This window comes from Heterodontus francisci, chromosome 38, assembly GCF_036365525.1.
Source record: "Heterodontus francisci isolate sHetFra1 chromosome 38, sHetFra1.hap1, whole genome shotgun sequence".
In the NCBI taxonomy this organism is placed as follows: domain Eukaryota; kingdom Metazoa; phylum Chordata; class Chondrichthyes; order Heterodontiformes; family Heterodontidae; genus Heterodontus; species Heterodontus francisci.
The window spans coordinates 17814595-17958773 of record NC_090408.1 but is presented as its reverse complement, the minus strand read 5'-3'; the positions used below and the strand labels follow the sequence as shown (position 1 = coordinate 17958773).

Here is a 144179-nt window from a genome sequence, read left to right as displayed (position 1 = left end):
AAGCCCTCTCAGGTGGATAAAAAAAAATCCAATGGCACTATTTCAAAGGAGAGGAGGGGAGGTTTCCCTGATGTCCTGGACAATATTCATCCCTCAATCAGTATCACTAAAACAGATTATCTGGTCATTATCACAATATTGTTTGTGGGATCTTACTGGGCACAAATTGGCTGCTGCATTTCCTACTTTACAACAGTGACTGTACTTCAAAAAGTACTTCATTGTCTGTAAAATATTATGGGACATTTAGAGGTCATGAAAGGCACGGTATAAATGTAAACCTTTCTTCCTTTTTACATCTTATGGCAAACTCGACTCGGACAGTGCTGAGAAGCACTTTAGAATGCTTGGAGGTCTTCACAAATGACAGCTTCCACTCACAAACTCTAATGGTGAAACAAACATTAAAGCTGTTCAGATATTAAGGGTGGCTTTTATTAATGCAATATTAACCTCATTAGCTAAAATAAACAAGAATCATTTTAAAATAAAATGTATTTTTTGCTCACTCCGTATTCTATTTTCCCTATTGTCACTTGGACCTGGGGGTTCTCCTAGCACCCCACCCAATACCATCAAATCAGAGTAACTGGTCATTAACCTCATTTGATGTTTCTGGGATCTTGCTGTGCACAATTTGGCTGCTGTGTTTGCTGAAATCACAACAATGCCTTCACTTCAAAAGAGTAACCTGATGGTTATTGAGTGCTATGGGATGGCCTGAGAACATGAAGGGCACTATATAAAAGCTAGTTCATTCTATTCATATTCTGTTTTTCTATTATCAAAATTTACCTTTATCTCTTTCATATGATCTAACCTAAGCTTTCTATTCAAACCTGTTTTTCCCCTCCTAGAAATGTCTCTTAAATAATTTATTACCTGATCTTCTTTCTCCTGTCTTCCGCTTGTTCATTTTCAGAAAACCGGTCTTTCGATTGGCTAATTGGCTGCAAATCTAGGCTGTGCAGCCAATCGGATGTCAGAAATGTAAAGCTGCACAAAGCAAGCAAAGCCAGTCATCAGGGAAATGAATTCACCTTTGGCCTCCGGAACCCAACCCCACCTGGACAAACTAACTCCTCATCAATGCAGCAAGGGTTACAATGGAAAGTATGCCATCAGCATTATAAGTTATATTTGCACAACTTTATTACTACCAATAGGCAGAAGATAATAGGGATTCCCCCCCATGATTTAGCAGGGTTATCAAATGAGCAGCTGAACCATGGAGACACCAAGTTGCCAGGGCCAATCACAGGTCAATGACGAGTTAACTGGTCTCAGGCAGGGGAGGGAAGGAGGCATTTTAATTAATTTTAGTGATTCTGGGTTAGGGAGTGGAGAATTATCACAAATTTCTACTCCTGCTTGCTCTGCAGCAACATCTGCTGACTGTCTGCCCACGTAGATGTCAGGTGAGGCGCGAGAATTGTACTTGGCTATGATAGCTCCCTTGTCCTCATGGGTGAACAGTCTTTTGACACTCACTATCAGCAATCACATGTGAATAATGATAATTGGGTGAGTTCTGGGTGACTGTGCTTCATTGGGAGTGTTAAAAGAAAAAAGACTCACATTTCACAACCTCAGGATTTTGTAAAGCACTTTACAGCCAACAAAATACTTTTGAAGTATAATCACTGTTGAAATATAGGAAATGTGGCCGCCAGTGTGAACACAGCAATCTCCTACAGACAACAATATGATTTTGGGCTCAAGTCTCTGGAGTGAGACTGGAACCCACAATATTCCAGGAATCCCTCAGCAACATTGTTCCATGCCTGCAAAAATGCAAAAGATTTTTAAAATGTACCATGTGTCTGTGAATAAAATGAATAGAAAACAAACAAAATCCATGATAAAACCAACACATTAAAAACACGTCAATGTAAACACCAGTTTCCTAACTTTAATTGCCTTTAATATGCAGGAAATCTGGCTAGTCTGCAGATATAAATTGCTGAAAGGCTTTCATCAGTAACCAGATACCAAAATAATGTGAACTAACATGAACCTACCAATAATGTTAGAATTTTGAGAAAGGTCATTTTGCTCCCATGAAAGTTGGACATGCCCATCTTAACATTGTCTTTCAACACTGGTACAGGAACGAGCAATAAAATGTAATCAAGCACTTGTCCCTGATGCCACCTATTGTCTTTTTAGTGCCATTGCTTTCATCTAGTTGTACAATTTAAACAACTTATGAAACCTAGCTTGCAGGCGACAGGGTACTTTTGCTGAATTTCTAATAGCTCATCATTCATCTCATTTCTGTTCAAGACCTTGCTGTGTTCAAATTTGTGTATTTGTCTGGAAAACAACAATGGCCACACTTAAGAAGTAATTCTGCTGACAAGGATACACTGAGATAGTGAGACAGTGAAAGGCATATCTATCTATACATATATATATACACACACAAGTTGCTTTGCTCCTAAAACAGGTTGGGAGGTAAACCACCAAGACTACATTACCAATGCATCAACAGGCCATTCACCAGATTGCGAGTGCTTCTACAAGTTCACGGATGAATGATTGTAAAGTAATTGACTGCTTCCTTTTGACTGACTGTCCACAATGCTTCTCTGGCATCTGTAATGAGGGGAGGAAAGCTGACAGATCTCATAGGGGATTGATTTCATCTGTGTGTTAGATAACTGAAGCAAATATGGGAGCTGGTTTACTTATTCTAGGGGTAAAAAAGTTTACAATTACAATTGTGCCATCCCACAATTTAAAACTCTGCTCCATTTAAGCCACAGAGGAAGTCTTTCCTCAGAGAGAGAATGCAGTTATCAAAGATTTTTTTTACAGATTAGGAATGCTAAAAACAAAAAAAAACTTGCATGGCTTTAACATAGAAAAAAATGTCCCAAGGTGCTTCATAACAAGGGGACTAGAAATTTGGTCAAAGATGGCAGTTGAGAGAGAAAAGAAACACTTGCATTTATATAGCATGCTCAGTTAGAGGTACATCACTGGATTTGCTCTTGTATGTGTCTCTACTCATAATGGAGCATCTGCAGCCATATTGATGCGTCTGTTGATTTACCAACACCTTTGTACAAAAGTTTCTGGAATGTGAGTGATTGCCAGTCGCATTAATGCTATACAGCCCGAGGTCTTCTTCGCGAAGGCACTCTGGATTCACTTCAAAGCTTGTGAACTCCATCCTCGTGACGTCACTGTTTTCAATTACCACTGGAATGAGTTCTCTTTCATACTTTGGTCTTTGCTCAGCAAATAGTTGCAATATGACCTTTCTTTTGGCAATTAAGCTATTTGGCATTTCTGTACTGACATGTCTGTGCCAGGTGGTTGCCACTACAGTGATAACAAGACACTAAACCGCCATCATCACCGCTCTTCTGACTAGGTTTCCCCACTTTAGGCTTGGTTTAAGCCTTCTGACTGTAGACAGAAGCTGTACTAGTCACTTGCATAGGACAAAATTCCCGAGCGTTCCTTAGTCATTGAGTTATACAGCACAGAAACAGGCCCTTTAGCCCATCGTGTCTGTGCCTGCCATCAAGCACCTAACTATTCTAATCCCATTTTCCAGCACTTGGCTCGTAGTCTTGTATGTTATGGCATTTGAAGTGCTCATTTAAATACTTCTTAAATGTTGTGAGGGTTCCTGCCTCTATCACTTCTTCAGGCAGTGCGTTCCAGATTCCACCACCCTCTGAGTGAAAACATTTTTCCTCAAATCCCCTCTAAACCTCCTGCCCCTTACCTTAAATCTATGCCCCCTGGTTATTGACCCCTTGGCTAAGGGAAAAAGTTTCTTCCTATCTAACCTATCAATGCCCCTCATAATTTGGTATACCTCAATCATGTCCCCCCTCAGCCTTCTCTGCTCTAAGGAAAACAACCCTAGCCTTTTCAGTCTCTCTTCATAGCTGAAATGCTCCAGCCCAAGCAACATCCTGGTGAATCTCCTCCTTGATGCCATCTCTACAGAAAAAGCAATCTTATACACTAGCTCAAATTGTAAGATTTTGTGTACTCAGTAACTTTGATTGGATTCTTTTATCCACCAATCTACATGAGAGAGCTATCCGATTAGTTCCATTCCCCAGCTCTTTCCCCATTGCCCTGCAAGTTGCTCCACTTCAAGTACTTATCCAATTCTCTATTGAAAGTTACTATTGAATCTGCTTCCACCATCCCTTCAGGCAGCATGATCCACGTCAAAACAACTCGCTGCGTTTGAAAAAAGCTCCCCTCATCTCACCTCTGGTTCAATTGGTCTGAATGATTTGTGTTGCAATTTTGTGAGGACTCTGGGAAAAATAAATCATCACAGAAACATGACTGACTTTTTGATCAATTTCACTGGAATTTTTAAGCATTGAGCCATATTTTAAAGAGGGTCTTGTGCACCTTTTCTTGTAGCGGTTTTGATGAATACCTTTCCTTCAGCGGTCAGATGCTCTATGGATGATTAGCAATTCCAGGCTCCCCACAATTCTGTGAGTAACCCACCACCTGGTGAGTAACCCACCACCCCAAAGCCTGTCCACAAGGCACAAGTCAGGAGTGTGATGGAATACTCTCCACTTCCCTGGATGAGTGCAGCTCTCCTTTGACAGCATCTACCAGACCCGCGACCTCTACCACCTAGCAGCAGATGCATGGGAACACTGCCATCTGAAAGTTCCCCTCCATGCCACACACCATCCCGATTTGGAACTATATACATTACAGGGGTCAGATGTGATACCAAGGTTGCAGACTGGTTGAATGTCAGACTGTTGTCAGGGAGAGGGATGGAATCGGTAGCTAGAGAACAGAGTTTGGAGAGGGAATCCTGTTCTCATCCAGTACACGATGTCAGATAAGGAGTCTGATAGTTTAGCAACAATGGAGGAGTTGAGAAAGGTGGTGGTGAGGTCAGGTGGTGAGGTGTCGTCAGCATGCATGTGAAAACTAACATTATGGGAGTACCCGCACCTGATGGATTGTAGGGAATCAAGAAGGTGACTCACCACCACCTGCTCAAAGGCAATAGGGATAGGCAACAAATGCAGGCCTTGCCAGCTAATCCATAATCCCATGAAAGAATAATAAAAAAAACAAGTTAACAGCTTTGAACAGCCAGTCTTTCAAATACCTCAAGTCAACATGTGTGATTGACAATGTTCAGAGCTTACAGAACTCATCCTCAGGAGTGACGTGGTTGGCTCAATCTTCTTTCTTGCAGACGCAGGCATTAGCTTCTTGACTGTTGAGTTGATGAACCCCTTCGTGGCAGGATGATCTGACTCACTTGGATCTTCAATTCTAACTGAATGTACCTTATGTTAATGGTACATTAATGTACTTAATTGCTCACAGGGTTAATGTTTCAGGTCGATGACCTTTCATCAGAACTGGAAAAAGTTAGAGATGTAACGCCACCCTCACTTTACAGCATTACTTTTAACAAAGGGATCCTCAAAAATTGAAGGGCTGTGTCCTGTTTATGACTTACTGAATTCAAGTTATGGATAATGACTTTATGATATAATTGCTTAAAGGCCTGTATTCACTGTTTTCAGTGGCAGCCTTAACTTGAAATGATTTATGACTTTAACACCCTGTAAGGACTAAACCAAATCAGGAGCACATCCCCACGAATCTCCTTTAATCAAGTTCAAACCAGACAAATTCTTATCGACACTTATTTGGGTCCAAAGAATTGCACTAGCTTTCCCTCAAAGAAAGAAAACCAACAGAGAATTTTACCATCTTTCGCATAGCCAACTTTTAATATTTTTATGGCTAAGTCATAAATATCCCAGATATTATAAGGGTCTTAAGTGGATAAGGATAAGTATATCACAATATCAAATATTACTGAGAGATTAAATACATATTCTTATTTCTAACATAGAATCCAAAAGTTTAACCTTGCTAATGTTACAGCAAAATTATCTTAAAATATCCAGAATATCCATCAAAATTTAAAGTAAACTTTTACCTTAAATCCCCAAATAAGGCATGGGATGGGAAGTGTTGTTTGAGGATTCAGCACTCCTTTTGCTCCATAATCTTGTACTTTTATACTATTTTTAAGGTCTCATATGACTTTTGCAATAGATATGACATTCCTGTGTTCCCTTTTAAAATGTATATATTTAATTTAATGTTTTACTGGAATTTGAAGTTTGTGAGCTTTTATCTGGTCATAATGTTTATAATTGTGTTCACTTGACCTCTCTTTTGTTCCTGTGAGTACATTCCATTTATTGTTAATTACCCTTTCCATGGTACCCACAGCAACCTCCGGAGCCAACCTGTCTGAACAACTACCCCGTAAACCAATTAAGTTTTATTGCTACCTCTTACTGAGGTCACACAGATTATTTCAATGTGTGTGTTTATCTCCCAAGTCCCTGGTAACAGCAATTCTGTTCTAACAGAGACCTTGAAATGTTTAACTCTACCATCTTAAAGGGAACTGCAGTGAGCTCTGAAAACTAACCATTTATTCAATTTTTAACGCTAAAGGCATAATCCACTAACTATTTCCAAATTCTGCTTAATCAAGCCTATTATACCTATATTCATTCACAAACTCAGTGGTAATTCCCTCACCTCTGCCTTTGAAGGCTGTGGGTACGTCCCTCTTCAGGGACCTGAGAATATATCCTAGGCGGACACTTCAACGCTGTACTGAGGAAGTGCTGCACTGTCCGAGGTGCCGCCTTTCAGACGAGATGTTAAACCAAGGTCTTGTCTATCCTCTCAGGTGGATGTAAAAGATCCTATGGTGCTATTTTAAAACTAGCATGGAGGTTCCCTGGACTGTTTTGTGTAATAGTATCAACCAGCATCACTAAAAAAAAAAAATCTGGTCATTTATCTCATTGCTGTTTGTGGGAGCTTGCTGTGTGTGAATTAGCTGCCGCGTTTCCTGCTTAACAACAGCGACTACACTTCATAAGTACTTCATTGGCTGTAAAGCACATTGGGACATCCTGAGGTTGTGAAAGGTGCTATATAAATGCAAGTTCTTCTTCCTTCCAAGCACTCAGTTCAACAGCTGAACTCTGTGTGGGCACCTTCAGACAGTTCACATGGCATTTCCCCTTTAAATATCAAAGGTTGTCCTTCATGCAATTTTACGGGGCACTGTCCCTACAATACAGATGGGTCAAGACATTCCTTGCCTTAATATCTGAGCACCAACAGCTTCTCCTTCCAGCAAATACCATTGATGTGACAGGAATACAATTTCACAATTGACCAGTAGTAGGCAGTCACTGAAAAACTATTGTGTTACAAAGAGAAAACCTAAATGGTACAAATATTAGGTTCCCAGGCTTTGTAAATCTGTAACAAATATTTGGCACTTCTCATATTTCCTTTAGTCACTGTGAGATGGTGGAAGTGGAGGTGATCAATGACTTCAAGAGGAAGTTGGATGGCCACCTGAGAGAAATAGACTTGCGGGGCTATGGGGATTGAGCAGGGGAGTGAGACTGACAGCATAGCTTTGTGGAGAGCCAGCATGGACTCGATGGGATGAATGGCCTCTGTTCGTGCTGTAAATGACTCTATGACTTCAACCTGTTAAATGTAGAAACCACACATGAATCTTTGACAGGCGTTCTTTAGGTATAGAGCTCCTCTGTGTTGTACCAGTATAATATATATGTTTTTATTCTATCTGGTGAACAGGAAAACGCTATTCTTCAAGAAGAACAACCTTGTTTCAGCAGACAGTAGAAAGGGAAAGTTCACTCATTTTATTGGGATTTGTTTTTTGTAAAGTAGTTATTAAGTACACCAGTGGTGGGTAAGGTTTCAGAAACCATAATCAGGGAAAAATTCAACAGACACTTGGAGAGGTTTGAGTTAATTAAGGATAGCCAGCACAGATTTGTAAAAATCCTGACTAACCTAATTGAATTTTTTGATGAAGTAACAGCGAAGGTTCATGAAGGGAATGTGGCAGATGTTGTTTTTATGGATTTTAAGAAAGCGTTTTATAAGGTACCACATAAAAGGTTGGTTAACAAAACTAAGGCTCATGAAATAGGAGGGTCAGTGTCCAATCGTAGTAAATGGTTGTTTTTCAGACTGGAGCAAGGTAGACTGCTGTGTTCCCCAAGGATCAGTGCTGGGATCACTGCTTTTTTTTTGCTATATATCTTGGAACACAGAGCAGAATTTCAAAATTTGCTGATGACACCAAACTTGTAGGTGTGGCAAACAGTGAGGATGATACAGCCTGCAACAGGACATGGGTAGGCTTGCAGAATGGGCAGGCAGGTGGCATATGGAATTTAATACTGACAAGTGTGAGGTGACGCATTTTGGTAGAAGGAATAGGGAGAGGCAATATATACTTAATGGCACAATTCTAAACAGTGTGCAGGAACAGAGGGACCTGGGGGTGCATGTGTATCGACCTTTGAAGGAGAGAGTGGTTAGTAAAGCATATGGGATCTTGAGCTTCATAAATAGGGGCATTGAGTACAAAAGCAGTGAAATTATGCTGAACCTGTATAAAGCTCTGCTTAGGCCCCAACTAGAGTATTGCATCTAGTTCTGGTCACCACACTTTAGGAAGGATCTGAGGGTCCCTGAGAGGGTGCAAAGGAGATGTAGCAGAATGGTTACAGGGATGGGGGGTTTTAGTTACAAGGTTAGGTTGGAAAAGCTGGTGTTGTTATCCTTAGAACAAAGAAGATTAGGGGGAGATTTAACAGTACTTTACAAAATTATGATAGGCTTAGATAAGTGAGACAAGGAGAAACTGTTCCCATTAACTAATGGTACAAGAACTAGGGGACACAGATTGAAGGTTTTGGGTAACAGATGCAGGGGAATATGAGGAAGATCTTTTTATGCAGCGGGTGGAAACTGTACAATACTGGTCAGTGTGCTGTTAATATTAAATGAGGATTGTAGACTTTGGGTCAAAGTAACAGGAGTTTATTTACAGGGGCCTTATCTCTAAGGCTTCTACATCAACGCTGAGCAACAGGAGGTTCAGACTCGTGACATCACATCCTGTGATGATGCTGAAGGTCTACCCAGCAACAGCTTATGTACATTATACTACATTTCTCCCTAAGTCTCTGACTTCATTCATTAGGTCTGTAAAGCTGTGGGGTTCTCACGACTCTGCCATAACGTGTTCTTCTTTCACACGTTTGGGGTATTGGGTCTTTCGGTTTTTCTTCCTCACTTTACTATGGGTGGGTGGATCTACTGGATGACTCAGGTTCTCTGCTTTTGCTGTCATCTGGGTCAAAATCCTGGAAGCAGCAAGAAATTAAGAAGTGAAATGGTATGCTGGCCTTCATTGCAAGGGGATTTGATACAGAAGTAAAGATGTATTGCTTCAATTGTATAAAGCATTGGTGAGACTGCACCTGGAGTATTGTGTACAGTTTTGGTCTCCTTATCTAAGGAAGGATACACTTGCCATAGAGGGAGTGCAACGGAGGTTCACCAGACTAATCCCTGGGATGGTGGGATTGTCTTATGAGGAGAGATTGCAGAAACTGGGCCTGTATTCTCTAGAGTTTCGAAGAATGAGAAGTGATCTCATTGAAACTTACAAAATTCTTACAGGGCGTGACAGGGTGGATGTGGATAGGATGTTTTCTCTGGCTGGTGAGTCTAGAACAAAGGGACACAGTCTCAGAATAAGATGCAGGCCTTTTAAAAGTGAGTTGAGGAGGAATTTCTTTATTCAGAGGGTGGTGAATCTGTGGAATTCTCTACCCCAGAGGTCTGTGGAATCTCAATCATTGAGCAAGTTCAAGACAGAAATCGATAGATTTCTGAATACTAATAACATCAAGGGATATGGGGATAGTGGGGAAAAATGGCATAGAGGTAGATGATCAGCCATGATCTGTTTGAATGGCAGAGCAGGCTCGATGGGCTGAATGGCCTCCTCCTGCTCCTATTTCCTCTGATCCTATAAGTGGACAGTGGGCAGTACTCATGACTGAGGCAAGGCTTCAGTGCCCTAGCAGGGAAGCAACCATGACCAGCACTGCACAGGGGGAGAGGGGGAGTGTGGAGACCATTTCCCCACTGCAGGGCTGTGTAATCTGCAATGGGGTCTGGGTCTCAGAGGCTCTGCAGTAGGGGGGGGGGTGGGGAGTGGGTTTGGGTGGCTGTATCCAGTGAACAGACTGTTGGGTGAGATGTGCAGTTGCCAATACTGCTGGATGAGATGGTTGGTCATCAGCAAGGGTGGGCACTGAGGGCCATCAGGGAATCTGCCAGGAGAAGTGGCAAAACCTCAGTTGCCAAGGCAGGACTGTTTCTGCATCGATGGCGCTCTGGAGGCCTCGTGGTCACCGGGCATGGGTCTCATACACACTGTCTTTTTGGACCGCTGTGGCATGATGTGGCGCTTCCGACAGGGGGAGGGCCAAGAGGCAGCTGTGCCTGCCCTTGAAGCTCCACAACGAGAGCAGCAGCAGCTGGCCTTGCCAAGAAGGGCCCACCTGTGCCAGAGAGTGTACCCGACTCGAATCAGCTACCTCCAAATGTCCAAGAGGCAGTATCAGTGAAGACTACCCCTCTCTGGGGAGGCCTCACCAATTTATGCGCCCTGCTGCAGGACGAGTTGTGACCTACGGGATTTGGGGGTCACCCTGTGTCAGTGGCCTTGAAGATCACAGTGGCACTGAACTTTTAAGTGTCTGGATCATTCCAAGGATCCACCAGGGGCATGTGTGGGGTCTCCCTGGCAACAGCGCACTGCTGCATCAAGGATGCCATATTCAAGACAGCCAGTGAGTATGTGCACTACCGGACCGACCCTGACAAGCAGGCCGAGAGAGCCATTTGATTCGCAGCTGTTGCTGGATTTCCCCTGGTGCAAGGTGCGAGAGATTGCACGCATGTGGCCATCAGGCCTCCAACAGAGCAGCCATGCTCAACAGGAAGGGCTGTTCCATCAACTTCAACTAGTCTGCGACCACCGAAAGCATTTCCTGCAATTGTGCGCCCGCTTCCTGGGAAGCAGCCATGCCTACATGCTACAGCAGTCCCAAGTACCATGAGAGGCCAAAGGCAGGTATATGGAGTTCGGCCATGGATCAGCCATGATCTCATTGAATGGCGAGACAGGCTCGAGGGGCTGGATGGCCTACTCCTGTTCCTATCTTCCTATGTCCTACGTTCCTATTTTCCTAACTTTTCAGAACCCCTGCTCCCCTTCAGGGATGGATTCTCGGGGACAAGAAAAAGACTTGGCGACTCACGTCTGTGAAGAACCCTCAAAATGCAGCACAGGAGAGGTACAACACTTGCCACGACTCCACCCGAGCAATCATCAAGCAGGCCATTGGGCTGCTGAAGATGAGATTCCGCTGCCTCGATCAATCAGATGGAGCCCTGAAGTATACCCCAACGAGGGTCTCACGTATCATGGCAGTCTGCTGTTTCTGCACAAACCAGCACCGCAGAGGGGGGAGGACTTGCATGACGATGAGATGCCTGAGCGTCACTCCTCCATCGACGAAGAGGAGGCAGAGACGGGAGAGAAGCAAACAGCACTAGATTTTGAAGCCCTTGCACCAGAGGCCAGGCAGATTGAGTGATGGACCAAGGAGGCAAGAGACAATCTCATAATTACCCGCTTCCAGTCACCCTGATGTCCACTCACAGAGAAACCAATAAAGTCTGTCGCCTCCTTTCCATTTGTGTTCTGTGACTTGTGCCCAGCTGAACCACGCGCTAGTGCCCATGGGAGATCATATTTAAATGAGGGCTGTGGTCATATTGGCTTTCACTAAAGCGGAAGGGTGCAGTCAACAGTTCACAATTAAGGCATGATAGACACAGGAACACAAGAAGACAAGAAATAGGAGCAGAAGTAGACCACATGGCCCATTGAACCTGCTCTGCCATTCAATACGATCATGGCTGATCTTGGGCTTCAATTCCACTTTCCTGCCCACTCCCCATATCCCTCAATTCCCTGCAAGACCAAAAATCTATCTATCCCAGCCTTAAATGTATTCAATGATGCAGCATCCACAACCCTCTGGAGTAGAGAATTCCAAAGATTCACAACCCTTTGAGTGAAGTAATTTCTCCTGATCTCAGTCCTGAATGATTGTCCCCTTATCCTGAGACTGTGTCCCCGTGTTCTAGATTCCCTGCTCAGTCGGAACAATCTCTCAGCTTCTACCCTATCAAGCCCTTTCGGAATCTTGTATGTCTCAATTAGATCGCTTCTCATTCTTCTAAACTCCAGAAAATATCGGCCCAATTTACTCAGCCTCTCATCATAGGACAACCCCCTCATCCCAGAGACCAATTTAGTAAATCTTTGCTGCACTGCCTTCAGTGCAAGTATATCCTTTCTTAAATGTGGAGACCAAAACTGCACACAGTGTTCCAGGTGCGGTCTCACCAAAGCCCTGTACAATTTTAGTAAGACTTCTTTATTCCTGTACTCCAATCCCCTTGCAATAAAGGCCAACATGCTATTTGCCTTCTTAATAGACTGCTGCACCTGCATATTAACTTTGTGCGTTCCTTCTACAAGTACCCCCAAGTATCTCTGAACATCGACACTTAGCAGTTTCACACCTTTTAAAAAATATTCTGCTTTTCTATTTTTACGGCCAAAGTGAACAACTTCACACTTCCCTACATTATACTCCATTTGCCATCTTGCTGCCCACTCACTTAACCTGTCTATATCTCTTTGCAGCCTCTCTACATCCTCCCCGTAGCTTACCTTTCCACTGAGCTTTGTATCATCAGCAAACTTAGATACATTACTCTCTGTCTCTTCATCCAAGTCATTAATATAGAGTGTAAATAGCTGAGGCCCCGGCACTGATCCTTGAGGCACCCCACTATTCACTGCCTGCCAACTTGAAAATGCCCCATTTATGTCCACTCTCTGCTTCCTATCTGTTAACCAATCCTCTATCCATGCTAATATATTACACCCAACACCATGAGCCTTTATCTTGCCTATTAATCTTTTATGTGGCACTTTATCGAATGCCCTTTGGAAATCCAGGTATACTACATCTAGTGGTTCCCTTTTATCTACCCTATGAGTTACATCCTCAAAAAACTCTAATAAATTTGTCAAACGGGAGCTCCCTTTAGTAAAACCATGCTGACTTGTTCTAATCATACGATACTTTTCCAAGTGCAATGTTAAGACTTCTTTAATAATAGTTTCCAGCATCTTCCCAAAGACTGATGTTAGGCTAACTGGCCTGTAGTTCCGTGTTTTCTCTCTACCTCCTCACTAATCACGTATACACAATGATCGTTAATGGTGTGTCAAAAAGAACTTCATATTAATCATCACATGTCAGTTGTCAAACACCCGTGAACCCCCAAGTGTGACTTGGTGCTTTTCTTTATACATTTACGAGTGCTTCTACGAGGTGTGATACCATGTGATGGCAGCTGGGCTGGAGACAGGCGGCTGATCAGGCTGCCCATTGGCCTGTGATGACTTCGGCGGCCGTTCTCTGGTTGCCTGAAGCCTAGAGGTCCCCAGCTACCTGAAAGTTTCCTGCACTGCAGCAGGACTCACTTTTGGCATCACAGCTGCTGGAGCTGGGCTCACTGGCAGAGGGGCTGAGGAGCCTGTGTCCACACTCGGAGTGCCCTGAGGGGAGCCCCCAGCTCTGCAGGTCAGCCTCTCCTCCTCCCGTTCAAAGTTCACTTGACCCTCCCTGCTCACCAGAAAAGGACAAGGAGCTGGAGAAGACTCCAGGAACCCGGTCCTTCTCTTGCCTTGCCACTGCTGGGTTGATATCATGGCCATGACGATGGTGTGGAGGTGTGCACGCATCTATCGAATCTGCCTCTCAATGAGGGTCATATCAACCTTTTGATAGAGGAAGCCATGCATTCACATGCCTGACAGATGGCAGCACTCATTTCATGGATGGACTCCTCCATTGTCCACTCATGAATGTGCATGGCCTCTGGCATCTCAACCAGATGTTGCCTTACCTCTCTCTGCAACTCCAGCATCTCCTGTGCTGTCGACACCAGAGGCTCGTCATCAGCCTGGGGCTCAGCATGGGCCTGAACACCAACAGTCCTCCGACTATCAGAGGCCTCGGTTGGCTCAGCCTCAGTCAGCTGCTCGGACGCATGTGCAGTTCTCTCACCAGCTTGTGACCCTGATTCTACAGCCGAGCGGAAATCCACCAAGGTGAAAGTATCTGCACTGGTGGAAAGTGCAGGAAAGTCATGGGAGGGAGTGCTCCTCCTCCTTAGAGGTGGATGGCTTTCCCCCTTCATCTGGAGTCTCCTGCAGACGCCGACCTGCGTGACAGACCCCAAGCGTGTGGGTCAGGCTGTGGAGATCTCAGCATGCCAACCATACGTGACTTGGGTCTCCAGACGTGAACTGTATGTCAATGGAAGCCAATCCTCCCTCTCTTGCACGGAAACTCCAGTCTCTCCATCGGATTTGGCGCAGCCACCCTGTGTCGCTGCCAATTCCAAGGCCTCTTCCAGAGCTGTGTTGAGAGGCCGAAGCTCCGGAATGCCTCCGCCTATTCATGCTGTCTCACCCCTGTTATGGGCCCTCTTGTCCTGCAAGAGGAAGGATGGAGATAATCATACTTCACAGAGAGATCAACAGGACAGTTCTGCTAGTGTCAGCCACTCGTCCCCTACTGGGCATCCTATACAGCTCATGCTGCCATCTGCTTTCAGGGCAGTTAAGAGGGGTGAGCTATGTATGAAGGCGACCTGTGGTTGAGATACAAAACATCTGTCAGGATGAAGTGATGCCTTACCCCCTCTGCCATCGCTGTGGTGGTGCCACCCTTCCCATACTCTGTTTGCTCCTGTGTAGCCACTTGCAATCAGTAATAAAGGGAGAGTTGTGGGGCACTCAACTTGGCAGAATGCAAGAGGTTGTTAACCCTCTTGTGGCACTGTATCCACTTCTGGGGGCGCACGACCCCACAGCTGCTGACCTCCTCAGTGATCTCCATCCAGGCCGGCTGGGTCAGGTGGGAGGACCTCTTCTTGCCATTGCCTGGGAGGAGATCCCCGTCTTTCCCTTGCAGCCTGGAGGATCTGGAGGGAGGCATCTCTAAACTGTGGGCCATCCTGTGCCTTAGCACCCCTGTGGGGTGGGGGGGGGGGAATAGTTGCAGGGTCCAGGAGTCACCGGTTTCAGCAGTGAACAGGAAACAGCAAATGACTCTAAGGCAGGAGTGAAAGCAGGGCTGGCAGCACCTGCCCCTGAGTCATCTGTCACTGTAATCAGCGTCACGCCTCCCGTGTGATTGGCGGGGCTCCGCGCTTCCACTATGCAAAATGGCCACCCGCTGCGTGATCACGGTGGGGCAGCTGCCCAAAGGACAAACGGGAAGGCACCCATTTCCGGGCTCACCAAATTCACCCCAATTGGAGCTTAACAGGCGTCTGTGGCAGACACATCAAGAAAGCCGTTAACTTATGCTGTGGAACAGTCGGATTAATTTAAGTGGTTTCAGGATCTGAAGCTATCTTTGTGACTACTTTCTGGCTGAATCTGAACCTTGTCATATCCTGCTCCTCAGGGAGAGTGCGGTAATTCATCTTCTATCCAGTGTAAACATTAACGGGACTTGCCTTTCTGTAATTTGCCTTTTCCTTTGCTTTTGAAAGTTTTGGCACTTAATGTTCCTAGTCAAGACAAAACGTTAGCGAACAGTTTGGTGGAGGTTCTGTACCATATTAAACTCCAATTCCACAACTGCTAGATTGGATCAATTATTCCTAATAATTGGGTAAAACTAGAGATTTGGAAACTTTGTGCAATAATGTACTTTATCAGGGCAATTAAACAGGGGGTAGATAATTCAGGCTGATCAGACCAATCCGAGAGCTCCAACCAAATGAGTGGACTCTGAATAATCAGTATACCACCAAGCAATCTTCCCGGGGGTGGCATAGGCCGATGATGGCCTTCCCACCCAGAGGCCATTTGAGGCCCTTAAGTGGCCTATTAATGGCCAATTAAGGGCCTTTTCCCACTGCCGCTGGGATCTTACCAGTGGCGGTGGGGGAGGGGGTGGCTCTCCATTATATGGGGAGGTCGCCTTGCAACACCAGGTGCCCCCCTGCAGGCTTGCAGGGGTCTCTCCCCTATGGGCAATTTGTGGCCCATGGAGGACACCCACTAGGAACCAATTAGCCCCCCACCCTCCACCTGGAGACCCCCATCCTCTTGGACTGCAAGATCACCCCCCCCATCCTCGCCTAGCCGGGGTCATCCAGACTGTCCCTGGTGATCCTGTCTCATCTACCACTGGCTCAGGGTTCCCGCTCGGCTTGGGTCCCAGGCCTCTGCAGTACCAGACGTGGCCACCGCTCCCAGTGGCACTGCTGACACTGCTGAGCTCCTGTCCTCTGATTGACTGGCAGCTCATGGAAGCAGGATCCCCGTCTTTAAAGGGATGGGGTCCCGGCTCCTGAAACTTTGATTTCAAAAGACCGGAGGATCGCTTTGTGGGGGGGGGGGGTGCCACGAAAAGGCAAAGACAGGGCTCCCCCTGCCTTTTCAGCCCGGCGTCGGGAGCCCCGCCTCCAGCACAAAATCCAGCCCTGAGTCTCACTCCCCTGTCTTTTTCCCGTAGCCTTGCACATTTTTCTCTTCAGATAATTATCCAGTTCTCTTTTGAAGACCTCAATTGACTCTCCCTCCACCATACTCTCAGGCAGTGCATTCCAGATCCTAACCACTCGCTGCATAAAAAAGTTTTTCCTCATGTCACTGATGCTTCTTTTGATTAAATAATCTGTTTTATTGATGTTGATTGAGGGGTAAATCTTGGCCAGGATTTTGGAATACAGAGAAAATTTCAAAATTTGCTGATGATACCAAACTTGTCAAACAGTGAGGATGATACAAATCGATTGCAACAGGACATGGATAGGCTAGCAGAACGGGAAGACAAGCTGCAGATGAAATTTAATGCAGAGAAATGTGAGGTGATGCATTTTGGCAGAAGGAATAGGGAGGGGCAATATAGACTTAATGGTACAGTTCTAAAGAGTGTACGGTGGTAGAGGGATCTGGGGATTCATGTGCATAGATCTTTCAAGGTAGCAGGACATATTGTCATGAACGTGCTTCCATTGTTAATATTTTTGAGGACTTGTGCGTGACAGATTGTGGAGAATATTTGAGGAGATGCTGGACTTGTTTTTTTTGAAGAGGGTCACTGGAAGGACACCTGGGATTTTGTTTAAAAACAAACACTTATTGGAAGTCACATGTTTTAAGCGAAATAAACAGAAGGAGCCTTACTGACTATTGGAGTTGTTTATAGAGAAGTAACATGTGTAGATTTATGGTGGTCAGGAGTTGGTTTTGTTTTTGAACTGTTTGGGCAGTTGGGGTGTAAACCTGCTCAGAGAGAGAGGCAACTAGTTCACCCTGTTCTATCTCTTTGAAAAACCTTGAGAATCCAGTGTGAGAACCGGAGAAACTGAAGCAGCACTTCTTCTGAGAAGCTTCTGCAAGACTTCCTCTCGACATCTTCTGAATGAACTGCTTCTGAAAACATCCCAGTGACCACCAGATGTGTATAGTGACACCCGTCTACGTGTACTTGGATGCCAGACCAAAGAACCATCTGGAAAATTCCATACTTGAGCCTTTTTCTTCAAGAATTAATATTTGGCTTAAGTATTTTTTTTGCTGCTTTTTTGTGAGTTTGATCTCTGCGGAGAAAGCTTATTTATTTTTTCATTATCTGGTGTGTGCGTGCGTGTGCTTTGGGTTATTTAGAAGGGAATATATTTATACTTTCATCTTTCAACCTGTGTGTTAATAAGCTTTGCATCTTTATTGAATCAGTCCTGTTTTACAATAAATTAATAATTTTGCTGTTTATTAAAGAAACCTGGTGGGCAGATTTTATTCTGAAACTAAAATAGATAAAGCATATAACTGGCCAGATCGGTAACTGGGTAAATCGTTTAAATATATGTTGTGACCCATGTAGAAGTAGAACTGGAGAAAGACAGTGCACTCCTCCATCCTCAGTCGTAACAATATTGAGAGAGTGGTTAGAAAAGCATATGGGATCTTGGGCTTCATAAATAGAGGTATTGATTATAAAAGCGGGGAGGTTATGCTGAACCATTATAAAGCTCTGGTTAGGCCACAACTAAAGTATTGCATCCAGTTCTGGGTCCCCACACTTTAGAAAGGATCTGAGAGTCCTTGAGAGGGTGCAGAGGAGATTTACCAGAATGGTTCCAGGGATGAGGGTTTGTGGCTACAGGGTTAGGTTGGGGTTATTCTCACTGGAGTAAAGGAGATTGAGGGGAGAATTGAAAGAGGTGTACAAGATTGTGACAGGTTGAGATCAGGTAGACAAGGAAAAACTGTTCCCATTATCTGATGGTACAAGGACTGGGAGACACAGATTTCAGTTTTGTGCAAGAGATGCAGGGGGGATGTGAGGAAGAACTTTATTGCGAATGAGTGGTAATGACCTAAAACTTGCTGCCTATGAGAGTGGTGGAAGTGGAGATGACCAATGAATGCAGAAGGAAATTGGATGGGCACTTGAAGGGGGACTGGGATAGAGCAGGGGATTGGGACTGACTGGATTGCTATGGATAGTCAGCTAGACTCGATGGGCCGAAGTGCCTGCATCTGTGCTGTATTGACTCTGGGACATCAGGGATAACTTCCCTGCTTTTCTAATTACAGCCCTCGGATCTTTTACGTCCATCTGAGAGGGCAGACAGGGGCCTCAGCTTAACCTTTCATTTGAAATGAAATGGTACCTCTGACAATGCAGCACTCACTCAGTGCTGCACAGGAGAGTCAGTCCAGATTATATCGTCAAATATCTGGAGTAGGACTTTGTTACAACCCAGTGAGAAAGAGGTCTAGGGGTCCCTTTCAGCCTTCACCTGGTTTTACTGTAACAGTGTTTTATTTTTAAACACACTGTTTTTAGCTCCCCTTGGTGAATCCTTGTTCACTGCTTTCCAATTATAAAGTAAAGAAACAAGCACAAATAGGCTTTCTTAGGTTTAAAGAAGAAAGGTGAAATTTTATTAAACTTAAACTCTAATTTGTTTGATGCCTATGGATACATGATGCACCCACGCTAGCATGTATATGCGATACACACAGGCAAATAAAGACAGAAAAGAGCAGAAGAAAAATTAAAGTGGAAAGGGTGGAGGCAATATCTGAAGAGTTTTTGTTATGGGTTTTCGAGCTCACTGTAGAGTCCTTGCTTGTAGGTGGATCTCGCTTTTTGTTGAGGCCCAATATTCTTCTTAAACCTTGTTCACAGTAGGAGACTTTTCTCTCTTGGGGTTCACATGTCTTCAGTCAGTTTTTGGAGTTCTGTGAGAAAGAGATGGGAGCAGACAGGACAGGAGAGGTGGTCTTTTCAATCCAGGAGCCAGGAGCTTTCTGCCAGTTCAAAGACTGTCTCTACAATTTAAAACTCCCCGTGTTGGCTAGCAGGGTAGTCGCGTGACTGGTATAACCACTTTTGGCTTTGTGTATTGTGTGGGTCAGGGAATGGTCCTTTGCCTACAAATACTGCCTGTTAATTTGCAAAAAATGTCTTTCCAGCCAGGGGCCTGGCAACCCCTTGTCACAGGCCTTCTCTTCTTCCCAGCAACAATTTGAAATTTAATGTCCATGTGGCAAAATTAATGTGCCTCATTCTTGGCAGGTGAGGGCCTGCATGACAGACTTGAACCCACAACCTTCGCACTCAAAGATGAGAGTGCAAACACTGAACCACATGTAACACTCCGGAAGAGCAAAGCTCCCATTACACTATTGATCAGAGTCAAAACTGAACACTTGTTTCTGGCTCTGCTAGCAAACCAATAAACCAAAGTGGGACCTCAACCTGATTAGTTAATGAGATTGTTCCTTGAGGCATTTTAGTTTTTCTCTTGTCTACCCAAAGGAGACGAAAGCACTATCTTCAATCTGGTTTAATCATCTGATGCAATTGTCTCCTGAAAAGCACAGAGTCACAGGCTGGTGGAATAATGTTGGATTCTTTCTTTTGCTGGTTTGGTCATTGACTCATGTCCATCTTAGACTTTCTATCAACTATATGATATGATCAATTAAAACATGAGAGCGGCCCTAGTGAGTCTATCAATAATAGGAATATTAAATCTGAAGTTTGGCCCTGAATTTTCAAGTTCTCAATATTTTGCAGAGATTCTTTCCATTCCTGGAGGAAGAGATACTAGTTAACTGTCTCCTAGACCAGGCATTTGCTTATTCCCCCTTTACAAGGGCAAGTGTTCCTAAAAAGATCACCACACATGATACGTGGAGGACAATAAAAAAGAAACACAGAACTTTAGTGCAAAAGTGATATGTGAGCTTGAGTTCCTAGTTCTTTATGAAATGACAAACACAAAAGCAAAATACTGTGGATGCTGAAAACCTGAAACAGAAACAGAAAATGCTGGAAATACTCAGCAGGTCAGAGAGCATCTGTGGAGAGAAAACTTCACAGTTCAATGACCTTTCATCAGAACTGAATTGGTCAGAAAGTTTTAGTGAAAGGTCATCGAGCTGAAATGATGGGCTGAGTTTTCCCAGCCTGTGGAGATAGGGTTGGAGGCGGTGTTGCTGGGATTATAGGGGGTGTGGGGGGGGTGGGGTGATGGAGAGATGTGTCAGGATGACCCTCTGCTGCATTCTGGGAGCATTTCCCAGGGGCGGGCTGGGAACAGAGTCAGGTGCCAGCTCCGTGGAGGCAGACAGCTAATTAGGACAATTAAGGCCCCATGTAGGCGCTGGTAGTTTCCCACCATCAAAGCAGCTTCCCCATGCCACCCTGCCCCTGCTGAGTGCAGAACTAGCATTCTGGAGGTGCCCTCCCGGCAACAGGCTCGGGGGGAGGGCCATTAGACCGAGAGGCTCCATGCCCCAGTGGTGGGGCCCTGGGGAATGAAAGGCGCCACAACCATGTCCAAAACCAATCCTGTGGATGGGATTCCCCTCCACCCCGATGGCCCTACCAGTTTCGGGCCTCTTTATTTGCTGACTCCATGTGGAGGCATCCTCGTGATCAGCTACCTGCCTCAGCAGCGCCCACTTCTTCAGGTAGGGCTGGTGGACTGACATCTCTGTGGGCCCTCTGATTGGGTCTCCAGCCTCAGGAACCTCCTTACTGTCCCTAAGAGCTTGGCGAACGCGGAAGCCGCCAATTAGGAGGCTGCCTCCCAGAAGGTTGCACCAGTGAGAGCGCTGGCAACATGGGCGGACTTGGGATCCCCATATGGGCCCTACATAGGGGTCCTGATGCCTGCTGACAAATGCAGCCTGTTACCTCTGTTTCTCTGTCCACAGATGTCACCTGACCTGCTGATTATTTCCAGCATTTTCTGTTTTAATTTCCACATAATGAGTTCTTGATCTTGGCCAGGCAATTGGAAAGAACATTACGAATGAGCTAAAAACACCTTCCCATCAGAAAAGGGGAGAGAAAATTAAGAGCAACAGCTGGCCTACATTATCCCTAAAAGTGCTGCATTGTTGCTGAGATCGGTGATAGGTTTTAGTCCAAACAAGGTGGGGGAGGGGCAAGAGAGAAATCTAAAAGTGGTGCTATAATATGTTTTAACGATTGTTCCTAAAGGAGCGATGTCAACTTAAGAGGGGGTTTTGGTAGCAGGGCTCATTCCTCAGAAGAATTTCAGGTCCACACAACTACTATTATTCACCCTGGGGAATGTAACTCTCTGTAACAGAAGCATTTCCCTCATGGCTTTACTAAAATAACCATTTAAACCTGGAAAATATTTTTCAAAGTGATCCTGACACCTGCTCAAGATGACATCACTGGGTGACTGAGAACTTGAACTCATACATCATGTTTACAATGGAATGGAGGGAGGGAGGGAGGGAGAGAGGGTGAGAGTGAGGGAGAGGAAGGGAGAGTGGAAAGGAGTGAGGGAGAGGAGGGAAGTGGGAGAGGACAGAGGGCAGAAGATAGATCGGGAAGGTGGGAGTCGATGGGGATGGTGAGGGATGGAAGAAGCAAGTGAGGGAGGGAGGTAGTGAGGGAGGGAGGTCACCAAAATTTACTAATCTAAGAAATAATTGGATACACCTTTACACCATGACTAATTAGTCGTGGGACTCAGTTGCCAGTGATCGCCAGAGCTAGCGGGCAGCCATAAAGGCGGGGCTAAAGTGTGGCGAGTCGAAGAGACTTAGTAGTTGGCAGGAAAAAAGACAGAAGCGCAAGGGGAGAGCCAACTGTGAAACGGCCCTGACAAACAATTTTATCTGCAGCACCTGTGGAAGAGTCTGTCACTCTAATATTGGCCTTTATAGCCACTCCAGGCACTGCTCCACAAACCACTGACCACCTCCAGGCGCTTACGCATTGTCTCCCGAGACGAGGAGGCCAAAGAAGAAGAATTAGCTCTGAGTTGTTGCAATGTCGTAATCAGATCTTAATCTGTGGAACACTGAGGGAATGGCCAAAAAGCAATTTTATTGTAAATGAGAGCCAACAAGTTGGAGAAATTATAGCCAGAGCTTTTATTATGATGCATTATATTATTCTCACCAGTTACATCAAAATATCCCACTGTGAAACACTAAGTATTTAGATGAGGAATAGCTTGTTTTGAGCAAAAAACAAAATGGGTCGAGTATTCAAATCCACAATTTGTTTGTTAATTTGAGTGTACAAAAATGAGAAAGTTGTGCGAACGCCGACATCAGGGGTGGTTAATGCCAGGTAGAAAATGTTCCGATGTATGCTACACTGTGATGGGTATGACCGAGAGTACTGTTACATCCAGGTGTGAAAAGAGTCTAGGGGTCCCTCTCAGCCTTCACTTGATCTTACCGTAACAGGGTTTAATTTTAAATGCAGCGTGTTTTTAGCTCCCCCATGGTGAATCTTTGTTCACCGCTTTCCAATTATAAGGCAAAAAAACAGCATAAACAGGTTTTCTTAGGTTTAAAGAAGGTTGAAATTTATTAAACTTAAACTCTAATTCAGTTGACGCCTATGGGAGACATGACACGCCCACGCTAGCATGCATATGCGATACACACATGCAAATCGAGACAGAAAAGAGCAGAAGAAAAATAAAGTGGAAAAGTTTGAGGCAATATCTGATGAGTTTTTGTGCTGGTTCTTCCAGCTCACTGTAGAGACCTTGATTGTAGGTAGATCTTGCTTTTCATTAGAGCCCAGTATTCTCTTAAACCTTGTTCACTGTAGGAGACTTTTCTCTCTTGGGGTTCATGTGTCTTCAGTGGATTAGAGGCTTGTGAAAAAGAGATGGGAGCAGACAGGAGATCTCAGTCCAGGAGCAAACCATCTTTATGAGTTCAAACTCTCTGTGGCTAATTCAAAAGACCCTGGAACATTCAGTTAGTCATGTGACCAGCTGGTCTAACCAGTCCTGGATTGTATCACCTCAGCAGTCTCTGGAATGCTCCTCTTACACACAATACCTGGTAATCAAGGTCCATTGTTGGTTGAATGTGTTAGGGAATGGTCCTTTGTCCTTCCAAGCACTGTCTGTTCATATGCAAATATCTTTTCCAGCCATGGCTGATCTGTTTAACAAGTAATTTCCATGCTACAGCAACAGTTTAAAATCAATGTCGATGACAAAATTAATGTGCCTCATTCTTGGCAGGCAGGGGCCTGCATTACAGTACAAATATCACACTACCTACATGATCACTAGGTCCTGTCAATCTCCAGTAAATAGTATATACAGTCTTCGCTCTTAGTATATATAGTGCAGTGACATTAAAGAAATAAGCCTGTGTGTTTGGAGAGCAAAGAAATCAATGAAGAACTGGATGCTCTATTTCTACATTCAGGTACTGAAAATGGCAAAGTTCACTTAAACATCATCTATTAAAGTGTCTCCATCATGCTGTGCATAGGCCACTTAAAGACTGTCATTTTATACAGTGATTATCATATCCTCAGAACTTTACAAGTCCTTCCCAGCCAATGAATTACTATTGAAGTTCAATCACTGTCGCTGTGCAGGCAGACATAGCAGCCATTTTGTACACAGCTAGATCTCACAAGCAGCAGATGGATTAAGATATGCCTTAAACTCATCTCATATAGCTCCTGTGCCCTTGACCCTATTCCCACCAAGCTTCTGACCACTCTATTTTCCTTCCTGGTTCCCATACCTGCCGAGGGTATAAAGAGTTTGCTCTCCTGAGGCACTGTCCCTGCACCCCCCCCCCCGCCCCCACTTTCCAAATTACTCTTATTATCCCTAGCCTCTAAAAGCCCACTCTTAACCCCTCTGCACTTGCTAACTGCTGCCCATCACGAACCGTTCTTTGCTCCTCAAAGCCCCTGAATGCTTTTTCTTGTATGCCTGTGCCCACCTTTACCGCATTACCCCATTTGAATCCCTTTGATGATGTCTCTGACACTGCCACTGCATTGTAGCAGCCCTAATTAAATCACCAATAGCATTCGCTTTGACTGTGCCTGTGGGCACTCGCCCTTCTCGTCCCACTTGACTTCTCTGTAACCTTTGACGTGGGCAATGCCCCATTCCCCTTCAATGCTTGTCCTCCATTGTCTAGCAGTGGGACTGCCCACCTAACCTCTATGCTTCCAGCCACAACATCTATCAGGTAGCTTCTCTTTCCACCCATACACCATCATTTCAGGAGCTTCCAAGATATCCATTCTTGACCCCCTTCCCATCTTTAGCTGCATGCTGCCCTTTAGTGACATCATCCACAGACATGGGCTCAGTGTCCACATGTTCACTGATGATGTTCAACCTCTCCATTCTTCTTTGGCCTCCTTGTCTTGAGAGACAATGGGCAAGCACCTGGAGGTGGTCAGTGGTTTGTGGAGCAGTGCCTGGAGTGGCTATAAAGGCCAATATTAGAGTGACAGACTCTTCCACAGGTGCTGCAGAAAAAATTGTTTGTCGGGGCTGTTACACAGTTGGCTCTCCCCTTGCGCTTCTGTTTTTTTTCCTGCCAACTGCTAAGACTCTTCGACTTGCCACACTTTAGGCCTGCCTTGATGGCTGCCTTCCAGCTCTGGCGATCGCTGGCAACTGACTCCCACGACTTGTGATCAATGTCACAGGACTTCATGTCGCGTTTGCAGACGTCTTTAAAGCGGAGACATGGACAGCCGATGGGTCTGATACCAGTGGCGAGCTCGCTGTACAATGTGTCTTTGGGGATCCTGCCATCTTCCATGCGGCTCACATGGCCAAGCCATCTCAAGCGCCGCTGACTCAGTAGTGTGTATAAGCTGGGGATGTTGGCCGCCTCGAGGATTTCTGTGTTGGAGATACAGTCCTGCCACCTGATGCCAAGGATTCTCCGGAGGCAGCGAAGATGGAATGAATTGAGACGTCGCTCTTGGCTGACATACATTGTCCAGGCCTCGCTGCCATAGAGCAAGGTACTGAGGACACAGGCTTGATACACTCGGACTTTTGTGTTCTGTGTCAGTGCACCATTTTCCCACACTCTCTTGGCCAGTCTGGACATAGAAGTGGAAGCCTTTCCCATGCGCTTGTTGATTTCTGCATCGATAGACAGGTTACTGGTGATAGTTGAGCCTAGGTAGGTGAACTCTTGAATCACTTGCGGAGCGTGGTTGCCGATATTAATGGATGGAGCATTTCTGATGTCCTGTCCCGTGATGTTCGTTTTCTTGAGGCTGATGGTTAGGCCAAATTCATTGCAGGCAGCCGCAAACCTGTCGATGAGACTCTGCAGACACTCTTCAGTGTGAGATGTTAAAGCAGCATTGTCAGCAAAGAGGAGTTCCCTGATGAGGACTTTCTGTACTTTGGTCTTCGCTTTTAGACGGGCAAGGTTGAACAACCTGCCCCCTGATCTTGTGTGGAGGAAAATTCCTTCTTCTGAAGACTTGAACGCATGTGAGAGCAGCAGGGGGAAGAAAATCCCAAACAGTGTGGGTGCGAGAACACAGCCCTGTTTCAAGCCACTCAGGATAGGAAAGGGATCTGATGAGGTGCCGCTGTGCTGAATTGTGCCTTTCATATTGTCATGGAATGAGGTGATGATACTTAGTAGCTTTGGTGGACATCCGATCTTTTCTAGTAGTCTGAAGAGACCACTTCTGCTGACGAGGTCAAAGGTTTTGGTGAGATCAATGAAAGCAACGTAGAGGGGCATCTGTTGTTCGCGGCATTTCTCCTGTATCTGACAAAGGGAGAACAGCATGTCAATGGTGGATCTCTGCACGAAAGCCACACTGTGCCTCAGGGTAGACGCGCTTGGCCAGCTTCTGGAGCCTGTTTAAAGCAACTCGAGCGAAGACTTTCCCCACTATGCTGAGCAGGGAGATTCCACGGTAGTTGTTGCAGTCAACGCGGTCACCTTTGTTTTTATAGAGGGTGATGATATTGGCATCGCGCATGTCCTGAGGTACTGCTCCCTCGTCCCAGCACAGGCAAAGCAATTCATGGATCGCTGACAGTATAGCAGGCTTGGCACTCTTGATTATTTCAGGGGTAATGCCGTCCTTCCCAGGGGCTTTTCCGCTGGCTGGAGAATCAATGGCATCACTGAGTTCCGATTTTGTTGGCTGTACGTCCAGCTCATCCATGACTGATAGAGGCTGGGCTGCATTGAGGGCAGTCTCAGTGACAACATTCTCCCTGGAGTACAGTTCTAGGTAGTGCTCAACCCAGCGGTCCATTTGCTTGCGTTGGTCAGTGATTGTGTACCCTGATTTAGATTTGAGGGGGGGGAGATCTTTTTGATGGTTGGCCCAAAAGCTCTCTTAATGCCATCATACATTCCTCTGATGTTTCCGGTGTCTGAGGCCAGCTGAATATGACCGCATAGGTGTTGCCAGTAGTCATTTGTGCAGCGCCTGGCTGTTCTTTGTGCAGTGCTTCTGGCTGCTTTAAGTGCTACGGATGTTAACTCGCTGGGGGCTTGCTTGTAGTTCAACAGTGCAATGCGCTTAGCGGCTATGACAGGTTCCAGCTCTTCAAAATGAGATTGAAACCAGTCTGCATTTCTCTTCACACGTTTGCCATAGGTGGTCAAAGCTGACTCATAGATGGCGTCTCTGATGTGGGTCCACCTGGTCTCAGCATCCCCTGTGGGAGTCTTTTGAAGGGCTTCTACAAGTGAATTTAGAAATTTTTGTAACAGCTGTGGATAAGAAATTCTGCTCGTGTTGATGCGTGGGTGGCCCTTCTGCTTGGAGTGATGCAGCTTCTTTGGTTTGAGTCTAACCTTGCTGCACACCAGGTAGTAGTCGGTGTCGCAGTCCGCACTGTGGAAGCTGTGTGTGACTTGAACACTGTTTAAGGAGGCTCGCCTTGTGACGATGAGGTCCAGCTGGTGCCAACGACGTGATTTTTTCGATTTAGATTTAGAGATACAGCACTGAAACAGGCCCTTCGGCCCACCGAGTCTGTGCCGACCATTAACCACCCATTTATACTAATCCTGCACTAATCCCATATTCCTACCACATCCTCACCTGTCCCTATACTCCCCTCCCACCTACCTATACTAGTGGCAATTTATAATGGCCAATTCACCTATCAACCTGCAAGTCTTTTGGCGGTGGGAGGAAACCAGAGCACCCGGAGAAAACCCACGCAGACACAGGGAGAACTTGCAAACTCTACACAGGCAGTACCCAGATTTGAACCCGGGTCGCTGGAGCTGTGAGGCTGCGGTGCTAACCACTGCGCCACTGTGCCTCCATGAAACCTGGTGACAGGGTTTAGTGTGAAAGAACGAGTTGGTGATGCAGAGGTTATGATAGGTACACAACTCAAGCAGTCTCTGTCCATTCTCATTCATCCTTCCAACACCATAGCGCCCAAGGCAGGAGGGCCATGAGTCATGGTCGGCCCCAACCCTGGCATTAAAGTCCCCCGGCAGGAACAGGTGTTCGGTGTTGGGGATGCTACTAATGATATTATGGAGTTCCTCATAGAACTGGTCTTCATGTGGGGAGCAGAGTGTTGGAGCATAGATGCTGAGTAGGTGTACTGGACCAGAGGCGGTGAACAGTCGGATGGACAGTATGCGTTCCGAGCCATTTGAGAGTGGCTCTATCATGCTGAGCAAGGAGTTTCTGATGGTGAAGTCCACTCCATGCTGTCTTGGTTCTTCAGGATCCCTACCCTGCCAGAAGAAGGTGTAGTCTTGCTCTATTAGAGATCCACTCGCAGGGAGGCGTGTCTCCTGAAGTGCTGCAATGTCTACATTGAGTCTACTGAGCTCGATGTTAATGATGGCGGTCTTCCAAGAATCGTTGATTTGTGTAAGGTCTTCCGACAGGCCAGGACACATAGCTCTGACGTTCCAGCTTGCAAAACGAAGGGCTGGTACCTTCTTGCCTTTTCTCATGCTGTTTGGTGCGGTGTTGCAGTCCACTTTTTGGGCAATGACCCTGAGCTCCAAGCCCCCATTGAAGCAGGTGGACTGTGGCGGGACAGAACCTTATTGACCGGGGGCTGCTCGGTTTGAGGCGTACGGTAGCTGTCCAGTGGGGTGCGATGACCTCTCCCACCGACAAAGGCAACCCGTGGCACCCAATCTCTACGAAATTGAGCTGGACTTATAACCTGTAACTGCTGCCTTCCATGTTGTTTCGGTCGCTGTGAGGCGACTATGGAGTGACCTCTCCATGGCGCATGCCTGGGCAAATGTATGGAGGTTGAGAGTTGCCCAAGCGTCAAAACCCCCCTCTCGGCCTTTCTGGTGGGGTCCAAAGGAGTGCAGAGCACGACGTTGGCACTGGTATGGCTGCAGGAACTGCCAGAAACATGCCAAAGGTGACACATGACCGCCTACGGGCTTCCGCTCCGGAATTTGTGTTAGGGTTTACTCCCTTAGCCTTGGTCTCTCCCGCGACGCCCACAAGGCAGTGGGGTTGTTAGGGCCCCTACACAGGGGTAGGAGGATGCCGGTGGGAGGTGGTGGTACGAGGGGGAGGGGTGGAGGGAAGGGGGTGCGAGGGGGAGCTGGGAAGGGGGTTGTAAGGGGGAAGGAGGGGGTTGAAAGGTTTCCTTCTTGTCCCTCTCCTTGTTTGACCACAATAGGGTTTATTTATTTACACAGTGAATGTGCTTACCAATTCAGTGAGAATTTAACCCTTTATATGTGTTATGATCATAAAAGAACCAATTGGACAGGTTTTCTGGAGTTTAAACAAGAGGTGAGTATATTGTACTTGAAATCAAAATCCGATCTAAGTAAAAATAATAAACTACACTCCAACTTACACACACACACAGAGGGTTCAATTCTGGGTACTGTCTGTATGGAGTTTGCAAGTTCTCCCTGTGTCTGCGTAGGTTTCCTCTGGGTGCTCCGGTTTCCTCCCACATGCCAAAGATTTTCAGGTTGATAGGTAAATTGGCCATTAGTAATTGTCCCTAGTATAGGTAGGTGGTAGGGAAATATAGCGACAGGTGGGGATGTGGTAGGAATATGGAATTAGTGTAGGATTAGTATAAATGGGTGGTTGATGGTCGGCACAGACTCGGTGGGCCAAAGGGCCTGTTTCAGTGCTGTATCTCTAAACTAAACTAAAATACAGAGCAATGAAGAATAGTTTGGTTGGATTAGAGTCTAGAACAAAATAAAAATAATAGAGTCTGTGGGGTCTGGTAATTCAGTTGTCTTCTGGCTGAATTCGTTGTCCTAAAGTTGCTGGCTGGTTGAAGTGGCCCCCTTGGTTCAGGGTTTTTACGGAGACAGTGATGTAGGTGGCTTTCTCCTCAGTCTCTGTCAGTAGCAATGATGGACTTGGATGTTCTGCATTCCAGAGACAGGTTTCGAAACTTGCAGCACTGCTTCGAACATAGAACATTACAGCACAGTACAGGCCCTTCGGCCCTCGATGTTGCGCCGATCTGTGAAACCATCTGACCTACACTGAAAATGGAATAGTGTAGGTCAGATGGTTTCACAGATCGGCGCAACATCGAGGGCCGAAGGGCCTGTACTGTGCTGTAATGTTCTATGTTATATCCAATGACCACTTAAATGCCCTTAAAGTTGGCGAGTCTACTACTGTTGCAGGCAGGGCGTTCCACGCCCCTACTACTCTCTGAGTAAAGAAACTACCTCTGACATCTGTCCTATATCACCCCTCAACTTAAAGCTATGTCCCCTCGTGTTTGCCATCACCATCCGAGGAAAAAGACTCTCACTATCCACCCTATCTAACCCTCTGATTATCTTATATGTCTCTATTAAATCACCTCTCCTCCTCCTTCTAACGAAAACAACCTCAAGTCCCTCAGCCTTTCCTCGTAAGACCTTCCCTCCATACCAGGCAACATCCTAGTAAATCTCCTCTGCACCCTTTCCAAAGCTTCCACATCCTTCCGATAATGCGGTGACCAGAACTGCACGCAATACTCCAGGTGCGGCCGCACCAGAGTTTTGTACAGCTGCAGCATGACCTCGTGGCTCCGAAACTCGATCCCCCTACTAATAAAAGCTAACACACCATATGCCTTCTTAACAGCCCTATTAAATCCCTGAAAATTGCCACCCAGGTTATGTACCTGGACACCAAGATCTCTCTGCTCATCTACACTACCAAGAATCTTCCCATTAGCCCAGTACTCTGCATTCCTGTTACTCCTTCCAAAGTGAATCACCTCATGCTTTTCCGCAAACTGAGAGACACACAGCCCCACTGGGGTCCTACACTGATTAGCCCTCAAAGCTTGTCTGAAGTGTCCAAAAGAAACTCCAAAGGGCCTAATGCCTGTTTGAGACTCCCTCTATAATACTGGAATTTAGTGCTGGCCTGGCTGTGTTTCAGAAAAGTACACGCAACCTAAACAGGTGGCCCTTAAAGGGACCACTACAGGCGGCCACCAAAAAACATGCTTAAAAGAACTTACCTGAATGCATCTCTCCATCTGATCGCCACCCTATCCCGATTTTCCCCAGCCCCTGATCCGCCCTGTTTGCCTGCTCACCCTCCTCCTGTTCACCTTTCCTTTTAAGCACTCTTTACTGGCGAACTGCCTGGGGAATGTCCAGCAGGTGATCACAGCGTGCAGGCCTTCTTTAAATGAGGCCCAAAGACCCAATATCAGATGTATTTCGGGCCTAATGGTTCAGGTGCTGGGATTGTTCCTTATGCCCAGTTCATGCCAGTCACCAATGATATTTTAACCTTGCTCACGCACTTAGCTATACACATCCATCAGATGGCAGCATTGCTCAGATTTCTGAGAGTCATTCATGCAATTACTAAGGCAAAGATTATGCCTTTATTTAGTTCAACACAAAGCAATGCCAAAGGTATCCCTTAAGTGCTTAAATGTGGATAAACACACTGCAAACTTATTACCATTTGGATTGTGGGTGTATTTCATTTTAACAACATTTAAAATTTAATTTCTGTTGCTAATTGTTATTTGCTTCCACTTTTAAAGTTTTGAGACTAAATGAAATTGAATTTTCTGTTTACAATAGTGCTTGTTAATTAGAATTATACTTCATTATTACCCATATAATTTAATGGACCGTAGGATTTTACATAAAAGGTATTAAGTTTGATTTAACAGATTAATGACACAAACAGTCTGTGCAAGTCCGGGGCATAAATCTCAAATGACAAAATGTAATGAGTGGAAAACTTCCTTAGTTTTTGTCTAGCAATTGATCAGATTGACATCCTGATTTAGCAGATTTTTTTTATTGACTGAAAAAGTGTTGATTTCCAGGTCGTGTGTGTACAAACCTTAGAAAAGTTCTTAAATTTGATGCATGATTCAGACCATTGAAATGTTTTTATCAATCACTGGAATGAGACAACTGCCCTCTGGCCTTCTGTGACAGGTTTGTCTACATTCTCCTGCCAATTTAGTGCTAGCACTGTTAAGAAATATTTTAAAAGTAGCAGTTTGGGAAATAGCAAGTGTGTGGTGGAGGATGTCCTTATTTCTAAACAATTACTACAGACTACAATTAGACTGCTTAGAAAATTAACATGCGTCAAGGCTGCATAAGCTCTTTGTTACTACCTGTGGTTCAGTTGGTAGTACTCTTGCCTTTGATTCAAAAGGCTGTGGGTTCAAGTCCCATTCTAGGATTTGAGTATTGAGAGATTGCTGCACTTTTGGAGGTGCTGTCTTTCAGATGTTGAACTGAGGCCCTGTCTGCTCTCTTGAGTAAAAGAACCCCTGCCACTGTTTTGAAGACGACCAGGGGAGTTATCCCCCAGTGTTCTGGCCAATATTTATCCCTCAATCAACATCATAAAAACAGATTATCTAGTCTTAGCACCTTGCTGTTTACGGGAGCTTGCTGTTTGCAAACTGGCTGCTGCATTTTCTACATTACAACAGAGAGTATGCTTCATGAAGTACTTCATTGGCTGTAAAGCACTTAGGGATGTCTTGAGGTTGTGAAAGGTAGCAAGTCTTTCTTTCCTTAACATCCTTAAATTATGATTTTTGAGAGGTCAGACAAAATCTTTTAGAGGGGAAACGGACTTCACAGAAAGACAACAGAAATCGATCTCCATAGTCTGTATGGTTTCATTGGCTGTGATGCACCGTGGGAGATCGAGGGACATGCAAGGCACCATACAAACGCAAACCTTTCTTGGGTCCAGATTGAAATACGATTGGCAAATAAGTCCACGGCAGGGTGGAATCTAAGTTGCCTATGAAGAGAACAGGCTTGATGGGATGAAGCTGGATTGCCATTTCTTGCTTTCTCATTGATGCAGTATCAGGGTGACCGGAGTACTCTGCAGAAAACAAGAGTGAGAACAAGCGAACAAATCTACAGAACCTCAGACAAGATAGTGGTTCAGCCTAGATACACAAGTAGGATAAATACCTGGAGTGAACACGGTTTACACAGGGTGTAGGAAGACACATCAGTGTGATGCAGGATTGGACCAATTCCCCAAATGTGTGCTCAGAATAAAAGGGCATCAGAGGCAATGGTGCTACCTACTGAGCCAAGGCTAATGGCTAAAGAACAGAATAGCAAAGGCAGTCAGCCCACATCACTGGCATTCCCTATGAATACTGCTCCTCTTTCTAGAATTCATCATCTTTACTCATCACTTCCTCGGAAAAGCATGATTGAACCACAAATGTGCGGAGAACAGTTGGGTCACCTCAGTGGAAACCAGCTGCACAAAAACAGATTAGCTGGTCATTATCACATTGCTGTTTGAGAACTTGCTATGTGCAAATTGGCTGTCACATTTCCTACAACAGTGATTACAGTTCAAAAGTACTTCATTGGCTGTCAAGAACTTTGAGGCAGCCTGTGATCGTGAAAAGTGCTATATAAATGCAAGTCTTTCTTTCTAACAGTTCCTTCATTCTTCTGGGCTCATCTGCCCCTTTAAAGCTGCTCCAACCTCTTGTGGTGCTGCCGGGATCATGTAATCCTGCTGATACACTGCCGGCATTTCCCTTGGGGCCACCGACAGACTCCCTCTTGGTGGTGGGAATCTTGCCGGGAAATGACCCCTGACCTAGGGATATGTTCCGTCGCTATTTTGCCCCAGAGACGTAAATCCAGCCCCAAGTGGTTCATTCTTTAGCTTCAGTTCATCTTTCACATTCAAGACAATTGTCTGTCAACCAATAGAGAAAATGATAGACCCCTTTTAAAATGTTTCACAAACCATGTCATGCCCCAGTATGGGACACCTCATTCTCAATTTATGCCTAAAGGAAGACTGAGTTGATTCAGTGAGGCAACTACACAAAAAAGAAATTGCACACAAATCCCAAACATTTCAGAATGAACTAAAGATTGGAGAGTTGCATCTGCAGGGATAAACTGCATTCACAGAATCAGACACACACAATGAAGTGAGAGAAATTTTACATTTTGCTTCATTCATTCATGGACAACTTAATTAAACCAGAAAAGTGAAAAAAGGAACTCTGCCTTAGGATTTTGTATTGTACTTTTTGAGAATGGAAACTTTTTAATGCAGATCCAAACAAAAATGACTAAAATGGTCATCAGTTACTTCACTCAGTGAAAAAGGACAGGTGAAACCCATGGAGAAAATATTCACTCCAACTCAGCAAACCGTCACTTTACTCTTCAATAAGCCATCATTTCACTTATAATTAAAACTGTGCATGTGGTTCAATTTGAAAACAGTTGCATTTTTAAAATTAAGAGTGCTTTATTAAGACATAAATTACAGCTAAGAGAATATTTTGAAATTGTATTGACTGTTGACCATTTTAATACAAATTCAAATTTTCATGAGACCAATGGACAAATTCAGCTGGTGTGTACAGTAACATATCGCAAAGCAAAAAATACAAGATAAATTATTCTGCATTCACATTTACATGAAGGTATTTGACCTGAACATTTGGAGAGGCCGGTCTTCTTTCAGAACAGCTCAGTTAAACATAGGAAAACTTGCAATGTCACTGATCTAATTGTATCCAATTGTGATATTTCAGTCCTGATTAATAAGTGTTGTCTGTTCAATAAATATTTTTTTTAAATCACTTTCGTCATAAATTAGTAAGCACTGGGTAATCTTCTGCGCAATGTTTAAAGTCAACAGACATGAAATGTAATCATATATGAATGACGTCCTAAAACATGTTGCTGGCAGACTAGTCTTTTAAAGCAATATGTTGGCAGTTATAGGATGACGGGGCAATTATAGCAAACTGCCTTTGAGCGGTTACAGAATACCAGAATCAATGATGGCAGTACAATGCAAGTCATTTCCAAAAGTTACAACACTTTTTGAAGGGTTCCTATGAATCTTTTTATGAGATTCCACATTCAGTATTACTACAAACTACTTCTCAGTTAAAATTGCTTAATTTAAATGATCTGATCATTCAATTTTTGAGCACTATATTCCCACTCTGTGGCGTCACTTTCGTTATAGTGCGAGTTGCTGGATAATTCAATTTTTTGGTTTGAATTATCAGATGTAGCCTGGGTTAAGAGCTCATAAAGCTGCCAAACAGAGCTAACTGGCATTTTGACTGACAAAGCAATAATTTATGTAAAACATGCAAATTGGGCAGGATATGGAATTTCTTTCATTAGATTAGATTAGATTAGAGATACAGCACTGAAACAGGCCCTTCGGCCCACCGAGTCTGTGCCGAACATCAACCACCCATTTATACTAATCCTACACTAATCCCATATTTCCCTACCACCTACCTATACTAGTGACAATTTATAATGGCCAATTTACCTATCAACCTGCAAGTCTTTTGGCTTGCATTCTGCAATGAATTATTAATGAAGGGGTTAAAGTTAAGTAGCAGTTTGCCCTACTTTCTATCTTGACAACAGCTGAAATATCTCCCAATCAAGATGTGGAAGAGAAAAATCTCATTTCTTCAGTATTTTGTGCTGTTTCTCTGAAGGGATCCAGAGCAAAAGGATGCTGGATGTAAAGTAAACAAACATTCTCCTACAGAACCCTGACAGACCCAACCTAGAAAAGGTGAAATGATTCTCAAGAAAGGAACAGTGTGTGGTTTAAAATTAACACTGAATAGCTGTTACTACCTTATTTTCAGAATCCTATAATTTTTCCACATACAATGGATACTATTAGCGTGCTGAAATGAGTCCAAAACCAACATGTGCTATATGCAAGCACACATTGTGTGTGAATGTGTAAACTCAAATGGACCTTAAAACCAGTTAACTTCTGCCTATTATCCTAGTTTCTGCTACAACCACTGAGCAAATGTGTCTCTGAAGTGAAATGCAAAGATTTGGAGGTATGTGAAATGACTGTGCAAGTCTGAAAAATATGTCAGATTTGTTGTCCCAGGAAAAAAATGAAGCAATTCAGTCAACTTTAAAGCAAAGGAGATAGAAGCTACAAAGGAGAGAGGGTGTATCACAAGAGGCAGACAGGTGGGTTGGTGAAGGCAAAGGACAAGACATGTCCATTCTGTACGCAAGGCTCAACAGGACACAAAAAAATTGACTATAATTATATAAACAGTTGCTGCCCTGGGAGCTTGTACCATGTGCAGTCAGCATCATAGTAACAGACAAACAGCCACACATTTGCCTTGCCGATTAAAGTTACAGATTGCAAGGTTCATTCAATGGGAGTGTGAATATTTATGAAAACAAAAGAGTGTCTAACCATTCCCACCTAACAAAAGATGGCAAGCTTCCAAAGGTTTCTAGAAAGGAACGTCAATCACTAGAACACATCTTTCTAACTGGAAACACGTGGAAAGCCACCACTATGGTTAGAGTCCCTAAAGTAATCTAGAGATCTCTCCATAAGCATAGTTTCCATTAGCACTTTTCCTATAGGAACAGCTCTCACTGGTCCAAGCTGGGACCGCTTAAGTACAGATGGACAGTAGCCAAGGCGCAAAGGTTTGCAAGTGTATTCAGGGTAAATATTGGAGTTTAACCAGATGTATGCTTTGCATTGTTCCAGAAGATATTGATTAGGTTTTCCCTTGTTTGTACAGCTATACATACCCCACCCTGAAAGGGCATTGGTTTTCAGGGTTTTTTGGAGTTAAGTGGCTGAATAAATATGACCAATAATATCTGATGGCCAAGACAACAGAATAGCTGGGCTGCCAGCAAAAAGAGTACAGCAGCAGTGAGCAGAAACATACCAACTTCATCATAGTGCTGAAATTATCCAACCAATGAATGAATTGAACCCAACAATTTTTTTTCTTAAATGCATATCAAATTATCCTGCAGTTGTCGTCGTAAAATAAAGCAGCAGGATGGCTGGAAAACCTTGTGGAGTAGTTTCAGGTAATCAGGTATTGAAAAAAAAGGAAGAATATTTATTTCCAATGCTGTCAAATTAGCCTAACTGTGGCTCAGTGGTCACACTTGCACCTCAGGGATTCAGAAGGTTGTGGGTTCAAGTCCCACTCCAGGGATTTAAGCACAAAATCTAGGCTGACACTTAGTGCAATACTGATGGAGTACTGCACTGTTGGAAGTGCTGTCTTTCAGATGAGATGCTAAACCAAGATCCTGTTTGTCCTCTCAGGTGTATGTAAAAGATCCTGTGCCACTGTTTTGAGGAAGAGTTGGGGACTTCTCACTGGTATTGTGGCCAATATTTATCCCTCAGCCAAAACAAACAAATTATCTGGTCATGATCATATTGCTGTGCACAAATTAACAGCCATGTTTCCTACATTACAACAGTGACAGCACTTCAAAAGTACTTCATTGGCTGTAAGGCGCTTTTAGGTGTCCGGAGCTATATAAATGCACGTCTTCCTTTTCTTCTCAAATATGGATGACGAGCCGGACAGTGTTTAAGCTGTGCTGCAGTAAATAGGTTCGTTGTAGCTTAACTGCTGGATATAGTGCTGTCAGGAAGTTGGAGGAAACCTGGATATATACACCTGCATACCTTCATTGTAAATTAGAAAATTTGGAAGGCCATCTCAATTGCGATTGGGTAACTGGTACTTACAACTTGGTCTGTATCCTTGACACAGCGTATTTCAACGGGCATAGAAAAAAAGAAACACCAAATGCATCTGAACGGGACTGTGAATGGAGTGTGATTCTTCAAAGCAATTACCAAATGTTTCTATTGAGCAGAGTTCCAAAGGAGTGCTCAGTTGAGGAACAGATTGAGGTATTCCAGTCATGCAGCGATGAAGGGACACTTGGCTTTGGCCCTGTTCAGTGACTACTAGAATGCTGAATGATTGCTTTTTTTCTGCTCTGTCCTTTCCATTTATAGGTTTTGCTGCTAGTTCTACTGCTAACAGATTGCAGTGTGTCCTGCAGGCTACTATGAAGTCTATGTTGTATTTAAAAAAAATACTCCAGTGATTTCCCTAATCATACTGTGAATTGCATTTCAAAATGGGATGAGACAGTATTTGGGAGTGCTGCCCAGAGTCAAATAGGAGCAGTTTCCAAGATGGTTCTCTATTTGAAGAAATCTAATGTTAGAGAAATAATAGCCATCAATATTATAACAAGTAATAATATAGGGCCCAATCAAATAAAGATGCTTTGGTGAACTCCAATAATTCCCTGCTGCTGCACACTAAATTCACCTTGCATCTAAGACCTTCAAAAAGCTGTTGGGTTTACGTTCAAATGGTGCAGAACAAGGAAGCACAAGATGGACAGCATACAAGTTCTTCAAACCCAAAATGCTAAAGGCTATTTAAAGGTGTAGCGCTCAGACAAGAACATATGCCAATTATGAAGCTATGGTTTGGTGGAAGGTAACTTTAACTGTTGCCAGTACGCAGAATGCTCTTTCAATAAGCCAGATCACGAGCCACTTAATGACACAGAACCACTGGCAAACAAAACACAACCCACAGAACTAATTCTGCACTTGCAGGGGTTGGTGAGTTATGGCTACAACGTTGCTCGGAACACAGGATTATTCCTCATACAGACTGCAATCTTTTAAGAAATAGTCAGCGTTAATCACACGATTTTTAATGTTGGAACTTGAGAATGCAAACCAAGAAATTAGGGGTTTTGAGTCATGCAAGACAAATTATTTCACCTAAGCTCTGGAAGTAGACTTTAACTGCCTGCTTTTTGTTGAAAATTAAGATCAAAGTCTTTCAGTACATCATAAAATCCCAGATACTTAAATATATTTGAAAATATTAAGCTGGAATTAGCTATCTTTTAAGAAAAAATTTAAATAAAACTCTGGAAAAAAATGGATAGCCAAGGCTCCAAAGCTGATTTGCAACTATTTTTAAGTCAACTTTGGTCACATGTAATATTTGCAAACAAAACAATAACTTGTATGAACAAATAAACGAATACTACAGATGCTGACAAGACTCAGCAGGTCAGGCAGCACCTATCGAGTGAACACAAGGCTTGCAGTTCTGAGGAAGGTTCCAGATTCTAAATGTCGACTTGTGTTCTCATACAGATGATGACCATTTCCAATGTGTCCTTTTATTGTTTCAGGACTTTTACAATTATGTTTTTAAGATCAGAAGTGAGCAGGTGAAGTGTAATTTCACATGTACACATGGGGATTTACTTGTGAAGTGCATATGGGGCAAGCGGTGGACAACAAAAGGAAATGAGAAAGGACAAAGGGAAGACACAAGAAAATAGATGAGGCTAGTAATAAACTAAAGGTAACAATTTCAAATATAGAATTTCAGAGCTAAACACAGTTCTGCAAATTCAATCAAGGCTGAAAATAATGGCATTGGTATCTACAGTTGCAGATTATTAGCATGGATAGCACATCCAAGCAACAATATAACATTTGGTCAGCTGTTAATCCCAATTTTTATGCCTTACACATTTACTTCAACTTCCTATTGCAATCCATAGTTTATGGAAACAAGGCTAAACAAGGTTGAAAATCAAATTGGTTAATGCAAATCTTCAAAAGTGGTTACCTTAATAGATGTTGATAATGCGGAACAGCAACACTAATCAAATCCAAGAAATAGTTTAGAACTTTGAAATTTGGGTAACTAAAGTTAGTGGGCTAACAAATGACAAGAGCAGCAGCTGAAACAGCCATGTAAACCTAACATGGAATGCTGCTGTATTACTCCGAGCAAACATTTTTACATGATTTACTTAACCAAAGTTTTATGGCCAAAGATGACAAGATCTTATTCTCCTACCTGCATAGCATCAATAACATGATAAACAAAACCCCCAAAATGCTTTCATTTCAGATTAACATGCAGTAATGCCAAATCAAATTTGCAGGAACAGTATCAGAATGGTTCTGACCAATTGATGTAAATGTAAGGTTTTAGTGATTTACATCTTGGAAAGATCAATTCGTCCACATAGGGTACAATTCTGATAAGTATGGTACTGTATCTCTGTATAGCACACCAGCCATGTTTGACTTGGGGTACACATTGTGTGCTGCATACCCAATGTAAAAGAGGACTCAGCCAGAGCACAGGCTATGCAGAAAGAGGGGGGAGCCAGAATTCAGCTTGGGTCTTAGACTGACACAAAAGTTATACAGATAGTACGCATTCCCCGACAGTGAACACCTGCTCCATATATATATATATATATATATATATATATATATATATATATATACATACACACACCATTGTTACCTTTTATTCTGTATATTGTATAATGAGCTCAGATACCTAACAATTTAAAAATATCCTGTTTTGATTGTGTAAGAAAAAGAAAACAATTGAGCAATAAATTATTTTGTACACAGACCAGTTTTACGGACTGAGGCACATGGATGCAGTAGCTTAAATCAGTACAGATAACATCCAAATATGTTTTCACATAGTGAAAGTAGACGGAAAATTCTAAGTCAAACAACACCGTGCACCAGCCATACAATTTGAAGACTACACAAGATCCTTTGCAATAACGTTTTACCAAATCGGACTTTAAATTTTCTGCAACCAGGATTATGCTCTATTCCTTATAAACCATGTTTTTTCTGAGAATGTTGAAAATTATAACTAATTATTAAAAAATCATCATGGGAAAAGTGTGAACATGGTACATGTACAACACATTTACTTGTAAAAGGTTTTAAAGCAATCTTGGATGAATATATTCTTATTAAAAGACATTAATTTAACACATTCATTGTTCTGTGCAGGATCAAATGACGGTAAACTAGTTCTGCCTGGTTTAATAGCAAACTAAGGTAAAAAGCAAAGGTCACTAGAAAACAAGAAGAAACAGCTTAAGGCAATATTACTGCTAAAACTGGGTAGTGTTATGTTAAATAACACAATGATGTTGCCTGAAGCTATAAAGGTAGGAGATTGTGACCTTAGGTGATGAATTTAAGAACAGAAATTCACACTGCATATAAAGATTGGCCCCATAAAAATGCATGGCAGACTTAAGTTTTATAGTTTTAAATTCATATTAAGGCATCTTAGAGGAGATAAATATTTTCCAAAATATTACAACAGTACTATTTTCGGTTTTGTCTTTTGTTATGTAGTACACATATACATTGCAAAAATGTATAAACAACATGCAGTTTATGGCTCAGTTCAAATTGTTAATCACAGGTATTCAAACCTTGTTGCGAGCACTGAGACCCTCAGTCCTTCATTGACAGAATGTATCTCGTCAATGGTCAAACTGCAATGGTCAAAAGATTTCTTCTTAAAAACAGACGCTAAAAATTGTCCTTCTGAAAGCCATTTTCAAGACAAATAAGTTCTCTTATGTTGTGTCCAGAGGCAACTAGTTGGTCTTAACATTTGGAAAGAGGAAGCTCTTGGCAGTGAACATCATCACGACATGTGGTTCGGGTCATATTCCAGTATCAACTGTTTGATGTGTGATAGCTTCCGGTGCAGGTACTCACAGCGAACCTTCTCTTCTCGATATGTAGGATGGGTCTATTCCACAAAGGGGGGTAAAAATCCACTTTTATAAAAATGGTCAGCCACATTTTCAATTACATAAATATACCAAATAGCTTGTGCACAGCACCACTATCTAATTTCACTATATGCATAAGAGATCCTGGAACAGATGGAGAAGCTGAACAGAAAACTATTGTAAACCTTTTTGTAGTTGAATTCATATAGCTAATTTCAAAAAAAGTGACGGAAGAGCACAAGTTGATAAGGACAATAATGACACAAGTGATACAGAAAGGAGCGAGAGAGGAGTTAGAGGGCAAATAAAAAAAACAGGATAAAGATATTGAATAAATCTAGAGAGCGGAGAATAGAGAAACACAAAATGGAACTGGCCAAAACTGAGAACATTTGCAATATAAATGAAACAGATGCTATGTGCAGAACAGAACATGGCAAATGTTAAACGGATATACAATATATCCTCTTGAAACAGTATTGGAAATAGCCCATTTCCTGTTATATAACATTCTCAGGCAAACTGAAGGAAACATTAAATCCGCCATGCGGTTTGGAAAGAGTTAATTAAAGTCTCTCCTAATTCAGAGCTTAAGAAACCAGCAAGATAAATATTTATGCTACCAATATGCTGGTAATGTTGCTTAATGGCACAAAACAGTTTCCAATTTTACGAGAACAAAAAAGATAAAACACTAAACCTCCCTTCTCCCGAAAAATAAATAACCTACCTTTTTAAACTTCCTATATTCCTCAAATATTTGGTCCTCCACCAACTGAAATACAATATCACAAATAAAATAGGCTTCAAGTTCTTAAATTTAACCACATCAACATATCATATCAAACTTTTAAACCTGGTTTCAGAAATTAAGTTTCAAAGGCAAAACTTTCCCCTCCCCCATTTTGAATTATCAATTCATAAGGCTGAGATGTTGACACCCACATTATTTCAAAATACATTAAGTACATGCTGCAATAAAAATTAAATATTCTCTTCCTACAATGCTAACTTAAATGATAATCTAAATTTATCTTTTGCCAAGTCTGTTAGTGTTAGTTAAACACGCATTTTTAAAGGAATTTAAACAGGACATGCACTATTGGTTCAGTCATTTTTATTCTGATAAATATGGTATTAAAACATGAGTATTCAATTCATGGGAAATAATAGCGTTCCTTTCCAAGAAGAAAACTTTATTAAATTCATTAAAAAGGCAATGTTTAAAGGAGGGCATTCACACGGTGGTCTTGGGACACATTCAGTCACCATGTCCTGACGTATCCAGCTCTTGAATCTCAGGCTGCTCAGTTCTTATGTTTATTATTTGCTAGCTTGTCTTATTTGAGACCTGTGGACCTGGAGGTTTAGAAAGGGTTGTTTTTAAACCTACCCATCTGATGAAAGGTCACAGACCTGAAATGTTAATTCTGTTTCTTTCTCCACAGATGCTGCCAGATCTGCTGAGTATTTCCAGCATGTCCTGCTTTTATTTGTTTTGTTTTAAAACACTGTTGCCTCATTGGTGACAAATGCAAAAACAGAACAAATTGCAACATCTATCCCTATTGTGGGGCATATTAACTACTCTCAGCCATTGTGGTAGCTGCAGTACTACAACAGTCCTTAATTTTCCCACACTCTTTTGGGCAGTGTGGGCAGGAGATGGAAATTTCCATGGGGTCCCACCCCTCCACTTCTCAAACTTTTGTGTTTTCGTGGAAAGTATACTTATTTTTTGCATTATTACAGCAGTTCTGTATTTTCTCAATTCATCCTATAACGCAATTTAAGGCATTGCAGTAATTGCTCTGATGAACTGAATCTTAGCCAAAAGCAGATGTGAAGCTGATGTTTTATTAGCCAATATGAATGATTTAAAAGAAATCCAAATGTTATAATTACACTGTGATAAACGGCAGTTTATGTCAAACTGATGTAGCATTTTATGGTTGGTTTCCATCTTGTTCTTTAAATATAAAAATCTGACATGGTGTGTGGTTAAACATTTAATGTTGTTATTCTAGCTCTCTATCTTGCCTGAAATGGTGCAAATCAAGTGTGAAATGAGCTGAATATCATTTTATTTTAATTAATTCCCTCCTCTCCATTCAATAGTTTAAACACAGCAGGCCTAATGTAACATTTCTCACTTGTATAAGCCAGTGAAGTGGTTTTTTAATAAATTTAGGAAGGCACAAACCTAAACTCTAAAAACTTATGTACGCAAGATACTCCTCCCCATCCACCCAATGCCACTCTGGCTTCTCCAAGTGAACAGTCAACTCGGCTGCATTATTATTTAGAACCAGCTGAAGTTCAAGTGGAGGGAGAAGAATGCGGGGGTCGGGGTAGAGAGAGATGGATGAACAGCATCAGCCTCTGCCAAACAACTCACATTCTCTTACCTTGTATTCCTCTGTTCCTGGGTTAAGTGTTTTGATTTTTGATCCCAACTGTACGAATTGTTCAGTTATGTTTCCAATTCTTGTGTGAAGATCCCTGTATTCACTGTATTCTGCATTGAAATCATTCCGATAGTTTTGACACAGTTCTAAAGACGTAATGGCAGTGTACTTCCTGCAAAAATAATTTTGTTATTTATAAGCTTTCAAAAACACATGATTATAAAGAAATAAGTCAATCCAGTCAAACTTAACAAATAACATAGGAAGAAAATTAAAGAATCTTTGTTCTAACTCTGAAGCACTTTAGTCATTGGTGGGAAATTTGATGAAGGGCAGATGGGAAGGAAAAGGTGGGATTTCTACCATTCTCCAGTGCACCCATTCTTTCATAAAATCCTTGATTTTCAATTTATACTGATTTCCACCCAAGAATCCATAACTTGTTAACCCACATGATTCAGTACATCTCAAGGGTGAAAATTTCATGAAATTTTGTCTGCTTCATTGTTCTCTGCTGCACACAGAGCATTGGATGGTGTGTAGCATTTCTCTTGCATTCTGACCATCACACACAAAAAATACTTACATATCCAAAATTAAATGAGAAAGTATTTTGAAGAAAACTAAGTGCATAGATGTCCAAAAAGTTTTTTTTTGCCAGCATGAAATCCCCTTGCTCCAACTTTCAAATATATATTATTTAATTCAAAAACTGAAATATTCCTAGGAAATTTACAGAAAGACAAAACTTGAAGGTTAAGAATCTGATTGCTTTTTAAGTACCCACTTCTTGGATAACTGGTGGAGTCAACAGTATTTTCCTAGTATGCAGAGCAATGATTACAGTGAATTTTCTCAAAAAAGCACAGACTGCAACAAAAATGCATAATATTTCAGCAAAAGCAATGGAGCTTAATGGATAGGCCATCTCTGTAAACATCAAATGGTATTACTGAATGCACTTTTAAAAAAATGTTTAAAAAAGATTCAACAGGACCTCAGAATTCCTGAGACAGTTCAATAAAGGCTTTTAGTAAATAGATATTACTACCAGCCTATTTTATTGGATGAACTTTTTTACATCTAGTTTTACATGCCTTGTAAATAATCATAAAATGTGAAGACTACCCATCTTTCCTTTAACTAGGAGAGCTGAGCAGTAAAATAAAATGGACACTTGTAAAACTAGCTTTCCCTGTTTTTCTTCTGCTATATCAATGGCCTCTAATATTAAGTGTGAGCAAAGCAGTCTAATCAAGTTTGACTAATATACAGCAATGGGTTTCAAACCTGCAACTATCCAGTTGAGAGCATGACCTGTGCTATCCACCTGCAAAATGAACTCAAATTCTGAAAAGCTCCAACAAACCAGAAAAGGAGTATACACTAAATTTATTTTCTGGACACACCGATTCCCACAGACTTCAATTTTGCTAGGGCTCCTTGATGCCACACTCAGTTAAATGCTGCCTCGACGTCAAGGGCAGTCATTCTCACCTCACATGGCTGTGGGGAACCCAAACTGAGCATCGGTGAGCAGGTTGTTGCTGAGCACATGCCGCTTGACAGCACTGCCAATAACATCTTCTATCACTTTGCTAATGATTGAGAGTAGACTGGTGTAATTGACCTGATTGGATTTGTCCTGTCTTTTCTGAGCAATTTTCCACATGTCGGTGTTGTAGCTGTACTGGAACAGCTTGGCTAAGGGCGCAGCTAGTTCTGGAGCATGACTCTTCAGTACTACAGCTGGGACCATAACATTTGCTGCATCCAGTGCCCTCAGCCTTTTCTTGATATCACATGGAATGAATTGACTTGTCTGAAGACCAGCATCTGTGATGGTGGGGACCTCAGAAGGAGGCCGAAATGGATCATCCACTCAACACTTCTGGCTGAAGATGGTTGCAAATGCTTCAGCCTTGTCTTTTTCACTGACCTGCTGGGCTCCCCCATCATTGAGGATGGAGATGTTTTTGGAGTCTCATCTTCTGGTTAGTCATTTAATTATCTACCACCATTCACGACTGGACGTAGCAGGACTACAGAGCTCTGATCTGTTGGTTGCGGGATCGCTCTGATCTGTTGGTTGCGGGATCACTTTGCTCTGCCAAAAGCATGCTGCTTCTGCTGTTTAGTATGTCTTCTTTGGCCTCCTTGTCTCGAGAGACAATGGGTAAGCGCCTGGAGGTGGTCAGTGGTTTGTGCAGCAGCGCCTGGAGTGGCTATAAAGGCCAATTCTAGAGTGACAGACTCTTCCACAGGTGCTGCAGATAAAATTGGTTGTCGGGGCTGTTACACAGTTGGCTCTCTCCTTGTTTAGTATGTATGTAGTCCTATATTGTAGCTTCACCAAGTTGGCACCTCATTTTTAGGTATGCCTGATGCTGCTCCTGGCATGTTCTCCTACACTCCTCACTGAAACAGGTTTGGCCCCCTGGCTTAATGATAATGGTAGAGTGAGGGATGTGCCATGTCTGGAGGTTACAGATTATATAATTTTGCTATTGCTATTGGCCCACAGTGCCTCATGGATACCTGTTTTTGTGCTGCTTGTTCTGACTCTATCCTATTTAGCACAGCGATAGTGCCACACAACACGACGTAGCGTGTCCTCAGTGTGAAGACTTTGCCTTCACAAGGACTGTGCAGTGGTCACTCCTACAATACTGTCATGGAAAAATGCATAAGATCGTAAGAAGTAGGAGTAGGTCATTTGGCCCATTGAGCCTGCTTTGCCATTGAATAAGATCATGGATGATCTGATTGTGGCCTTCAATCCATTTTCCAGCCTGCCCCCCACAACCTTTTACTCCTTTGTAGATCAAAAATCTGAATATATTCAAGGCTGAGTTAGACAATGTATCAACCCACTCAATCATGATGAAACACAAATCAACAAATAAACTGCCTACTTTTCTAGCACCTGAGCTTAGAGGAGTCAACAAAAAGCCAATATGCCAATAATAGTTTGACTACATAAAATGGGTTTAAGACAGCTAGTCACTATACAAGCTGTACAACACAATATAGCCTTCAAATATGTTTGCAATCTAATACACAAATAGAGTTTATTAAGAAAATTAATTTGAAGTATGTAGATTGAATACTTTTAATAAGCCAAAGAAAACAGTAGGTATTTGCATGATTTTCAAGCAGAACAATTATAAATTTACTATGTTTCCAGCCATATTTGAACAGCAAAAACAGTAAGTAACATTTTGAAGACTGAATGTAACTGTGCAGTGAAATGTTACCGGTTGCAGGAGAATTCCCCGTTACTCACTCCAAGTGTGGTTTTCCTTATTCTTCAAATGTACTACACTCTCCACATACAAATAGGATACTATGTACTACGTGGGGTGGGTCAAGGTAACTGGGACTGTTGTCCCTCTATGACCAAAGTCTAGGGGTGCTTCTAACATTCCCTCTTGTCAAATCCTTTTTGTGGACCACATCCTCAGTTTTATTGCTCAAAGGAAGAAACATCATCATGTTTCCAGTTGCGTTCCACAGGGCTCAGTACTGGGTCCCCTGCTTTTTGTGGTATATATTAACGATTTGGATGTAAATGTAGGGGGCATGATCAAGAGTTTGCAGAAGACACATAGATTGGCCGTGTGGTAGATAGTGAGGAGGACAGCTGTAGGTTGCAGGAAGATATTAATGGTCTGGTCAGATGGGCAGAAAAATGGCAAATGGAATTCAACCTGGAGCAGTGTGAGGTGATGCATTTGGGGAGGACAAACAAGGCAAAAAAATACATAATTAATGAGAAAATACTGAGAAGTGTAGAGGAAGTGAGGGACCTTGGAGTGAATGTTCATAGATCCCTGAAAGTAGCAGGACAGGTCAATAAGGTGGTTAAGAAGGTATATGGAATCCTTTCCTTTATTAGCCGAGGTATGGAATACAAGAGCAGGGAGGTTATTCTGGAACCGTTAAACTCATTGGTTCGGCCACAACTTGAGTACTGTGTGCAGTTCTTGTCACCTCACTACAGAAAGGATGTAATTGCACTGGAGAGGGTACAGAGATTTATGAGGATGTTGCCAGGACTGTAAAAATGAGGAAAGATTGGATAGGCTGGGGTTGTTCTCCTTGGAACAGAGAAGACATTTTGAGGGGCCTGGATAGAGTGGAGGTGAAGGGTCTATTCACCTTAGCAGAGGGGTCAGTGACGACGGGGCATAGATTTAAAGTGAGTGGTAGGAGGATTAGAGGGGAGATGAGGAAAAACCTTTTCACCCAGAGGATGGTGGGGGTCTGGAACTCACTGCCTGAAAGGATTTGAGAGCCGGAAACCCTCAACTCATTCAAAAGGAGTCTGGATATGCACCTCAAGTGTCGTAATCTGCAGGACTACGGACTAAATGTTGGAAGATGGGATTACAATGGGTGGATAGTTTTTCGGCCAGCACAGACACGATGGGCCAAGTGGCCTCTTTCTGTGCCTCACAATTTCCACAATTCTATAAGTGCATGTACCACCAGTAAAATGCATGTCTCAACTTTTAATCCTAGCCATCCCACTGCAACAAGTGAAAGAGAAAATGTGGGGAAAGGGAAGGTGCTTTGTGTATCAAGTTGTACAGAATTCAATGAGAAGGACGGTACCTATAGTGTGCAAAGGGATATCCTTCATCAATTTCCAGATTCAAACAGAAGTACACCATAAACTGGAAGTGGATCTCTTGACTTCAGCATAACTCAAAGATAAAGACCAAGATCAGACCACCTCTCCTTCCACATAAACAAGGCACAAGAGAAAGTAACATTTAAGGAAAAACTACAAAATACTGGAAACCTGAACTAAAAAGATTGCACAGCATCTGCAATGAGAAAAGACAAATTATGATGTTTTGGGTGTATAACCTTCAAGACCACTTTGTGTCACTTAATACTGCTTGGAGATCCGAGCAACTGTGGCAAAGTGCTGCAGTGATATTCCTTCACCCCATTGGGATAGGTACCTCAGCCACACCAGAACAGTTCAAGCACATGCCCAAAATATTTACTGACTGACTTCGAGATTTGTGGCAGTGTCAGTCGGGGATAGACAGATACTGAAAATCTCACCTGTGGCACTACCTCTGATACAGGGGTCAAATCAGAAATTTCAGAGCTCTTTTTTTGTGATCACCATGAAATCAGAAGGTCCTCTGTACCCTGCCTGATGTTCCATTTGCCTGGCCCTACTGACCTGGACCCTTCCATCTGAACGAGCCAATATGCATCAATCCAGAACTAGCTTACTCCCCAAACAAACTTTTCCATGGAAGAGGACAGCTGACTAGCTCTTGCCATAAATTCAAGCTGAGATCATGAAATACTCAACTGGGAAAACACAACCCAGACAATGCTTGAGTACCTGCCCCTGATTGCAGTAATCTTGCTCTCAGCTCACATACATAGCAGCATTACAGGAACTCACATTATGTCCTCAATGTAAATCCAATGCCACTATGGTAAGATACATGCACATGGATAGCTGCATCTGACATAGGGTACCTTTATACTCCATGTCTTGATGTCAGTGGGGCTGCATACATCAAATTCTTTCAAACTGCCTTTAAGCAGACAACCTGAGATGGGAATTGGAAGGCACACAAAAGTCATCAGGCTAACCAGTCCGAACAACCAGTTGTTCAGCTGTACAGAATGAAAAAAATGAAATCTTCAAAGGATATAATGAGTAGTCCCCTGACAGTGTTCTACACCTCAATTACATGTCACTTGTGTTCATTTCCATCTACTCTTTACAATCTCTAACTGCATCTGCAAAGATGGGACATAAGTTTTAATCCCCTTCAAGCTTAAGAAGTGCAGAGATGACAGGACATTTAACATGAACAATCACCCAAGTACCAGCAAAGACATTCGTATTAGGTTGCCACTGAAAACATAGAATCACAGAAGTTTACAGCACTTTGGCCCATTCTGTCTGTCCTGGCCAAAAAACAGCTATCCAGCCTAATCTTGAAAGCAATTTGTTGGCTACACAGGCATATAAGACAGCAACAGGCTGTTCAGCCTCTCCAGCCTGTCCGTCATTCAGTTACATCATGGCTGATCGGTACCTCAGCGCCATTTACCTGCTTTTTCTCCATTTCCAGAAATTCAATTGTTCTCAGCCTCTTAAATTTCAATTGATCCAGCATCTAAGCCTTTGGGAGGAGACAGTTCCAGTTTATCACTACCCTTTGACAAAGTTTGAGATTGTCATCCAGTGATTTAACAGATGTTCGCAAGACAACCTAGTCCTCCAGTTGCAGAAGATTAATTGATGTGGATGTAATTAGCCAAATCCAAATCTCTAATTTATTTGGGGCATATCTGCAATCATTTAAAAATGCAAATCAGTTGCTTCAATCAGGACCCAAGTCTGTACACTGTAGAGTCAGTTCATGATGTAGATCTCTTGCTCACTTACTCAATAGTGGAATCATTTTATACCAGACTAGCTGACAAAAGTCTTCATATCAACAGCCTTTTGATCATTACCAGATAAGGAAGTGACACCATCTCTGGGATATACATGCCTCCTCCCTGGAGGCTTAAATCAGCACAACGCATTACTCAGCAGGTGCATCTTTAAATGGTCATTACCATGCAAAATCCCTGCCTCTGCTCAAGTCCCTAGCCATTTGAGCCACCAGGGAAGGCAGTCATGCCAAGAACAACTTTGGAAACAATGGATGCAATGTGAACTATCACAGGAATGAATCCCCATTTCATGCAAATCTTTAAACCTAGACAAACTCTGTCGACTAAAGGCTACAGGGATCAATTGAAGGCAGGTAAAACAAGTTTACAAAAGCCTTTAATTAGTTAACTTCTAGGAATTTGAAAGAGACAAAATGAGGTGGAACTAGAAACTTTTCCATTTGTTAATCATTGTGAAGTCTAAGAGAGACGAACATTAAGTTGTTCCAGATTAAGGCTTTACATCAAATTGGGAGAAGAGGCTCTAAGCACGCATTGCTATTTTAAAAGGTATCTCTCCTTCCCCCTCTCCCTCATATAAATAGGCAAATAATCTACTTATTGCCATTTTCAAATGTACTGTAGTATGCATAAAGTCCACTGCTATGGGTATAAAAGCCTTTGCATATTTTTGCTGCACACTCAAGACAGTGATGTTTTATGGACTATCTATTGTAATTGAGTGTGGAGTGTACCTGCAAAGAACAGCACAGACATGATGGGCTGAATTGTCTCCTTCTGTGCTGTAAACTTCTAAAGTTAGTTACAATTTAATGTAGGTATTTGGATATCCCATCTTCAAGGTGACAATTATGCTGCATGGAATTTTTTTTGACACTTAAGCAATCAGCAGGATAGAGTTCCTGCTGCAGCATTAGCACCAATGGATCACAGATGCTACATCTTACGGGACCTGGGAGCCTTTACCTATGTAAGTCAACAGCATTCTATATTTTCAGTCTGTCGGATATAAGGCATACTGATTCTCAACATGCATTAGACTACAGATACAAGGCAACAGTACCTTCACTAAATATAGCAATTTCCTAATGCAAAATTTTTACTGAATTAATACTACTCACAATAAATAGTCAGGCATTTCCACTGTTGAACTAGCGGTTGCAGATGTATTTGTGGTTTCATGCTCTGTAGATAAGATCATACAGGTTATTTGACTATCTAAAATACTAAATGTCAATGGACCTTACTAATTGCCAATAGTAATTACATGGCTATTTTCTGGTAATAGACATTGGTAGCAGCGTATGATCCTTTTTTAAAAAAAAATGACTTCACCAGCAACAGTTGCTTGGGTTAATGGATCATCACAGTTATTTCTAGTCAGTAATCAACAAAATGCAAAAAAAGCTTTGGCACTGTGTACACAGTTTAAAGCAAATGCACTTCACTGCACCTGCCACATTTCACAGAATGTTAGGACACAATGTTTGAACAGCTAAGGTAACTGGAAATAGAAAGAGTAATTAATTTTTTTTGTTGTCAAATCTACACAAGAATAGGCAGGTTTAGTTCCAAGCAGTTTTGAGCAATATTTCTGCAAAGCTAAATTAAAAAGTATACTTTTATAAAAGGCAATGTTAAAATAAGGCTTTATATTTAATCTTATTTCATTACGACAGTGAAAAGCATAACCCAAGATTTCACTTACAGTTACATGATGATGATGATCACTATCTGTTATGATTGCCTTAACTCTTCAAGATGCACATTTATACAGATAAAGGGGTTTTAAAATGAAACTGCATTCAGACCACAACTTCAATCACACTCGATCCATTTTTCTTTGCTCTCCTATTTATTGTAGAGCAGTCAGTATTTTATCATATCCCCCATTATTGGCTATGGGACTCTGTGACTTCTAGGAACATAGGAATAGGACTAGGCCATTTAGCCCCTCTAGCCTCTTCTTCCTACAATTAAATCATTTACTCACCTTGGTTTTTTTCACTTAATACCATTACCTAACAAAAATCTATCTTCTGGAGCAGTTTCAACAGCACTAAGAAGCAGGAGGGTCCCTTGCTATATAACACAATGATGACTCACTTGAAAGCAGATCAGGGAGGAGGAGGAAGCCTGTGAAACTCTATGCATTTGAAGTAATGAGAACTTTCAAAATCACCTCTAAAAGAGCCATATGTTTACCTGTAACATTTTCTAATTATTCATGTACAGTTACTTATAGTTTGAGGATTCAGAGCCATTGCAAGAGCCAATTTTGAAAAACCCTATGTGACACAAATGTTACCTTCAATGTCCTCTTCATGCGGTTTTCCAACTCGTTGTATCGGACTCTCTTTTAGCCACATTCTTGCTTCTTGTCTCCTGTGTTCTTTCTCTTTTTCTTTGTGTTTTTTGGACTTCTTTTTATTGTGACTAGCAGAGAGTTCCATGTCCTCTGGAAGAGGATAAGCTGTCAGTTCTAAACTTGCTTGTGCAACTTGGTTCCTAGGATTACCAGTAATATCTCTGCTGCCTTTGAATTCTTTGTCATTTCTGTTTAATTCACTTTTTGTAGAGCTGTTGCACTTTTTAAATGGTTCATTAGAATCATTCTGACACACAGGCAGTGAAATGCGAGTTTTCTGGAACTCGGTTTTAACAGTTAGACAGGAATTTGCTGTGGCAGTAAGGCATGCTGAATGAGGAAGATGTCCATTCAAAGCAGGCTGCAGATGATTCTTGGGCTGTAATACTTTACTTTTCTTGATTGTGTGTGAATCTGTCCATTCTGAAGGCACTGTTCGTTTCTGGAATAAAGGTACTTTTTTTAAAAAAAAAACAGTGAATATAGCTGTAATCCTTTTATAGTATTACAACATATTATTTCTTGTGGTCAATAATAGCAGCTATATAGCATTTTGCAGGCACCATATAAAACAGACAAAATTTATTTGTTGGCCTTCTTGATCCAACTTCACTAGACCTCTTGTGGCAATCATGATTTAATGCCGCAGTTAGGTGTTTATTAATGGAAGGGATGACAATGGTGCACAAGGCACATTTTTGTATTCTGAATTTAAAGAGCAGCTGCTCGTAGCAGTAATGGTGCCAGCTAGCTGCAATATTTTCCCTTGCACTGTTATACCATTACAAGCAGATCAGCAACTCAGGAATACAAAGTTGAACCATTAAATATTTCCAATTTCAATCTTGGTCAATTTAAAATTCAACCACAGACAAATTCAACTGGACTAGTAGGCAGACTAGTTGAAAAAACACTATGTATTTGGTTGCACAGGTTCGTCGTGATAGATAAGGAAGAGAAGGGAGGGGGCGCAGAGAGGGGGAAGGGGCAAGGAGAGGGTGCAGAGAGAGGCAAGGGGGAAGGGAAGGGGAGGGGGAAGGTGAGGACGCAGAGAGAGGGGAGGGGGAAGGAGAGGACGCAGAGAGAGGGGAGGGGGATGGAGAGGACGCAGAGAGAGGGGAGGGGGATGGAGAGGACGCAGAGAGAGGGGAGGGGGATGGAGAGGACGCAGAGAGAGGGGAGGGGGATGGAGAGGACGCAGAGAGAGGGGAGGGGGATGGAGAGGACGCAGAGAGAGGGGAGGGGGATGGAGAGGACGCAGAGAGAGGGGAGGGGGATGGAGAGGACGCAGAGAGAGGGGAGGGGGATGGAGAGGACGCAGAGAGAGGGGAGGGGGATGGAGAGGACACAGAGAGAGGGGAGAGGAAAGAGAGGGTGCAGAGGGAGGGGAAGGGGAGGACGCGGAGGGCAGAAGGAAGGAAAGGGTGCAGACAGAGGGGAGGAGGGAGGAAAGGGCGCAAAGAGAGGGGAGGGGGAAGGAAAGTGCGCAGAGAGAGGGGAGAAGGAAGGAAAGGGTAAGAGACAGAAGACAACAGAGGGAGAGAGAAAGTAAGAAAAACATATGCCTTTTCAAGTGTAGAGGATTTTACCTTGCTTTTGTCCTGATATGCCAAGGACAACTGATGCATTGAGTTTTATGATAAGTATCAGAATTTGAATTTTATGGTTCTAAACTGTCTGAGAATTCCAGGCAACCTCTGCCAACCGGTTTGGTTTGTTTCTAGCATAAACATTGTGCCAATAGAAACAAATGCAATATAACAACAGAGCCAGTCAAATACCAGGAATAGTTTCAAAGCCCAGTTATGCAACCAATCAAAATTCCTCAATTGACCGTCATATCCTGCAGTCTGAGTATATTCAGATGAGTAAATTCATCTGCAGCACTGCAAGAGTTAAAAGCTTAAAAAGTACAAGAGCTTTAGAAGACAGCCATAAAAACCATACCTTAACCATCAAAAGCCCTCGCCTCCTTATTCATTTGAATTAAAAACCTTCAATTTCTATCATTCATGCAAACATTCCCTTTTACTCTGATGAAAGGCCACAGACCTGAAATGTTAACTCCGTTCCTTTCTCCACAGGCGCTGCCAGACCTGCTGAGTATTTCAAACATTTTCAATTTTTATTCCCTTTCACTCGATGTGCCGACACCTACTCTACATCATCCATTTATAAACACACACACACACACACACACACACACATTAAAACTAACCCAAATTTCATGTTTGTTCATTTTGACATTTTCAAAGGCATCCCAGTTCTCAGTAAGACTTCATATATTAACACTAAGGAAACTTGAACAAGGCAACCATTTTATCAAAACTCAAAAGAGCTCCCCAAAATCCAGAACATATATTTTAGTTGCAGCAGACAGGTTATTGCAGGAAATTATAGTAATAAAAACAATCATAAATTTGACTTTTTACCAACAAAGAATTCTTGACAGGGCTCGATTGCGGTGAAGTTTCCCCTGAGGACTTCTGGAATGGAGAACTGCGTTGAAAACTCTTGGTCTGACTAGAATGTGATGGCTGCCGTTTCCTACAACAAGGGTGCATTGGTTAGAGATAGTCTACAATGTAAAATAAACAGAGGTCACAAATCTAATGCTTTGTCAAATACGCTGTTATGTTCAGTACCGCAAAGAAAGAAGTGTCATTACAGTATCTGCAGCACCATACACATGAACTGAATTACAATTTTTTTTCCTATTTCGTAAATTGCTATTTGCTTTAATACAAATGGACCTAAATAAACCTCACCATTACAATACATCACACAAGAACACTGAAGGCAGCAGAGATGAGAGCAGCAGCTTGAGCTCCACCAAGCTGGTGAGTGGGTCGTTAACAAGATTACTTGATCTGGATCACTATTGAGCAATCCCTGCTGAAAATTTACAGGTACAATTTAGATAAGGGCAGGATCAGACTCTGCTTTGATGCTAATAGCCATAAAACTACTTCAGTATGAGTCATTGCATTCAGAAGAGGAGGAAAGAAAACTGCAGGCTTCAGCAAAAATTAAAAATGCAGCTAGACCTGATGTTGATAAGGGCAATGACAAACACATTCAACACTGTGACTGAAAGTTGCAAAGCATGCAAAGAACTGATTCTTAAACAGGTTTCAAAGCCAGCTCAACCTTGGTTGCTGAAACTTATAAAGTTTTAAGGTACTTGTGGATAAGGATAAGAGTAGTCCTCGGGTGAAGGTGCTAAATTGGGGGAAGGCTAATTATAACAATATTAGGCAGGAACTGAAGAATTTAGATTGGGGGCGGCTGTTTGAGGGTAAATCAACATCTGACATGTGGGAGTCTTTCAAACGTCAGCTGATTAGAATCCAGGACCAGCATTTTCCTGTGAGGAAGAAAGACAAGTATGGCAAGTTTCGGGAAGCTTGGATAACGCGGGATATTGTGAGCCTAGTCAAAAAGAAAAAGGAAGCATTTGTAAAGGCTGGAAGGCTAGGAACAGACGAAGCACTTGAGGAATATAAAGACAGTAGGAAGGAACTTAAGCAAGGAGTTAGAAGGGCTAAAAGGGGTCATGAAAAGTCATTGGCAAACAGGATTAAGGAAAATCCCAAAGCTTTTTATACGTATATAAAGAGCAAGAGGGTAACCAGGGAAAGGGTTGGCCCACTCAAGGACAGAGATGGGAATCTATGTGTGGAGCCAGAGGAAATGGGCGAGGTGCTAAATGAGTACTTTGCATCAGTATTCACCAAAGAGAAGGACTTGGTGGATGATGAGCCTAGGGAAGGGAGTGCAGATAGTCATATTATCAAAAAGGAGGTGGTGTTGGGTGTCTTGCAAAGCATTAAGGTAGATAAGTCCCCAGGGCCTGATGGGATCTACCCCAGAATACTGAGGGAGGCAAGGGAGGAAATTGCTGGGGCCTTGACAGAAATCTTTGCATCCTCATTGGCTACAGGTGAGGTCCCAGAGGACTGGAGAATAGCCAATGTTGTTCCTTTGTTTAAGAAGGGTGGCAAGGATAATCCAGGAAATTATAGGCCGGTAAGCCTTAAGTCAGTGGTAGGGAAACTATTAGAGAGGATTATTCGGGACAGGATTTACTCTCATTTGGAAACAAACAAACTTATTAGAGAGAGACAGCATGGTTTTGTGAAGGGGAGGTCGTGTCTTACGAATTTGATTGTGTTTTTTGAGGAAGTGACGAAGATGATTGATGAAGGAAGGGCAGTGGATGTTATCTATATGGACTTCAGTAAAGCCTTTGACAAGGTCCCGCATGGCCGACTGGTACAAAAGGTGAAGTCACACGGGATCAGAGGTGAGCTGGCAAGATGGATACAGAACTGGCTCAGTCATAGAAGACAGAGGGTATCAGTGGATGGGTGTTTTTTTTGAATGGAGGGATGTGACTAGTGGTGTTCCGCAGGGATCAGTGCTGGGACCTTTGTTGTTTGTAGTATATATAAATGATTTGGAGGAAAATGTAGCTGGTCTGATTAGTAAGTTTGCGGACGACACAAAGGTTGGTGGAGTTGTGGATAATGATGAGGATTGTCAGAGGATACAGCAGGATATAGATCGGTTGGAGACTTGGGCGGAGAAATGACAGATGGAGTTTAATCCGGACAAATGTGAGGTAATGCATTTTGGAAGGTCTAATGCAGGTGGGAGGTATACAGTAAATGGCAGAACCCTTAGGAGTATTGACAGGCAAAGGGATCTGGGCGTACAGGTCCACAGGTCACTGAAAGTGGCAACGCAGGTGGATAAGGTAGTCAAGAAGGCATACAGCAGGCTTGCCTTCATCGGTCGGGGCATAGAGTATAAAAATTGGCAAGTCACGTTGCAGCTGTACAGAACCTTAGTTAGGCCACACTTAGAATATTGTGTGCAATTCTGGTCGCCACACTACCAGAAGGACGTGGAGGCTTTGGAGAGGGTACAGAGGAGGTTTACCGGGATGTTGCCTGGTCTGGAGGGTATTAGCTATGAGGAGAGGTTGGAAAAACTCGGATTCTTTTCACTGGAACGACTGAGGTGGAGGGGCGACATGTTATGAGCGGCATGGACAGAGTGGATAGTCAGAAGCTTTTTCCCAGGGTGGCAGAGTCAGTTACTAGGGGACATAGGTTTAAGGTGCGAGGGGCAAAGTTTAGAGGGGATGCGCGAGGCAAGTTTTTTTTTTTTTACACAGAGGGTGGCGAGTGCCTGGAACTTGCTGCCAGGGGAGGTGGTGGAAGCAGATACGATAGCGATGTTTAAGAGACATCTTGACAAATATATGAATAGGAAGGGAATAGAGGGAGATGGGCCCCGGAAGTGCAGAAGGTGTTAGTTTAGGCAGGCATCAAGATCGGCGCAGGCTTGGAGGGCCGAATGGCCTGTTCCTGTGCTGTACTGTTCTTTGCAACAGACTGAGGGTAAGCACCCATGCAACAGTGGACTCAGCACCAACTTCGGAACGGGAGGGAACAGTGTCGCAGTGGTTAGCACTGCAGCCTCACAGCTCCAGCAACCCAGGTTCGGTTCTGGGTACTGCCTGTGTGTAGTTTGCAAGTTCTCCCTGTGACCGCATGGGTTTCCGCTGGTTTCCTCCCACAGCCAAAGACTTGCAGGTTGATAGGTAAATTGGCCATTGTAAATTGCCCCTAGTGTAGGTAGGTGGTAGGAGAATTGAGGGAAGATGGAGATGTGGTAGGGAATATGGGATTAATGTAGGATTAGTATAAATGGGTGGTTGATGATCGACACAGACTCTGTGGGCCGAAGGGCCTGTTTCACTGTTGTATCTCTCTATGACTCTATGGGTACTTCGAGTTGGGCAAGGATGAAATTGTTCTTGGTTCTGGCCTTGTGGGTATACTGTGATAATTCAGGGACTTTTGTTGTTGCAATATATAGTTTGTCTTCATATTTCATTTGTTGCTATACTGAAGATAACAGTTTTCTACCTTTCTTCATTTCATCATTTTCTTTTTAGTTCAGTTTACGTTTATGACAACCTAACAGACTCCAGTGCCTTCTTTAGCATCTGCATCAAGCCAACGTTCTTGTAAAGGTACTTAATCATATCCTTCTTCAGAATTACTTTGAAATACTGGTCTCTGCAAGGACAAACTGGTAAAACCAGTATAACTTTTTTTAAAAAAAAGGATATGGCAAATATATTGAATGGATTTTTCACAACTGTTTTCACAAAGTAATACTGTAAAAATAAGTTGCCATCATAATAAATGGATCTCAAGCTTATTAAAGCTAGTAAAGAATGTGTCACTCAAAAACAAAGAATTAAATATTAACAAGACTGATTCAGAGAGGAAACATTATAGATTGTCAAGAAATTAAGAGGAAGTTAATGATGCTTTGGCTGATTGTTTTTTTAAGCACACCATAAAAACGGGAGCTCCGAAGAAGGGTCACTGACCCGAAACGTTAACTCTGCTTCTCTTTCCACAGATGCTGCCAGACCTGCTGAGTGGTTCCAACATTTCTTGTTTTTATTTCAGATTTCCAGCATCCGCAGTATTTTGCTTTTATAAAAACTGGAGTACAATCCAAGGACTGGATGAGTGCAAATGGAGTTCAAATATTCAAAACAGTAACCAAGAACCCATTAAGTACAGGCCAGTTAGCCTACCATAGCGGGAAATGCAGAAGGCATTGCGTACAGGATGTTGTAAATGAACACTTGAAGAGTACAGATATGGGGAGTATAGTTTTAGAATTAATAAGCCATGCCTACCTAAGGAACTTACTGGAAATTCTTTGAAGAGGTAATTATGCTGCATGACATGGGTAATTCAGTACATATCGTTTAGCTGGATTTCAAAAGGCATTCAACAAAGTTCTTTATGCAAAATTAGTAGGAAAGATTAAGGCTCATGAACCAGATCAGCTGTTTAGTTAGGTGCAGTGTCCAAAACTGTTGTGCTTGTTTAAAATGGCATAGCAATAGAAATAATGGCAAAATGTTAAGAAAAATCAGATCACTTGTGAGAATAGCCTAGATAAATCATAAATGCTCTCAACTGCATCCACTCAGAAACTATGAATCTAAAATGCAACGTGCACTAATGGTTTTTTTTGTCGTCATCTGTTAGCTACAAGTAATATTTCTGGCATTACTCACAGCACAAAACTGCCCTGAATTTGGCAATCTCAATCAGAGGAACAACAGGATGACTTCTGCAGGAATTGTTAAGGATTACACTGGTGCAGTCAAGGGTACTCTTCCAAGATTTTGGTTGAAGCATATTTGCTGGGCCAGCATGGAGAGAAGTTCATTCTGCATCCAAACATGCTATACCCACACTGGGAGTTCTTGGTGTCGACACTGGGTAACAAAATGGGAAAATGTTCCATTGCCCAGCATTAATATCCTCCACCTTCATGAGCACAAAATTTACTGAACAGTGGAAAAGTGGGTTAAAAAAAAACTCAACAGTTACGGTGTTTATTTGCACCTACAAAGATGTTTGGAAATGTTATGGTTAATGGATGTTTTTCAGGCTGGAGGAAGGTTTGGAGTGGAATTCCCCAGGGATCAGTGTTGGGACCCTTGCCTTTCCTGATATATATTAATAACCTAGACCTTGATGTACAGGGCACAGTTTCAAAGTTTGCAGATGATATGAAACTTGGAAGCATTGTGAACTGGGAGGACGACAGTGTAGAACTTCAAAAGGACATAGACAAGTTGGTGGAATGGGCAGACAGGTGGCAGATGAAGTTCAATGCAGAGAAATGTGAAGAGATTCATTTTGGTAGGAAGAACATGAAGAGACAATATAAATTAAAGGGTACAATTCTACAGGAGGTGCAGGAGCAGAGGGACCTAGGTGTATATGTGCATGTCACTGAAGGTGGCAGGACAGGTCTAGAGAGCGGTTAATAAAGCATACAGTATCCTGGGCTTTATTAATAGGGGCATAGAGTACAAGAGCAAGGAAGTTATGTTGAACTTGTATAAGACACTAGTACGGCCTTGGCTGGAGTATTGCATATAGTTCTGGGTGCCGCACTTTAGGAAAGATGTGAGGGCATTGGAGAGTACAGAAACGATTTACGAGAATGATTCCAGGGATGAGGAATTTCAGTTATGAAGATAGAATGGAGAAGTTAGGACCGTTTTCCTTAGAGAAAAGGCTGAGAAGTGATTGATAGAAGTATACAAAATCATGAGGGGTCTGGACAGAGTAGATAGAGAGAAACTGTTCCCACTCGTGAAAGGATTGAGAACAAGAGGGCACAGATTTAATGTATTTGGTAAGAGAAGCAAAAGAGGCATGAGGAAAAGCTTTTTCATGCAGCAAGTGGTTAAGGTCTGGAATGCGCTGCCTGAGAACGTGGTGGAGGCAGGTTCAATTGACGCATTCAAAAGGGAATCAGAGAGTTATATAAAAAGGAAGAATGTGCAGGGTTTACAGGGAGAAGATGGGGGAATGGAACTGAGGGAGTTGCTCTTTCAAAGAGCCGGTCCGGACATGATAGGCCGATTGGACTCCTTCTGCACTCTAACGATTCTGTGATGTTTACTCAATGTGTTCTTAGTATTAAAGTTAACAAATCTTATTCCCACAAGGAAGTAGGAAAGCAGGCAACAAATAACTATAACCACCCAGGCCAGAAGTTAATGACAATTTTCCTGATACTTAACAGAAACAGAACTACTTAATTGTGCAAAAAAACTATTACAAAAGGATCAATAGAGTGTGACTATGGGGTGCATTTTGTACGTTCTTGTGGTATGCTTTACAAAGTGACAACACAACTAATACAACTGCGGAAGTTTGTGAAATGTGAAAATTTACTCAATCTTTGAATTGTGAATGCCTTCATTTTGGTTTCTGCTGGCTGAAATAAATTGTTTGATCGGATATTCTGTTATTAATGTACCGTTAGAGTATTTGAGGAAGCCCACATCGGGTATACCAGTGCAACAAATTTTAAGGGTTGATTTTTTAAAATCTAGTCAAGTTTGCATTTCGCTTAACTTTAACAATAAACTGTAGTTTCTTTCAGCCTCAGTCAGTGATAAACAAGCTCCCTGCTAGAGGCAGTTGCACAGTTAATTATGTAGGGAGCTAGTTAGAACGGGCTCCCTAGTCAGCAGGGGCTGACTCGGGTCTCTGGAATTGCAGCTAGTATAAAGAGAGGAGGTTTTGCTGATGCATGAAGTAAGTAGCACTAAGCCCAGCTTGGTCGAGTCCTCCGTGGCAGTGTTTAACTCAGGAATTTAGCAAGTGAGGGAGGAGGTGCTGATCTGGTCCTTTACAGAACAATGAGTGATTCGAGAGAGGGAGCTGGAGACAGCGAGACCCGAGACATAGAGGCATTAATTAGGTGAGCAGGTAGGTGATTTGTTGGTGAGTTTTAAGGTTTTCTTTTTCATTCTAAATTAGGGCAGTAGTTTAAACTGGTACTGGGAAGATAGAAGTACTGTATTACATTTATAGCTTAACTATTTGATATAACCACAAATAAACATTGTGCAATAATTCTAAACTTGAAAGCTAATTAGTTAAATAAAACACAATAAAGATGGCAGGGAAGGTGATGTACTGTCGCTGTAGCATGTGGAAGCTGGTGGACACCAACAATGTGATCCATTGCAACCACATCTGCAGCTTGAAGCAAGTTGATAAGCTGGAGTCCGAGCTTCGGGCACTGTGATGCACCAGGGATGGGGAAAGTTACCTGGACACTTTGTTCCAAAAGGCAATCACATCCCTTAGGCTAGGCACTTCAATTTGGTCCACTGTCAGGGACAGGAGGGCTTAACTACGAGTGAGACAGGTATGGGGATCCAGAAGGCAGCAATGGAGAAGTCTCAGCCCTTGAACTTGTCCAACAGGTTTGACGTTCTTGCAGCTTGCTTCGACGAGAGCAGTGACTGCAGGGAGGATGAGCAAATTGACCACAGCACTGTGGTGCAGGGGGTCATTCAAATGGGGGAAGTTAAAAGGAATGTAGTTGCAGTAGGTGACAGTATAGTTGGGAGATAGATACTGTTCTCTGCAGCCAACAGCGTGAGTCCCAAAGGCTGTGTTGCCCACCTGGTGCCAGGGTTAAGGACATCTCCTTGGGGCTGGAGAGGAAATTGGAGTGGGAGGGGAAGGATCTCATTATCGTGGTCCACGTAGGTACCAACGACATAGGTAGGACTAAGAAAGAGTTTCTGGTGAGGGAGTATGAGCAGCTAGAGGCTAAATCAAAAAGCAGAACCACAAAGGTAATAATCTCTGGATTACTAGCTGAGCCACGAGCAAACTGGCATTGGGTGAGTAAGATCGGAGTTGAAGGTATGGCTCAACGACTGGTGTGGGAGAAATGGGTTTTGAACATGGGGCACTGGCATCAGTACTAGGGAAAAAGGGAGCTGTACCACTGAGACAGCCTTCACCTGAACCATGCTGGGACCAGTGTCCTGGCGAATTGTATAACTAAGGTTGTAGAGAGGGCTTTAAACTAAATACTGGGGGCTAGGGTTCACATGAGGGGAAATCTGGAAAGTTAAAGAGAAAGGACAAGGCAACTGTGCAGGGTAATATTACGGGTAATGAGAACCAGAGTGTGCAGGAAGGGACAGAGCATGCAAAGATAAGAGTGCACCAACAAATAAGATCAGAGTAGGGGAAAATGGTAAAAAGACAGAATTAAAGGCTCTTTATCTGAATGCTTGCAGCATTTGCAACAAGATGGATGAACTGATGGGACAAATAAATGAGTGTGATGGAATAGCCGTTAGAGAGATGTGGTCGCAAGGTAACCAAGGCTGGGAACTGAATATTCAAGGGCATTTGACATTTTGGAAGAATAGGAAGAAAGGGAAAGGAGGTGGAGTAGCTCCATTAATAAAGGATGAGATCAGCACAGTAGTGAGAAATGATCTTGGCTTAGAAAATCAAGCAGTAGGATCAGGTTGGGTGGAGATAAGAAATGGCAAAGGAAAGAAGTCACTGGTGGGAGCAGTTTATAAGACCCGAACACACTGTAGGACAGAGTATAAACCAAGAAATAGTGGGAGCTTGTAAGAAAGGTACTGCAATAATCGTGGGCGATTTTAATCTTTGTTTTAATTAGCCAAATCAAATTGGCAAAGGGAGCCTGGAGGATGAGTTCACAGAGTGTATCAGGAACAGTTTCTTAGAATAATACATCCTGGAACCAACCAGGGAGCAGGCTATTTTAGACCTTGTAATGTGCAAGAGTGGTTAGAACATGATAGAATTTCACATTCAGTTTTGAGGGTGAAAAATCTGGGTCTGAAACTAGTGTCTTAAACGTAAATAAAGGCAATTACAAGGGTATGAAGACAGAATTGGCTGAAGTAGACAGGGAAAACAGGTTAAAAGGTAAGATGGTAGAGAAGCAGTGGCAAAAGTTTAAGGAGATAAAGGGGAACCAGTAGATGTAGTGTATTTGGATTTCCAAAAGGCATTTGATAAGGTGCCTCATAAAAGGTTAGTGCACAAGATAACAGCTCTTGGTGTTGGGGGTAATATATTGGTGTGAATAGAGGATTGGCTAACTAACTAAAAGTAAACAGAAAGTCAGGATAAATGGGGCATTTTCAGGTTGGCAATCTAACTAGTGGAATGCCACAGGGATCAGTGCTAGAGCCTCAACTATTAATCATCTAAATTAATGACTTGGATGAAGGGGTGAGTGCATTGTAGCCAAATTTGCTGACGATACAAAGATAGGTAGAAAAGCAAGTTGTGAGGAGGACACAAAGTGTCTGCAAAGCGATATAGATATGTTGAGAGAGTCGGCAAAAATTTGGCAGATGGTGTATAATGTGGGTATATTGAGGTCCATTTTGGTGGTAAGAATAGAAAATAGATTATTTACATGGAGAGAGACTGCAGGATGCTATGGTACTGAGGGATCTGGTTGTCCTTGTACATTAATCACAATAAGTTAACATGCAGGCACAGCAAATAATTAGGAAGACAAATGGAATGTAGCCATATATTGCAAGGGGGATGGAGTATAAAAATAGGGAAGTCTTGCTACAACTGTACGAGGCATTGGTGGGACGGCACCTAGAGTATGGTGTACAGTTTTGGTCTCCTTACTTAAGAAGGGATATACTTGCATTGGAGGCAGTTCAGAGAAGGTTCATTAGGCTGATTCCTGGGATGAAGCAGTTGTCTTATGAGGAAAGGTTGAGCAGGTTAGGTCTATACTCATTGGAGTTTAGAAGAATGAAAGGTGATCTTATTGAAATGTATAAGATTCTGAGGGGGCTTGACAGGGTAGATGCTGAGAGGATGTTTCCCCTCGTGGGGGAATCCAGAACTAGAGAGAGCACAATTTCAAAATAAGGGGCCTCCCATTTAAGACAGAGATAAGGAGGCATTTCTTCTCCCAGAGGGTCGTTAATCTTTGGAATTCTCTTCCCCAGACAGCAGTGGAGGCTGGATCACTGAGTATATTTGAGGCTGAGTTAGACAGATTTTGATCTACCAAGGGAGTCGAGGGTTATGGGGGGCAGACAGGAAAGTGGAGTTGAGGCCACGATCAAATCAGCCATGATTAGAGTTTAAGAGTTTAAAAGTGCAGCGGGAAGGAGTGAGACTGGCAGAGTTTAAAAGTGCAGTGGGAAGGAGTGAGACTGGCAGAGTTTAAAAGTGCAGCGGGAAGAAGTGAGACTGGAAGAGTTTAAAAGTGCAGCGGCAGCATACCGGAGTTTTGAAAAAAAAGCCAACAGTGACGTTACAGGAGAACTGCAAGGTGATTGGTTGGTGAGTCACTGCTGTTAGGGAATAGCTCTAAATAGCTGGGTAAGTATCTCAGTTAAGAAAAGTTTTAAGTTTATTTCAAATATAGTAAGTAGTGCTTTTTTTTAGTGAGTTCTGTAGTAACGAGGACCAGGGAAGAAGGGCCCTAGAGTAACTGATATTATTGGACATTAAGATCTTCCAGAAGGTTTAGTTTAATTTAAAGGGTGAAGTCTTGGCAGGAGAGCTCAAAGCCGTGGTGTGCTCCTCGTGCTCCATGTCGGAAGCCAGGAACATTTCCAGTGCCCGGGATCAGCATGTGTGCAGGAAATGTATCCAGCTGCAGCTCCTGGAAGCCCGGGCTTTGGAGCTGCAGCAGCAGCTGGGGACACTGTGGAGCATCCACGAGGCGGAGAGTATCGTGGATAGCACGTATAGAGAGGTGGTCACACCGCAGGCTCAGACCCCACAGGCAGGAGGGGAATGGGTGACCACCAGGCAGAGCAAGAGGACTAGGCAGGTAGTTTATTTATTTTTTTTATTTATTTATTTAGAGAGACAGCACTGAAACAGGCCCTTCGGCCCACCGAGTCTGTGCCGACCATTAACCACCCATTTATACTAATATCACATTAATCCCATATTCCTACCACATCCCCACAATTCCCCTACCACCTACACCAGGGGCAATTTACAACGGCCAATTTACCTATCAACCTGCAAGTCTTTGGCTGTGGGAGGAAACCGGAGCACCTGGCGAAAACCCACGCTGTCACCGGGAGAACTTGCAAACTCCACACAGGCAGCACCCAGAATCGAACCCGGGTCGCTGGAGCTGTGAGGCTGCGGTGCTAACCACTGTGCCGCCCATATTCAGGAATCTCCTGTGGCTATTCCCCTGCAAAACAGGTATACTGCTTTGGATACTGTTGGGGGGAATGGCCTCTCAGAAAAAAGCAGCAACAGCCTAATTCGTTGCACCACGGTTGGCTCTGCTGCACAGGGGAGGAGTAAAAAGTGTGGGAATGCAATAGTTATAGGGGATTCAATTGCAAGGGGCTGCAAAAGAGACTCCAGGATGGTATGTTGCCTCCCTGGTGCTAGGGTCAAGAGTGTCTCAGAGCAGTTACAGGACATTCTGAAGGGGGAGGGTGAACAGCCAGTGGTCGTGGTACACATTGGTACAAACGACATAGGTAATAAAAGGATGAGGTCCTAAAAGCAGAATATAGGAAGCTAGGAAGTAAGTTGAAAAGTAGGACCTCAAAAGTAGTGATCTCAGGATTACTACCAGTGCCACGTGCTAGTCAGAGTAGAAATAGCAGGATATATTGGATGAATACGTGGCTGAAGAGATGGCGTGAGGGGGAGGGTTTTAGATTCCTGGGGCATTGGGACTGGTTCTGGGGGAGGTGGGACCAGTACAAACTGGACGGGTTACACCTGGGCAGGACCGGGACTGATGTCCTAGGGGGAGTATTTGCCAGAGTGGTTGGGGAGGGTTTAAACTAAAATGGCAGGGGGATGGGAACCTTTGCAAGGAGTCAGAGGAGGGGGGAATCAAAGACAAGAACAAAAGACAGTAAGGGGAATAAGTGATAGGCAGAGAAATCAAGAGCCGGAATCAAACAGGGCCACACTGAAAAATAGTGGGAAGGGGACAAGTAATGTTAAAAAGACAAGCCTCAACGCTTTGCGCCTTAACGCGTGGAGCATTCACAATAAAGTGGATGAATTAATCGCCCAAATAGATGTAAACAGGTATGATATAGTCAGGATTACGGAGACATGGCTGCAAGATGACCAGGGATGGGAAATGAACATCCAAAGGATATTCAGTATTTAGGAAGGACAGACAAAAAGCAAAAGGTAGTGCAGTTGCATTGCTGGTTAAAGTGGAAATTAACGCAATAGTGAGGAAAGATATTAGCTCAGAAGATGTGGAATCTGCATGGGTACAGCTGAGAAACACTAAGGGGCAAAAAATGTTAGTGGGGGTTGTATATAGACCCCCAAACTGTAGTGGTGATGTTGGGAATGGTATTAAACAGGAAATTAGACACGCATGCGATTAAGGAACATCTGTAATTATAGGTGACTTTAATCTGCATATATATTGGGCAAATCAAATTAGTCACAATACCGTAGAGGAGGAATTCTTGGAGTGTATACGGGATGGTTTTCTGGACCAATACATTGAGGAACCAACGAGAGAACATGCCATCCTAGACTGGGTATTGTGTAATGAGGGGGGAATAATTGACAATCTAGTGGTGAGAGACCCCTTGGGGGATGACCGACGATAATATAGCAGAATTCTTCATCAAGATGGAAAGTGACATAGTTGATTCTGAGACAAGGGTCCTGAATCTTAGTAAAGGAAACAACGAAGGTATGAGGCGCGAGTTGGCCATGACGGATTGGGAAAGGCTACTGAAAGGGATGACGGTGGATAGGCAATGGCAAACATTTAAAGAGTGCATGCATGAACTGCAACAATTGCTTATCCCTGTCTGGCACAAAAGTAAAACAGGAAAGATAGCCAAACCATGGCTTACAAGGGAAATTAGAGATAGCATTAGATCCGAGGAAGAGGCATATAAATTTGCCAGGAAAAACTACAGACCGGAGGAATGGGAGCAGTTTAGAATTCAACAAAGGAGGACCAAGGGATTGATTAAGAAGGGGAAAATAGAGTAAGAGAGCAAGCTTGCGGGGAACATAAAAACTGACTGTAAAAGTTTCTATAGGTATGTGAAGAGAAAAAGATTGGTGAAGACAAATGTAGATCCCTTACAGTCAGAAACAGGGCAATTTATTATGGCGAATAAAGAAATGGCTGACCAACTAAATGCATACTTTGGTTCTGTCTTCACAAAGGAGGACACAAATAACATACCAGAAATGTTGGGGAACAGGGGGCTTAGTGAGAGAGAGGAACTGAAAGAAATCAGTATTAGTAGAGAAATGGTGTTGGGAAATTGATGGGATTGAAGGCCGATAAATCCCCAGGGCCTGATGGTATGCATCCCAGAGTACTTAAGGAAGTGGCCCTAGAAACAGTGGATGCATTGGTGGTCATCTGCCAAGATTCTATAGACTCTGGAACAGTTCCTACAGATTGGAGGGTAGCTAATGTATCCCCACTATTTAAAAAGGGAGGTAGAGAGAAGTAGGGAATTATAGACCAGTCAGCCTGACGTCGGTAGTGGGGAAAATCCTAGAGTCTATTATCAAAGATTTTATAGCAGAGCACTTTGAAAACAGTGATAGAATCAGGCAGAGTCAGCATTGATTTACGAAAGGGAAATCAAGCTTGACAAATCTACTAGAATTCTTCGAGGATGTAACGAGTAGAATTGATGAGGGGGAACCAGTGGATGTGGTTTATTTGGACTTTCAGAAAGCTTTCGACAAAGTCCCACATAAGAGATTAGCATGTAAAATTAAAGTACATGGGATTGGGGGTAGTGGATTGTGATGGATAGAAAATTGGTTGGCGGACAGGAAACAAAGAGTAGGGATAAGTGGGTCTTTTTCCGAATGGCAGGCAGTGAGTAGTGGGGTACCACAGGGATCGGTGCTAGTACCCCAGCTATTCACAATATACATTAATGATTTAGATGAGGGAACTAAATGTAATATCTCCAAATTTGCAGATGGGAGGGTGAGTTGTGAGAAGGATGCAGAGAGGCTTCAGGGTGATTTGGACAAGTTGAGTGAGTGGGCTAATGCATGGCAGATGCAGTATAATGTGGATAAATGTGAGGTTATCCACTTTGGTAGCTAAAACAGGAAGGCAGATTATCTGAATGGCTATAAACTGAGAGAGGGGAATATGCAGCAAGAGCTGGGTGTTCTTGTACACCAGTCGCTGAAGGTAAGCATGCAGGTGCAACAGGCGGTAAAAAAGGCAAATGGTATGTTGGCCTTCATAGCGAGAGGATTCGAGTACAGGAGCAGGGATGTCTTGCTGCAATTATACAGGGCCTTGGTAAGGCCACACCTGGAATATTGTGTGCAGTTTTGGTCTCATTATCTGAGGAAGGATGTTCTTGCTATAGAGGGAGTGCAGCAAAGGTTTACCAGACTGATTCCTGGGATGGTGGGACTGACTTATGAAGAGAGATTAAGTCGGTTAGGATTATATTCGCTGGAGTTCAGAAGAGTGAGGGGGGAATCTCATAGGAACCTATAAAATTCTAACAGGACTTGACAGGGTAGATGCAGGAAGGATGTTCCCGATGGTGGGGGAGTCCAGAACCAGGGGTCATAGTCTAAAGGACATGGGGTAAACCTTTCAGGACTGAGATGAGGAGAAATTTCTTCACTCAGCATGTGGTGAGCCTGTGGAATTCACTACCACAGAAAGCAGTTGAGGCTAAAATACTATGTTTTCATGAAGGAGTTAGATATAGCTCTTGGGTCTAAAGGGATCAAAAGGTATGGGGCCAAAGCGGGAACAGGCTACTGAGCTGGAAGATCAGCCATGATCATGATGAATGGCGGTGCAGGCTCGAAGGGCCAAATGGCCTACTCCTGCTTCTATTTTCTATGTTTCTCTGATCTTATTGAATGGCTGAGCAGGCTCGAGCGGGCGAATGGCTTATTCCTGCTATTATGAAATATTTCAATCCTACATGTGCCCTATGGCAGTTGTGGGCACTCGCTCTGCCACTCCATCGACGCAAATCTACTGACTGGTCTGTGATCTGAGAAGGCAGACTGTCTTAAATATTCTCAACAGATCTAGACAAACACCAATTACTGTGGCAAAGTCTTACTGGTATAAATCTCTACAGGTTTTCTGGTAAAGTGTACTTTTTCAGTAAATAGAGCACAAACAGTTGACTAACCACAGATACTGGAAAGTCCCAGGCATGAGTTGTGTAAAGTGTAATTCAAGCACAGAGCCCGTTGATAGATTTAAGGGGCTTTCATCTGCAAAAACACCATACAGACAAAACATGCGAACTATAACTTCATATCCTCAATGACTCAGATGTTTTGGCCTAGTTCCCGATTTCTTTATATTGTATTGTGGATGTTGGATGCACAGGAAGCCAGAGATTGACACAGCTGGTGCTAAAACGTAAAAGTATTTTGTGACTATCTTTCACAGCTCAATGTATTAAACTGCTGGAGATCAAAGGAGATGGAATTTCAATTACATAAGTTCTTAATAAAGTAACCTCGTTGTACTTCAGCAGTACATTTGATTATTTCACCAAGGATAGATAGAGATGATCAGAAGACAGGAAACCTTCCTGGTTGCTGTTAGTTCTTTGCAGAGGCAATTACATAATTTAAACTACAACACTGGTTTAAAATCCAGACTGTTTAATGTGCTTTATAACTTGTAGATAGTCACCTCATCAAAATGAAGGATTGAGTAGAGCTGTCAATTACATTCACACATTTCTGCAGTTGCATTAGTTGTGTTTTACTTTGCAAGGCATATCACCAAAAAGTATAAAATACACTCGTGGCCATGCACAGAAGCTACCCCGTGACCATGTGCCAGGCACCACACCGCCCCCCCCACCCCCGTCCCTCATCTCCAGTGTTATCTATTGGAAATGAATACCCTGCTCTTTTCTGCACCATATGTAAAGGATATGCTGTCAGGGTTGCACCAAGGGCAGGAGGAGGCTCGTGTGGAGCTTAAAAACTTCAGCATAGACCTTTTGGACCAAATAGAATTTATAGCACAGAAACAGGCTATGCAAATATCATAAATCCCTAATTACCATTTGTCTATTTTCTGTTAATTCCAATAACCAATGGTAACTCTTCCAAAAATACAAAGGGAAGACACATCATCTTTCTCTCCTTCCCCAAGACCACGACAAAATTGCTTCCAAAACCATTAAATCATCCAGGATCAGGAACTGAGCTCATCACCATCCCCAACTGCCGACATCAGAGAACATAAATGCATAACCACCAAATTAAAAAGGATTGGATTTTGATTTTTGTTGCAATCAACTACTATAACAAAACAGAACATATGATGGTGTTACGACCAGGTGAGCAACGTCTAGGCGTCTTTTGCTATCTTTACCTGGTCTTATTGTAACAGGGTTTTATTTTTTAAACACACTGTGTTTTGAGCTCCCCTTTGTGTGATTCCTTGTTCAGTTTCCAATTATAAGGCAAAGAACTGAGCACAAACAGGTTTTCCTTGGTTTAAAGCAGAAAGATGAAATTTATTAAACCTTAAACTCAAACTCTAAAAAGGAGCACACCTACGGATATATGACGCGCTCACGCTGGCATGCACACGCAATATAAACATGCAAAATAGGGACAGAAAACAGCAGAAAAGATAAGTAGAACAGTTTGAGGCAATATCTTGTTACTGTTTCTCGAGCGCGCTATAGTCCTTGATTGAAGATATGGTCTTGCGCTTCGTTGGGGTCCAGTCGTCTTCTTAACCTTGTTCACCTCGGAATTCTTTCTCTCCTTTAGTTTCACGTGTTTTCACAAGACTCAGTTCCGTGGGAAGAGATGAAGCAAGCAGACAGGCAGGAGAGGAGATGTTCTTGCTTCAGTTCCAGGAGAGCTGTTTACTCCATCAGCACATGGCTTAGTCTCTTCAAATCCCTTTGTTGGGAGTTCAAAAACTCTGCAAGTCAGTCATGTGACTAAACCTGGTCTGACCACTTGTGCGTGTTGGAGAAGCAATTGCTGGAACCCCATTGTTTCAACATTGTCTGTTACCATAGAAATGTCTCTCCGGTTAGGGTTTGCAATTTTAAGTTTTAATGTTCATGTGGTGAAATAATGTGTACCTCAGTCTTGTCTGGTGGGGTTTGCCTGACCCTGGAAATTCAAAACCATGCTACAGCTGCCCTAAAACCAAGTTATTTTTTAAACAATGGAAGCATATGCTTCAACCTTTAAACACTCAGGTTAAGAATTAATCTGATTTTCAGCCACAATTCAGTTTATTATTAAATGTTTACCCATTTCAATTCTCAGCTTGCCAGTTACATAACGATCACTCAGAATTTATAGTCATAATGGCACAGAAGGAGGCAATTTGGCCCATCGAGTCCAAGCCAGCTCTCTGCGGAGTAATCCAATCAGTCCCAATCTCCCGCTCTATCCCTGTAGCCCTTCAAGTTTATTTACCTCAAATGCCCATTCAATTTCCTTTTAAAATCTTTCATTGTCTCCACTTCCACCACGCTTGTAGGCAAGTTCCAGGTCATTACCACTCGCTGCATAAAAATGTTCTTCCTCACATCTGCCCCTGCATCTGTTGCCCAAAACCTTCAATCTGTGTCCCCTAGTCCTAGCCCTTGTACCTTCAACTAATGGGAACAGCTTTTCTTTGTTTACGTTATCTAAAGCTGTCATAACCTTGTACACCTTTATCAAATCTCCCTTCAAGCTCCTCTGCTCCACGGAGAAAAGTCCAGCTTTTCCAACCTACCCTTATAGTTAAAATCCCTCATCCTTGGAACCGTTCTGGTGCATGCTTTGATCAGCTATTGAGATCACTGCAACTTTTTCAGCTATCTGATTTTTTAAAATAAAACCTGCAAATTTCTCATAGAACCTCCCATGATGAGTCACAGATTACGCTATTGCAAGGCAAGAACGCATAAATTCGCATTGAAAGGATCTGGAAAGCATTTTCAGCAATTTGTTCAGGATAGTAATTTTATTCATTCTTTCATGGGATGTAGGTGGCGCTGGCAAGGCCAGCATTTGTTGCCGACCCCTAATTGCCCTTGACAACTTGAGCAGCTTGCTTGGCCATTTCAGAGGGCAGTTAAGAGTCAAGCACATTGCTGTGCATCTGGAGTCACATTTGGGCCAGACCAGGTAAGGACAGCAGATTTCCTTCCCAAAAGGACATTATTGAAACAACCAGATGTTTTTTTTTTAAAATGACAATTGATGATAGCTTCATGGCAACATTACTCTGACTAGCTTTCAATTCCAGATTCTTATTAATTAATTGAATTTAAATTCCACGAGCTGCATGGGATTTGAACCTGTGTCTGCAAGGCACTAACCTGTGCCTCTGGATAACTAGTTCAGTGACATTACCACTACGCCACCATATCCCACTTCTGGAAACAGACTATATAGTGCTCTCCTTACCTATCGAAGGTACTTAAAATGTATTAAATGGGAGGATTGTTCTATCTATTCAGAGTGTCAGTTTTCATACCAAATGCCAAGAAATATAAAACTATTTTCCACATTTCTTTCTTCACCAATTATCACTGCAACAATACTTAAGTGTTTCAAAAAGGTTCTGCTTAAATAAACATGTTGGAATTCAGGACTTCTATTTGGAACAAAATACTATCATATAGGTAAGTTTAATAATTACATGTGAGTTTTGTAATTTTTGTGTCTTATAAAGTGCACTGTTGGAGAGAATCTTAGAAATTCGAGATTGGAGATAAAACGATTTTTCAAAAAAACATATCAAGGAATTTTACTAGCTTCCTTTGTTATTGGCAGCTTTTGTAGACTGCTTATTGCTGGTTTAGTTGTTTGGATGCATTGTTGATCCACCCGCTTTGCCTTTCAATTGATCAGTTGCCATTCATTGCTAGTTCATAAATATGAAATTTTAGCCAATCATATCCAAGTGTGATAAATATTGTCATGCAGGCCCCCAACTGCCAAGAATGAGAGACATTAATTTCATCACATGAACATTGATTTTTAAACTGTTACTGGAGTAAAGAAAGAACTTTAATAACAAAAACAGACCCTTGACTGCAAAGACATTTGCATAGTAACAAACAGTACTTGGAAAGACCCCTAGACACCTTTCTCACCTGGTCGTAACAATATATTTATATTTTTGAAGTTGGTTTTATCAACAGCAATTAGCTTCCTGGCTTTATGACAGGCTAGTTTAAACACAGCTTCAACTTAGCAGCAGTATAATACACTGTGAGCTACAATATAATACCCATCATTATAAACCAGCATTTAATACCAGTTAGTGAAAACAATACCATATGAGATATATTTATCAAGTTTCCATGACATTGCTCAAGCATAGCCTGGTTATGATGTCTATTTACTAAGGTGGAGCTGCGGCTAGTCTGGCCAATCTCTCTAATTAATCTCTAGATATGCCTATATAAACTACTTCCCCACTACTCAGGCCTGTAGGGATGTGGTTTAATAGGTATAATTTGGAGATCAATTACAGCCTAATGGCTGGGGAAAATTTCTGTAGATTTGCAGCTGCTTATAAATCCCAGACTCCTGGCCTTGGTGAGATGGCCAAATAAAGATCTGAAAACTTAGCATGAAATGACAAGTCTTCTCACCAATTTTTTTTTTTAAAAAGCTTCCAACACTTTGAAGTGCAAGGTCTGAAGCATGGGAAGAGTGCATTTGATACAAACTAATGGAAGAATAGATATATAAAAGTCTACCTTATTAAATGTCTTCTTATCAATTGCTTTTCTTCATCACTATAGCCAGGCCAATCCTGTTGGATTTCCTTGTAAAGCTCATCTTTTAGTGTATAGCTCTTGTCCTTTGCATTTAACTTTGCTACCTACAGGGAGAAAGTAAAATGCATGCTCAGAAGAGAATAATCAATATAAGGAAGTTAATTCCGAAACAGAAGCTTCGAAACTATAAAAGCATTTTATTTGAATTAGAGCTAACCTTTCAAAGTATGTTTGTTTGTGTGTAAGATTGGGGAAAGAAAAGTCATGTAAAAAAGATTTACTGCTGTAGAGTGAACTTCCAGAGTGTCGTCTTGTAAGTTCCAATAAAATAAGAGGTATAACAATAAAGCGCAGTAAATTTAATTTCAATAAAATGAAATTAAAACTCAAAGTTATCCTCAGAAGTACACAAAAACATTCCCATGCAGTGTAAAGTAACAGTGGCACTGAACTAAACCTACTTAAATGTTGAGATCGTTATTTCAGAGTTTAAAACGTACTGCAGCAAATTCTTCATTCTACAATCTTGATAGTATATTAGGACATTTGTCTGAATTAGTGAGCTAATGTAAAATATTTGAGTCAGTTACAAGCAGGCATTTAAGATCACCAAAAGAACAAATGGTGAGATAGGAGATTTGTTTTTTTAAACAGAGGTTTATTAGGACATGGAATGCCACGTTAGGAACACAGAACAAAAGTCTGTAGCCCTACCATATCATTAGCTTTAGGGGATTGAGAATAAGTGTAGGATATAAAAACAAAATATTGCGGACGCTGGAAATCTGAAACAAAAACAGAAAATGCTGGAAATACTCGGCAGCATTTGTGGAGGGAAACAGAGTTAAGTGGGGAATTTTAAGCTCTCCTCTGCATCAGGTTTGGAAGCAGGGAGAGTATATCGCCCTGCCACATTCCTGCCTCCACCCAAATTAAGCCCGGATTGGGAAGACCTGTGAAAGGCAATTAAGTGGGAAATTAATGCTCAATTAAGTGCCTCATCCCACCGCCACCAGAATTAGCCAAGCAGTGGGCAGGCCTGCCGCCGCATGGGAAGCACGCCAAGCAAATCCATACGGGTTGCTTGCCAGCTCCGGGGAAGTGGGGGGGGGGGCCTCGTTAAAAGGCACTTAGCACCTAAACAAGGGACCCAGCATCAGGAAGGGGGGGACCTGCAGAGAGCCAACCCCTATCCCTGCCCTTGCTCCTAATCCCCTTACACCCCTCCACCATAACCCTCATCTCATAAAACCCCTCCCACTGAGACTTACCTGTAGCCTGGATCCAGGGCCTTGGGTGACTGCTCCACCGGGGTGGCGCTGCTCAGTTAAAGAGCTGCCGGCAGCTCTCAGCAGGTGGCACTTCTGCCACCGGTGTCCTTGATCCCGGGGAAGGCCTGTCGCTGTCCACTTAAATGCCTAATTGGCACTTGATCCGGCAGATCTTCCCCAGAGGAGGCAACATGGGTCTCTCACCGGCGCTTTTGCCAGTGGATGAGACCTCCGTCGCCCCACATAAAATCTTGGCCAACATTTCAGGTCTGTGTGACCTTTCATAAAAACTGGCAAAAGTTAGAAATGTAATAGGGTTAGACCAGTATGATAGTTTGGTAGCTTGCTAAAATTGGATGATCTGAAAAGGATATTCTGTCATGTTGATCATACACACTAAGGTTTTACAATGGAATATATTACATTATTTCCACTAGCTGAAACACTTACTTCCATAACAGGTCTCAATCTGTGAGCAAGCTACCAAACTATCATACACTTATTCTCAATCCCCTAAAGCATTTATTTTGGAGCACAGACTTACTATTGCATATGTAAATATCTGGTTGATATGTGAAAACAGATCAAAATGAGTTAAAAGCTGTGATTTTGCTGATAAAAGGCATCACTAAGTATATTGAGCCAATGGTACTATAACGTTATTACATGCATGCAAGCAACAAAACATTCTCTTTTGTCTCTCCAACATTACCATTTACTGGCTATTTATCACATGGTTGTTTGTGGCACTTCGCTCTGCTAGGTTTGCCTACAAAACAATAATGACTACATTTCAAAATAATTAACTGGCTGTAAAATGTGTTGTAATAGCTTTAAAGGCATTACATAAATGCAAGTTCTTCTATGTTATTGTGCAATATTTATTTTCTTTGAAAAACTGCTTTTAAAATGCTTATTCTGACTTGATATATCAATTTCTGCTGAAAAAAATGGCTGCCAAATATTTTTTCAAAAAGCACTCATCGATAAACCGTGAAAGCCAAACGATTAAATGCTTAGAATGCCACCCTAAGTAAAAGATTACAAATAGATGTAGTTTTAAAATTTTAACTGGGGATCAATGTTAAATGTTGACATAAACTGCGTAACAGTAAGTAAGGTTTGTAGAAAGAAGCATGTGTCTTGCATGAACTAGTTAATATATTTGAATTTAGATATTCCACATAGCATTTATGCTATGTTTGCAAACAGCAGATGCTGTACAATAATAAACTTCATTTTGCCACAAGTTGCATTTGAAGTGAGCTCCACCAGAATAGCATTAAATGATAGAAAATGCGGGTTTCTTCTGAAAGTTCTGAAGGGCTTTCAGATCTTAAATGGTTCAATTTAAACAATATTTTAGTCTTCAAAATAGCTCGATTTTTGTGGTCTGCAAATTATCTGTACTGTCCAGACCTATACAAAACAATTAAGTACTAAAAGCTCCATATTATGTATGCAAATTCCTATGCAAAAACAAGCTGAACTACTAACACTTCTCCCCAGCTAGTGATAGAATCTGCTCTCACATGATTAGGGCTTTATACCATGCAATGCACATTCTAATACTTTGTTGATCTGCTTGACATCTCATGTCCCTTTAAGAGCATGAAGTCTAATTAGTGATTAGGCTTAGTGATTGGATAGAGGCAAACTGTTTTCTTTTCTTTCTCAGATACTTTTTAAGGTGCTTTTTGTTATCAGAAGGTTCCCTGTGAGTCCAGTGTGATTTTCTGTTGTTCTGTGAATACATTTAACCTAATCTGGTGCAAAATGACATTGACTGTGCATGTTTAATACTGCCAAGCAAGAGCTACATGCTAGCTGCAAGGCCTTTGTATATCTGACACTATACATACTTGTGTCTCTATCGATATATTTAGATGCAAAAAAAGATGGACACAGTGGGATTTTATGCAGGAGGCAGGGCTCTCAGCATTGGGCATCTTTAGGCCACTTAAGGGCTTCAATTGGCCTCTGGGCAGGAAGGTCACGTCAGCCTATCCCGCCCCTGGGAAATATATTAAATAGAGTTGGTGGTTGAAATTCTCATGTAGGATTAGAATTTGACTTAGGATGATTCAATACGTAAAATGTAAAGCAATAGTTAAATTGGCACAGGACCAGAACACAAGTGAATTATTTGGAAAAAAGATTATTCCTAACTGCAATTGTTTACAATAATCAGTCACTCAGAGTAAGTGCCTTTATGTATTGGTTTGAGATATTCAAATGGTAGAGTGAACACACTTATGAGTGATGAAATGCCTATTATTCCTCTACATAAGTTAACTTTTTCAGTAAATTTTGTTCCATGCACATCAGAATTTCTTTTCAGATGACCAGGCCAAAACCAAGCAACTTTAAACATGACTTAACAACATTTCTTCTTCTTTGAATGTAAACAAAAAACAATAAAGCGACCTCAGAATAAAAGGAACAATTTTGCAAACAAAGAGAGAGAGAAAAAAGGAAGCAGGATTAGCAGTTGACATGGGAAAATATTGGGGCTGGGTTCAGGGCCAGATGGCCACTGGGTTAAATTGGCAGCATTACAAGCCAAATACGGAGCTGAAGAATAACACTTTGGTGGCAAGCAGAGCCTATCAATTGGTCTGGTGGCAGAAGGGTTTCCCCAGACCAGGGCTAGGAAGTAAAGTAGTGGGACTGGTTAACAAGTCAAGAGGCAAAGTGATTTCCTTAAGCAGGACTGCAAATGAAAAGAACACATTTTTGGTTTGGGCAGTGGCAATGTCTCTATTGAAGGTTGCTGGCAAACCTGAGAGAGCACTCAGACCAGGGAGTAAGGTTGTGAATGGGTGGAGTGCTTTTGAGGTTTCATGGAGTGAGGCTGGAAATTTTTTAAAAATTACATCTGGAGTTGGAGTTAGAATTGGGGAGAATTTTTAATAAACATAAAGTGTAAAACTTGGGAAACAGCAAAAACAAAATGGTGGGCTGACAAAAGCAACTTGCCACAGTGCCAACAGTGGAGGGAGCACTGAATAGTTAAGTGTTAGAATAGCAATTACATCTTTGAAATAATAAAATGCCCCAAGGCACTTCACCTTAGGGTGAAAAGCAGGTAATACCACTTGGCATTACCATTATTACAAAAGTGTTACTGAATTGCGATCGTAAGAAATATAAGTGAGAAAGAAATGAGAGCAAGTGTTTGTGTAGTAGTGGAGAGGTAAGTTGTACAGTGATGTTTCTAGTTCAGGTCAATCAGGTTGGGCAAAGAGGCACAGGTGAAAGGAGTTGTTCACATGTATAAATATGCTCATCTTGAAAACATCAACTAAACCAATTCTGAATCAGAGTGGGAACAGATGGATTGAAAGCTATTTCCAGAGAACAGACAGGCAAAGATAGTGGAATGGAAAATGTCAAAGTATTGAATGTTACCGAATGTTCCTCTTGGCAAGGAGTTTCTTCCTCCAGATTATATTCCCTTTGAAATTAATTTGCGTTAATTAATTATGTGATCTACCAATTAGCGTTTTATTTCTTTCTAAGGTTTCTTAATAGCATGTCAGTGCGTCAGTATCTTCTTAAAATAGATTTCCACTAAACCCTTTGCTCAGTCTAACCAGAACACCTGCAATATTTTCTCAAGAGTTGATGCAAACAATTTTTATCATAAAGCGTCCAGAAGAACTCCTATGTGAACAATATGTGAATACTAATTGCTCCAGCAACAGGAATTAGTGAGGCTGTTTTTATATATGTAGTTAGCTACAAGATTAGGTTTTATAACTGAAAGGTTTCAAAGACAGATTAACTGAAAATTTGGAAAATAAGATCAAAGGTTGAATAACTTTTTTTTTAAAATTGAAATACTGTGAAACAAATTTAAAAGCTGTATGTTAGATTAGCCAAAGCAATCCATCCCACAAAATAGCACAGGCTGGAATGCATCGGGAAATTGAGAATTACATTCAAATTTGTGACAATCTTATCAAAAAACACTCAGTAATGGCACATTTAGTGACAAACAGAATATTGTGTTCCACTAAATAATTATATAAAATGATTTGGCAATACACTAACATACATTACACAAAGTTGTGCAATGTGCCATAGTCCTCCACTTAGAATTATTTGCTGTGTTACAGAAGGAGCATAGCTGAACCATTCCCCAGAGAGAGGGGGAAACACAGGACTGCAAAGTACCTCCAATCATTCCTGCAAAACGCTCAGCAGCAGCTTAAAAGTGGCACAGCGCAAGACCAGGGAACATGGAGTTAACTGAGGTAAAAAGGTGAATGGTTCAAGAGAATGGAAAGACAGAAAAGGAGCAAGTATTTTCTTCATATCAAGACTAATAAAGACCATTTCACTGGACCTTGTTGAAATAGACACAGTAGCTGTACAATGTATTATACTTCAAAATCAGATCTGCCATAGGAGTTGCTGGCACATTACTAAACACCAAAAGGAGGTATCCTTCTCCCTACTTCCACAATCCTGCAAAGCAATCTCGTGATTATCCCCAGCGTACCGTAAATTTATAGTAAAGTAAATGGAAGCTACACTCAGATGATCGTAACTTCAGTAACTTTTTAAAAAAGTACTGAAATTTTTGTTTTCCAAACCTGTGATTTCAGAAAAAGGGAGCACGTAGTTACACATAAAATAAAGAGATTTTGTATGAAACTACTGAAATTGGTCTTAAAATTTGGTACAGAATTCTGTACCTTACTAGATGTGCAATATTTAACACTCACAGTAAAGGCAAATTAAAAAAAATTAAATTACAATTCATAATGAGCAATGTGAGCAACTGGTTCTTAACTAGTCTGAATTTAGGCACTACACAAGCGCATTATTCATTTCATTGAACATCTTGAATTACAATGGCTTCCAATTTCAATCTGGTCAGCCATGGCTCAGTTGTAGCACTCTTGCCTCAGAGTTAGAAGATCATGGCTTCAAACACTGTAAGAGATGCTGGCCAGGATTTAACCCTGGGCGGACTGGAGCCGGCCACCAACTGAAAAGTTGGTGGCGAACCCGCTTCTGCCTCGCCTGGGGATCCGACCCCTACTTAGTGGGTCGCCGGGCTTCAATTGGTGTGAGGCAGGACTTCCACCTGCTTGAGGTAGGAAGTCCCGCCGAAAAAAGCTGCCGGCCAATCAGAGGGCCAGCAGCTAACTGGCCCAGCAGTGCCAGCGGGAGTGGTGGCAACTGCTGGGACTACAGCCCAGCTCCAAAAAGATGATGTCGGGGAGCCCGGAACAAAGGTAAGTTTTGGTTGCCTCGCTGGGGGTAATCGGTTGGACCCCGGCGAGGCAAGGTGGTCGATTGGGGGGACGGGGCCGTGTTGGGGCAGCGGGGACGGCCCTCCATTGGGCACAGGGTGCCTGATCACAAGGCCCCCCCGCCCCCCCATAAAGGCTGTCAGAGAGCCCTCTACGTTTGTCAGGCGGCTTCTCTCAGGTCTAGGACTGCTGCTTGCCAAGCATAAAATCCGCATGGAGGCGGGCTAAGGCCCTTAAGTGGAGGTTAACTGGCCACTAAAGGGCCTTGATTGTCCTGGAGCGGGCGGGCAGGCCATTTCTCATCACCGCCACCCTGCAAAAAGTGGCGATGGAGGCGGAGCAGGTCAGGAAGGGCCGCCGGAGCCACCCGCTCCATTTTACGCCATCGCCCCGCTCTTTGGAGTGGGGCGTAAAATTCAGCCCGCTGTCTTTTCAACAAGGCATTAAAGCGAAGCACAGTCTGCTCTCTCAGGCGGACGTTAAAGACATCATGGGGGCAGTATTTGAAGAAAAGCAGGGGATACTGTTGGTTTTCTGGCAAATATTTATCTCTTTATCAATATCCCTAAAGCACATCATCTTGCTATCTATCTCAATGCTGTTTTGTGGGACATTGCTCTTTGCAGATGAGCCACAGCATTTCCCTATATTAAAACAGTGACTACACTTCAAAAAGTATTTCATTGGCAATAAAGCATTTTGGAACATCCTGTGGTCAGGCTAAGCACTGTACAAATTCAAGTTCTTTCTTTGTTCTTTCTCACCTGGTCCAATACAAACGACAGTTCAGCTTTGTCCTTTGGGTTTGCTTTCTCTCTCTCCAACCATAGGATAAACTCAGGCTTTTTATATGGCTTCAAAGCCAAAAGGTGGATGACACGATCTTTAAGAGGCTTTTGGGTAACTGTACTGGCACAGTTTTTCTTCACCCCAAAGCATGGATTCATAGAGGGAGAGTGTTTTCTATGCGGATTGCCATCAGCAACTTTCTTTCGTAATAGGACTGGTTTGCGCACACCTAGGAGACGAAACTGGATTTTAAATGGTGGTAAGTATGGTGGGTAACCAAAAAAATGTTAATAAACAAGGCCTTCTTTACATAAAGGGGGAGATAACAAGGTTGTGATGAATCAGTAGACTACTGAATGGACTTATGTACCAAGAATAGCTACAAAATAAGATTTAAATCAAGGTACCAGTTAAGGTATGGCTTGTTTCGGTGATACAATCTCTTGTAAACTACACATTTACTTAAAAGTTTTTGTTTAAAATGTAATGTACAGTTTAATTTACATTTTATATCTTAAATGTTTTTCAAAATATTCCAATTTGAACACAGTACTACAGCAATTTTCTCAGTCATATATTCTTACAATTGCTCAAATTCTCTCCTCTTCAGTTATTTCTCTGGAAAAATAGATGTTAATTAAAAAGAGAATAGATGCATGCATTTTCTTGTGCTAAATTTGTGCATCAACACAGTACTTTTAATCAAAATTATCTACTATAAATTATGGGTTTAAACATTAGATACTTTGGAAACATGTCATGTACTATACAGTTTATGAGAAAATTAAATCCAGCAGCTAAACTCTCAGAAAAACTATAATTATGTCACAGATGCTGCCAGACCTGCTGAGTATTTCATGCACTTCTTGTTTTTATTTCAGATTTTTAGCATCTGCAGTATTTTGCTTTTACTATAATTATGTCTGTTGCTTGAATTTGTTTAGCAACTGTTCAGTAAATTAACAGAGGCCACTTCAGAAAGCATGCAGCATTTGCCGTGCAATAGAAAGTGGAACAATTACTTAATCTAAATACAACTTACATAACAAAATTATGATAATTAAGAGGACATTTTGCCACAGCTCTCACAAATCTAGTTACCTGACTGAAGCTGCATAAGCACTACTCAATGTGCAGGTTGAGTAAATAAAATGCAATCAGTCCTTGCTATTCTGAATTTTTTAGTGACTTATTAACTTGAAAATATATTGACCATATTTAAGTGCAACTTCATACATTTCTAAATGTACTGCAAGTTTAAATAAATGAGGAAACATGTATTATTAGTTACATTAGAGATATTATTTTTGGAACAAAGGTGTTACAGCTGCACTCTTATGACCATGCACAATTTAGCTTTCAACCAACCTGCCACGTTTGAGATTTAGCAACAAACCACAGGCAACACAAGGTATATTTCTGCAGGAAACATATTCTTAGACTTGCCATCGGACAGAGCTTGGTTACAAGTACTTTCTGTTCAATCAAGAATTAAATGTGTACAGATCATCATTTCATTAGTGTGGTATTTATACCTTGATGTGACACCCCTGGTTTAATTTCTATAGTTGTTCGACTCCATGACTCCTTCTCTACTTGCGACACTCGTTCTCGAGTCATCTGGTAGGAGTCATCGGTGGCACAAACAGTGATTTTATCCTGAATACTTCCCAGGCAGTCAAGTTGGTTTCTTTCAAAACTGGAATAAATAAGCAAAATAAAACCAACACTTAGCAACATATCCTTCAACAATAATCAATGACCCTATCCAAAATATATTGTTCTGTTAAACTTTTAATAAAATAATTCTATATTATGCCACTTTCAAATAATAATTTGGATATATACACACACACATGCACACAAAGGAAACAACACTAGCAGAAAATAGAATGATCTCAAAGTGATGTAATTGTACTGATCTAATATTAGGTTACCTATCTTTTAATATGGTCTTTCACACTCTCTGAAGTTCACTCTGTAAATCTCACATACAAATAATGTATTCACTACATTCAATGGTAGGGACATTGACCCTGAAACATATTCTTATCCATCTACCAAACAGTGGGCCTACCATTTCCTGCTGATCATCAACCCTTCAAATCAAAAGATGAATGCATAAAATAACTTCTTTGTGAGCAAAACAACAAAACAAATTCAAAAACCTCCACCAGATTGCTGAGAAGTATACATACGTCCATTAAGGTGGGACCTGGGGGGGACATGAGATTTTCATACTTTCCTCATGAATTTGGATATAGCCTCCACCACTTAAAGTGCCCATGTTTAAAACCAGGCAGTCACATGTATCAGCCAAAATGTGATAAGCAGTAGTTATTTGCATTCGTGTCAACTTCAAAATTGCCAGTTATAGCAGCTTAAGTGCACCGTTTATTTCAGGCAGATGCAGCTATGCTTACTCACCTGGGATATTGCATGAGTCAAGAACACATGAAAAACTCATTTAAAAAATATATATTTATATGTATCAAAAATAAAATATGAACAATAACCCCAGCAGCTGAAATTTAGTGCTTTAGTTAAGTGTTTGGGTTGTTTCAATGGTTGTTGAAGGAGTTAAGATTTGTGTATTTTTCCCTCCTCTTTGGATCTTGGTGGAATGGTCTATCTGCTAATGGCTGTTTCTGAATGATGGGTTCTGCTCCTTGCTCCTCCAGTCTCTTGATGACTGCAGCCAAGGAAAGGTTGGCACTGCGGTCTTTGGTCAGGTCTAGGATATGACAGTACAGAGGTTCGTTCAGGTAGCATGTCAGGGAACTAGAGACACTGACAAGCAATGCCAACATTCATATTGGCACAAACACATCCACTGTAAGTGGTGGGGATTTATGCAAATAGTAGTCACTTACTTAATGCCACTCATACACAAGTTAAAGAAGTCCCTTCATGAAACACAATTTAGGTTTAAACCAATACATGGACGATCCTTTACCTAAGCACTCATGGTCTCTATTCTTGGAGGCAGGAATTGATCACTAAAATTAGTAACTAAAGAGGGAGCTGCAATCCAAATCTGTCCAACAAATTTGCCCTCTTTAGAAAAAGACTCAAGTATTACAGTACATATGAATAATTTTTCCCTCCGTGCCATATATGGCTGAGCCATCAGGCTTGAAATTCACATGTGGTGTGATGGCATCCTGAACCCTTGTTGAATTTAAAACACTCTGCCTGTATCACAAATCCATCTGACATAAAAGCCTAGAGTCTGAAACTATGGACTGGATTTTAAATTACATTACCTGCCGGGTGTTTGGTGAGGGTGGTGGTGGGTAGGGTTGGTAGAGCACAGGGAACCCAGATGTTTGGGGATAAGTCCCCCTGCCCTATACAGCCCCAACAAGCAACAGCTTTTTACCTGCTCAGTAGACCTCATACCTGCACATCCTCAAGAAAATAACATGTGAACTTGGGAAACACCTATTAAAGGGAGGTTACAGCTCTCCCTCAACACCTCTTCCACCCATTCTTCAGATATGTGGCAATGGAAAAACCCATGACTGCACCTGCAGAGAGATGCTTCATGTACATCCCCAGGACTGTCTGTTGGTGCTCCATAAAACTCTCCATATTCAGTTTAACCTAGTACACAAACAGGCTGCTGCCCTTAGGAAGTTGCAGTTCTACCAGACTTCTGTCAAGTTAGAAACAATTCTTAAGCCTCAAGTATTCAATGCCCTCCTGGCCAACCTTCCAGCTCCATAAACTTCAGCTCATCTAAAACTCTGCCACCCGTATTCTAATGCAAGTCCTGCTCACCCATTAACCCCATTCTCACTGGTCTATATTGACTCATGTTCATCCAATACCTTCCTTTCTCTAACCTCCACCAGCCCTACAACCTGCCACCGCACCCCCAGAACTCTTAATCCCCACGACTCCGGATTCTTGTGCATCTCCTCCCTACAACCCACTATTGACAGCCATGCATTCAACTTTCAAGGTGCCTCATAGAATCATAGAATGGTTACAGCACAGACGGAGGCCATTCAGTCCCTCGTCTCCATGCTGGCTCTCTGCAAGAGCAACTCACCTAGTCCCACTCCCCTGCCTTTTCCCCATAGACCTGCAAATATTTTCTCTTCAGATAATTATCCAATTCTCTTTTGAAGGCCTTGATTGAATCTGCCTCCATCACACTCTCAGGTAGTGCATTCCGGATCCTAACCACACACTGCGTAAAAAAGTTTCTCCTCATGCCACCATGGCTTCTATTGCCAATTACCTCAAATCGGTGTCCTCTGGTTCTGGATCCGTCTGTCAATGGTAACAGTGTCTCCATATCTACTATGTCCAGATCCCTCTTGATTTTGGACACTTCTATCAAATCTCCTCTTAATCTTCTCTTCTCCAAGGAGATCAGCCCCATCTTTTCCAACCTATCCACTATATTGCTCTGGAATTCCCTCCTAAACCCCCACTACCTTTACATCTCCAAGACCTTCCTTAAAACTCAGTTCTTTGACCAAGCTTGTGGTCATCCCCTAATATTTTCTTCTTTGGCTTGTCATCCATTTTTGTCTAGATTATGCCTCTGTGAAAAGCTCTGGGATGTTTTCCTTTGTAAAGTGTTGCTGTTACTGAACTTTTTCAAAAAATATATAGGCCGGAATTTTACCGTTGTCTGTGGTTCCGGGGCGGATGCACCTGATGCGGATGAGGGCACCGATCCCGCTCCATGTCTCCTGGCCACCACATCATGCGTGGGGCAGCGAATTAGCAGCCCCGCAGCATATCTGTGAAATGAAAGGGCGCGCGTGGGCGGGATGATAATCAGCATTGAGGGCGGGGCCACATCCAGGAATGGCTGATGTAAGCCCTTGAAAAAGGTCTACTGCAATGAAATTGAACAGTTAGTTCTTACTTGGCTTGACATTAAGACATCAGTGGCATTAGGTCTGGTGGATTAAAAGGCTCCACACCTGCAAGGAGAGAAGGACTGGGAGAGTACAGGGCGGCACAGTGGCGCAGTGGTTAGCACCGTAGCCTCACAGCTCCAGCGACCCGGGTTCAATTCTGGGTGCTGCCTGTGTGGAGTTTGCAAGTTCTCCCTGTGTCTGCGTGGGTTTCCTCCGGGTGCTCCGGTTTCCTCCCACAGCCAAAAGACTTGCAGGCTGATAGGTAAATTGGCCATTATAAATTGCCCCTAGTATAGGTAGGTGGTAGGGGAATATAGGGACGGGTGGGGATGTGGTAGGAATATGGGATTAGTGTAGGATTAGTATGGATGGGTGGTTGGTGGTCGGCACAGACTCGGTGGGCCGAAGGGCCTGTTTCAGTGCTGTATCTCTAAAAAAAAAGTACAAGAAGTGATGGAGTGCAGAAGCATTCGCTCAGCCCCCGATTTTCAGATGATTCATTGCAGGTCCTCCTTCAGGTGGCTGAGGAGAGGCAGGAGGTCCTGTTCAATCCAGATAGTAGAAGGTGACCCTCTCAAGTGAAGTAGAGGACCTGGCTGGAGGTCGCGAAGGAGGTCAGCAGCCGTGGCATTGTAAGGCAGACATGGATCCAGTGCCGCAAGTGCCTCAATGACCTGCTTCGCACTGCCCGGGTAAGGGGCATTCCTCATTCGTCTAATCGGTAATGTGTCAAGGGAGGGTATATGTGCACTCATGATGCAATGAGGAAGCCCTGTATGATCATTGCTTGGCTGCTGCCTTGCACTGGGACACAAGATGGGCAAGTCTGAGATGAACGATGATGCGGAGGTGTTCAAGTTGTGCTCAGCACTGGCACAGCAGTTAAATGCAACATCAACCCCTTTGGGTGATTGCGTGATATGCCAACTAATATGTTTAAACTAAGTATTTTTGTTTAATTAGGAAAAGAGGGCACACAATGCCTGAGAGAGGTCCCGTACAGGTGGTGGCATGGCCAGTCAGACATTCCTGAGTAGAATGGAAGAAGATGCTTTGACGATAGCAGGGGAGGAAGGAGACGTTGCAGATGGCGAGGCCGGTGGACCTGGCCATGAGACTGAGTGATCCAGAATGTGGTGTAAGAGTATATGTGGGGTGGGTGGGGGAGCGGTGGTGGGCCAATGGTGTGGTGATTGTCAAATGCACTGAATTTTGCCCTCAAATGTTACATCACACAGATGTGACCGTAATGGAGTCAAAAACATGTGCGTAAGTCTGGATTGCTGATCAAACTGATCAATATGATTTTCTCAACAGGTGAAACACAGCATGGGCCAGTAAGTGTCTCCATCCACCTCTGCAGTGGAGGAGGGCACCTCAGAGGGTGCACCCTCACATCCTCTCGACGCACCAAGTACCAGCGCTGTTACTTACACATCGGTAGGGATTAGCGTGTCCGGGGAGTCGAATTCACATACAGGTGTGAGCACAGCACAGTTGCCGGGCCAGCCACCAGAGGCAGAATCGGCCGATGCATCACACACTCGGAGGAGAGTGGGATGCCAGGTCAGTGCAGAGCCACAAGCTGATGACGTGTCTGAGAACATCCATTCGTCGGGAGATGTTGCAGGTGCAGAATGCGGTGCATGGAAATCTAGCGGAGTTGCCCGAGACGCTGCACGCTATGACTCATACTCTGACCTCAGAGCGAGTGTGGCCTCTTTGGATCAGAGCACCAGAGAGCAGAATCGGATGCGCTGGCGACAAGTCGAGGCCGCTCATCCCTCTGATGTCATCATTGAGGACCAGCCGAGCCACACGAGGGCACAGGGGCAGCAGATCGCATATGGGAGCTCCTCTCATGCATCCTGCAGCTCCTTGCTCCCTCTGCCAGGGACATGTGAACTGCGAAATCCCAGGGTGTTAGAGGGTGCTCATGATATTTATCAAGAGAACCCCAAGATGCTGCAGCCTCACGGCCGCGAGCAAGCAGAGGACGTCCGCCAAAGTCATCACAAGCAGGGCGGCAACCAGATCAGCCACCTGCCTCTGGTGAGTCTGGTGGCGAGGGATCATCCACCCGAATGAGCACTCGCAAATGATATAAGATATCACTTTAACATCACTACTGGTTCACTGAGTGTCTTGTAAGTTATTATTTGATTTGTTTAAGAAAAAATTGTAATAAATTTGATGTTTTGACTATCTGACATGCCATTCCTGAAGTCACATACAACATCGTTATTCAACACAAGTAATTTTAAATGTGAGGTCACACACTTGGGTTGCGTTCCTCATGTGACGATGCAATCCTTCACATTATCTCTCCCCCTGAAGGTGAGTGAATTTGCCCTCTCAGATCCTCATAATGACTCATCTCCTACGGCAATATCAATTTTGTGAAAATTTATATCCTCTGAATGGAAACGCCTGCCTATTACAGATTCCATGGTCTCTCTAGCACTTAGAGACAAATTACATTCAGCTTCCTTTCCCTGATCATCATGTGACTGATGCCCAGCTTCCTCATCAGAAACCTCATCAACATTAATGACACATCGCACTGACATTGATCATCCTCCAGGGCCTCTCCATTTTCAATCACCAGGTTATGCAAAGCACAGCAGACGACAATGATTCTTGAAACCCTTGCTGCTGCGTACTGCAGTGCTCCACCAGAGCGGTCATGACACCTAAATCTCATCTTTAGCAGGCCTATAGTTTGTTCGATTGTCACTCTGGTGGCCACATGTCGTTCATTGTATCGTTCCTCCACATTACCCCTTGGGTTCCTCACTGGTGTCATGAGCCATGTCTTCAGAGGATAACCCCTGTCACCAAGTATCCATCCCTCCATTCTGTCAGAAGGACTGAAAAGTTCAGGCACCTGGGAGTTTCGGAGAATGAAACATCAAGACAACTCCCAGGGTAACGTGCACACACCTGCATGATTCTCTTCCGATGATCACAGACGAGCTGAACGTTCATTGAATGGAATCCCTTGCGGTTCATGAATGCCCCCAACTGGCCTGCTGGTGCTCTCAGGGCCACATGAGTACAGTCTATCATGCCCTGTACCATTGGGAAGCCAGATGTAGTGCTGAAGCCTCTGGCTCTCTCAGCCTGACTAGTGTTGTCCGTCTTGAATGTGATGAAATGGTTAGCATGTTGGAACAATGCATCAGTCACAACCTTTATGCAGTGGTGCGCTGCTGCTTGTGAGACTCCGCACAAGTCTACCACTGAGGCTTGGAAGGAGCCACACGCTTAGAAGTTAAGAGCTATTGTAACCTTTAGAGCGACTGGCATTGGATGGCAACATCCACTGCCAGCATCTCACAAAGAGATGTGACAGTCTCCCGTGACAGCTACAGTCTTCTTCTGCACTGGTTTTCTGACAGCTGCGGTCCGTATGCCCTTCCTGCTGGGTAGGCACATCTCCTGACATATGTTCTCTCCTGTGTGACTCTGCCACCTGCTCTCCCTCCAACATTACAAGGATGCACTGGGGTAGCTTGTTGCACGTTCCCCTGCCCATTTGTCCTTCTGTCCCTCATTGAGGCACAGTCTTCCTCATCTGATGATCCACCTCCAGAGTGAACAATTCCCATTGTTGTACAGCAGACCGGGTGCTTTGACCACAGGTATTAGCTTCCAGCTGTTAGGACTGGCTCAGGAAAGCCCCTTCCTTTCACCCAATAACTCAGAATAGATGGGTCCCTATCAGCAGTGCATAACATTCAGATGAACCCTTCTGCACAAGCTGCAATAACACCCCTTGTTAGGACACACAAATAACAGCTGAATTAATGAAGAGCAAAAATAAAAATTGTACAGACAACTCCCTCATGAATCAATGCCTGCCGCCCTTCTGAACCTGCCGGGTTCCTGAGACGCCCCATGACCCAATTTACGGCCGTAAAATCAGACTGCACGCATAAAATTGCTGTCAACTGCTTTTTCAAGTACCTTAATGAGCTTTCAGTTGCTTGCAGTCGGGCGGTGAGCGCAGACTCGATCTCACCCGACTTCCTACGCTGGTTAAATGGCGTCTGCGCGTAATGACGCTGGGGACCTGGCCCAAAGTTAATGAATTTTTCATTTGTATGTTGAGTTTGAATAAAAGAATAGATCATCTACCATGTAGGATCCCCTTCAATTTATTGAAGGCTGCATCCTGTATACACTGCTGGAGTTAAGACAGGCCTGGGTCACATACTGAGGTAATCCAGTGGTGGTCAATGCCTCCAGTGACATTTTTGACATTGGTATGGACACAAACTCACAAAGTAACCCAATCCTGCACTGAATAAATGTCTCAGCCATATGCTGGAGAAGTTAATTTGTTCTGACCTATAAACAAACAAAATCCTGAAAAAGGTACATCCAAATGCCCAGTCACAGACAGATCTACCACTGGTTGTTCATCTACAGTTGGTAAGTCTAATTTTCCACTCCATTTGTTACAGTCATAACGACATAGAAGGAGGCCATTTAGCCCATCGAGTGCATGCCGGCTCTCTGAAGAGCAATCCTGTCAGCACCAATCCCCTGATTTTATCCCCTCAGCCCTGCAAGTCTAAACTACTGTTTTCCAATTTGCAGGAGTTATTCCATGCAGCAGCTATACAAATATTGTTAATAGAATCTAATTCAATGCCTTAGAACATTGTCAAATGGACTTAAAAACTTTCATGGGACACCCTCCCACCTCCTGAGAGATATGGTCTTGTGCCAGAGAGCTGATAGCAATCTACTGTCCATTTTACAACCTTTGCTTAGAAGCTGGCTTCACTTGGCTCCAGGGACAAAATGGTTTGGCACATCCTGCGATCAGACACAAAGTCTATTTGACTGTACATTGTAGAAGTGACATTCTTGCTCTGATTTGTGAGCAGATGGATAAAATGAAGGAATTACAATTTCTTGATTTAAATGGAAATGAAAAATTACTTTTGGAAGGAAACCCAAGTGTGTCCAACTAACACGACCGGAATGCTAAATAAGTAAGTTCAATGATGAGCGAATAAACTGAGACCAAAGCCACCAATAGTGATACCCTGCAAAAATGAAATCTGAGCCAGTGTATGTCAAGAGGTCCAAAAGGAAGGCAACAGAAGCTGTCTTTATACAAGATTCAGATGCACTTTATAAACCTCCTTGACCTCAATCGCGCCGTTCAGCGAACAGGAATTCTCCACTTGCTGTGCTCTAAATGTTTAATGTTGGAAGAGAGCTCTAACCATGTGTGTATCCAGACAGATAGAAGCTCACTCCTAAACAGGACAACTAGAGGTCCAGCCAGCTAAGAACTAAGCAATGTAATCAGGGCCCTGCTCCCTGTAACCTGACCAACAGCTCCACAGTGGCCACACACTAAAAGACTTGCAACCCTTTCGGTTTCATTTTTAACGTGAGCTCAGAGGGAGAGCTGGCTGGAAGACTTTCCACACACTCTCAAACGCTGAAGGTGCTTAGTTAGCTGATAATTGCAATATCACCAATGCAAATTTGTTTTCAACACAAAGGATTGTGGAATTCTGGAACTCTGTTCCCCAAAAGGCTATGGATTCTGGGGTCACTTGGAGCTTTCAAGACTGAGATTGATAGATTTATGTTTGGTAAGGCTATAAAGAGATATGGAGTTTAAGGAGAGTAAATGGAGTTGAGGTGCTGATCAGCCCTAATGCAATTGAATGGGCTCAAGGGCCAACAATTCTACAGATTCTGGAAGGGTTCCTGCAGACTGGAAAGTAGTAAATGTAACCGCACTACTTAAGGGAGCGAGAGAGAAAACAGAGAACTACAGATCTGTTAGTTTGATGTCAGTAGTAGGGAAAATGTTAGAATCCATCATAAAGGATGAGATAACTCATCCAGGGATGAGGAATTTCAGTTGTGAAGATAGATTGGAGAAGTTAGGACTGTTTTCCTTGGAGAAGTGAAAGCTGAGAGGTGATTTGATAGAGGTATTCAAAAACATGAGGGGTCAGGACAGAGTAGATAGAAAGAAACTGTTCCCACTCATGAAAGTTAACAAGCTAGCAGGGTACCAGTTGGAACAAGTATGCAACAACTGATGCAGGTGGAAATTTAAAGCACAGCATTCAGTGCTGTAAGAATACTAGTCAATACCTGAGTGAAGACAACTGCTGACAAATGAGATTAAAAATAATAAAATCTTCTTTAAAAACCTACATAATATATGAAAATCTTTGGAGTGTTGATTCTCTTTTCATCTTCAGATGACCTAGTGATTGACAGGACCGTGTGGTTTCCATCGAGTTTAAAAAGAGCAAAGATTTGTTGAAAGCAGCAATGCTTGATCACAATCCTCTCACTAAGGCAACAATAAAAATGGCCAAAATAATAACTTAATTCCTACAATAACAATGCTCAAAATAAAAATCAGAAAACAAGACTCCAAAAGAGCTTTACATAACTTAAGAACTAGGAGCAAAAGTAGGCAATTCAGCCCCTCGAGCCTGCTCTGCCATTCAATACGATCATGGCTGATCTCATCTCAGCCTCAACTCCACTTTCCTGCCCGTTCTCCATAACCCTTCAACCCATTACTAATTAAAAATCTGTCGATCTCCTCCTTAAGTTTACTCAATGTCCCAGCATCCACCACACTCTGGGGTAGTGAATTCCACAGATTCATGACCCTTTGAGAGAAGTAATTTCTCCTCATCTCAGTTTTATATCTGCTACCCCTTATCCTAAAACTATGACCTCTCGTTCTAGATTGTCCCACCAGAGGAAACATCCTCTCTATGTCTACTTTGTCAATCCCCTTAATCATCTTATACACCTTAATTAGGTCTCCTCTCATTCTTCTAAACTCTAGAGAGTAAAGGCCTAAACTGTTCAATCTCTCTTCATAAGACAAATCCCTCATCTCTGGAATCAACCTAGTGAACCTCCTCTGAACTGCCTCCAATGCGACTACATCCTTCCTCAAGTAAGGGGACCAAAACTGTACGCAATACTCCAGGTGCGGACTCACTAATGCCTTGTACAGTTGCTGCAACACTTCCCTACTTTTATACTCTATTCCTTTAGCAATAAATGCCAAAATTCCATTTGCCTTCCTTATTACCTGCTGTACCTGCACTTCTTTTCTCAGCTCACTGCAACTCTAGCTAATATGCTGATTTTAATTTCTGAAATGTTTCTGTTTGAGTCCAGTTTCTGCCCTCATTAAACAGTAACTCCAAATCCCACATCCGAATACATTTCATAGGGGCAAAGACACTCCAGAAGTCTTCAAAAATTGAAGTTAAGGACTCAGCTGCAGTCACAGAGAGGAAAACCATACATTTTAAAGCCAAATACCAGGTGCTGCCTAGGGGTGAGGTGGGTGGTCAGCACACATTTATATCTTGTAATATCTTTTTCTCCCCTCAGAGCTACCATGTGTGTCAGAGTGGGGGCAGCTCCATGGCACAGAGCTTAGAAGAACAGTGTTGTTGAGTATGAGGGTGCCCTGCTAGGTTGTTGGGTTCCAAAGCAGTTTCATGGCATAGGGAGAATCCACCCTAACCACAGGATATTCAATGCAGTACAATAAGCAGCAGTAGTTCTGGAGCTAGGTGCCCAGCCCCCAGCAGGCAGTGTTCCAGTGTGAAGGGTGGAATCCACATCAACATTACCATGGCAGGTTTCTTATGCGCAGGTATACTGTCGCCTTTGTTCGCCAATCATTGCCGCTCCAAGAACCTGTTGGGTGGGTACGCAATGGGGAGGGGGAGGGGGTAGGAAAAAGAAACTTGTTGATTGAAGGGGAGGAAAATGTAGATACTTTACATTACTTAGAACTATTAGTCAGCAAAAGGACAGGGTACAAAATTAGGTACAGGACTAAGTTAAAGTGTAGGAGTCATAGATTTAAGAGTAGGTTTCAGCTACACTGTCAACCAAGCAAGTAGCAAGTTGGGGCTCAAAGCAAGGCAGCAAGATTCAAACAGGCAGCTTCTGGGATTATTGTTCATGATATAAAATAAAGGATGCAATTCTAAAGGGGTGCAGGAGCTGAGGGACCGGACTGTATATGTGGATAAATCATTGATGGTGGGAGGACAAGTTGAGAGACCAGTTAATAAAGCATACAGCATCCTAGATTTTATCAATAGGGGCATAGAGTACAAAAACAAGGAAGTTATGTTAAACTTATATAAAATACAGGTTCAGCCTCAAGTGGACTATTGCGTCCAGTTCTGGGCACCACACTTTAGAAATGCTGCGCTAGAGAGGGTGCAGAAAAGATTCAGGAGAATGGTAGGAGGGATGAGGAACTTCAGTCACCCTTTATTTTATCTCTCCATGTTCTTTCTACCAAAATGAATCACTTCACACTTCTCGGCATTAAATTTCATCTGCCACCTGTCAGCCCATTCCACCAACTTGTCTATGTCCTTTTGAAGTTCTACACTACCCTTCTCACAGTTCACAATACTTCCAAGTTTTGCATCATCCGCAAATTTGGAAACTGTGCCCTGTACACCAAGGTCCAGGTCATTAATATATATCAGAAAGTGCAGGGGACTTAACACTGACCCCTGGGGAACTTCACTATAAATCTCTCTCCAGTCTAAAAAGCAACCATTAACCACTACTCTCTGTTTTCTGTCACTCAGCCAATTTCATATCCATGTTATTTCTGTCACTTTTATTCCATGAGCTCTAACTTTGCTCACATGTCTGTTGTGTGGCACTGTATCAAATGCCTTTTGGAAGTCCATGTACACCACATCAACAGCATTACCCTCATCAACCCTCTCTGTTTCCTCATCAAAAATCTCAAGCAAGTTAAACACGGCTTTCCTTTCACAAATTTATGCTGGCTTTCTTTAATTAACCCGCATTTATCCAAATAATTATTAACTTTGTCCTGAGTTAACGTTTCTAGAAGCTTCCCCACTACCAAGGTAAAACTGACTGGCCTGTAGTTGCTGGGCTTATCATTACACCCTATTTTGAACAAGGGTGTTACATTTGCAATTCTCCAGTCATCTGGCACCACCCCTGAATCTAAGGAAGATTGGAAAATTATGGCCAGTGTCTCCGCAATTTCCACTCTCACTTCCCTCAGTATCCTTGGATGTATCTCATCCGGTTCTGGCGCCTTAACAACTTTACGCACATACAGCTTATCCAATACCTCTTCTTTATCAATTTTAAACCCTTCAAGTGTCTGAACTAGCTCCTCTTTCACCATGACCTGCACAGCATCTTCTTCCTTGGTAAAGACAGATGCAAAGTATTCATTTCATACCTCAGCCACACCCATACCTCCATGCATAAATCCCCTTTTTGGTCCCTAATTGGCCCCACTCCTCCTTTTACCACTCTTACACTATTTATATGCCTATAGAAGACTTTTCGATTCCCTTTTATGTGAGCTGCCAGTCTCTTCCCATACTCTCTCTTTGTTTCTCTTATTTGCTTTTTCAATTTCCCTCTGAACATTCTATATTCATCCTGTTTCTCGGTTGTATTATCCACCTGACATGTCACGAGCACACGTTTCTCTTCTTCATCTTAATCTCTATCTCCTTTGTCATCCAGGGAGCTCTGGATTAACTTGCCCTACCTTTCCTCTTCATGGGAATATACCTTGACTGTGCCCAAACTATCTCTTCTTTAAAGGCAGTTCAGTTACAGTTTTGCCTGCCGACCAAGAACACGTCTTCAATTGTTAAGATACAATTGCATTTGCTTAAATTAAAATAAGCAAAAAATGTCAATGGTAAGTGAACAGAAACAATGAACTACAACAAATATCAAACTCAAAAACCCTTAAGTTACACCGTGGAATATTAGCAAAGATGTTAATCCAATTATTTTTAAGGTTAACATCTTCATTAACACTTGAAACAAATACGTTAAAAGTTCATACATTCAAATCTCATTGTAATTTTAAAACCAAAGAATATTAACAAAAAATATTCAAAAAGACTGTGAAGGTAATGCTATGGAGAGCAGAATGCTATTCTTGGCTGGGAAATAACAAGCTGCTGCGCCTAACACATGACCAGAGGGGGAATAGTTCGCCACTTGATTTCCTCAGAATGTTTTCCAGACCTGGTTCAACTCTAACAGTGAATAAGGAAGATTGTATACTTACACAAAATAGCTTTTATACTGAGCTAAATTTAGTATACCATTAACACAAAAGTGGCAGATCCGGTAGCAAATTATTAAAGACATAGGACGCTTTCACTGGGCTCATGGTTACAAAAACATAGAATGAGCTGAGTTAATTCGTAGCATTCCCGCCTCAGAGTCAGAAGGTCATGGTTTCAAAGACTTGAGCACATCAGTGCAGCACTGAGGACACGTTATATTATTAGGGGTGCCATCTCTTGGATGAGACATTAAACTGAGGCCTGTCTGCCTCTCCAAGTGGGTGTGGAAGTTCCCAGAGCATTATCTGAAGAGGAGCAAAGTTTATTCTTCAATCAATACCAAACAGATTTAACTGGTCATTTATCTTATTATGGGACCTTGCTGTACACAAATTAGGTACTATCTTTGCCAAGAAAACAATAGTAACTTCACTTCCTAAGTAATTCATTGGCTGTGAAGCACTTTAGGACATTTGAAGGATGTGAAAGGTGCCTTATAAATGCAAGCTCTTCAGTCCATATGGTGACAGACAATTGCTTTGGAGAAAAAGAACAGTAACACAATTTAATGAGATACAACTGTAATACATACAAATAGTATACAATTCAAAATGGTTCCTGATATAATATTTATATTTAGCTCAACTATCCCCCCATCTCAAAAAGAAACTCTCAACAGAAGCCACAGTGGCAATTACATTATGTATCCCACTAAAACACCACTAAAGCTGCACCTCCTAACAATAGTTAGCTCAACTGTAAGAATCAACCAATGAAATATTTAATATTTAATTGTGGCATTTGGAACTTTGCACTTTCTAAATACCCATCCAAAAAGGGCGGCACAGTGGCGCAGTGGTTAGTACCGCCGCCTCACAGCTCCAGCTACCCGGGTTCAATACTGGGTACTGCCTGTGTGGAGTTTGCAAGTTCTCCCTGTGTCTGCATGGGTTTCCTCCGGGTGCTCCGGTTTCCTCCCACATGCCAAAGACTTGCAGGTTGATAAGTAAATTGGCCATTATAAATTGCCCCTAGTATAGGTAGGTGGTAGGGAAATATAGGGACAGTTGGGGATGTGGTAGGAATATGGGATTAGTGTAGGATTAGTATAAATGGGTGGGAGCATAGTGGGGAAGGTCTTTGCTCGAGTCGCTCTGAACAGGCTCCAGAAGCTGGCCGAGCGCGTCTACCCTGAGGCACAGTGTGGCTTTCATGCAGAGAGATCGACCGTTGACATGCTGTTCTCCCTTCGTCAGATACAGGAGAAATGCCATGAGCAACAGATGCCCCTCTACATTGCTTTCATTGATCTCACCAAAGCTTTGACCTTGTCAGCAGACGTGGTCTCAGACTACTAGAAAAGATTGGATGCCCACCAAAGCTACTAAGTATCATCACCTCATTCCATGACAATATGAAAGGCACAATTCAACATAGTGGCTCCTCATCAGAGCCCTTTCCTATCCTGAGTGGCGTGAAACAGGGCTGTGTTCTCGCACCCACACTTTTTGGGATTTTCTTCCCCCTGCTGCTTTCACATGCGTTCAAGTCCTCTGAAGAAGGAATTTTCCTCCACACAAGATCAGGGGGCAGGTTGTTCAACCTTGCCCGTCTAAGAGCGAAGTCCAAAGTACGGAAAGTCCTCATCAGGGAACTCCTCTTTGCTGACGATGCTGCAACAACACCTCACACTGAAGAGTGTCTGCAGAGTCTCATCGACAGGTTTGCGGCTGCCTGCAATGAATTTGGCCTAACCATCAGCCTCAAGAAAACGAACATCATGGGGCAGGACGTCAGAAATGCTCCATCCATCAATATTGGCGACCACGCTCTGGAAGTGGTTCAAGAGTTCACCTACCTAGGCTCAACTATCACCAGTAACCTGTCTCTAGATGCAGAAATCAACAAGCGCATGGGAAAGGCTTCCACTGCTATGTCCAGACTGGCAAAGAGAGTGTGGGAAAATGGCGCACTGACACGGAACACAAAAGTCCGAGTGTATCAGGCCTGTGTCCTCAGTACCTTGCTCTATGGCAGCGAGGCCTGGACAACGTATGTCAGCCAAAAGCAATGCCTCAATTCATTCCATCTTCGCTGCCTCCGGAGAATACTTGGCATCAGGTGGCAGGACCGTATCTCCAACACAGAAGTCCTCGAGGCGGCCAACATCCCCAGCTTGTACACACTACTGAGTCAGCGGCGCTTGAGATGGCTTGGCCATGTGAGCCGCATGGAAGATGGCAGGATCCCCAAAGACACATTGTACAGCGAGCTCGCCACTAGTATCAGATCCACCGGCCGTCCATGTCTCCGCTTTAAAGACGTCTGCAAACGCAACGTGAAATCCTGTGACATTGATCACAAGTCGTGGGAGTCAGTTGCAAGCGTTCGCAAGAGCTGGCGGGCAGCCATAAAGACGGGGTTAAAATGTGGCGAGTCGAAGAGACTTAGTAGTTGGCAGGAAAAAAGACAGAGGCACAAGGGGAGAGCCAACTGTGCAACAGCCCTGACAAACAAATTTCTCTGCAGCACCTGTGGAAGAGCCTGTCACTCTAGAATTGGCCTTTATAGCCACTCCAGGCGCTGCTTCACAAACCACTGACCACCTCCAGGCGCATATCCATTATCTCTCGAGATAAGGAGGCCAAAGAAGTGGTTGATGGTCGGCACAGACTTGGTGGGCCGAAGGGCCTGTTTCAGTGCTGTATCTCTAAATCTAAAAAATCTAAATACCAAAGTTTGAGCATGCGTACATGATCAAAGATGACAATTAGCAAAGAAAATCATGATTTCCAGCCTCAGAGATCTGCATTATATCAACAGGCAAAAAATAACTTTCCACGCTCTGGGCTTCATTCGGAAGAAAGGGGAAGAGAGCAAAAAGGAGGAAGATGGAATAAGCACTGAGCAACAAGAATACAAAAGAAGCAAAAAAATCAATAATAAACATGGGGAGCCTGAAAAACAACTCAGTCGAAGATTTCACCTTTTAAAACTAGCTTACAAAGTATCAACTGGACCCTTCAGTTAATTGGCACCTACTCCAGCAATCTGTCGTCGCTCGACACATAGAAGGTACTTGGCTTGACACAATAATGGCATATAAGATCATGTCTCAACAGCTATACTTTTTTTTTACCTAGAAATGTACTGGTGGATACAGTCAAAACTTGCTTGAGGCTTGTCTTTGCTGTCAGTCGACAAGTAGAATGAAAAACAGCGCACACCATCATGGCAGTCTGATTTTGGAGCAGGAATTTTGATGTACTGCTGTAAAAAAAGAGAGACATGCTTCAATGTCTTAAAATTATTGTAGAAATACAATGCAGAACACTTTACTGTTACAAATGATTAAAAATACATGTAATAGTAAACAAGAAACCACTGCACACTGCTGTAATATGGTTCAACATTTGAAACATAGAATTATACAGCACAAAAGGCAGACATTTGGCCCATTGTGCCTGTGCTGGCTCTTTCAAAGAGCTCTCCAATTAGTCTCACTCCCCTGCTCTTTCCCCATTAGTTTTTCAAATTTTCCCCTTCAAGTACTTATTCAATTCCCTTCTGGAAGTTATTATTGAAACTGCTTCCACCACCCTTTCAGGCTGTGCATTCCAGATCACAACTTGCTGTGTAAAAAAAATTCTACCTGCCCTGTTGAAACATTTAGACGAGCCACATTCCAGCTTATGCAATGGTTTAAGGAGGTATAAGTGACTGACACATAAGAATAAATCTTATCAAATGCTCTACTATTGTGCTGACAAATTAGCAATGCTGAACATACTGGGACCATCAAGCAAATCTTCAAGCTAGTGTTACTTCAATATTTAAAGCCTGCAGCACTGTAAAATGCAAGTTTTCACTGGGGATGAGAACAGGGATCTAAAATTTTAATACAGTAATATAAACCTTGCTAGTGTACATATACATGTCCATACAAAACTTTCAGAATATGGTCCGAAACACAACACAGTACATGTATTTAATGCAACTGAACGACTATCCTCAGCTCAATTTTGATATTCAAGTATACATTTGAAAATATATATCCACAAGTTATTTGAGAGAGAAAATTACTCGATACTAAGAAATCAATGCAAGGAAGTAAAAATGTTCTGTACAAATCAGAATACTGAACAAGCACTGAAAATAGTTTTATAGGGCATGAAATTGTAGTAAATCTATACCATATTCATTCTCAGCCACAGTGACAGGTCCATTGCTGGAGTCCTGCATGTGTTCCAGAAGCAGTTTAAACAACAATTTTGTTTTCATTCACCTTTCATCATCGGTAACTATTAAACAGGAACAGAAAATTTAGCAAAATAGCTGAAGCGCTCAGGAACCAGATATCGCAAGCAACAATTATCAGAACAACAGTGGGGAAAAATGTCTTCAAACCTCCATACACCTCTCATGGGTAGGTTTCCACCTGCCAGTTAAAATTTAAGACTCTCCTGTGCCAAGTCTTCTCACATCATGATTGCACTAGCCAACGCCAATAGCTTTGATTCATAAAATGCTATTTTTTTCTGAACTGAAATGTTTTTAGTTTAAACACTTTGGTACAGTTATTCCTAATCATCTGAATGAACAGGATTATTTTGAAGTGCAAGCTATTTATTTATTGTTTTTCACACATAGTTTAACACATGGCTCTTACAGTCTCAGCAAGCCTTCCACAATAGTACATCTTCATTTTCGAGATGATTAAAATGGAAGGATTTGCTAAATTTAGAAAAATAATTTGGAATTGGACTTGTATAAAAAAAAACAAGCAGAGGATCAGAATTTTCCCTGCTTAATCTCAGCCTCAGTTTAGGTAGTGCTAGGCTGAAACATTTCAGACCTGAAAGAATTAATCCAAACTCATGTGATCTTCCAACTGGAGAGCCAAAAGATGCTGTGTGCTATTTTATGAATGAATGCCAGCATCTGTGTTTGAACATAAAATTTATGCTGCACCTTTCTCACAGAAACTCAAATATTCTACTTATACTCCACAATGCACAACTATTGTAAAAATGTTGCCATGCAGACCACCCACCTGCCAAGAATGAGGCATATTAATTTTGTCATATGAACATTGATTTTAAGCTATTGCTGGAGTGAAGAAATGACTCGTTTGAAAATCACCAGACAATGGGCTGGAAGGACATTTGCATACTAAGAGACGCTGCTTGTGGAGACAAAGGGCTATTCCCTGCTCAATTAACCCAAATGAATTTTGATCACCAGACACTGAAGGTGTAAGGAAGTACATTCCAGGCCCTGCTAAAATGATACAATCCACAGAGCCAGGACAGATTAAACCAGCTGGTCACATGACCAATTGGCTGGTCCAGGTTTTTTTGAACTAGCTACAGGACAGTTTGACAGAAGGCAGTGTGCAACTGAAGCTGCAACAAGGAAACCTCTCTCTCGCTTTCTCCCAAGCCACCGAACCCTCGAAAGACACGTAAACCTCAAGAGAGAACAGACTCCTACATCAGAACAAGTTGAAGCATGAACTGGCCACAACTTATTGCAAGACCTGCCGGCAACCAAAGACTCCACATTGAACTTAAAGGACTGTAACTACCAGATATTGCCTCAAACTTTTCCCCTTTATTCCTTCTACTTTTTCAGTCTCTATCTGCGTGTGTGTTTTTTGTGTATGCATGCTAGTGTGGTCGCGTCACATATTCGCAGTCATTAACCGGATTAGAGTTTAAGATTAATAAACTTCTACCTTTCTTGTTTAAATCTAAGGAAACCTTTTTGTTTTCTTTGCCTTACAATTGGAGCAGTGAACAAGGATTCACTCAGGGAGATTTAAAAACACAGTTTTCAAATTAAACCCTGTTACGATTAAACCAGGCAAAGGCTGAGAGGGAACCCCTGAGACCCCTTCTCACCTGGTCATAACACTGTTAACTGTTCAAGTACAAGGTATTTAACTATGCTCTACTTTGCCCACACTTGATGGTAGTTTACATGTACTTGATGAGGTTGGGAGCATTAGTTCCTTAATCTATTAGTAACATTCAAATACTCTCATGCTTAGGTTTTACTATTAGCTGTCTTAACTAAATAGATAGCAAATTTGAGACTTGTAAATAGTTAACAAGTAGATTAATTGATTAAACTGGTCTTTTCTTAATATGCCTTTGAAGTTATTAGATTATGCCCAAATATCTAATTACCCTAGTTGAATCCCTACAATTTTAGGGCATACTTTGCCACTGAATCCAAGTCAAGTCAAGCCAAGACTTAGATAGCAGCAAATTAACCCCTGAAAACTAGTCTGGGCTTATCCCTAAGGATTTCTAGAATAAATTGTTAATGGGGGAAGAGGGGTTCTAAAAAAGAAAATTACTCCATGATCCTAAAAATAAAATCACCAATTACATCATGCATTTTTCAGTTACCATACTTCTATTCAACTATTGTTTTACAAGTTGGAAATTTCAAATAATGGTTTTCTAAAAGTAAATGCTATAAATGCTGAACAGAATCATTTTCTCCGCTCTTGATCTTTAATAACCCCATATAAACATAGCTTAAAGGTTTCATTCTATGTTCAGTATTAGAACATGTATGCATACAACAAAGCAAGGCACAATATTAGCAGAATATTCATGTCCAGTTAGGTGTTCTAAGTAAGTCCCACCCGCAGGGACTAATTTCATGCCAATATAAGCTGGAAATATACTTAATACCGAATCTTTTCTCTCCTATATCACACACCACAAATGAGCTACCCAAAATACACCATTTGCTTTTGGAATACTGACTGTACATCTAAACAAGGTAACACACTGAAGCAAAATTTGTGCAGCTATACACAAGAACTTAAATCTGAAAGACATCTGAATATGTTACAGAGATGACAAAATAAACACCAAGGACAGAAAAAACAGGTAGACTTAGGGACAAGGCCAAAAGGTGATATAGTGGATAGATTTTGTAAGTGCGTCCCAGAGGGGATAGACATACTACCAATGGTGGAGTGAAGGTGGTGAGGAACGAAGAGTAGATCAGTGCCAGATAAGTGAAAGATGCATGGAGGGACACCGGACAGAAGAAATCACCAAGGTAAGATGGAGAGCGGCTCTGAAAGTATTTGAAAGTAAGCATTCAAACAACTATATATGCAGCTATCAACAGTTTCATAACTAAAAACTAACATTTTTTGGCACAAGACATAAGCTGAGTTCTTCCAAGGAGAAGGTTTTCTTTAACAGCACAGAGCGGTAGAAAAAGTTCACTTGTTTTCATTTAATCAGTTCATCAGCTCAGCAAGTTTTAAAAATTAACAATCTGTCATGCTTTTTGTCAACTTGAAATTTCTTGTCGATATGAATGTGCAGGCATGATCTCTGTTCTGTGTTAGCCACTATCAACTGAAGCAATAATTGGGGTACCACAATTTCTTTGCTGGGAGCACAGAGGAAAAGGAACAGCTGGTGGTTCCCACCCCCAGCTATCCAGTAATCCTTGATAAAAATCTATGAATATGTGGATCTTCCCATCCAGTCATATAAGCCTACCAATTTGACTCAGTGCCTAGGTTCAGACATGAAGAACAGCCAACTGGGCGATGTACCAGGGATTTTCCTTTGCCTGAAAAAGCCCTACGTCAGCATCAGTAAGCGCTTTCAAGAGCAAGAAAATTGTATTTCGGGGGCGGGGGGGGGGGGGCGGTTATATTCATACAGATCAAAACATTTGCTCAACAAAAATAATGCTCCAACAAATTCTGACATTGATGACAATGCTCAGCAAGTCTGGCAGCATCTGTGGAGAGAGAAGCAGAGCCAACGTTTCAGGTCAGTGACCCTTCATCAGAAATTACTTTCACAACCTTCAATGCAATGGTTGTCCCTTCAAATGTAGATAGATTTTCCACTGATTATACGACAGGTATTGCTGAAATTCTTTCATGTCTGCAGAACTTTCATTATGCAAATTCACAGTAATTGTCAACATGACTAATTTTTTTTCTGCATATGTTAAATACAGAACCATTTTTCTAAAATTGAGGGATTTCACTTGTGAGGAATTTTAAACTAGTGTTAAAGATTAGGATCTTTGACATCACAAGGAATTACAGTAATTAGAATTTGTAGAAATATTTTTAAACAACGAAGATGACCAGAAAAGTGAAATCTAGTGGTAGCTTTTCTTTCAATTCAAATGACATTTTAGTGGCAATATTACAAAGATACTGTATAGTTTTTTGTTCTGAACAAACAAAATGCTTGGATAGCCTCATTCTTGTTGTTACAAGCTCATGCTCTATTCTGTTTCTGCATGTCATGTATAATGCCACACCTCCAGCCAACTGGTTTGCATGACTAGTTGCTGTTATCAGCACAATTCTCTAGTCAGACCTTTTCTTTAAATAGCAACTGAAAGCACACCCGTGGGCTTTTTTGATAAGCAGATTAAACAAAACATCATTCCATCATAGAGGGATTTAAACCTACTTAGATTAAAAAGTAAACATTGTGACAGAAATTGGACTGTGACAATTACTGTGCTTCTGGGACACTTTAATCATTTATTTTAAGTTTTTACTGAAGTTCTGTAAAATGTGGTGATCTTAACTAGACCTCTTATTAAGATTAAGAAAGTTGCTCCACAAAAGCTCAGCTGATTAAGGTGGCGAGCAGCTGAGTCACACAGATCAGGGGAGGTCCTAGGTTCCCTATCTATGCTCAGCTACCTGATCGCAGCCTCAGCAGCAGTAGGGGCGCCATTATTTTCTTCAGGGCCCTGAACAGAGAAAAGTTGTATAAATATATACATTTTTTAAAATAAGCTAGGGTTCCCACTTCTGATCACTATTCAACAATGCCTGCTTTTTGCGCAGATGCCAGATGAGGATCGGATATATGATACCTCCACAATTAAAGAATCTGCTGACTCGCATTGTCCAAACTCTTTTAAAAACAATAGCAATTTGAGTACGATAACTAAAGATGTGCCAGTTTACGTGGAATTGTACTCAGCAAAATTTGAGAGGGGAAATGTGGAAAAAAAATGCAGTAAAACATTACTTAGGCCTTATTCATGCTAAATTTATTAAGCCTCTGTGTAACAGGCAGTGTTCAAGCTGAAGTTTTAGCACCCGATGGGAGCGGGCACAAAGGCTAATGGGTGGGGAGTTTTGTGCCGCCAGCTGGAGTACCAGTTCCCTGACTGCATCCTGCCCTCAGACTATTTTCCCCGAGGCAGGCAGCAGGGCTAACCCCTGCAAGGAGCAGGTAGCCAAATGAAGCACTTGGAGGCCTTTTGTCGTAGGCCGACTGAAATTTTCCAGCTCCTCATAGGCAGCAGGGGACAGTGTAGCTGCCTGGAGGTGGCCTCTCTGGTACCCAATATATACCATTTGCTTTTGGAACACTGACTGTACATCTAAACAAGGTAACGCACCTAACAGCGCTCTACGCTTACTTAGAGGCCCTCCTTGCATGCCTAGCTTTAGCTACTGCTACGGGCTGCCCTGTGGAGGCATTTACCCTCCACAGTGGCGGCCCAGCTGCAAAGTCATTTTTTATTTCAACTTTAAAAAGTTGGAGGGGCTGCCTCCTATGTGGGGTGTCCTCTCCCTCACTTACCTGCCATGACATCACGCTGCTTCTTCCAAGCTGGCCTCCTATTGGCCCTTCAGCTTTGAGAGCCTGCCTGTCATCCTTAATAAGATGGCAAGCCTGCCCTCTGGCAATTAACTGGCAAATTCAGGGAAAATCACAGGTGAGTGACTGAAGCCCGCAGGGAAAATCCTGCCCCCGGTGTCTGTTCTCATCATACTCATGCCCCAAGAAAGGCAGGCTTCATTTTCAAAGGGCATGCTAATTTGCTGAATCCAACATTCCTTTGAAAATCAAAGCAATCTGACCAGTGGACCTATATTCCAAAAGACCCACCTCAATTATTTGTTCTACTTACTAACCAACTCAAGAAATCAGCTGTTTGCAATAAGCAAGCAGACATCACTGGATATCACCAAAGGAGAGGCTTGTGTAAGCCTAGCTATTCCTTCCTGCCCTAGACTTACCACAGTCACCATGTGGGGACCAACTGAAAAAGAAAAAATCACAGCACATGCATGCTGCCCTCGAGGTGGCTGTGGTGGGGAAGAGGCAGTTGCCCAACTCCTTCTGGAATGTGTCTTTGCAAAGCAGGTGTGGGAAAAGATGCAGTGGTTTTTGTCGAGGTTCATCCCAAGCAGCTCTGTAACACAGGAGTCTGTGCTCTATGGGCTGTTCCCAGGGACGCACACCGAGATAAACATCAACTGCTGCTGGAGGACCATCAATTCGGTGAAAGATGCTCTTTGGTCTGCCCAAAACTTGCTGCTCTTCTAGCGCAAAGAGTTGTCCACGACCGAGTGTTGCAGACTGGCACATTCCAAGGTGCAGGACTACGTGCTGAAGGATGCACTAAAGCTTGGAGCAGCCGCTGCAAAGGCTCAATGGGGAAAGACCACTGTCCTCCCGCCACAGTGAACTGAGGGTCTGGACCCATGGAAAACCCCTTGGGCTGTATACACCAGGTATGGGTTTGCTGTAAAATCTACATGGCATACAAAATGGAATAGAAGGGTTGTGAGGCAACTCACTCCAGTATTGAAGAAAACTGATTTCCTTTACACTTTGTGGAATGTCAACTTGGTGTTGTTTTGTAATGTGTTTTGTTTTTTTTTTAAACAGATTTTTATGAATAAAGTATATTTTTGGGGAAAAAAAATCACAGCACAGGTCCTGCAGGTGTACTGAGACAAGCAGTGTGCTCAAACAGTGTAAAATAAACACAAGTTCAGATTTCTTAAATCTATGGAGCAGCCAAGGTTAAATTGAGGAAAGCTGTTGCACAGGGCAGTCAGCAGGCAGAAGAACAGGGAAGACAGCAGCAACTATGTTTGAATCTATTTGCTGTTTCATAGCTGGCAGGTAAGGATTCAAAAGTAAAAGCTGCGCACTCTTTAATATTAAATGAAGCACGAACCGATGGCACTAATGATTAGAAGGTTAAGAGTTATCTTCAGAAGCATCAATTTTAGCACTAAGTCAAACATTTTAATTACTAAGAACTGAAGTACCACAACAGTATAACTGCTGTTTGGGCAGTTTGATGCAAGGCTGAAATGTATTATTTGTAAATTCAAACCTTGCATTATATTCAGATATGGTTATTCAGTCCATCCCACCTCTAGCCTCCCCCTTTTTTCCCCCCAAGAATTTGGTAGATTTGCACATTAACAGTCCATTAAACTTAATGCATAAAGTTAGGTCTGGTGATTAATATTGCAAGTACCCCTTTAACTGTGATAATTGTTAATTATTGCCAATCGAACTCTCTGGCCCAGACAAGGGGTGATTTAAACTGTGGAGTCTCATCGCATCAGGTACTGAATTGTTGGAGATTTCCAAAGGGTTTCTCTCTATCTTAATCCAATCTTTTGTTCCTGCTCTATTTCCATTTCTGTATCCGGTTTGACTCCAATTCACCCTATTGCCTTCTCCGTCAGACCTCTGTTTCTTTCTGAATCCTAAAATCTCAATGATTAAGGAGATAAGCTGGTGGTCCTGCCATTCACTGAGGTCTGAGATGTCCCACTGCAATCGCCACTCCGTTATCAGCTTACATTTCCAGCAAGTTACGGCGTAAAAGAATCTGAGCTGACGGGTGCAGGAAAAAGTCTAGCCAACAGCTTTTTCCATGAGATGTCCTGGTCACGCAACTTCCATCCCAATGCGATAACATTTGAACGAGACCAGCTTCTCCCTACCACTATCTGCCATGTTTTGGCACTTTACAGTAATGACACTATAATTAATATGGTTACGTGTACCCAACAGTGGCAGTTCCATCTGTTTTCTTACAGTGGTACCTAGCTGCAAGTTTGAATAGATTTTAGTATGTTTTAAATGAATCACAGATCAACATATTCAATCTAACTTCAGCTTACAACAATAGGTCTGTAAACTTTTTATCTAAAGTAAGCAGTTAACTCTTCAAGATGGGAGCAAGCCATGCTTACGGAGGTGAAAAGCAATTCAAATTGCATAATGGGAATTACTAAAGTTGTCACAGACAAAGTTAGAATGTTACATCAGTGAGTTAAAATCTAGTGTGAACAAAAATGTGTCTCTTCTGACTTTAAGGGCATCTGTGTGCTACCATTTCAAAACATCCAAACTCTTCTGCACTGTAACAATTCTGTGGTTCTGTGTTACTGGATTGCATTCCACTTTAAGTCCCTGGTAGGTGCAAAACATTGTTAACATTAAATTATGTACACTATAAAATTTTAGGTATCATATTACAAAATCTATATATTTAATTCTTCACAGACAGTCTTAGTGAAAATGCCTTTTTCTGCAATATTTGTTGAGACTGGTGCATGAGGGTACATAAGATTACATCCAAGAATAGTTTCAGGGCACTTTTTTTCTACAAAACATGCAGAACTATACATGAATACTACCATAATTTTAAAACAATTCTACCAGTGACTTTGGTTAGAAGAGCAACATCAGCATTAAGCAGGGAAAGTTTGAAAAGTGACATCTGGACTAATATAATGTAATATTTTGGAATATTTTGATAAATGATGTGTGCCTATTTTGGGGATGCTATTCCTCTGTAACAGATAGCGAATAAAACTCAACATTACTGCAGTTCAGATTGACCAGTGAATTAGTACTCATTAAGAACTTGCATTTATAAAGTACCTCTGTTACCCAAGGGGCATTCAAAAGCACTCTGCAGTTAATCAATGACTGCTGTAATAAGCCAAACTACAGCAGCCAATTTGCACACAGCTAGGTACCACAAACAGAAATGAAGTAAGTGACCAGATAACCTGTTTTAGTAGTGTTGGTTGAGGGTTAAATGTTGGCCAATTTAGAAGAACTGTCCTCCTTTTGTTCAAACGGTGCCATGGCATCTTTTACGTCCACCTGATCCGGCAGATAGGGCCTCAGTCTCATCCAAGAAACAACATCTCTGACAATACAGCAGCTCTCAGTACCAAATGTGTTAGGCTGGATTAAGTGTTCAGATCCCCGCTCTGGGGTTAAACCCACAGCTTTCTGACTCAGAAGCAAGTGCTGCCACTGAGCCAAACTGACACTTGGCCAAATTTACCAATGTGTGTCCGGACAATTGCAAAATCTAGGGAATGAACTCCAGCTGTTTATATTATAAACAGAATGAGAATACATTTGAAAGAAATAGCACAAGAACAGAGATCTACCATGCTTTCCATCTAGTGATGCACACTAGATGTAAGGAACTAAGCAAAAAGTGTATTAAAATTAAGCACAGCTGTTAAACTAGTATGTAAATCCAGAAATTAGTACAGCAATTTACAGTGCTACCTCATTATTAACCTTCAGATGAAGTTGAGAAAGAAAAAACATTGGTTAAAACAACCATGCACACATACTGGCTACAGGGCATTTCAGAATCCTTAATTCTTTATTCAAGAACTGTCTTTTCATTATGCAACACATTTTGCTTTTCTCCAATAAATGTGAATCAACAGACTTTTAAAACACAAGTGAAAAAGAAAAAAAAAATGGAAGGTGATAAAATTAATGACAATTATCGTAAGTTGTCTTATGGCAAATTAGTGTGTCTCTGCTTTAATGGTCTATGAAAAAAATCCCTTTAATTAGCTGAAGTCAGCAGTGTCACTATCAGATGCAGTTGGCTTCTGAAGAACCAGACAGGTTCTGTGTGAACAATTATCCGCCACAATGAAATGCTGCAGTACATTCTGATAGCAGCAATAATTAACATTAGCACCCTCAAAGTGAGTTCTAAATTCTTAACAGTTAGTAAGCCGTAAAGTGTATTCCAGATCGGCAAAACTATTGTAGTAAAGAGTTAAGCCTGCAAGGTTCTCTAGTGCAGTTAGTTTAGTTGTGTTAATAGCCTGAAGTGAAGTTCAGCGATACCCTTGGTATGGTGCTCAGATAGCAGAATTGGGCCACAATGGAGGGAGGGCTCACAGTGGGGGGCATGAAATTTAATGCTGTCAGCTTGACGAGCCTGTAAATACTGCACTATAACAAAATGAAGCCTATTCACATCTGAGCAAAATTTGCAAAGGATTTGTTAAAGCTTAAAACAGAAAAGTTATAACAAGTATATTTACCAAATATAACAAAGACTTTGCATTTTGAAATTTACATTTTGTTTTAAAAACTTTTAATCAGCCCTTCCATTATTCAGCTACATGAGTAATTTCACACCACTTCATTCAAACAAATCCTAGTCCTTTTTTTTTTAAAAATAAAAAAAACATTACACTGAAGAGTTTGCGATTACTACTTTTGTTCATTCATGTGGCTAACTTGACATTAGGGAACTAATATCACTGCAAGAAAACTAAGACAGTCCATGGTGTGCAACTATGCACAGACTGATGCGAGGGGTTCTACAATCGCAAATGCATTTGCTCCATCACTGGTGAAAGATTCCACTGACTTTGCACAAGACAGGAAAGCATTGTGGCACTTTTTTTTTTTAAAAAGCACACATTTGTTTATTGTGCAATTACTATTCCATAAATCACATGTAATAATAAAGAATAAGTAATCTCTGAACTGAGATTTTCACCTGCTGTTGAAACGTATTCATGCGTAATTCTGGAAGGATACCTGCCAATTAATGACGCAGCCGACACCTGGGTGATGAATAAAAGGGAATGAACAGATAAAACCATTGTGTCTCTGCTGATCCCAGTAATGTGAATCTCAATGAAAATTCAAGCTGATCTGAGAAGAAAATACAGCTGCATATTTATTGCAAGCAGCTTTTTTCACTGAATACTGTTCTAATAGGCCAGGTTGAATGGATGTCACAAAAACAACTGCACACTCTAGTGTGAAAATTCACTCTGTTCTAGTAAATTTGCATAGCAGTGTGAAACCTACTTCAGAAACAGCAGATGTCAAAGACAGCTCTGTTCAAATCAGGCCTATTTCACTTTCCAGTGCCCCACTATTCACAGTATGAAGATCAGGAAAACTCCATTTGGATATTCAGTCTTCTGCTGCTCTGCACTGTTAAAACTAATTGTTGACTAACACTGCATTTATATTGGAGAAGTACAATAATGATTACTTTGATGCTTTAAAAGCCACCTTGTTTATGGTGCAAGGCAGTTTACAAAGCAGCTGGATCCACTTAAAACTGCTGCGCCTTTACCCATTTTGCTGGGCTTGTACATTCCTGGACAGAATTATATCCAAATGAGAAACAGTTTCACTGCTTCTTGGCACAAATAGCAGGAATTTTCCTGACCTTTGTCCCCCATGGAGGGCCCATTCCCCAGGCACAAAGGTCAAGGAAAAAAAAAAGACCCATTTGCAGTTCTCTGCCTTCTTTATATTGGCTTGGGCTTCAAAGGCTTTTCCACCTGGAGGATGGAGGAGGTGAAGCTGCATGAGCAACCTGTACAGGCCCATGTTTGAAGCACAAATGAGGAATGAGTTGGTGTACCCAGACACCTGCCTCTTAGTTATGGAGTTGCACATTTGGGGCTCGCGTTCACTGGGGCACCCAACAAATTGGGTATTGATCTGCTTGGAATGTCTATTAAACTGAAGAGCTTGGGTGGATCTAAAAGATTCAGTAGCTGTATTCGAAGAGGAGCAGAAAGATTTCCTGTTTTCCTGGCCAAGACCTTTTCAGAAGCAACCCCTCCAAAAATACTTAAATGACTTGGTCACTGATTAATTTGCTTTTTGTAGGACCTTGCTGTGCTCTGTCTATCACATTTGCCGACATAACAGCAACAAATGCACTTCAAAAAAAATTGGCTGCTAAGTGCTTTGAAGGATATGATAAGACCTTATACGAATACGTTCTTTCCTTACATAGTCTCACTGACATTAAGTATATAGTTGGGATTTAAATTGGATAGCCCCAAAAATGGGCACAGGGATCATGACGTACGATTAACCTGCAACCTTTGACTAAAATGCAGACATGACACCAACTTCATGCTGCCTGCTCATTAGAATGAATTCTGAGAACAGCCAGCACCAACCGCGCTGTTCATTGGCTGCACGCACCAGCAGGGACCTAAAATCACAACTTCCTAACGTTCACTTAATTCCAGCCTGCAGTTCATAAGGTAACTGGCAACTCTTAAAGGGGAGGTACTTTGTGGCTAGTTGGGAGTCATGCAGGAAGTGAATGGCCTGCAAAACAATGAAGGGCAGCACAACTGTGTGTGAACTGTCATGCAGGTCCCCACCTGCCAAGAATTAGACACATTAATTTCGCCACATCAACATTGATTTTTAAACTGCTACTTTCTCATTCTTTCTCATCCCGTTCTTTCTGTAAGGCTCTCTCTTTCCTCAAATTCAAGTTTCCTCTGTTCCAATTGTATCTTTGTTAACAATACCCTGTTGGATTCTGCTTCTAACCCGGTTTGCGCGTCTTCAGATTCAAGGGCAAAATAGTTCAGACTTCCAAGCCTTGCCACGTACAGGGATTCCACACTGCTCAGCCATTTTTCTCAGCTCCTCCATAGACAGTGCTTTTAAACTTATCCCAAGTTACTTCACCCTGGCTTGGAGAGCTACTCGCTACAGTTGCAGACATGTTAGTATTCAGTCACACACAACCACAAGAAAACCTGTATTAAGCTTGCTTTTTTTTGATTGGGAACAATTTGGCTTCCCACTTCCAATTTCTCTTGTTTGTCTGTGGGTCAAATTCCAGAAGTTAGCACCCAAATTTCTGTTATGGCCTGGTGAGAAAGGTGTCCAGGAGTCCCTTTTAGCCTTCACCTGGTCTTACTGTAACAGGATTTAATTTTTAAACACACCGTGTTTTGAGCTCCTCCATTGGTGAATCCTTGTTCACCGCTTTCCAATTATAAGGCAAAGAAATGAGCACAAACAGGCTTTCTTAGGTTTAAAGAAGAAAAGTGAAATTTTAAACTTAAACTATAATTCAGTTAACGCCTATGGATACATGCCGTGCCCCACACTAGCATGCATAAGCAATATGCACATGCGAATAGAGACAGAAAAGAGAAGAAAAAATAAGTAGAGGGTTTTTTGTTACTGTGCTTCAAGCTCACTGTACTCCTTGCTTATAGGTCGATCTTGCTTTACGCTGGAGCCCAGTATTCTACTTAAAACTTGTTCACCGTAGGAGACTTTTCTCTCTCGGTATTCATGTGTCTTCAATGGGTCTTCAGTTCCGTAAGAGATGGAAGCAGATTGGAGAGAGGTCTTTTCAGTCCAGGAGCAAAGAGCTTTTTGACTTCAAATTCGTTTTTTTCCAATTTAAAACTCCCCTAGTTGGCCAGCAGGTGGTCATGTGACCGACTCGTTTGACCAGGTCTCTTCTGTGTATTGGGGTAGGGACTGGTTCCTTTGTCTGCTAGTATGAAAAAAATCTTTCCAGCCAGGGGCTTGGAAACCCCTTGTAATAGGCCTGCTCTTCTTCCCAGCAACCATTTAAAAATTTAATGTCCATGTGGCAAAATGTATGTGCCTCAGTCTTGGCAGGTGGGGGCCTGCATGACACTGAATCACTTTCCTCTATCTTGCAGAAGATGGTGCACAAGGGGAGGCAGCAGGAGCTAACTGGAGGGAGACAGGCCCACCTTCATGTCCTAACCCCTTTGGAGGAGACGGTGCTGACAATTATTGAACGGTCATTGCCAAGGCCCTGGCCAGTGGTGGGGCTGAAACAATCAAAGATGACACTACCCTCACACGTAATCCTCCTTCTCACATCCCACTTACTCCTCATGCCACAATCTCGTCTGACTGAAAAGCTATAATCACGCAGCTTTTACTGCCCCTTATCTCCTCATCACAACCTTTTCTCTTTCAGACATCCAAGAGGTGCAATCTGGCCAGTAAGTGGAAGAATACCAACAAGCGAATGATGAAGAAAACACAGTATAATCACTTGATTTCACACTTGCAGCCACCGGCTCAGCTACTGCCACTGGGTGTATCTCAAGGATAGATTAGAGGCAATATCTGCATGTGTTGAGACACCAAGCACAAATGCACCGGAGCAGGGCAGGGGCCAGCTCACCAGAGGGTGAAGTGGCATGCAGGTTCTGCTGCAGAGGACTTAGATGAGCAATGCTGTGGGCAGTCTACAGAGGAATGCTGATGGGTTTGCACAACAAAATGGTTGGTCCACTGGGAAGCCTCATTCAATGTCAAGAAGCATGGAGGAGTCCAGCACAAATTTGGCACAGGGCTTTGCAGAGAACTTAGAGCCCATTCTTTCCAGCATGGAAATGGTGGTCAACTCCATTCACACACTTGTGGAACCAACCATGATGCAGCATAATAGCTGATGTTACAACCTCCATTGCAGCACAAGCAACAGTGAGTGCTACAGGGGAAGCTCAAACTGCTGTCAGGCAGGTTCAGTTTGCTGCAATGCAAGTTCAACTTGCTCCCATCATAGCTGTGGATTACAGTTTACAAAGAGTGGTGTGGCATGCATTAGAGCAGTCCAGCAATCTGTCCTTCAGCAGATTACTAGGATTGCTGAAAGGGCACCCTCAGTGGCTCCTTGAAGCACAAACCTGCTGTCCATTTTCAGAAGACAGCATTCATCCTCCCACCCCTGCCACTCCACCAGCCGGCCCAGACTGCTGCCCCATACGTGCCACAATTGGCCCTTCTGGATCCAGAGCTGCTCTATGTCGTCCTCCAAGTCCATCTGCAGTGTCCTCCACTGAAAGTCAGTAGCCTTCCACCAGCCATGCTGCAGCCACTGATGTAAGCACTGTGTAGGAACACTAGGATAGGCAAAGGCTCACTGAAGGCAGAAACTAAGGAATGCACAAGGGTGATTATTTGACTCTTGTATGCAATCTGGCGTAACTTCAGTTGTAGATTTAGTTTAGAATATATATTTTGTGATGGCTTTTATTTTTGCATTATGCATTATGGCCAGTCAGTCAATGACAGAGGGACGGTAAGGTGGGGATTATTGGTGAATGGGGAATTGGAGTTATTGGTGACACACTCAATTAATTCTTCACGGACATCCCAGTCAGGAAGGAGCTGGCTAGATCTCCATGTTCCTCCTACCCACCGCCCCCAACTGTACTCCTTCGTTGCTCGCCATATAGCTGTTGGGAAGGACTGTCCCCTCATGCTGGCAAGGTTGTGCAGCATTCCAAAGACCACCACCAATCTGGACTTCCGCTCTGCTGAATACGGCAGGCTCCTCCAGAGCGCTCCAGGCAGCAGCAACAGTGTTTCAGTACACCAACGGTCTTTTCTATCACTGTTCGTGTGGCAGCACGGCTTTCACTATGTCCATGCTATGCATGTGTGCCTGGATTGTGCACCGAAGTCCTGAACCATTCTGTAGTGCCCTTGTCACCGAACAGCCACCCTTTGGTCTGCTGTGGTGGCTCAAATTCAAATGGAATAGTGAACTGCCACAGAATGAATACATCATGACTGCTGCCAGGATACAAGCACTGATCTGCGTAATTCACAGCCTATAGTTACACATCAGCTGGATGTTGAGGGAATCATTTTCGGTTCTGTTATATGGCAGAGTTGACATGCGGCGTCCACAACGTGATGTGCACGCAGTCAATGGTATCCTGCACTTTGGGAAAGCTTGCAATCCCAGCAAAGCCACGTGCTCGCTCCTCCTGCTGAGTCTTTGGCAAGAGAGATGAAATGTAGTTAGCTCTCTTTGAATAGAGCACCTCAGTACCTTAGGTAACAGTGGATGGCAAATTGCAAGACGTTGAGAATATCTCCAGCTCCAACCTAGACAAATCAAAGTGCATAAATGTTCATTGCCATGGTCACTATCAGAGCCACTGGCAATGTGGCCCACACTCTGCTCTGAGGTTGTAGTTGTGACTGCAGCACATGATAGATTTCAGTAAGGATTTCTTTAAAGTGCAGATGTCTCACACATTCTTCGTCACTGAGGTTCAAGCTGCAGAATTGCTCCCTGAACACCCTGGGTGGATATGGTCTCCTGCTAAGAGCCCTTCTTCTCCTCCTCCTCCTCCCTCTTCTAGCAGCTTGTACTGCTCTCTGTATCCTCTGCTCATTCTCTCAGTTATGCTGTAGTCCAAGGGGAATGCCTATTAGCGCACCCAGATCTGGCAGCAACTGGTTTCTGCAGAAGCTTTGAAGACAGGAAAAAGTTCTTCAACACATGCCACACCACTCTTTGCAGACTTTTGCAACTTGTATCAACTGTGAGAAGCACCAAGCACTTATACAATTGTAGCAGCAACCAGAAGAATTCAACCAGCAACTAATCTGGAAGTAGCTGATGATCCCTTTAAATAATGCTGATAGGGGGCAGGGGTCTTCCTGATGCTTAATACATGTTCAACTGTGCAAGATTAAGAGAGAGCTAAAACTAAAACAGCACCACTAGAATCAAATCATTGTTGTATGCTGACTGACATCACGATCTGCCTGCTCTGCATATTTCAGGTGGACATTAGCTACACACACTAACACCCGCACCCAGATGGCGTCCGCAGCGAATTGCCACATAAGTGTGTACGCACACATTAGACATCTTTTGATCCAGAGTGGCAACTGGTCCGCCAAACATATCTGGGAGCAACTACTGCACCCAATTTTGCACTCAAAGTATATTATTCCAAGGTCAATTGCTTTTCAGGCTGGACCAAAGAACCCTGGCCGGGTTTGTTGAAAGATCAGTTAGCAACCTGCTGACATTACTGCTCTGGTCATTCCTGCACATTGTAAATAGGCTGCCATTGTTTTTTATACTTTTTAAGCATGACACAGAAGTACAATGGACAGAAAATGCATTCAGGATGTCCCAAAGTGCTTCATAATCAATGAGTTACTTTTGAAGCAGATATTGGTGTGCAGTCAAATAAAGCAGCTAATTTTCTGCGTGCTGCCTCTCAGCAACATCATCCAAAGGCAAAACCTCAGGCTCCATAAGTACTCTGACGACACCCAAATCTACCTCACCATCACTTTTTCCAACCCCTACGCTGCTTGTGCTGTCAGACTACTTGTTCAACATCCAGACTTAAATGAGCCGCAAAGTCCTTCAATTAAATACTGGGAAGACCAAAGCCATTGTTTTCAGCCCCCAAAAGAAACTTTACTCCCTTGCCATCATTTTTATCCCCCTCTCTGACAACTGTCTTAGGCTGAACTAGACTGTTCTCAACCTCAGTGCCCTAGTTGATTTTGTAGTAAGCTTCCAACCCATTCCCTCTCCATTGCAAAGGCTGCTTATTTCCATATTCAAAATATCGTGCCCCCCCCTCCCCTCATTCCATCTGCTGCTGAAACCCTCATCCATGATGTTTATCACTTCCAGGTTCAAATATTCCAATGTTCACTTGGACAGCCTTCCATCCGCCAAATTTCAGCAGAGTTTTGGATGACCTGACCTATTCTGTACCAAGTCCTGCTCACCCATCACCACTGAGCACTGGCTATCAGTCCTCCAGCACTTAAAATTCTCATCTCATGCATCACGCTTACGAGAAGTGTGACAATGTAAAATTATGGACTAAAACTGTAGAGTTATAAAAATTGACTTGCCTTCAAGAAAATGGACAATGCTGCAAAAGTTGGCCACATGTGTATTCTAACACTGCCACGCTGTCTGTCTAGAACAAAGAATACCTTCAAAGCCAAGAGGTGTCAATTGCACCCATCCTTAGCCCATCCTGAAACATTCCTGAATTCAATGGGTTCTACTGTAACAGAACAGGTATGATGTAAAAACATCATAACTGGATTCTTCTCATCCTGGGCGTCATCACCATGGGGGAGAAACCAGAGCATCTCCTATCAGAAGATGATGTAGCAAATGTTTTACCTTAAAAAGGCAGGTCTTGAAGAGAGAGAGAGAAAGATCCAGAAAGCATTTAACTTGTGCAGCAGTGAATTAGAAGTGATTCTCTGTCTTCAAATTGAACTTTCAACCCAGAGAGAAATCTACAAACACCTCAGACCTGCAACCAAAGAGAACTTGACTTCCAAGAGAATTTAACAGGTTTACTGTGAACCCAAAAACCCTACCTCACCTGAAAACCACTTACCCCTTTTCCTCTATCTCTGCCTCTTCTTGTGTTTGTGTGCGCGCACACGAGTGAAAGGCCGAGTGGACGCAGCTGTGACAATTTCAGGATAAGGCATATTGCTCAATAAATAACTGATCTTCTGCTTTAAACCTAAAAGAAAACCTGCTGCTGTTTATTTGACAAATAAAACACCAAGGGTTAAACACTTAACAGAAAACTTCGGTCAGGTGGGAGTTGAACAGTGGGAATCACCCACACTCCTCACCATGTGGCCATAGCACATGTCTTATTGCCTCAGGACTTCACTGCTCCCCAGAGGACTGGCTAATGCCCGGAGGACATGGGTGCAAATCCCATCATGGCAGCTGGTGGAATTTAAATTCAATTAATCAATAATAAAAAAAATCTGGAATTGAAAGCTAGTCTCCATAATGGTGCCAGAAGCAATCAAATTGTCAAAAAAAACCATCTGATTCACTAATGTCCTTTAGGGAATGAAATCTGCTGTCCTTACCTGGTCTGGCCAACATGTGACTTCAGATCCACAGCAATGTGGATGACTCTTGACCGCCTCCTGAAATGGCTTAGCAAGCCACTCAGAGGCAATTAGGGATGCGCAACAAATGACAGCAATGCCCATGACCCATGAAAGTATGTTTTTTAAAAAAAAAAAATCTATAACCTCTTCCAACCTTACAATCAAAATCTTTGTTCCTCCGGTCTCACATGTTCCTCCTCTCTTGTCCCCCCCATCACTAGCATTCATACCATCAGCTAACTGGATTCTGTGCTCTGGAATTCCCTCCCAAAACCCCGAGCCTCTCCAACTCCCTTACCTTTAACACCCTCTTTGTAATGTAGTGTAGTGGTGAATTCACCTTTAAGGAACTGTACTTTTAAGGGATCAGGCCACTGATGACATCATCAGACATAAATAAAGCAGAGACACCATTTTGAGAGAGACACTCAGCATATGGCTTGCAGACAAAGCACACACAGATAAGTAAGGAAAAGAACAGGACCTGAGATCATGCAATGTAGATATGTAGGACACTAAATAGTGTTTTTGTTGAATCTGTATATAAAGCCTGTGGTTTTCATTTAAGAAGATACTACACTCTTTAAAACCCACCTCTTTGGCCAAGCTTTTGGTCATTCATCCTAATGTGTCCTTCTTTGGCTTAGCGCCATTTTGTTTTGGCAACAACCCACCTTGGGCCATTTTTCTACATTAAAGGCACTACATAAATGAATGTTCTTATTCTGAATATTTACCACTATCCTGGGAAGAAGAAAGGCTTACATTGAGGAACGCTTATGGCTGGAACTTTACGCCCCTTGCAGGAGTGATCTGGGGGGGGGGGGGGGGGGGGAGTAGAATTAAGTGTGAGTGGGAGGCAGGGGGTGCCAGGAGGTGACAAACGGCCCACCCGCCCCAATTCAATTAAGGCCTTTAGGTGGCTAATTAATTGCCACTTATGGGCATCCTCTCGCCACTGGAGGTAGTTCAGTAGCTGAGAAGGCTGCTCAGTAAAAACTGGCGGCCTCCTTGTGGGCTGCGGGCCCTCCTGATTGGGCACTCTGTGGCCGACGGGGAGTTTCCCCCTCCTCCGCCACAGCACAAGGCATCTCTACTGGAGCACCTAGCCACCACCCCCGGCACCCACCTCGTCGGGGCCCAGCCGATTGTCCCCAGCGAAGCTCCACATGCTTACCCGTATTCCGGGGCCTCCTCCATGTTGCCAGTCCTGGCTGGGTGCAGCCCCAGCAGTGGCCACCGCTCTCAGTGGTGCTGTTGGGACTGAAGAGCTGCCGGCCCGCTGATTGGCCAACAGCACTTGGAGGCGGGACTTCTTGCCTCAGAGGTGCGGAAGTCCGGCCCGAGGCCAATTAAGGGCTTGTGTCGCATAAAATTATGGTGTGGCTTCAAGGCGCGGCGGAGGGGCCTCCAGCCTAACATAAAATTCCGGCCTACATCTATAAAGCACATTATCACATATCAAAGTGCTTTGCATGCAATTAATTACTTCTGAAGTACACCTGCCTCATTATATTGGCAAACACTGCATCTACTGTATTGAACAGTCAGCCCTGATTGAGTGTTCAAGTCTTAGAGTGAAGCATGAACCCACTACCTTTTGAATCAAGTTTCAGACATGTTATAATCAGAATAGCGATGGCCTGCTGCTGTTAACATAATTTGGGAGTTCATGGTTTGTAGAAAAGTTTAAAATGAAGCAGAACATTCCTAGTATATACTTCACAAAATCACAAATAAAACGATTGACGAAACCATTTGGAACTACCTGTAGTCACAAGATAAAACAAACAGCTGTAGATTACAATTAATATTTTTAAGAACAAGAGATTTTAGAAAACTAACCAAACAGAAATCATAAAGCCTCACACTGAACATTTGCTAGAAATCTAAAGCCTACGGATTAAGATTTACAAGTAACTACTAATTTGTAGGATTAGTCAGAGAAATTGTCCTTTATGCTTCCAATGAATCTCTCTCCTGTTGAGCATCATAAAGTTCATTCCAAACAGATCTGACGTGAAAACTATATATTTTTCCCACTTTTTGCAGGACTGAAAGTCTATTTTTTCCTTTATCATCAATTTTCTCTCCTGCTCTGAAGGTATTGATTCCTTGTTGGGCATTGGTTCCATGGGCATTGCTCACTTACTGATGTCTCTCTAATGTGGCTTTTATTCTTCTGCGAGCCTTGACAGTGAATGTCTGCAGTGTGTTCACCCATGCGAACAAGGCAAGCGACTCCAACTCTGTCCTCCCCCAACAACACATGCAAGCACTCGCAGCAGTGATCAATCAGAATCAAGAACCCTGACCAAGTTGCCCCTCTTTAATCCAAGGTGGTTGACGATAACTGCAGCACTCTTACAATACCCCAGCTAAGATCAGATAAATGGGAGGGAGTCACAAACTGCCGATTTACTCCAAGTTTAAATAAAATCATTTAGACAGTATTTTGTCTACATTGCAACAGCCAATATGCTTTAGAATAATTAAGTGGTTGGAGAACTAGTATGTTGTTAGTCATATGAATCAGCGGTTCACTGGATAGACTTGCTGAGCCATCAGATGAGCAATAAATACAGGTTTTAAATAGTTGGAATCAGAGTAAAGTACAAGAAAAGCAAGGTTTTTTCAGTGCTAATCAGACAGTTTCAGTGCTTCGAGACAGATGGTTTTAACACCTCATCTGTATTGCCACTGATGTACAGCGAACCTATTTTATATAGAGACAGCACCATGACAAATGCAACTGAAAATACTTAGGTATACCAGGCAAATATGTGGATATGGGTGCATGAAAAAGTGCTTTTCCTTTGCTTCAGTGTTTTATTAGAGTTCTCAAAATAAATAATCTCAAAATATGCATGGAAGGTGAATGCAACATTCTTTTCACTCTCAATGCGTAACAAAGTAGTTAACAGAACTAATTAAACCAGAAACCTCAGTCACAATGCAGAGACCAACTAATTTTTTGGTTTAAAAAGTTGTCCTTCCCAAGGAACCTTTCTCCCTACACCATCCAGCATGTCATGCTCACAAAGGGAACAGTGATGAAAGATGAAATGAACTGGAACAATTATAAAATATAAATAAACTGTTGAACCAAGCTACAAGAAAATGGACACTTTGCTACCTGGCAACATGGAGGGAGATGTCAGGTGATCCTCTCCTGTTGCCAATCAACATGTTTTGTCATTTGAAAACGGGACCATTATTAATGTCTGGAATCTTGAGTAGGGACATTGACATGTAAAACAGCCCAGTCTATGCTATTAACTTCTATCATCAAGGATTGGGCTAGCAAAAGCTTTTGCAGACAGACGGACTCCGAAGCCAAAGCCAAGATGCGAAATAACACCTATTTATCAAAATGGACCACATTCAGACTCCATTATGTAAAAATAGTCCCCACATCCTGGGACATTGTATGAACACCCAGGGGAGAGTGTCTTGAGTCACCTAACTGAAACCAAAACCTGACAAGTTTTTACCTTAAAAAAAGTAACTTCTCTGAGACAGAGAGGGAGACAGAAAGTCATCCCAGCCAGAGAAGCTGTGAGATCGATCCAGCTAAGCAATGAACCCTGCCAGCACCATCTTTAAACTAGTAGGGCAGAGAGATTGCAAGGTGCCCTTAAAATCTTACCATCTGAGAAAATGAACCAGGACTTCCACCAACTTCAGACTGAGCTTTAACCAAAGGAGTCTGCGACACTTCTTCAATTCCAAGACAAGGTACATTCAGGCCTGCAACGCTGTTAAAAATTCCTCCGGAGAACCAGAAAGGTTTCAAAGTGAACTCCTTTTACAACAATCAAACTCTAATTGCATGCTACTCTCTATCTTTTCTTGTGTGTGTTCATGTGTGAGTGGGTGAGGTTGCAAACACTTTTGGGTATTATTTAATAGTTATCTTTCTTTTTAAATCTACGAGAAAACCTGTTGTTTTTCTATTTATTTGACCTTAAAACACTCAGGGACTAAAACACTATCTTTAAGAAAAAAAACTATCTGTGGTCAGTTGAGAGGTGAACAGTGGATGTCACCCACACCATTTCCCAACTGTCTGTAACAACCATCAACAACCACCTTTCTCTCCAAGCTTGATCAATGCCACTCTAAAATTGGTCACATGAATGTATGCAAAAGGGAATTCTGAAGATGGCTTCAGCCTCCCTCTTTGGAGTTGCTGGTCTGCCAACAGCAGCAAACTTTGCACATGGCAAGCCAAAAGGTAGATGCTTACTGAGGAGCAGAGGCTGCAGGCACCAGAATGAACTAACTGAATCTGTATTATCTAAGGTTTAGTGAAAGTGTGAGAACTGCTCCAAGTAGCAGGTTTGCAAAAACCTATGATGGACATTTATGTCAAGGACGCCTTGACATCCTTGTGAGGGAGCAAAGGAGAAGAGGCAATATCAATAAATGAATAAAGCCAAATGGGACCGGAATTAAGCCCTCAATTTCTCCTTTTGATTACAAAATTGTTTGTATTTTTTTTTCAAATTCCGTTTTGACAGAAAAATTCTGGAGGCAAGAGGGCAAAGTTTGATTCATCGAACCAAAGTAAATTAGTCATTGCAATCTAGACACTTAGAAAAAGAACAATCTGCTATCCAATATCTACAGCACTAAGTAGTAAAAGAGGCTTTGCACTGTTTGTTTTGCAATATGCCTCAGTCCGGCAGACCAGATTTAACTTTGCACTGGAATGGATTATAGTTTCACTGATAGCTTGTGTACGTATATCAAACTTTTGTAGCAGAGCAATATAAACTAAAAATATCAAATCTGAATTAAGTGAATGTAACTGGAACTAATAAGCTTTTTGCTATTGTCCAACACGACTAGAATAAAATGGAAACAAACTACAATATAGTCTTTCAAATGTTTGGTCAGCAAAATAACAAAATGATTGGCTGAAAACCTTCAAAAATACCTTTGAGATTAAGAATACAGTTTTTGTTTGGAGTAGAACACTAAGGTTTAATTAACAAGGTACCACAGGGCTGAATTTCTTCATCAGTTCTGCTGCTAAACAAGTACAACCTCGGCAGGCACCAATGGGAAATCGGGCAGAGATTGCCACTTCCATGACAGCAAATGTCTCATATGCTACCCAAATATGGGCGGGTCTACTAAAATGCTTTGGAAATGTGGAAAAATTATCTGCGCATGTACCAGAGCAGCACTGGGCCCTAGCAATGTCATGCGATTCTAATGCATGGCGTTGCCAGAATCCTGGTATGGGAGGAGATGTTTAAATGACCCAAAAGAAGTGCAATTGATTTCCTTTGTCTCTTGATTTTTAATTTTTAAAAAAATGAGCCTTCTCTTCAGCTACAGCAGAAACCTGCCACAGTGATTTATTTCCCTCATTCAATCCTGATAGAAGTTGTGAATCCCACCAGAAGTCTACCTAAAATCATTTTCAATGACCCTGAGAAATTATCAGGACCAGAGGCATGTGGCAAGGAGGCCCACCCTGCCAGTTATGCCAACATTGTAGGCATTAGCAAAATATGCTCCAACATTTCAAAGTCAAAGCTCTAAAGATAATCTTCTGTTACACAATGAAACCCACTCAAACAAAAAAACCTGACTAAAAAAAACACTAATTTAAACAACCATCACCACCAAAAACAGATAAATTTGGCTTTTTCCATTGCTACATGAAAACCACAAGAAATCAACTACATAGAATATACAGCACAGAAACAGGACATTTGGCCCAACTTGTCTATGCTGGTGTTTATGCTCCACACGAGCCTCCTCCCACCCCTCTTCAGCGTAACTTTTTATTCTTTTCTCCATCATGTATTTATCTAACTTCCTCTTAAATGCATTTAGTGCCATTAAGACAATTACAAGCTATTTTAAGTAAAAAATTAAATAAGTTATCCCTCTTCACCAGGTCTTCGCTTCAATGATCCACTTGTTTATTGAAGTAAAATTATTGGTTTAAAAAAATGTTAAGTCTATCTAATATACCCTTACTCTATACTTTCTTACATTTCCCCCCACTGGAAATAGAGTATTTAAAAAAACTACATATCTTTCATCTACCTAATAAACTAAGCATTCTTTTGCTAGAAACAAATGGCTTTCAAATCTAGTGCCTAAATCAAGACTGGCATGGTCATATCAAATTAGAAAGTGCTGCTTCCAGGGCAAGTCATTTTAGCAGCAACCCTGGGAGTTAAAGCATATTCAGGGGAGATAATGGTTACTGGAGTTGTCAAATTTAAAAACACTTTATATTTAGCAAGTTAATTCTGAATGTAGAATCAATAAAACCAATATTTTACAGCCAAGATACAGAAATACCAAAAACCTCCAGAATATTCCAATTAATGCTGTGCATGGCCTGAGAAGCAATTAGTCAACATTTCAATAAAGGTAATATAATGCACTTAACCAAAATTAGTCTTGAACAGGATCCATTATCTGACCATACACTGACCACCTCCAGGCGCTTACCCATTGTCTCTCGAGACAAGGAGGCCAAAGAAGACATTATAGTTTACTACTTCTAATTCAAAGTTGCTTAATTGAAGTGACCTGATAATTCATTTAAAGCCCTGAATTCACACTTTGGTGTGATATTTGCACTTGGTAAATACATTTTTTTTTAAGTGCAAAAAGATCAATTTCTGTTTCAAATGATGAGGAGAAATTTCTTCACTCAGAGGGTGGTGAACCTGTGGAATTCTCTACCGTAGAAGACAGTGGAGGCCAAATCATTAAATATATTCAAGAAGGAGGTAGATATATTTCTTAATGCCAAAGGGATCAAGGGATATGGGGAAAAAGAGGGAACAGGGTACTGAATTAGACTACCAGCCATGATCTTTTTTGAATGGCCTACTCCTGCTCCTATTTTCTAGGTTTTTTTCTATGCTTTACCTGCTTCAGGCAACACCACTGCCTGGAACACTCTTCCTTGTATGCAGAAATACCAAGGATTTCTGGAGAATGCATTCAGCTATGAAAAATTATTACTTGTCCAACAGTATAATTTCCCCATTTTTTTTCCTGTGCTCCAGCAGCCACCATGGTTAATTTTCTGAGAGTAAGGGGTACATGCTGTTATGTCTCCCAATAGAAAAATGAAAAAGTTACTTAACTTGTAACAAAACATTGCAAAAAATTCTTAATATCAGTCTGAAAACTGTAGGAATCTTAATTAACGCCCTCTTAGAATTCTTACTGAAATCAATGCCTGGTGTAAGGTGAAGAATTACTCAACAATCTATCAGCCTATTTTCTATCCTGAGTACCTTTAACCGGCCACATCCTCAGAAGATTTGGTTTCCTGTTTTAAGCTTCTCCACACTTTTCCAACCAAGTATGATAACCTGCTCACAGACCACTGTTCGAACTCATCTTTTCCTTTCTTTAATGTTGGAATTTCTTAAACCAAAGAAGCAAAATTTCCAATAATTTCCTTCAGTTTTTAAATCCAAAACAGGCATTTTAAACCTGTAAATTTAAGTCCGAGATCTCGATATTTAGCGATACAAAACTTATCTCTTTACAATACTCATCTTTCTAAAACGCCTCCCCAGCAAAGTTGAAGAGCAAATTTATGAAAACGCGATAAATAGACCATTTTCCTACTCCTCCTTTGCCACCTTGCAAGACAAAGAGGAACTACTCCTTACCATGCCTCAAACATTATACAGAAATACTGTGGGTAATGACATAGGAATGGAATTAGACCATTCAGCCCCTTGAGCCTGTTCTACTGTGCAGCTGGATCATGGTATCTTTACTCCATCTACCTGCTTTGGTTCTGTAACCCTTAACACCCTTCCCCTAACAAAAACCTATCAATCGCAAGTTTGAAATTTTCAACTGACGTAGCCTCAAAAGATATTTGAGGGAAAGTGTTCTCGATTTCCATGCCCCTTTGTGTGAAGAAGTGCTTTCTGAAATCACCCCTGAACAGCCTAGCTCAAATTCTAAGGTTATGCCCCTTGTCCTGGTCTTTTCCCCCAGAGGAAAGAGTCATTAATATACATAGCAAAAAGCTGAAGCCCCAGTACAGATTTCTGGAGGACAACACTAGTCACATCCTGCCAAATGAAGTACATTTCTGCAGTCTCCTATCTCCGAACCAATTTCCTACCCATGTCAATAGGTTGCCTCCAATTTCACCCGCTCACATTTTAAAAAAAAAGTCTTTTGTGTTGAACCTTATTGAATGTCTTCTGAAGTTCCATTTAAGTAACATTCATGGTTAATTATCCATCATAAAAAGTAAACACCTTTTCATGCAGGATTCATGTAATATGACAAAGAATCCTAATTTTTTTTCCAAACAATGTATTTTAATGATGGGGATAAACCATTTAAAATAAATGGAATAGCCTGACACTAAAACAATGCCAAATGTAAAACGTAGGTCAGTGTCAATGTATAGCCATAATATGATGCCAAATCCTTATTTCACACACAGCTGCTATTTGGTGAATACTCAAGCTAGCACTAGTGAAAATGATCAACTTATTTTACAATACTTCAAACTGTGATGACAGTCTCCATACGGCACCTCCACTTTTTTAAAATGATATATTCAACTCGGTGGATTGCTCAATAGCAATATGTTGGCAACAAATAATTCACTTTTTCAATGTGGGTTAGTTACCAAAAATATTAGTACACAATTTTTTCTGTTCTGCATCCCAGCTAAAAGGGGCATGCATCAAGTTCCCACACCTCTCCAAATGCCAGTTGCTGACTGACAGCTACAAGAACAGACACAAATGACATCACTATAAGAGAAAATGCTAACTTGTATGAAACACTGAGTGAGTAGAAATTAGGTGTACTGCACACAGACAAGCAAGGAAACATGTGTACTCAGACCTAACATCACCGACGGGAAGGCATGTTAGTTTGCCTCTCCCTGTTTGCTTAGTTCTCAAATGTTGTTTTCCCCTTCACTTGATTTCCATGCTCTACAAGTCTCCATCTACTGTTTTCTGATGGCTTGCCCCTCTTCACCACCAATCTGATTTCTGACTAACAAACTCACCACATTTGCAAGAACTGGGATTCTGTCATGCTAGCTAAGGCCTCTGCAGAAATTGTGTGGACAAAATTCTTTTTCAGGTAACTGAATCCATGAAGCAGCAATATCAGCTGTGTAAATCTCATCTGCTCTATAATGCAGGTAGATGTTAAAAATTCCATGGCACTATTCAGAAAATGTTTGAGTGTCCTGGCCAACTTTCCTCCTTCAATCAACATCACCAAAAAACAAATGAACGAGCAACTGAGTTTACGTTTGTGGACTCTTGCTAGTTCAAAATCGCAGCAGTATTTACCTACATAAAAAACAGTATTCTTCAAAGTAATTAATTCTACAGTGATGTGTTTTGGTGTATTTGAATCATGATAGACACCATATAAATTTAAATCTCTCTTTTCATTGTAATACACTGATGTTATGTATTACATTATTCTGCATGCAGTCAGAATTTCACTGTTACCTAATTCATCAAAATTAGCACAGGAGACACCTAAATTTAAGGGTGAATTAATGAAAATGCTCAAGGCCAGTACCTACCCCCTGATTTCCCTGGAAGCAGATTACTGGTTGATTTGGTATGGAAGCCTAGGAAAGAAAATAAATTTTAGTTTTAGAGGAATGCAAGATGCTTAGATGGACAAATCCATATTTATAGGCTTACAAATATTAATTTATCAAATACATGTTCTGATTTAATCAGATTCAATATAACATCTAGGAAGTCTTACAATAAACTTTTACATACATAACAAAAAATGTGAGATGTCTAATATTTTGAAGCAAATAGCAGTAGAAAAATCATTAATTTTGAACACTTTATAGGATTAGGAAAGATTTAATAGACACAAAAACCTTCTGTACTCACCACCCCCTTCTCTCTCCAGAAATGTATCCAATTCTCTCTTGAACCCATTTCTACATTCCACTTCAATAGCAATCAGAGTCTACAGCTCTATTAACCTTTGGTCAAAAAGGTTCTATAAGACAATCCTTCAAATTCCTAGTTTTTAAATTCATGTATTGATCCTTCCACCATAGCCCTTTACAATGCTGAAACGAACCAAGTCACCTTGAAATCTCCAGTTTCCCACCACCTCCCAACCCCACCCAAAAGCTAAAATTTCTTCAAAATTTTTTTTCTCTAGACCAAAAGAATATATATTTTAAGGATATTGTAATTAGCAAAATGTTGCATCCACTGTATCAGGTAAAACTCCAATGCTGCAGACAAGCACCTTCATTAAATAAACATTTCAAACTTATTCAGAGAAAATGGTTTTCACACAAAGTTCTGATATTCCTTAGCACTTTCAATGCATCAGTGTACAACACTTAGGTGCTGGTTTGGCATTACTTGTAGCCAAATCGTGGGCATAATATCGCAGCTAAGTTAATGCTTTAACTCAGTGCGAATTATATTACATTGGTAGCATAAAATATCTATTCATTTTTCTAAAAGCATATATTGAGCAGGTTCTCTCGAAACTCAACATCAAATTATTTTTTAAAATGAAGATATAGCATGTTAGTAAACAAGGTGAGTTGGCATAATTAATTCAAATTACTTAATAGTTTTGGCATAAGCCATCCAATTAGTTATATATTTCTGAAAGGTTATGCAAACTTGCTTACTTAGTTTATTATTTTACATTTGAGAATACATTTCAAATGGTCCTTAGTAAAGTTCCAGTCCACACCCACTTCAGTGCATAACTTAACAAAACATCCAAACAGTCAGAACCATTCTCTGGTTCAGGACAGACGGAAAGAAAAGGCAGATGGAAAGAATGTATTTATATAGCACTTTTCACGACTAGCAATGTTTCAAAGCACTTTACAGGCAATGAAGTTCTTTTTTTTGAGAGTAATCACTGATGTAACTTCGGAAATACGGCTGCCAATTTGAGTACTGCAACCTCCCAAAAACAGCAATGTGATAATGACCAGATAATGTGTTTTTGTGATGTTGATTGAGGGATAAATATTGGCCAGGACACCAGAGATATCTCCCCTGCTCTTCTCCGAATAGTGTCATAGGTCTTTTACATGCACCTTACAGGACAGATGGGATTTTGGTTTAACATCTCATCTGAAAGACGACACCTCCGACAGTGCAGCACTCCCTCAGTACTGCACTGGAATGTCAGCCTAGATCTTTGTGCTCAAATCCTGGAGTGGGACTTGAACCAAGAACCCTATTATTCACAGGCGAGAGTACTATCAACTGAGCCATGGCGGACAAGGGAACAGCTGGCTAAAGACATTATATGCATTACAAAGATAATTCCAGCCTACTGTACACAGGATAAAGAGTCAATTAGAACCTATTTGCAGGTTCAATGTGTATCAACCAATATTTTGGACTGTTACAATAAGCAGAGGGTGCCTCAGGATAATGAGCTTTTTACTTCATAAATACATTAAATGGTATGAATGGCTGAGGCATGAATTTTGTTCAGAGGACTTCCTTCTCTTCTTGAAAGAGGGACTTGGGGTTTCGTTTTAACGTCTCATCTGAAAGGCAGCATGCTATTAGCACTACACTAAGCCTTGACCATTGTCTATGGAAGGGGTAGGATTTGCTGGGCCACTGTGACTTTTCTGGTCAAGTTATCTGTACTTGTATGCACTAAAACAAACTAGACCAATTCCTTATTTACAATCCATCCTTCAGATGAGGATCCACCTGCCTGTTCTGGTAGTTTAAGTCAACATTAAGCATCCCATAACTCTCCATAAAAGACAAACTCTTGGCCAACATTCCTCCTGGAACGGACACCACAAAAGGATTAACTCGTCATTCATCTCTTGCCAGTCTGCCACAAATGGATACTGTAGATTCCTACCAAAACGAGTGCTTATTTGTGTGAAATGTTTGAGATGTTTTGACAGGATTAATGTCTAAATTCCACTCTTTACATTCAGAACAGATTATGATTTGTTCAACATAGCATGTATTTCTCGCCTGGACTAGTGAAGTAAATTAATACATCAAAGCAGCTTTTTAAGAAGTCAGAAAAAAAGTTTTCTTTTACTGATGTCCATTGGGCATTTTTTCATTAGAAAATATAGCACGAACAGTTAATTTTAGTTTCTACCCTTCTGCATTGAAAGGTCACTGTAATTCATGTCAGACAAATAAATCTGGGTTCTGCAAAATATGTATACCTGGAAGAACAGATTAAAATCTATGAATCAAATAATGGAAAAATTGCCTGGCACAATATGTACAAATATTTGCCCACTGCATGGACTAAAAATACAATTGAACTGTCCTGCAGGAACACATGGAGTTGTAGTCCAGTGACTGTCAAAAAATTAGGGGTGGAATTTCCAACTTATACTGCAACTGTAATGTATGGTTTTAATGTTATTCAGTGTTAGTTTCAAACCAATGAAAATATTACCTGCAAGTTAAAACTAACCTGCCCAGTACTGCAACAAATTCACAAGAACAAACTGGCAGCAAAGAGTCACCAGATGCTCAGGTCTCATCATCTACTGCAGCTGGACATTCGCCAGTTTCCAAACTGAGTATTTCAATTATTTAAATGTGAAGTCCTTCACGTCTTTCACACACATGCATTGTATATATCATCAATACTGCTCCAATCTCCTGTGCAAAGCAGTGATTAATTACAAGGAACTGCAAGCAACTGCAAATATCAGTGCAAATCCTCACCAAGAGCTATAAGGCACTTGCCCCACACAACATAATACAGAGCCACAAGAACTAGAAAAGTTACAGCTTATGCAGCAGTAGCTGATATTCACTTCAGAATCCCTGTACTACAGAATGAAAAAATAAAAAACATGATTCTTACTGATTTCTTGACACTTCAGTGGACTTACTACACTTAAACTCAAGGTGGCAGCTCACCACCACCTTCTCAAGGACAATTAGGGATGGACAATAAATGCTGGCCTTGCCAGTGACACCCATATCCCATGAATGAATAAAAATAGAAAGCTAAAAGTGTGCACGTTTAGATGCTGGGGGAGGACAGGATCAGACTAGGGTTGTGACGTCCTTTGTGGTCAAATCGTCAGTTTACATTGAATTTGCATTCAAATATGCTGGGTAATTATAACCACTGACAAATAAGAACAATTCTTCTCAGGTGACAGCAATATCCCCAAAGAATAAAATATATAAGTAAGAATATTGTGTATGCCTAAGTTCAAAATGTGTAGAGTTTTGCAACTAAAATGGGAGAACCTATGAAGATCAGTCCTCACATGAGGCATTTCTAATGGCACTGTCACCAGAGGCATTTGAATTTAAATACAAAACCTTGCATTTGGACCCAAAGAAAGCCTAAAAACAATTTAAGGCATATACGTTATACCAGTTTTTATAAGAATTTGGACCATTACTTGAATCTAATTTATCCTGTGTTTTTTTTCTTTCATATTTAAAATTTCATTCACAAGAGAGCAACGCCCTGGACATTTAGCTCAAAATAAGCCAACAGGGAAACTTTTAATTGGGTGGGAAAGAAGAAAAGAAACATTCAAGAGTGTCAACTGAGCAGAAATGGAAAATCATTATTACACTTACACTGTCATGTTCAAACTGATTGAATCCAACAGTCTCTCTATACTGAAGACCACTGCACCTCAATTTATGGCATTCCTACTGACAATTCACTGTGTCATCATGCAGGGTGACAAGACACCACACTGTAAATCCTACTTACTTGAAGAAGAGACGAAAGACACTCCAGTCAGGCAATTATAGCCCACAGAAGCTGCTTTTATGCAAGCACAAAACAGAGTAGTATGTACATTTTCATAGCAATATAGCTTTGTATTGTCAATATAAACAGAATACCAACTCACTGCAATAAGAACCTGATTGACAGCAACCAGCCAATGTGCAGTAGCAGTGTTGCAAAAATTTCATTTTTTTTTAAATCATAAAAAAAACTTTTGGCACACTTCTTTGCCTTCTTTTCCTATACATTTTCTACCCTCTTCTCCCAAAGGCATTGACTCCTTGCAGCAGTAGTGTATGGGTGCCAGGTGCATTCCAGTAACTCGCCCAAGTAACTAGGCTTCATGTTTGAACCAAGGCAGTAATTATCAGCAGGCTCCCACCAGGGCAGTTGGAGTGGCAGCTGTGGGGGCAGGGGAAGGGTCAGACATTGTTGGCCCAATACAATTCTCACTCGACATCCACACATATGCATTTCCAACATGGGTGAATAGCTATAAGGAGCAGGAAAACTTCCTGATTTTCCTCTCCTGAACACAGGAACCAAGCAATCAATTACTCTGTCCCACCTGCCCCCTTGGCCAATATGAACTAAATCTCTATACAGTGCATCCCAAACCTCCTCTTGGATCAGCTAGCCACTGCCTTAACCAGATGATTCATTGGAATAGTTTGATTTGGTATAGTTTGAAATTTGAACAGACTGCCAGCAGGATAGGGAGAAGGAAAAGCATCTGCCTGACAAGAACTTAACTGTGAAAACAGTGCAGCCAAGGAAGTTTCAGCAAGCCAAGTACAACTGAAGCGAATAGTAGAAAACAACCTCAACTACAAAATGACAACAAAAAAAAAAATGCCATTTCACTGTGTGGCACTTACGAGCTGCTTCATGACAGCACTTTGGGGAAAAAAAATTGAAAACAGCTTGCTCAAAATTGAATGCTGGACTTATTCTCTTGAAAACATCACTTTGTGCATAATTTATACATATACATGAAGAATAACAGGAACGCATTAGATTTATTTTTGATAAGTGCAGGCATGAGCAACAAACAAGGTGTTCCCTTAAAAATTTTAGACATATACAAATTCTGATCTTCACTTCTACATTTACTCAACTATTTTTGAATTTAATACCCTTAACTTTATATAAAAAAAACCCTATCTCTGGAAATCGTTCTGTCATGCACTGTGAATCTTTTAAAATTACAATCACGTTGATTGTTTGCAGACACGAGCACACTTATAAATTAAATCACACTGATGAGTTAGACTTGAAGTTTTAATCTGTATTTTCTCTTTACAGACTGACAGACCCCTGCTGTGCATTTCCAGCATTTTTGTCTGATTTCTAGCATTTCGTTTTTTTTCTTCTATGCAAGTCATAAACTCCAGCTTATGCTGCACACGATGAAAGATGTCTTCAATATTTAAGATTATCACATTAAACCTGTTGTTACTTAACAGACTTGAATTTCCCAAAACTTACACTCAGTCAACTTCTCATTACGGCCCTCCCTACAATGCTCAATTTAAAGCGATTTGCCAAACTTGTGGTAAATTTGGATGGTGGTTAGTTTTAAAGGAACTTGACCTTCATAACATTTTTTTGAGAAAACACAGATAATATTGAAAAATTACTGTGCACTGTTTGAACAAAAATAAAAAAACATGCAACAGTTTATGACTGACAATCATTTTGGGACTCCTCACTCTTCAGGGACAACTAATCAGGGTGACAATGGGCTGGGGCCAGAATTCTGACAGTGAAAGTTAAGAGAGACACAGCAACAAATGGTCTGACCAATTGGTGATGGCATCCACTGGAAACTCCAGTTGAACAAGCCAACAGGAGACAGAACCCATTAGGAAACCAGGGCAAATTGACTGATGTCAGACGGTGAAAATTGGGCAGCAGGATTCAACTGACAAATGAATAGCGAGAGGGAAGGGGCAGGACCAAAGAGGCCAGCTCAAACTGACCAATGAGGCTTCAGAAGGACTGACCACCAAAAGTGACCTTGGCTATGTCTGAGCACTGGTCACTGCAGTAACTGAACTGGGATCAGGGGTGGTGGTTATAATGGTGCACATTTACCCTCAACCCTCCAGGAAATGAGGGAGACAAAAAAGCTCAACCCTCCAGGCAATGAGGGGACCAGAATCCCTCAACCCTCCAGGCAATGAGGGGGACAGAAACCCTCAACCCTCCAGGCAATGAGGGGGACAAAAAACCTCAACCCTCCAGGCAATGAGGGGGACAAAAAACCTCAACCCTCCAGGCAATGAGGGGGACAAAAAACCTCAACCCTCCAGGCAATGAGGGGGACAAAAAACCTCAACCCTCCAGGCAATGAGGGGGACAAAAAACCTCAACCCTCCAGGCAATGAGGGGGACAAAAAACCTCAACCCTCCAGGCAATGATGGGGGACAGAAACCCTCAACCCTCCAGGCAATGATGGGGGACAGAAACCCTCAACTCTCCAGGCAATGATGGGGGACAGAAACCCTCAACTCTCCAGGCAATGAGGGAAACAGATATCCTCCCCCCTTCCCGGGGTTGAACCTCCGCCGTTGCCCCCACACCTCCGGCCGTGAGGCAGCAGCGGGAAGGGTTTCACTGGCCGATTCTCCCCGCCGAGAGGCAGGTGTCAGCGGGCCCCCCAGAGCTGAGTGGGGAGCCGGGGCTCTCGTCCCTGGGGGCAGCCAGTGATGCCGCACCGACAGACGTTAAGAAGGCAAATCAACCGGGGCTGGGAGGCGGGCATCACCGGGCGATCCCCGGTGTCCGGCTCCCGGAGTCGCGGCACCGGCAGAGCCAGTAACCAGGATTCCAGCTATCCGATCCCCGCTCCTCACACCGGCCGAGGAGGCAGCAAGCGCTCCCGGTACCGGTTCAGCAACAGGTCCCTCCCGTCACCAGTCCCTCAGTGGCCCCGCCGCCTACTCACCGACAGCCGCTGGTAAACCTCGAGTGCCCGCAGCGCCGTGTCGGTCAGTTTGACATGGAAAAGCGAGAGCCGCGGTCCCGAGTTCAGCTTCTCGCAGGAGAGTCCGAACCACTGCTCCTCACCCAGCGCCGCCATTTTACACTGAGCCCAGCCCCGCACAACCGCCGCCGGCGCGTCACCGGGTCCTGGGAGCTCGAGCTGTCACTCACTGCACCGGGTCCCGGGAGCTGTCACTCACTGCACCGGGTCCCGGGAGCTGTCACTCACTGCACCGGGTCCCGGGAGCTGTCACTCACTGCACCGGGTCCCAGCAGCTGTCACTCACTGCACCGGGTCCCGGGAGCTGTCACTCACTGCACCGGGTCCCGGGAGCTGTCACTCACTGCACCGGGTCCCAGCAGCTGTCACTCACTGCACCGGGTCCCAGGAGCTGTCACTCACTGCACCGGGTCCCGGGAGCTGTCACTCACTGCACCGGGTCCCAGGAGCTGTCACTCACTACACCGGGTCCCGGGAGCTCCAGCTGTCACACAGCACCGGGTCCCAGGAGCTGTCACTCACTACACCGGGTCCCGGAGCTGTCACTCACTGCACCGGGTCCCGGGAGCTGTCACTCACTGCATCGGGTCCCAGGAGCTGTCACTCACTGCACCGGGTCCCGGGAGCTGTCACTCACTGCACCGGGTCCCGGGAGCTGTCACTCACTGCACCGGGTCCCAGCAGCTGTCACTCACTGCACCGGGTCCCAGCAGCTGTCACTCACTGCACCGGGTCCCGGGAGCTGTCACTCACTGCACCGGGTACCAGCAGCTGTCACTCACTGCACCGGGTCCCAGCAGCTGTCACTCACTGCACCGGGTCCCGGGAGCTGTCACTCACTGCACCGGGTCCCAGGAGCTGTCACTCACTGCACCGGGTCCCGGGAGCTGTCACTCACTGCACCGGGTCCCGGCAGCTGTCACTCACTGCACCGGGTCCCAGGAGCTGTCACTCACTGCACCGGGTCCCGGGAGCTCCAGCTGTCACACTGCACCGGGTCCCAGGAGCTGTCACTCACTACACCGGGTCCCGGGAGCTCCAGCTGTCACACTGCACCGGGTCCCAGGAGCTGTCACTCACTACACCGGGTCCCGGAGCTGTCACTCACTGCACCGGGTCCCGGGAGCTGTCACTCACTGCACCGGGTCCCAGGAGCTGTCACTCACTGCACCGGGTCCCGGGAGCTGTCACTCACTGCACCGGGTCCCGGCAGCTGTCACTCACTGCACCGGGTCCCAGGAGCTGTCACTCACTGCACCGGGTCCCGGGAGCTCCAGCTGTCACACTGCACCGGGTCCCAGGAGCTGTCACTCACTACACCGGGTCCCGGGAGCTCCAGCTGTCACACTGCACCGGGTCCCAGGAGCTGTCACTCACTACACCGGGTCCCGGAGCTGTCACTCACTGCACCGGGTCCCGGGAGCTGTCACTCACTGCACCAAGTCCCGGGAGCTGTCACTCACTGCACCGGGTCCCGGCAGCTCGAGCTATCACTTACTGCACCCGGTCCCGGGAGCCCAAACCGGTCACTCACTGCACCGGGAGCTCGAGCTGTGACTCACTGTACTGGGTCCCGGGAGACCGGCCTGGCACTCAATGCACCGGGACGTGAGTGCAGTGCAACCTGTCACTCAATGCCTTGTGACCTGAAGTGTAGCGGGGGCGCGGGGCGCAGCATATCCACTCTGTCACTCAATGCAACATGACAAGAACATGCACAGGGCATGGAGCATACAGGAACCTGTCACTCAATGTTCTTTGTAGTCAGGGATATGAAACAACAGTCCTGTGTCAGGAACAGCGAGGGGAAACATCATGCCTTGTAACCCATTGCACTGTGTGCAGAGAAGCGGAAGGCATACAATACTTGGTCAGTCATACACTGGGACCAGCATATGCACAGGGAGTTGGGGAGCACATTCCCCTATCACTTATTGTACCAGGACAGACATTCACTGTGTTCTGTCACTGAATGCAATGAATTATTAAATATACAGTGCTCTAAGAGCATAAGTAATAGCAAGAGTAGATCATACAGCCCCTCGAGCCTGTTCCTCCAATCAATATAGTCATAGCTGATATTGTGCCGTCCCCACTCCCCATATCCCTTGATTCCCTGAGAGACCAAAGATTCTCAACCCTCTGAGTGAAGAAATTTCTCCTCATCTCAGTCGACCTCTTCTCCTGAGACTGCCCCGTGAGCAGCCAGGGGAAACAACCTCTCAGTGTCCACTCTGTCAAGCCACTTCAGAATCTTGAATGTTTCAATGCGATCACCTCTTATAAACCTCTTATAAATTCCAGAGTGTATAAGCCAATTTACTCGGCCTCTCAGCATAGGACCACCCTCTCATCCCGCGGATCAATCGAGTGAACCATCCCCAAAGACTCCACAAAGCCTGTCCATCATTTACAAGGCACAAGTCAGGAGTGTGATGGAATACTCTCCACTTGCCTGGATGGGTGCAGCTCCAACAACACTCAAGAAGCTCGGCACCAGCCAGGACAAAGCAGCCCGCTTGACTGGCACCCCATCCAGAAACATTCACTCCCTCCACCACCAACGCACAGTGGCAGCAGTGTGTACCATCTACAAGATGCACTGTAGCAATGCACCAAGGCTCCTTAAACAGCACCTTCCGTGATCTCTACCAACTGGAAGTCAAGAGCAGCAAATGCATGGGAATACCACAACCTGCAAGTTCCCCTCCAAGTCACACACCATCCTGACTTGGAACTATATCGCCATTCCTTCACTGTTGCTGGGTCAAAGTCTTAGAACTCCCTTCCTAACAGCATTGTGGGTGTACCTACCTCAGATGAACTGCAACGGTTCAAGAAAGCAGCTCACAACACCTTCTCAAGGGCAATTGGGAATGGGTAATAAATGCTGGCCTAGCCAGCGACACCCACAGCCCATGAATGAATAAAAAAAAATCATTCTTAAATACGGAGACCAAAACTGCACACAGTAATCCCAGTGTGGTCTCACCAAAGCCCTAGACAATTGCAGCAAGACTTCCCTATTCTTGTACTCCAATCCCTTTGCAATAAAGGTCGATGTGCCATTTGCCTTCCTAATTGCTTGCTGCATCTGAATGTTAACTTTTTCTGTTCCTTTTGTGAGCGCACCCAAGTCTCCTTGAACATCAACATTTAGAAGTTTCACACCTTTTAACAAATATTCTGTTTTTATATTCTTTGTACCAAAGTGAATAACATTAGACTTCCCCACGTTATACTCCATCTACCACCTTTTTGCCCTCTCACTTAACCTGTCTATATCTCTGTAGCCTCTTTGTGTCCTCCTCCTCTAGGCACTGATAATTTATGGAGACATAGCAGCAATGCAGTGGGAACAGGGGACATACATAGCACCCTACAACTCAATGCACGCAGTGTGTGCACAGGAGCAGGGGCCATACAGCACTCTGAGTGCAGTTTGAACAAAGGATACAATATCGTCCTTCACTCAATGCCCTGGGGACAGCATGCCCACGGGCGCAAGCACCCTGTCACTCAAAGCATTGCATACAGTCGTTACAGGGACAGAGCACTGAAAACATGAGATACACAACACCCTGTCATTCAATTCTTTGGAACAATACGGGTGTAGGTTTGGGACAAACAGTATGCAGCACCCAATGCAACAGGAACAGTTTGCACACAGATACATGATACACAGTGTCCTGTTACTCAGTGTGCTAGATTGTGTCTGAACATTGTTTGCAAAGGGACTTGGGCCAGACAACAGTCTGTCACTCGATGCACCAGGGCTCTTGAGTGCAGCGGAACAGAGGGCTCCCAGCACTCAGTCATTCAATGCATCTGGAAGCAGGGATATATAGCACCCTGTCACTTAGTGTAATAAAAAGAGTGTGTGCACAGCAACTAGAGTACACATCATCCTATCATTCATTGCACTCGTAACAATGTATGGAACAAGAGACACAAAACACTCTATCACTCAGTGCATCAGAATAGTATGTACATGGGGATGGGGACATGCAGATCATTCTCACTCAGTGTAGGGGAAATACAGTGCTGCAATCACTATGGGCAGCATGCTGTGAAGTCATGGAAGTGCTGCTGCGTTTGCCTGCGATATTACACGCGGGGGCTCATTTAAATGGAGGAAGCTTCAAGCCATTCCGGATAGATTTAGCTATTTAAAGGTGCCGGAGTGATGAAAAGATTCAATAAACATTTATTTCAACATTGCATCCCTTCTCCCATCCCCCATTGAGTCCTCTAAATTGACCTGACACCCCAAAAATACTCTTTTTGAAATTCTGAACTTTCCCCACGAACTTCAGTATCTTTGACCCTCGACCCCTTCCCACCACACCCACAACCAATAGGAATGGTTTTCCCCACTCCCCCACATCCCGCCCTAATAATTTTATTCCTCCTCCCACCACACCAGTGTTTTGCCTCGGAATTCCGAAGGCGTGCGAGTTGCGGCTGGTTGGCTGTAAAATTGGCATGGAACAGCAGGCGGCGGCAGGTACGTTCATTTGCATTATAATTTAGCTAGTTTCAATATTTTCATGGAGGCACCGCCGCTGAGCGACGGGTGGGCCGCACCAAGGCCTTGCCGCCGCTGCTAATATCCGGTGGGGACTTCTCAGCATCGTGGGTCGGGGCGGGGCGCTCCTGCTAGCATTTTACAGGCCCCTCTGCCATGACCCATGGCGTCGAGAGGCTGCTTAATTTCAGCCCTATGAGTGGGGGACTTACAGTGTCTGTGCCGACCATTAACCACCCATTAATACTAATCCTACACGAATCTCATATTCCTACCACATCCTCACCTGTTCCTATATTCCCCTACCACCTACCTATACTAGGGGCAATTTATAATGGCCAATTTACCTATCAACCTGCAAGTCTTTTGGCTGTGGGAGGAAACCGGAGCACCCAGAGGAAACCCACGCAGACACATGGAGAATTTGCAAACTCCACACAGGCAGTACCCAGAATTGAACCCGGGTCACTGGAGCTGTGAGGCTGCGGTGCTAACCACTGCACCACTGTGCCGCCTAGGTGTAGGGGACATACAAAACTGAGATCACTATGTGTACGGGACAGACAAAATTGAGATCACTATGTGTCAGGGACATACAGTGCTGAGATCACGAGGTGTAGGGGATATAAAGTGCTGAGATCACTAGGTGTAGGGGACATACAGTGCTGAGCTCACTAGGTGCAGGGGATATAAAGTACTGAGATCACTAGGTGCAGGGGACATACAGTGCTGAGATCACGAGGTGTAGGGGACATAAAGTGCTGAGATCACTAGGTGTAGGGGACATACAGTGCTGAGATCACTAGGTGTAGGGGACATACAGTGCTGAGATCACTATGTGTCAGGGACCTACAGTGCTGAGATCATGAGTTGTAGGGGAAATAAAGTGCTGAAATCACTATGTGTACGGGACATACAGTGCTGAGATCACTAGGTACAGGGGACATAAAAAACTGTGATCACTATGTGTACGGGACATACAAAACTGAGATCACTATGTGTACGGGAAATACATTGTTAAGAACACTAAGCGTAAGGGACCTACAAAGCTCAGACCACTATGTGTAGGGGACATACAGTGCTGAGATCACTATGTGTAGGGGACATACAGTGCTGAGAACACTAGGTGTAGGGGACACACAGTGCAGAGATCACTAAGTGTAGGGGACATACAGTGCAGAGATCACTATGTGTAAGGGACATACGGTGCTGAGAACACTATGTGTAAGGGACATACGGTGCTGAGATCACGAGGTGTAAGGGACATACGGTGCTGAGATCACTATGTGTAGGGGACATACGGTGCTGAGAACACTATGTGTAGGGGACATACGGTGCTGAGATCACTATGTGTAGGGGACATACAGTGCTGAGATCACTATGTGTAGGGGATATAAAGTGCTGAGAACACTAGGTGTAGGGGACACAAAGTGCTGAGATCACTAGGTGTAGGGGACATAAAGTACTGAGATCACTATGTTTAGGAGACATACAGTGCTGAGATCACTTGATGAAGGGGACATAAAGTGCTGAGATCACTATGTATATGGGACATACAAAACTGAGATCACTATGTGTAGGGGACATAAAGTGCTGAGATCACTATGTGTAGGGGACATAAAGTGCTGAGATCACTATGTGTAGGGGACATACAATGCTGAGATCACTATGTGTAGGGGACATACAGTGCTGAGATCACTAGGTGTAGGAGACATAAAGTGCTGAGATCACTATGTGTAGGGGACATACAGTGCTGAGATCACTATGTGTAGGGGACATACAGGGCTGAGAGAACGATGTGTAGGGGACATACAGTGCTGAGATCACTAGGTGTAGGGCACATAAAGTGCTGAGATCACTAGATGTAGGGACATACAGTGCTGAGATCACTATGTGTAGGGGACATACAGTGCTGAGATCACTAGGTGTAGGGGACATATAGTGCTGAGATCACGAGGTGTAGGGGACATAAAGTACTGAGATCACTATGTTTAGGAAACATACTGTGCTGAGATCACTAGGTGTAGGGGACCTAAAGTGCTGAGATCACGAGGTGTAGGGGACATAAAGTACTGAGATCACTATGTGTAGAGGACCTAAAGTGCTGAGATCACGAGGTGTAGGGGACATAAAGTACTGAGATCACTCTGTGTAGGGGACATACAGTGCTGAGATCACTATGTGTAGGGGATATAAAGTGCTGAGAACACTAGTTGTAGGGGACATAAAGTACTGAGATCACTATGTTTAGGAGACATACAGTGCTGAGATCACTTGATGAAGGGGACATAAAGTGCTGAGATCACTATGTATATGGGACATACAAAACTGAGATCACTATGTGTAGGGGACATACAGTGCTGAGATCACTATGTGTAGGGGACATACAATGCTGAGATCACTATGTGTAGGGGACATACAGTGCTGAGATCACTAGGTGTAGGAGACATAAAGTGCTGAGATCACTATGTGTAGGGGACATAAAGTGCTGAGATCACTATGTGTAGGGGACATACAGTGCTGAGAACACAAGGTGCAGGAGACATAAAGTGCTGAGATCACTATGTGTAGGGGACATAAAGTGTTGAGATCACTATGTGTAGGGGACATACAGGGCTGAGAGAACGATGTGTAGGGGACATACAGTGCTGGGATCACTAGGTGTAGGGCACATAAAGTGCTGAGATCACTAGATGTAGGGACATACAGTGCTGAGATCACTATGTGTAGGGGACATACAGTGCTGAGATCACTAGGTGTAGGGGACATATAGTGCTGAGATCACGAGGTGTAGGGGACATAAAGTACTGAGATCACTATGTTTAGGAAACATACTGTGCTGAGATCACTAGGTGTAGGGGACCTAAAGTGCTGAGATCACGAGGTGTAGGGGACATAAAGTACTGAGATCACTATGTGTAGAGGACCTAAAGTGCTGAGATCACGAGGTGTAGGGGACATAAAGTACTGAGATCACTATGTGTAGGGGACATACAGTGCTGAGATCACTATGTGTAGGGGAGCTAAAGTGCTGAGATCACGAGGTGTAGGGGACATAAAGTACTGAGATCACTATGTTTAGGAGACATACTGTGCTGAGATCACGATGAAGGGGACATAAAGTGCTGAGATCACTATGTGTAGGGGACATACAGTGCTGAGATCACTATGTGTAGGGGACCTAAAGTGCTGAGGTCACTATGTGTAGGGGACATACAGTGCAGAGATCACTATGTGTAGGGGACAAAAAGTGCTGAGATCAC

The 144179-nt window shown here is 42.7% G+C and overlaps 1 protein-coding gene across 6 annotated transcripts; it reads right to left on the bottom strand.

Annotated features, from left to right (window-relative positions):
• Positions 1-33897: 33897 nt before the first annotated feature.
• LOC137352405 (novel protein similar to elongation factor RNA polymerase II (ell)) lies at positions 33898-136654 on the bottom strand. Of its 6 annotated transcripts, none has more exons than XM_068017761.1 (12): positions 136350-136649; positions 129218-129265; positions 100173-100300; positions 83556-83719; positions 81996-82249; positions 74673-74797; positions 54970-55084; positions 52478-52979; positions 51291-51354; positions 43723-43894; positions 42045-42089; positions 33899-41331 (listed from the first exon to the last, which is right to left on the bottom strand). In XM_068017761.1, exons 1-12 carry the CDS (start codon positions 136482-136484, stop codon positions 41224-41226), a joined length of 1860 nt encoding a protein of 619 aa, XP_067873862.1. In that variant the 5' UTR covers positions 136485-136649; the 3' UTR covers positions 33899-41223. The 6 variants fall into 6 exon arrangements, with proteins under 6 accessions (XP_067873863.1, XP_067873862.1, XP_067873861.1 ...); XM_068017760.1 differs by having other exon boundaries at positions 100173-100303; positions 136350-136648; XM_068017762.1 differs by lacking the exon at positions 129218-129265 and having other exon boundaries at positions 33898-41331; positions 100173-100303.
• Positions 136655-144179: the final 7525 nt, after the last annotated feature.

Excerpts from the sequence above, each read along its gene's own strand:
- LOC137352405 (XM_068017760.1), bottom strand. The coding sequence starts at position 136,484 with ATGGCGGCGCTGGGTGAGGAGCAGTGGTTCGGACTCTCCTGCGAGAAG. Across the intron at positions 129,266-136,349 it reads AGGTTTACCAGCGGCTGTCG|GCTTCCATACCAAATCAACC; the intron begins GTGAGTAGGCGG and ends TTTCTTTCCTAG. Across the intron at positions 83,720-100,172 it reads ATCCACCAGTACATTTCTAG|TTTTGAAAGAAACCAACTTG; the intron begins GTAAAAAAAAAG and ends TATTTATTCCAG.